Here is a 144,179-nt window from a genome sequence, read left to right as displayed (position 1 = left end):
CGTAGAACACCAAATAATGCATGCAGAGCAGAATTAGGCCGATACCCGCTAATTATCAAAATCCAGAAAAGAGCCATTAAATTCTACAACCTAAAAGGAAGCGATTCCCAAACCTTCCATAACAAAGCCATCACCTACAGAGAGATGAACCTGGAGATGAGTCCCCTAAGCAAGCTGGTCCTGGGGCTCTGTCCACAAATACAAACACACCCTACAGAGCCCCAGGACAGCAGCACAATTAGACCCAACCAAATCATGAGACAACAAAAAGATTATTACTTGACACATTGGAAAGAATTAACAAAAAAACAGAGCAAACTAGAATGTTATTTGGTCCTAAACCGAGAGTACACAGTGGCAGAATACCTGACCACTGTGACTGACCCAAACCTAAGGAAAACTTTGACTATTTAAAAAAATGTTTTTAATTTGACCTTTATTTAACCAGGCAAGTCAGTTAAGAACACATTCTTATTTTCAATGACGGCCTAGGAACAGTGGGTTAACTGCCTGTTCAGGGCAGAACGACAGATTTGTACCTTGTCAGCTCAGGGGTTTGAACTCGCAACCTTCCAGTTACTAGTCCAACGCTCTAACCGCTAGGCTACCCTGCCGACTATGTACAGACTCAGTGAGCATAGCCTTGCTATTGAGAAAGGCCGCCGTAAGCAGACATGGTTCTCAGAGAAGACAGGCTATGTGCTCACTGCCCACAAAATGAGGTGGAAACTGAGCGGCACTTCCTAACCTCCTTCCCAATGTATGACCATATTAGAGAGACATATTTCCCTCAGATTACACAGATCCACAAAGAATTAGAAAACAAATCCAATTTTGATAAACTCCCATATCTACTGCATGAAATACCAGTGTGCAGCAGCAAGATGTGTGACCTGTTGCCACGTGAAAAGGGGTGAAGAACAAACACCATTGTAAATCAGGGGTTGGAACTGGTTCATGGAACAGAACCAAAAACTGGAAAATAACAGAATTTTTCAAGGAACAGACAGGAAAGTGATCCATAATGTTCCGGAACAGAACCTCTATTTTAAAAGCATGGGAAATGGTTAATAACGATACTTCACAATCCAGGCATTTTTTCCAGTCTCACAAAAAGTGACTATGCTGTCACTCAGAAACGTACTCCAGTGTCTGCCTGCCCCTCCCCTCCTTCTGAGGAGGCTACTGTACTGACGTTACCATAGGCTACTGTACTGACGTTACCATAGGCTACTGACCTGACGTTACGATACGCTACTGTACTGACGTTACGATAGGCTACTGTACTGACGTTACCATAGGCTACTGTACTGACCTGACGTTACCATAGGCTACTGTACTGACCTGACGTTACGATAGGCTACTGACCTGACGTTACCATAGGTTACTGTACTGACGTTACGATAAGCTACTGTACTGACGTTACCATAGGCTACTGACCTGGCGTTACCATAGGCTACTGTACTGACGTTACCATAGGCTACTGAGCTGACGTTACGATAGGCTACTGTACTGACCTGACGTTACGATAGGCTACTGTACTGACCTGACGTTACGATAGGCTACTGTACTGACGTTACGATAGGCTACTGTGCTGACGTTACCATAGGCTACTGAGCTGACGTTACGATAGGCTACTGTACTGTCCTGACGTTTAGATAGGCTACTGTACTGACGTTACCATAGGCTACTGTACTGACGTTACGATAGGCTACTGTACTGACATTATCATAGGCTACTGACCTGACGTTACCATAGGCTACTGACCTGACGCGTTACCATAGGCTACTGACCTGACGTTACCATAGGCTACTGACCTGACGTTACCATAGGCTACTGACCTGACGTTACCATAGGCTACTGACCTGACGTTACGATAGGCTACTGTACTGACATTATCATAGGCTACTGACCTGACGTTACCATAGGCTACTGACCTGGCGTTACCATAGGCTACTGACCTGGCGTTACCATAGGCTACTGACCTGGCGTTACGATAGGCTACTGACCTGACGTTACCATAGGCTACTGTACTGGCGTTACGATAGGCTACTGTACTGACATTATCATAGGCTACTGACCTGACGTTACCATAGGCTACTGACCTGACGTTACGATAGGCTACTGACCTGACGTTACGATAGGTTACTGTACTGACGTTACGATAGGCTACTGTACTGACCTGACGTTACGATAGGCTACTGTACTGTCCTGACGTTACCATAGGCTACTGACCTGACGTTACGATAGGCTACTGACCTGACGTTACCATAGGCTACTGTACTGACGTTACGATAGGCTACTGTACTGACATTATCATAGGCTACTGACCTGGCGTTACCATAGGCTACTGACCTGACGTTACCATAGGCTACTGACCTGACGTTACGATAGGCTACTGTACTGACATTATCATAGGCTACTGACCTGACGTTACCATAGGCTACTGACCTGACGTTACCATAGGCTACTGACCTGACGTTACCATAGGCTACTGACCTGACGTTACCATAGGCTACTGACCTGACGTTACGATAGGCTACTGACCTGGCGTTACCATAGGCTACTGTACTGACGTTACGATAGGCTACTGTACTGACATTATCATAGGCTACTGACCTGGCGTTACCATAGGCTACTGACCTGGACGTTACCATAGGCTACTGACCTGACGTTACCATAGGCTACTGACCTGACGTTACGATAGGCTACTGACCTGACGTTACGATAGGTTACTGTACTGACGTTACGATAGGCTACTGTACTGACCTGACGTTACGATAGGCTACTGTACTGTCCTGACGTTTAGATAGGCTACTGTACTGACGTTACCATAGGCTACTGTACTGACGTTACGATAGGCTACTGTACTGACATTATCATAGGCTACTGACCTGACGTTACCATAGGCTACTGACCTGACGTTACCATAGGCTACTGACCTGACGTTACGATAGGCTACTGACCTGACGTTACGATAGGCTACTGTACTGGCGTTACGATAGGCTACTGTACTGACATTATCATAGGCTACTGACCTGACGTTACCATAGGCTACTGACCTGGCGTTACCATAGGCTACTGACCTGGCGTTACGATAGGCTACTGACCTGGCGTTACCATAGGCTACTGACCTGGCGTTACCATAGGCTACTGACCTGGCGTTACCATAGGCTACTGACCTGGCGTTACCATAGACTACTGACCTGGCGTTACCATAGACTACTGACCTGGCGTTACGATAGGCTACTGTACTGACGTTACGATAGGCTACTGTGCTGACGTTACCATAGGCTACTGACCTGACGTTACCATAGGCTACTGACCTGACGTTACCATAGGCTACTGACCTGACGTTACGATAGGCTACTGACCTGACGTTACGATAGGTTACTGTACTGACGTTACGATAGGCTACTGTACTGACCTGACGTTACGATAGGCTACTGTACTGTCCTGACGTTTAGATAGGCTACTGTACTGACGTTACCATAGGCTACTGTACTGACGTTACGATAGGCTACTGTACTGACATTATCATAGGCTACTGACCTGACGTTACCATAGGCTACTGACCTGACGTTACCATAGGCTACTGACCTGACGTTACCATAGGCTACTGACCTGACGTTACGATAGGCTACTGACCTGACGTTACGATAGGCTACTGTACTGACGTTACCATAGGCTACTGACCTGGCGTTACCATAGGCTACTGACCTGACGTTACGATAGGCTACTGACCTGACGTTACGATAGGCTACTGTGCTGACGTTACGATAGGCTACTGTGCTGACGTTACATGTGTTATTCAGAAGAGAGAGATTTAATTAGCAAGAGAAGAATGGATGAACTTGTTCAAAGCTAGTTAAGGATACTTACAGGCCTAGATATCACGATTCAAGTTAGATTTACTAACTGCAAAAAGGTAAGACGTGTTTTTAAACCTGGTATCGCTCTGCACACACAAGCTTGTTAGCTAGCTATAGCTTGTTAGCTAGCTAGCTCAAAGGATATTCAAGGTTCCTCCATAGAAGCCGCTCCTCCGTTGGTCCAATTCAGATAATGATGTCATAACAAGGTGCCCAGCACTTCAAGCCTCCTCCTAAGGACAGAGAATTTTGTTCGGTCATCATTAGTGGTAAACACTGGTCACTAACCACGTACTGTGTACTTCAAACGTACTGTGTACCAGACCGGACCCGGCTTCTCATCTGTCAACATGTTCAGCCTTAAAACCCAACCACACTAATCCTGTTTTCAGTCATCTGTCCATCTCTCCTTCTCTATGTCTGTCTGTCTCTCCCTCCATCTCTCTCTTGGTCTATTTCTGTCACTCTCTCCCTCGCTCCCTTTGTGGGTCTCTCTTTCTCTCGCTCTTGCTCTCTGCCTCTCTTTCTCCCTCAACCCCTCCCTGGCTGTCTCCTTCTCCCTCTACCCGGCTGTCTCCTTCTCCCGCCACCCCTCCCTGGCTGTCTCCTTCTCCCTCTACCCCCTGTCTCCTTCTCCCTCAACCCCTCCCTGGCTGTCTCCTTCTCCCTCTACCCCTCCCTGGCTGTATCCTTCTCCCTCTACCCCTGTCTCCTTCTCCCTCTACCCCTCCCTGGCTGTCTCCTCCTCCCTCTACCCCTCCCTGGCCGTCTCCTTCTCCCTCAACCCCTCCCTGGCTGTCTCCTTCTCCCTCTACCCCTCCCTGGCTGTCTCCTCCTCCCTCTACCTCCTGTCTCCTTCTCCCTCTACCCCTCCCTGGCTGTCTCCTCCTCCCTCTACCTCCTGTCTCCTTCTCCCTCTACCCCTCCCTGGCTGTCTCCTTCTCCCTCTACCCCTCCCTGGCTGTCTCCTTCTCCCTCTACCCCTCCCTGGCTGTCTCTTTCTCCCTCAACCCCTCCCTGGCTGTCTCCTTCTCCCTCTACTCCTCCCTGGCTGTCTCCTTCTCCCTCTACTCCTCCCTGGCTGTCTCCTTCTCCCTCAACCCCTCCCTGGCTGTCTCCTTCTCCCTCTACTCCTCCCTGGCTGTCTCCTTCTCCCTCTACCCCCTGTCTCCTTCTCCCTCTACCCCTCCCTGGCTGTCTCCTTCTCCCTGGCTCTGTCTTTCTCTCGCTCTCTTTCACTCCCTATGTTTCCACCTGCCTCTTGCTCTCTCTCTGTCTGCCTCTCCATCCGTCTTTCTCTCTCTCTGCCCATCTCCCCCTTTCACACACACACACACACACACACACACACACACACACACACACACACACACGCAGGGTGGTGGCATAGGGTCTGGAACTGCCTTTGTGTCTGAGAAAACAGACGATCAACCTCCTGTACCCTGACACTCTTGCAAATGCAGAGAGGATAGGGGCAGACACTCCTCATGAACTAGTCAATAAATCAAAATATGATCAAACTTTAGCGTACACACAGTGCAGCAAAATGTTTGTTACTAGCTGTCACAATTAAGTAAAATGTCAAACAAAGTACACAAATTATTAAACCGATAAACAACCTAAACAGCAAAACAGATGCAATCTATGAGTATCTACACCAGATTAATTTACACTAGAAATGATATGTACAGAGTAGATATAATAGAATGATATGTACAGAGTAGATATACTAGAATGATATGTACAGAGTATATATACTAGAATGATATGTACAGAGTAGAAATACGAGGAATGATATGTACAGAGTAGATATACTAGGAATGATATGTACAGAGTAGCTATACGAGGCATGATATGTACAGCAGTAGAATACTAGGAATGATATGTACAGAGTAGAAATACTAGGAATGATATGTACAGAGTATATATACTATAATGATATGTACAGCAGTAGATATACTAGAATGATATGTACAGCAGTAGATATACTAGAATGATATGTAGAGCAGTAGATATACTAGAATGATATGTACAGCAGTAGATATACTAGAATGATATGTACAGAGTAGATATACTAGAATGATATGTACAGAGTAGATATACCAGAATGATATGTACAGAGTAGATATACTAGGAATGATATGTACAGCAGTAGATATACTAGAATGATATGTAGAGCAGTAGATATACTAGAATGATATGTACAGAGTAGATATACTAGAATGATATGTACAGAGTAGATATACTAGAATGATATGTACAGAGTAGATATACTAGAATGATATGTACAGCAGTAGATATACTAGAATGATATGTACAGCAGTAGATATACTAGAATGATATGTACAGAGTATATATACTAGAATGATATGTACAGCAGTAGATATACTAGAATGATATGTACAGAGTAGATATACTAGAATGATATGTACAGAGTAGATATACCAGAATGATATGTACAGAGTAGATATACTAGGAATGATATGTACAGCAGTAGATATACTAGAATGATATGTAGAGCAGTAGATATACTAGAACGATATGTACAGAGTAGATATACTAGAATGATATGTACAGAGTAGATATACTAGAATGATATGTAGAGCAGTAGATATACTAGGAATTATATGTACAGCAGTAGATATACTAGAATGATATGTACAGCAGTAGATATACTAGAATGATATGTACAGAGTAGATATACTAGAATGATATGTAGAGCAGTAGATATACTAGAATGATATGTAGAGAAATATACTAGAATGATATGTACAGCAGTAGATATACTAGAATGATATGTACAGAGTAGATATACTAGAATGATATGTACAGAGTAGAAATACTAGGAATGATATGTACAGAGTAGAAATACTAGGAATGATATGTACAGAGTAGACATACTAGAATGATATGTAAAGAGTAGGTATACTAGAATGATAGATACAGAGTAGATATACTAGGAATGATATGTACAGAGTAGACATAATAGGGATGATATGTACAGAGTATATATACTATAATGATATGTACAGCAGTAGATATACTAGAATGATATGTACAGAGTAGATATACCAGAATGATATGTACAGAGTAGATATACCAGAATGATATGTACAGAGTAGATATACTAGGAATGATATGTACAGCAGTAGATATACTAGAATGATATGTAGAGCAGTAGATATACTAGAATGATATGTACAGCAGTAGATATACTAGAATGATATGTACAGAGTATATATACTAGAATGATATGTACAGAGTAGATATACCAGAATGATATGTACAGAGTAGATATACTAGAATGATATGTACAGAGTAGATATACTAGAATGATATGTAGAGCAGTAGATATACTAGAACGATATGTACAGAGTAGATATACTAGAATGATATGTACAGAGTAGATATACTAGAATGATATGTAGAGCAAAATATGATCAAACTTTAGCGTACACACAGTGCAGCAAAATGTTTGTTACTAGCTGTCACAATTAAGTAAAATGTCAAACAAAGTACACAAATTATTAAACCGATAAACAACCTAAACAGCAAAACAGATGCAATCTATGAGTATCTACACCAGATTAATTTACACTAGAAATGATATGTACAGAGTAGATATAATAGAATGATATGTACAGAGTAGATATACTAGAATGATATGTACAGAGTATATATACTAGAATGATATGTACAGAGTAGAAATACGAGGAATGATATGTACAGAGTAGATATACTAGGAATGATATGTACAGAGTAGCTATACGAGGCATGATATGTACAGCAGTAGAATACTAGGAATGATATGTACAGAGTAGAAATACTAGGAATGATATGTACAGAGTATATATACTATAATGATATGTACAGCAGTAGATATACTAGAATGATATGTACAGCAGTAGATATACTAGAATGATATGTAGAGCAGTAGATATACTAGAATGATATGTACAGCAGTAGATATACTAGAATGATATGTACAGAGTAGATATACTAGAATGATATGTACAGAGTAGATATACCAGAATGATATGTACAGAGTAGATATACTAGGAATGATATGTACAGCAGTAGATATACTAGAATGATATGTAGAGCAGTAGATATACTAGAATGATATGTACAGAGTAGATATACTAGAATGATATGTACAGAGTAGATATACTAGAATGATATGTACAGAGTAGATATACTAGAATGATATGTACAGCAGTAGATATACTAGAATGATATGTACAGCAGTAGATATACTAGAATGATATGTACAGAGTATATATACTAGAATGATATGTACAGCAGTAGATATACTAGAATGATATGTACAGAGTAGATATACTAGAATGATATGTACAGAGTAGATATACCAGAATGATATGTACAGAGTAGATATACTAGGAATGATATGTACAGCAGTAGATATACTAGAATGATATGTAGAGCAGTAGATATACTAGAATGATATGTACAGAGTAGATATACTAGAATGATATGTACAGAGTAGATATACTAGAATGATATGTAGAGCAGTAGATATACTAGAATGATATGTACAGCAGTAGATATACTAGAATGATATGTACAGAGTAGATATACTAGAATGATATGTAGAGCAGTAGATATACTAGAATGATATGTAGAGAAATATACTAGAATGATATGTACAGCAGTAGATATACTAGAATGATATGTACAGAGTAGATATACTAGAATGATATGTACAGAGTAGAAATACTAGGAATGATATGTACAGAGTAGAAATACTAGGAATGATATGTACAGAGTAGACATACTAGAATGATATGTAAAGAGTAGGTATACTAGAATGATAGATACAGAGTAGATATACTAGGAATGATATGTACAGAGTAGACATAATAGGGATGATATGTACAGAGTATATATACTATAATGATATGTACAGCAGTAGATATACTAGAATGATATGTACAGAGTAGATATACTAGGAATGATATGTACAGAAGTAGATATACTAGAATGATATGTACAGAGTAGATATACTAGGGATGATATGTACAGAGTAGATATACTAGAATGATATGTAGAGCAGTAGATATACTAGAATGATATGTACAGCAGTAGATATACTAGAATGATATGTACAGAGTAGATATACTAGAATGATATGTACAGAGTAGATATACCAGAATGATATGTACAGAGTAGATATACTAGGAATGATATGTACAGAGTAGATATACTAGAATGATATGTAGAGCAGTAGATATACTAGAATGATATGTAGAGAAATATACTAGAATGATATGTACAGCAGTAGATATACTAGAATGATATGTACAGAGTAGATATACCAGAATGATATGTACAGAGTAGATATACCAGAATGATATGTACAGAGTAGATATACCAGAATGATATGTACAGCAGTAGAGATACTAGAATGATATGTACAGCAGTAGATATACTAGAATGATATGTACAGCAGTAGATATACTAGAATGATATGTACAGAGTAGATACAGTGCCTTGCGAAAGTATTCGGCCCCTTGAACTTTGCGAACTTTTGCCACATTTCAGGCTTCAAACATAAAGATATAAAACTGTATTTTTTGTGAAGAATCAACAACAAGTGGGGCACAATCATGAAGTGGAACGACATTTATTGGATATTTCAAACTTTTTTAACAAATCAAAAACTGAAAAATTGGGCATGCAAAATTATTCAGCCCCTTTACTTTCAGTGCAGCAAACTCTCTCCAGAAGTTCAGTGAGGATCTCTGAATGATCCAATGTTGACCTAAATGACTAATGATGATAAATACAATCCACCTGTGTGTAATCAAGTCTCCGTATAAATGCACCTGCACTGTGATAGTCTCAGAGGTCCGTTAAAAGCGCAGAGAGCATCATGAAGAACAAGGAACACACCAGGCAGGTCCGAGATACTGTTGTGAAGAAGTTTAAAGCCGGATTTGGATACAAAAAGATTTCCCAAGCTTTAAACATCCCAAGGAGCACTGTGCAAGCGATAATATTGAAATGGAAGGAGTATCAGACCACTGCAAATCTACCAAGACCTGGCCGTCCCTCTAAACTTTCAGCTCATACAAGGAGAAGACTGATCAGAGATGCAGCCAAGGGGCCCATGATCACTCTGGATGAACTGCAGAGATCTACAGCTGAGGTGGGAGACTCTGTCCATAGGACAACAATCAGTCGTATATTGCACAAATCTGGCCTTTATGGAAGAGTGGCAAGAAGAAAGCCATTTCTTAAAGATATCCATAAAAAGTGTCGTTTAAAGTTTGCCACAAGCCACCTGGGAGACACACCAAACATGTGGAAGAAGGTGCTCTGGTCAGATGAAACCAAAATTGAACTTTTTGGCAACAATGCAAAACGTTATGTTTGGCGTAAAAGTAACACAGGCCATCACCCTGAACACACCATCCCCACTGTCAAACATGGTGGTGGCAGCATCATGGTTTGGGCCTGCTTTTCTTCAGCAGGGACAGGGAAGATGGTTAAAATTGATGGGAAGATGGATGGAGCCAAATACAGGACCATTCTGGAAGAAAACCTGATGGAGTCTGCAAAAGACCTGAGACTGGGACGGAGATTTGTCTTCCAACAAGACAATGATCCAAAACATAAAGCAAAATCTACAATGGAATGGTTCAAAAATAAACATATCCAGGTGTTAGAATGGCCAAGTCAAAGTCCAGACCTGAATCCAATCGAGAATCTGTGGAAAGAACTGAAAACTGCTGTTCACAAATGCTCTCCATCCAACCTCACTGAGCTCGAGCTGTTTTGCAAGGAGAAATGGGAAAAAATTTCAGTCTCTCGATGTGCAAAACTGATGAGACATACCCCAAGTGACTTACAGCTGTAATCGCAGCAAAAGGTGGCGCTACAAAGTATTAACTTAAGGGGGCTGAATAATTTTGCACGCCCAATTTTTCAGTTTTTGATTTGTTAAAAAGTTTGAAATATCCAATAAATGTCGTTCCACTTCATGATTGTGTCCCACTTGTTGTTGATTCTTCACAAAAAAATACAGTTTTATATCTTTATGTTTGAAGCCTGAAATGTGGCAAAAGGTCGCAAAGTTCAAGGGGGCCAAATACTTTCGCAAGGCACTGTATACTAGGAATGATATGTACAGAGTAGATATCGCAGAATGACATGTACAGAGTAGATATAGCAGAATGATATGTTCAGTACAGTAGATATAGCAGAATGATATGTACAGCAGTAGATATAGCAGAATGATATGTACAGCAGTAGATATAGCAGAATGATATGTACAGCAGTAGATGCAGAATGATATGTACAGCAGTAGTAGATATGTACAGCATAGATGCAGAATGATATGTACAGCAGTAGATATAGCAGAATGATATGTTCAGCAGTAGATGCAGAATGATATGTTCAGCAGTAGATGCAGAATGATATGTACAGCAGTAGATGCAGAATGATATGTTAGTAGATGCAGAATGATATGTTCAGCAGTAGATATAGCAGAATGATATGTTCAGCAGTAGATATAGCAGAATGATATGTACAGCAGTAGATTTAGCAGAACGACATACAGCAGTAGATTTAGCAGAACGATATGTACAGCAGTAGATATAGCAGAATGATATGTTCAGCAGTAGATATAGCAGAATGATATGTTCAGCAGTAGATATAGCAGAATGATAAACAGCAGTAGATATACTAGAATGATATGTACAGCAGTAGATAGTGAGATATGTCAAGAACCCAGTATATAATAAGTGTTGTGGATAATGTTAAAACCAGACGGCACCCTATTCCCTATATACGGCACTACTTTATACTACAGCCCTATTCCCTATATAGGGCACTACTTTATACTACAGCCCTATATAGGGCACTACTTTATACTACAGCCCTATTCCCTATATAGGGCACTACTTTATACTACAGCCCTATGCCCTATATAGGGAATTACATTATACTACAGCCCTATTCCCTATATAGGGCACTACTTTATACTACAGCCCTATTCCCTATATAGGGCACTACTTTATACTTCAGCCCTATGCCCTATATAGGGAATTACATTATACTACAGCCCTATTCCCTATATAGGGCACTACTTTATACTACAGCCCTATTCCCTATATAGGGCACGACTGTATACTACAGCCCTATATAGGGCACTACTTTATACTACAGCCCTATTCCTTATATAGGGCACTACTTTATACTACAGCCCTATATAGGGCACTACTTTATACTACAGCCCTATTCCCTATATAGGGCACTACTTTATACTACAGCCCTATTCCCTATATAGGGCACTACTTTATACTACAGCCCTATATAGGGCACTACTTTATACTACAGCCCTATTCCCTATATAGGGCACTACTTTATACTACAGCCCTATTCCCTATATAGGGCACTACTTTATACTTCAGCCCTATTCCCTATATAGGGCACTACTTTATACTACAGCCCTATTCCCTATATAGGGCACAACTTTATACTACAGCCCTATATAGGGCACTACTTTATACTACAGCCCTATTCCCTATATAGGGCACTACTTTATACTACAGACCTATATAGGGCACTACTTTATACTACAGCCCTATGCCCTATATAGGGCACTACTTTATACTACAGCCCTATTCCCTATATAGGGCACTACTTTATACTACAGCCCTATTCCCTATATAGGGCACTACTTTATACTTCAGCCCTATGCCCTATATAGGGAATTACATTATACTACAGCCCTATTCCCTATATAGGGCACTACTTTATGCTACAGCCCTATTCCCTATATAGGGCACAACTGTATACTACAGCCCTATATAGGGCACTACTTTATACTACAGCCCTATTCCCTATATAGGGCACTACTTTATACTACAGCCCTATTCCCTATATAGGGCACTACTTTATACTACAGCCCTATATAGGGCACTACTTTATACTACAGCCCTATTCCCTATATAGGGCATTACTTTATACTACAGCCCTATTCCCTATGTAGGGCACTACTTTATACTACAGCCCTTTCCCTATATAGGGCACTACTTTATACTACAGCCCTATATAGGGCACTACTTTATACTACAGCCCTATATAGGGCACTACAGCCCTATTCCCTATATAAAACACTACTTTATACTACAGCCCTATTCCCTATATAGGGCACTACTTTATACTACAGCCCTATATAGTACACTACTTTATACTACAGCCCTATTCCCTACATAACACACTACTTTATACTACAGCCCTATTCCCTACATAACACACTACTTTATACTACAGCCCTATTCCCTATGTAGTCCTGCTTTTGACCAGGGCCGTATGGTGACTCGGGAGCCATTTGGGAAGCAAACCGGTCTGTTAGCTCACAGGTGGCACTCCCTCAGACACTATCCCTCAATAACACCAGTAGGAAAACCAATCAGAAGGCAGCTCTCTCAGCCAATGGCTGCTCAGCGTCTGTGGTAACTGTAGCATTGGGCCTGGTTGTGATTGGCCAGGTGTTACAGGCAGGAAAGGCTGTGATTGGCTGCCTGGGAGCTGTTGCTTCAGAAGCTCCATGGCAACATAGCTTCAGAATGTGAATGGATGGAGGGATGGAAAGAGAGGCTGCTCTTTCACTCAGACCTCTGCATTATTCATACGGAGTCCCTGAGGACTTGGAGAGAGAGAGTCAGTGTGTTGACTGGCAGGCTGGGGTGAGGGAACAGCAATAATTGCATCTCACAGTGCAATTCAACCAGCCAAACAGCTCTTTCTCTCCATTTCTAATTCAAGGGGCTTTGTTGGCATGGGAAACATATGTTAACATTGCTTAAGCAAGTGAAGTAGATAAACAAAAAGTGAAATAAACAAAAATGAACGGTAAACATTACACTCACAGAAGTTCCAAAATAAGAGATTTCAAAATGTCATATTATGTATATATACAGTGTTGTAACAATGTACAAATAGTTAAAGTACAAAAATAAATAAGCATAAATATGAGTTGTATTTACAATGGTGTTTGTTCTTCACTGGTTGCCCTTTTCTTGTGGCAACAGGTCACAAATCGTGCTGCTGTGATGGAACACTGTGGTATTTCACCCAGTAGATATGGGAGTTTATCAACATGGTGTGGTTTCAAAATCTTTGTAGGTCTTTGTAATCTGAGGGAATAACACCACATTACCAAAAGTATGTGGACACCTGTTCATCAAACATCTCATTCCAAAATCATGGGCTTTAATATGGAGTTGGTCCCCCCCTTTTCTGCTATAACAGCCTCCACTCTTCTGGGAAGGCTTTCCACTAGATGTTGGAACATTGCTGCTATAACAGCCTCCACTCTTCTGGGAAGGCTTTCCACTAGATGTTGGAACATTGCTGCTATAACAGCCTCCACTCTTCTGGGAAGGCTTTCCACTAGATGATGGAACATTGCTGTAATAACAGCCTCCACTCTTCTGGGAAGGCTTTCCACTAGATGATGGAACATTGCTGCTATAACAGCCTCCACTCTTCTGGGAAGGCTTTCCACTAGATGATGGAACATTGCTGCTATAACAGCCTCCACTCTTCTGGGAAGGCTTTCCACTAGATGATGGAACATTGCTGCTATAACAGCCTCCACTCTTCTGGGAAGGCTTTCCACTAGATGATGGAACATTGCTGCTATAACAGCCTCCACTCTTCTGGGAAGGCTTTCCACTAGATGATGGAACATTGCTGCTATAACAGCCTCCACTCTTCTGGGAAGGCTTTCCACTAGATGATGGAACATTGCTGCTATAACAGCCTCCACTCTTCTGGGAAGGCTTTCCACTAGATGATGGAACATTGCTGCTATAACAGCCTCCACTCTTCTGGGAAGGCTTTCCACTAGATGTTGGAACATTGCTGCTATAACAGCCTCCACTCTTCTGGGAAGGCTTTCCACTAGATGATGGAACACTGCTGCTATAACAGCCTCCACTCTTCTGGGAAGGCTTTCCACTAGATGATGGAACATTGCTGTTATAACAGCCTCCACTCTTCTGGGAAGGCTTTCCACTAGATGATGGAACATTGCTGCTGGGACTTCCATTCAGCCATAAGAGCATTAGTGACTTTGGGCACTGATGTTGGGCGATTAGTCCTGGCTCACAGTCAGGGTTTCAATTAAATCCAAAGGTGTTCGATGGGGTTGAGATTAGGGCTCTGTGCAGACTAGTCAAGTTCTTCCACACCGATCGACAAACCATTTCTGTATGGACCTCGCTTTGTGCACGGGGGCGTTGTCATGCTGGCCTTCCCCAAACTGTTGCCACAAAGTTGGAAGTACAGAATCATCTAGAATATCATTGTATGCTGCAGCATTAAGATTTCCCTTCACTGGAACTAAGGGGCACGAACCAAGAAAAACAACCCCAGACCATTATACCAGACTTTACAGTTGGCATGACGCATTCGGGCAGGTAGCGTTCTCCTGGCATCCGCTAACCCAGATTCATCAGATGGTGACGCATGAGTCATCATTCCAAAGAACATGTTTCCAATGCTCCAGAGTCCAATGGAGGTGAGCTTTAAAACACTCTGCATTATGCATGGTAATCTTTGGCTGGTGTGCGGCTGCTCGGCCATTGAAACCCATTTCATGAAGCTCCCGACGAACAGTTCTTGTGCTGACGTTGCTTCCAGAGGCAGGTTGGAACTCGGTAGTGAGAGTTGCAACCGAGGACAATTTTTTTTTAAATATTTTTTTAACGTAATCAATTACTCTGCAGTCTCGTTCTGTGAGCTTGTGGTCTGACACTTCGTGGCTGAGGCGTTGTTGAACTAGTTGCTGCTGTTGGCCCTCCTTGGTTAGTGACAAACATCAGCTAAATGTACTGTTCATGTAATTTCAGAAATACAATATGTTTTCATTCATTGAATTATTTTATTTGCATAAAATAGACAAGAGACCAGTCTTATCAAAAATAGATAATAGTATTTATTCTCGGAGCGCGCTGCCATGTAACCACCAACAGTTTATATACAAACGTCCTTCCTCCTATCAACCAGGACCCAACAAGTTGAAAAGTTCATTCCAACCCACTAGCTCGCTCACTCCAGACACACACTTATCTATTAACTTCTGAATCTTCACCTTCATCCATCACTATTTAGAAGACAGTTCCAGATGATGGAAAACCCAGGAAAACACTCTCTGCCTTATCTAAACATCCCAGAGCTAAGTTGAGTCGGTTCAACCATAGGTTAACGACCCCTTTGCTTACTTAAAACCCCACAATTCCAGTCTTCTCCAACCTGGCTGGAATGGTATTTATTTTATTTAATTACCCCCTTCTCATGCTCCACAATCCCTTCCTTATTAATATTATTAATCAGATATAATAAAACAGTATAAGTTTCATTAGTTATAGTTCTATTTAAATTTTAGATGTTTAGTAATTTATTCATAATATTCCTAACAGGTAGACATTTGACTTCAGATTCTAGTAGGGTGAGGCCGGGTGCAGCAGACTTTCTGGGAGGGGGGAGGGGGAGAGAGAGGGAGGGAGAGAGAGAGACTCACCAATTCACTGATAATGTTGAAGAGAGTGGGACTCAAGCTGCATCCCTGTCTCACCCCACGACCCCGTGGAAAGAAATGTGTTTGACAATTTTAACCGCACTTTGTGTACATGGATTTTATGTCATGTTTCTCCTCCCAAACACCACATGGCATCAATCTGTATAGCAGACCCTCATTCCAAATTGAGTCAAAAGGTTTTTTTGAAGTGAAGCATGAGAAGACTGTCTTCATTTTGGTTTGTTTTTCAATTAGGGTGTGCAGGGTGAATACGTGGTCAGTCGTACAGCAGTTTGGTAAAAACCCAGTTTGACGTTTGCTCAGTACATTGTTTTCACTGAGGAAATATATATGAGTCTGCTGTTAATGATAATGCTCCCAGGTGATATTTATTAACAATGTTTTGACCCTTACGTCTTCATCAGGCATCCATATCCCAGGTGGGGGGAGGAAGGTCCTATATATATGGGCAGTACTCAGTGACATCACTTCCTGAAACAGGAGGTAAAAAAATAAAAATGGTTTAAACAGTTTCACAATATTCCCATTCAATGTATCAAAACAAACAAAAGAACCAACCAGGGAGTCAAGATAAGCCATTAGGGAGGATTATGAGGTCATAACAGATCACATCCAGGTCTCCCCTGTCCCCAGCTGGCTCCCCTCCCCAGCTGGCCTCTCCCCGGCTGGCCTCTCCACCAGCTGGCCTCTCCACCAGCACCCCTCTCCACCAGCACCCCTCTCCACCAGCACCCCTCTCCACCAGCACCCCTCTCCAACCGCAGGCCTGTACCCAGACAACTCAGCCTCTACTGGGGGAACAGAAAAAGATCTCCTGCTGGGAACAAAGACCACACGTCCGGACAGATGTTGTGTTTTTACCCGGCGATAGAGTGATGAGAGCTTGAGGAATGGAGAGGGGAGTCAGGGAGGGGTTAAAAACACCATCTCACACACCCACAGGGATTAGGCCCGTCAGGCTCGGTGAGACGGACCAGACTCCTCCCCTACACCCTGAGTGTGTGTTGTCTTACAGGCCAGCAAGCTGGCTGGCTTTTTTTTCACCTTGGAAATCGCTGGTGAGATGGTAACAGGCGCTCAGCAAAACACAGCACGCGCTCCTTTTTTATTACCATAGCAACCTGCCCCTGGATACAGGCGGATACAGCTGGTTGGACCACCACGTCATCCTCTAGAACCTAGCGGTTGTTATGGCAGCACACTGAAACCGCGTGGTGGGGGAGGTAACATGAGGGGAGGGTGGGGGAGGTCAGCTCCAAGGGCTGTTGTGTAGGGAGGCACATTAGACTGTTGTTGGTAAATAGACAGCAAACATGTAAACACCAGACGGCCCCTCCCCCACGTGCTTCTGTCCCTGAGAAACTGCTTTCTAATGCCGACGATAAAAATAAAATAAAAACACCAAAAACAAAAAGGAATAATGCTTTATATAACTTTATTTATATAAATCACTTTGAACAACAAAGAACTGATAAAAGTGAAAAATAATAGCTTGAATGATGTCTGAATTGAAGGCCTGGTTTCCCCCAGACACAAGCCTAGTCCAATAGGGTATATAAAGGCCTGGTTTCCCCAGACACAAGCCTAGTCCAATAGGGTATATAAAGGCCTGGTTTCCCCCAGACACAAGCCTAGTCCAGTAGGGTATATAAAGGCCTGGTTTCCCCCAGACACAAGCCTAGTCCAGTAGGGTATATAAAGGCCTGGTTTCCCCCAGACACAAGCCTAGTCCAATAGGGTATATAAAGGCCTGGTTTCCCCAGACACAAGCCTAGTCCAATAGGGTATATAAAGGCCTGGTTTCCCCAGACACAAGCCTAGTCCAATAGGGTATATAAAGGCCTGGTTTCCCCAGACACAAGCCTAGTCCAATAGGGTATATAAAGGCCTGGTTTCCCCAGACACAAGCCTAGTCCAATAGGGTATATAAAGGCCTGGTTTCCCCAGACACAAGCCTAGTCCAATAGGGTATATAAAGGCCTGGTTTCCCCCAGACACAAGCCTAGTCCAATAGGGTATATAAAGGCCTGGTTTCCCCCAGACACAAGCCTAGTCCAGTAGGGGAAACTACATTTTGGGGCAGTTTCTCAAACAGACTAAACTCAGTAGAGGACTAAACAGAAACAGAAAATGCTTGTCATTCCAGTTAAATCTGTGTCCTGGGAACTGCCATGTTGAATACAATTCCATCATAGACAAAGAGAATGGAAGCATATCTTTAAGACAACAGGACATGTTTCTATTTATGAATGTTTTGTTTAGAGTCACATGATCTATGAACACTGAACAGTATCCAAAACTATGAGTTCTAACACACAGAACAGTCTCAACGACATAAACCACAAACCGCTTGGAGGGAACAATGGCTTCATCACAAATGGCACCCTATTTCAATAATTAACCCAATAGGGCTCTGGTCTAAAGTAGTGCACTATATAGGGAATAGGGTTCCATAGGGCCCTGGTCTAAAGTAGTGCACTATATAGGGAATAGGGTCCCATAGGGCTCTGGTCTAAAGTAGTGCACTATATAGGGAATAGGGTCCCATAGGGCTCTGGTCTAAAGTAGTGCACTATATAGGGAATAGGGTCCCATAGGGCTCTGGTCTAAAGTAGTGCACTATATAAGGAATAGGGCGCCATTTATTGTGCTAGAGGTGTTAAAACCTTGTGGAACAAACAGGTTGTGGCTGTTTGTTCCCCATCAGAACTAACAAAGGGAGGGGTAGAGGTGAAGCGTCATGGGGGGTTGAGTTACTTAGTGATGTGTGTATGAGAGACCTCACCACCCACCCCCCCCATGACGTAGTGTGGTCCATCACTGTCAAGATGCATCATCACATCTGACTTTTACTCTGCTGGTCACCCTCCAGCACCAACAACCTCTGCCCCATAGACAGAGTCACCGCCTTAATCTAGAGAGGAGGATAGAGGGGAGGGACAGAGGAGATGAGAGAAGGGAGGAGGGGGAAGAGAGGAAGGAGGGAGGGGGGACAGAGGAGGAGAGACAGATGGGGATAGAGAACGGAGGGAGAGAGGGAGGGAAATAGAGGATGAGAAGTCGTTAAATTTACAAGGTGGAAAACCCAAACATGGTCTCTGCCTCTCAGACAGAATACATTAAGAAACAAGTGTCTGAGTAAAGGAAACCCAAACATGGTCTCTGCCTCTCAGACAGAATACATTAAGAAACAAGTGTCTGAGCAGGTCACAGTTCAGCTGGCGTCGAGTCTAACGAGTTTGTTCGCATTAAAACACCTTCGCTTGAAAAAGCGGCAATAGTAGTTTGTCCATTTTGAGTCGGCGTAGTCGGTATACACTTCTTCAAAATAGAATTAATCAAAGATCCTGTAACTCGAGAAAATCGGCCATTAATTGACATTTTTGCTGAAGAGATCTTAGGTGACACAATGTGACATCGAACTAAGACGACTGGTGAAGTATTTTTCTATGAAAGAGTTCAACGAGAGAACTTGTTTTCATGCAAAGACTTGATTGAAGAATCCCCACTGTTGACCAATCACTGACGAAGGGGCGTCGGTTTCAGACCTTCAGTTTGCCTCCAGAAAAAAGGTGTGTGCCGGAACAGCAGATAAAACCCCGGCCAGAGTCTGTAGCCCCGGCCAGAGTCCAAAACGTCATCATAATATATGCACAAACGCTGCCGAACTGTTTCAGCTGGGAAGCATGCGGACACCTTAAGTCAGACCGACCCCCCCACACACACAGAAATAAATAAACAGACATTGTATTGTTCTTGCTGGTACAGTATCGAGGAGTGTCTGACTGCCGTTCCTGAGCAACACCACCATCTAGTGTGTGTTTTTCTCCAAGACAAACACAGGTACTAAGCAGACAAAGAACAAGCCTGAGTACCAGTGTGCCACCAGTGTGCCATCATGCCAACTCCTCTATCAACCTCGTGTCTACGATTGGCTTGTCAATAACCTCGTCTCCAGCCTATAAGCCTGGGATCTATAGGACTGACGTACTGAGGAAAGTACTTGTCATTTCATTTTTTGGCGAATCACACGACTGCGAGGCACGGGGAAGGTTAGGAGGAAGTTGCTGTGGGAGATGATTGGTTAATCAGCTTAATCTACGAACCAGAAGGCCAATGTCCCGGGTCTCTCTCTATTGGCTAACAAAGACCCAGTTTGGCATGTCTCTCCACCAGACCAGATGTCCACCGGACAACATGTTCTCATCAATGGGCACAACTCTGAAGTTTCACTTCGATATACATGCATGGCATGAAATTACTTTAGTAAAGAGGCGTGGTTTGATGTGGGTGGGTGCTGAGAGGCGTGGTTTGATGTGGGTGGGTGCTGAGAGGCGTGGTTTGATGTGGGTGGGTGCTGAGAGGCGTGGTTTGATGTGGGTGGGTGCTGAGAGGCTTGGTTTGATGTGGGTGGGTGCTGAGAGGCTTGGTTTGATGTGGGTGGGTGCTGAGAGGCGTGGTTTGATGTGGGTGGGTGCTGAGAGGCGTGGTTTGATGTGGGTGGGTGCTGAGAGGCGTGGTTTGATGTGGGTGGCTGCTGAGAGGCGTGGTTTGATGTGGGTCGGTGCTGAGAGGCGTGGTTTGATGTGGGTGGGTGCTGAGAAGCGTGGTTTAATGTGGGTGGGTGTTTCGAGAGGCGTGGTTTGAGATGGGTGGGTGTTTTGAAGGAGGCGAGGTTTGATGTGGGTGGGTGTTTTGAGAGAGGCGAGGTTTGATGTGGGTGGGTGTTTTGAGAGAGGCGTGGTTTGATGTGGGTGTGTCTTAACCAATCCACTCCCACGAGATCATTGCAAGTAATACCTTCTTCAAACACACATGACAGAGCCCTGATCAACAGTAGTGAACTAATGGGAAGCATCACAGTTCAAAGAGGGTTACCTCATCCAGTTGTCGCTCTACAGCCTGTCTGTACTCCAGAGTGACCGGCTGCTGCTTGGGGCTCACTGCTGCCACCTGCTGACTGGAAGACCCCAGGACATAGCTGCACGGACCGCAGAATGATTTTACATCAATACAAATGACTTTTTAAAGCCAACAGAAAAGACAAACTATTGTCTCGTAAATCCATCTAAAAATATTTTAGCGGGGCTGTTACTACTGGCAACATGATTTGTCATCTTGAGTGTCAGAGATGCTGCGTGATGGTGTCTCAGTGTGAGAGAGACCACACTAAGAGATACATATTTCCACACAGATCTACAAAGAATATGAACAATAAAATAAAAAAACATTGATAAACTCCCATTTCTGTTAGGTGAAATACCAATCACAGCAGCAAGATTTGTGGCCCGTTGCCATGAAAACAGGACAACACGTGCTGCATAAACATTGTGAAAATCACCAATATTTAACAGTCAATGTTTAAATTCCCCACTATAAGTACTACAACTATATCAGTCACTGGTTTAAGTCCTGCTCAGACTGCCCCCCACATCGCTACATGGCTCACCTCTCTATGGCAGTCACATTGAGGCAGAACAGAGACCTGATGTGGTCCAGTTTCCTGGGTGTAGAGATGTAGACCATGCCAAGCAGAGAGCTGCAGCCACGACAGGTCAGGTGGACTTTCAGACTGTAACAGGGGGAAATATCACACGACAGGTCGGGGGGGAATATCACACGACAGGTCGGGGGGGATTATTATTATTATTATTATAACCCTATAGGACCGGGTTCCGCCATTCTAACCCTATAGGACCGGGTTCCACCATTCTAACTAGAGGTCGACCGATTATGATTTTTCAACGCCGATACCGATTATTGGAGGACCAAAAAGCCGGTACCGATTGGACGATTTTTAAAATGTATTTGTAATAATGACAATTACAACAATACTGAACAAACACTTAATATAATACATCAATAAAAATCAATTTAGCCTCAAGTAAATAATGAAACATGTTCAATTTGGTTTAAATAATGCAAAAACAAAGCGTTGGAGAAGAAAGTAAAAGTGCAATATGTGCCATGTAAGAAAGTTCCTTGCTCAGAACATGAGAACATATGAAAGCTGGCGGTTCCTTCAATATTCCCAGGTAGGAAGTTTTAGGTTGTAGTTATTATAGGACTATTTCCCTCTATACTACAATTTGTACTTCATTAACCTCTGACTATTGGATGTTATATATATATATATATATATACACACACACACACTTTAGTATTGTGTAACAATATAGCTTCCGTCCCTCTCCACGCTCCTACCTGGGCTTGAACCAGGAACACATCGACAACAGCCACCTTCGAAGCAGCATTACCCATGCAGAGCAAGGGGAACAACCACTCCAAGTCTCAGAGGGAGTGACGTTTGAAACGCTATCAGCGCGCACGGCGCTAACAGTTAGCTATTTCACATCGGTTACACCAGCCTCATCCCAGGAGTTGATAGGCTTGAAGTCATAAACAGTGCAATGCTTGACGCACAATGAAGAGCTGCTGGCAAAACGCACGACAGTGCTGTTTGAATGAATGTTTACAAGCCTGCTTCTGCCTACCACCGCCCAGTCAGATAGTTGTATGCTCAGTCAGATTATATGCAACGGAGGACACGCTAGATAAACTAGTAATATCATCAACCATGTGTAGTTAATAACTAGTGATTATGATTGATTGTTTTTTACAAGATAAGTTTTATGCTAGCTAGCAACTTACCTAGGCTTACTGCATTTGCGTAACAGGCAGTCTCCTTGTGGAGTGCAACGAGAGGCAGGTGGTTATAGCGTTGGACTAGTTAACTGTAAGGTTGCAAGATTGTCAGCTCGGGTATCCAATCTGTCGTTCGTTCTGCCCGTGAACGAGGCAGTTAACCCACCGTTCCTAGGCTGTCATTGAAATTAAGAATGTGTTCTTCACGGACTTGCCTAGCTTTTTTTTTTTTTACGGCCAAATCGGTGTCCAAAAATACAGATTTCCGATTGTTATGAAAACTTGAAATCGGCCATTCCGATTAATCGGTCGACCTCTAATTCTAACCCTATAGTCCATCACAATGTGACACAGTTAGTACTTTACGAAGGTAAACAGTGAGGAATTTGGCAGAGGTTATTAGCAGCTAGCTAGACAAACAGACATACGCTAACAGACATACGCTCACTTACCAGCCTAGATCCTTCTTACAGGTACCGGAGAAGTGAGTTTCTTCGCCAACCAAAACATTGTCACTGACACCTGCAATATAAAGAGGGAATTGTTCTCTTTGGGAAATTGGGAGAACAATATCTAATTAGGAAATCAATCTGTCTTGTCCTTAGACATAAGCCTGATCCAAGATGTGTTTGTGGTCTTGCCAATTCCATCATGTACCCTCGCTGTGGCACATGGAACCGGGTGGCACATGGAACGGGTATCACTGTAAAAACTTTTTATAAATGATTCAAACTGAAATCCCAAAATGGAGTCGAACTTTGCGTGCGAGATTAGTGTCAATTCACATACGCTGAGTAGGGCAGGGGTCACCAACTAGATTAACTAACCTACTGAGTAGGGCAGGGGTCACCAACTAGATTAACTAACCTACTGAGTAGGACAGGGATCACCAAGTAGATTAACTAACCCACTGCATTAGCTCACCAGTCAATTTATTACCTGTATTGATCATTCAGAGCTAATAAGGATAATTTCACAGTAGTTTCAGAGACCTGCAATAGAACTAAGACAGTAATATGTGTGTGAACTCTACATAGTAGTGTTCTGTGGGTGTTACTGAGCAGGCTGATACCTATGGATTTTACACATGAAATGGGTTAGGGCTGTACGGTTCATAAACACGGCCTTCGGAAAGGATTCAGACCTCTTGACTTTTTCCACATTTTGGTTAGGTTACAGCCTTGTACCAAAATGTGAATAAATAGGTTTTTCCTCAATCTACACACAATACCCAATAATGACAAAGCAAAAACAGGTTTAGAATTTTGTTAATTTATTAAAATATCACATGTACATAAGTTTTGACACCCTTTACCTAGTACTTTGTCAGTGACTACGTGAAGTCTTCCTGAGTATGATACTACAAGCTTGGCACACCTGTATTTGGAGAGTTTCTCCCATTCTTCTCTGCAGATCCTCACAAGCTCTGTCAGGTTGGATGGGGAGCGTCGCTGCACTGCTATTTTCAGGTCTCTCCAGAGATGTTCGATCGGGTTCAAGTCCGGGCTCTGGCTGGGCCACTCAAGGACCACAGGTGGCCTCCAATCAAGTTGTAGAAATCCCCCAAAAAGGGCCTCGACACAATCCTGTCTTGGAGCTCTACGGACAATTCCTTCAACCTCATGGCATGGTTTTTGCTCTGACATGCACTGTCAACTGTGGGATCTTAAATAGACAGGTGTGTGTCTTTCCAAATCAATTGAATTTACCACAGGTGGACTCCAAGTTATAGAAACATCAAGGATGATCAATGGAAACAGGATGCACCTGAGCTCAATTTAGAGTATAATACTTATGTAAATAAGGTATCTATTGTTTATTTGTTTGTCCTTATGGGGTAGTGTGTGTAGATTGCAGAGTATTTTTTAAATTTAATCTATTTTAAATTAAGGCTGTAAAGTAACAAAATTTGGAATAAAGTGAAGGGGTCTGAATACTTTCAAAAGGCACTAAGTACGCCCTTGATGCAATTACAGTCCAATACATCCACTGTGGGATTAACAGTTGTTTGTTGTCAAACGAATTATAGTCATTTTAAATGATGCAACATTGCAACCTTGTTTAGCAGTACTTAGTCCAAATATGGCATAATTCCACTAGTTAATTTGGTACTCCCTGTACATAGCTCCATTCTTGTGTATTCTATGTTAATATTTCTCTAACGTTGCATCCTTGGAAAGGGCTCATAAGCAAGCATTTGATGCGTAAATACACACCCATGGTATTCTGCACATGTGACTAATCAAAGTGGAGGAGGGACTTTTATTTTGAAGGAAACAGCAAATTCCACTGTTGTGGCTACTTTCATATGGGTAGGGACCGATGATGCCGGACAAGCCGGGCTAAATTTGACACGGTCAGTTAATCCTGAAAATTTCAACAACTTTGAAAGTTCCTACAAGTGCAGTCACAAAAACCATCAAGCGCTATGATGAAACTGTCTCTCATGAGGACCGCCACAGGAAAGAAAGACCCAGTTACTTCTGCTGCAGAGGATAAGTTCATTAGAGTCACCAGCCTCAGAAATTGCAACCCAAATAAAGTAACAGACATCTCAACATCGGACAATGTTCCTCCTGCGGCAGCAGCGAATGAGGATTCTTAATAAATACATTTGTACCAGGAAGTTAGACAGCCCTTCTGAACGCAGACCAGCTCGTCTTCGGGGTCCAAAAACGTATTATGTAGAACAAACAAACCGCTCTGATTCTAACGAATCATGTTAGTTCTATTCATGCTATTTCTAATCTGCAAAGTCATTTTTCTTTAAGGAGACCAGAACAAATTCACATAAGTGAGTTACAGATGTGTCATTGAAAGTCTAAGAAGCGGTAGATCTGTTCTGCACTATTTCTATGCTTCCAGGCGATTACCTTCCGTTTTTATTATCTTTTACTATTTGGTTTTGTACACCCGTTTCAAAACAGCTGAAAATACATTATTTTGGACGAAGGAAAATATATTTCACAGTAGTTAAGAAGGTACAAATGATTCTCTACACACTATCCCTGTTCGTTTTGTCACAGAAATTAAATTAGGCCAATTTTTATAAATTGTAGTAACCAGGAAATGTCGGACGGAGCGATGTCTGCATTTTGCATCTTTAATTAACTCTGCATTGTTGGGAAAGGACTCCCACTGTAAAGTTAAATACTTCACGGTGAAGTCTACATCTGTTGTATTCGGCGCAGATGACAAATACAATTTGAACCTCGTTTCGCCATCTGGGAAAGCCGGGCGCTGCAGCGGGGCACTTCTCAATGCCATAGTTCAGGGTCAAAACAGACACAATGAGTAATGCATTGTATTCTGACACAACCAAGGCTATCACACTAACCAGATCTACAATGTAGTCCGCTAGAAACTTACGTTTCAGGAGTATTTGATTTTTTTCGTCCTCACTCCCAGCCCAAGACAACGAGTCACCGACAGGCAACTTGCAACTCCCGCAGAAAAAGACAACCGGTGGGTCGCTATCATCGTCTTCTACGAACTTCCCTTGTTTAGAGATGTCCTTAATGATGGTTGAGTCAGCATAAACTCCATCGTTGACGGTGACTTCATATGTCACGTTTGAATCTTTGCAAAGTGCTCTTCTCCCCGACATGTTTCTTTTTTTCGAACTTGGGCGGGTTTGGCGACAGACAGTCGCAGACAATACAGGAAATACGTCATACGGCCCGCCTAAAAAAGAAAAGCGGAAGTTTCATGTCATAATTTTTTAATTAAAAAAATATATATTATTATTTATTTGTTTTAATTCTAATATATTTTTATTATGAACACAACAAACACAAAACCCCTCAGAAATATACAAACGAGTACATAAACCTAACAGACGGGGGTATTACATTACATTACATTACAGTATTGTCAAATACTTTTATGGTGCGTATTGCTTTTTTGTTTTTACATTTACTGAAGAATTGAAATATTATTTTGAAATCAATCTTAAATAATGTGAAAAGGGGTTTGTTCTCTGCCCACTTCATTTTATGGACAAAGAATCTTCCAGGAAAGATAAACAAATGAACAATGAAAGTTCAATCAGGGTCCATATCATTTGGTTCAAAATAAAACATAATATCAGTCTTTCAAATTAACATTAATAGTCGTTTCTTTTAAAATAAAATCTTCTAACTCCAAAATCTTCTGACATAAGAGCAGTCCCTAAATATATGGTGAAGAGTCTCTGGGTCACAACCACAAAATACACATTTGTTATCAACAGCTAATTAGAATCTGTGTATGATAAAGGTCTTTACAGGGTAGATTCTATTAATGAGTTTGTATGATAATTCTGTCACCTTATTAGATACAATATTTACCAGACAACAACAAAACATTGTTCCAGTTACCTTGTCCTAGGGCTGTATTCCAGTACATTTTAGCAGTGGGAATAGTAACATATTGACATAGTTTCCTTATATAATGTTATATTTAAAATGTCCATTTCTTCTAATTGTATTGCATTGTTGCACTTGAGTATTGTTATATTCTCCTAAGAGAAGAATAGCACCTAATATTTGGAGATAAACCTGATATTTTTTTATCTTTATTTAACTAGGCAAGTCAGTTAAGAACAAATTCATATTTTCAATGACAGCCTAGGAACAGTGGGTTAGTTGCCTGTTCAGGGGCTGAACAACAGATTTGTACCTTGTCAGCTCAGGGATTTGAACTTGCAACCTTCCGGTTACTAGTCCAACACTCTAACCACCAGGCCAGGCTACTCTAACCACCAGGCTACTCTAACCACCAGGCTACTCTAACCACCAGGCTACTCTAACCACCAGGCTACTCTAACCACCAGGCTACTCTAACCACCAGGCTACTCTAACCACCAGGCTACTCTAACCACCAGGCTACTCTGACCACCAGGCTACTCTGACCACCAGGCTACTCTGACCACTAGGCTACTCTGACCACTAGGCTACCCTGACCACTAGGCTACCCTAACCACTAGGCTACCCTGAGAAGGCATGATCGTTAGCCAATTGTGAACATTTTATCTCTTTGTCTTGTATCTGAATACCCCTAAAACTATCCTTATTTATATGAAGTGCCATAACTTGTGTGACCAATAAAAATAAGAAAGGAGAAATAATACAAATAAAACTATCCTTATTTTTTATTTCATTCTACTGATGACCTCCCCTTTAAATGCACCTCTTAAAACTGCTACCCCTGCAGAGTGGGGAGTCTTACTACTGATGACCTCCCCTTTAAATGCACCTCTTAAAACTGCTACCCCTGCAGAGTGGGGAGTCTTACTACTGATGACCTCCCCTTTAAATGCACCTCATAAAACTGCTACACCTGCAGAGTGGTTGTTGCCATATGATAACCAGATATTGTTACCCCATTGATTTTTCCAAAATGATAGATCGGAAGGACAAGCATGAGTCTCTTGTAGAAAGTAAAAGTCTGCATTACAGGAAAATAGCCTTACGTTTGAGTAAATTACGAATACCCCCGACATTGATTGAACAATGAGATAAAGGCATAAACTTAAACCAACAACCTTGTTATGTGAATATAAGCTTTTCCTAAGGACATGTAACTCAAAAGGATTTCCATCCCATTATTATCCTCTCCAACAAAAAATAAATAAAATATTATAAAGTTACCAAAGTATTGTTACTCCCACAAGGGGGAGACATTGTGTAGACTTTACAATAAGCAGTTATTCACCTATAGTTAGTGTTGAGTTTACCAGTTCTCAGGTCAGCCTTTTCTCATTCAAGTGTTTGTGTACATGTTATAATACCTGGACCTGGATCAGTTTCTTGGCCTGACCGTTCTGTCCGAGATAGACTCCGCCTCTCACTCAAATGTTCTGATTTGGCCGCATTTCTTTCCCATCGATGATCAGATAAATAAATGCAGTTTTCCCTGTCTTTCAGCCACCATCGGCCACAGTTTCTCTCTTGTCAAATCAAATCAAATTGTATTTGTCACATACACATGGTTAGCAGATGTTAATGCGAGTGTAGCGAAATGCTTGTGCTTCTAGTTCCGACAATGCAGTAATAACCAACAAGTAATCTAGCTAACAATTCCAAAACTACTGTCTTATACACAGTGTAAGGGGATAAAGAATATGTACATAAGGATATATGAATGAGTGATGGTACAGAGCAGCATAGGCAAGATACAGTAGATGGTATCGAGTACAGTATATACATATGAGATGAGTATGTAAACAAAGTGGCATAGTTAAAGTGGCTAGTGATACATGTATTACATAAGGATGCAGTCGATGATATAGAGTACAGTATATACGTATACATATGAGATGAATAATGTAGGGTATGTAAACATTATATTAGGTAGCATTGTTTAAAGTGGCTAGTGATATATTTTCCATCAATTCCCATTATTAAAGTGGCTGGAGTTGAGTCAGTGTGTTGGCAGCAGCCACTCAATGTTAGTGGTGGCTGTTTAACAGTCTGATGGCCTTGAGATAGAAGCTGTTTTTCAGTCTCTCGGTCCCAGCTTTGATGCAAATCAAATCAAAAATCAAATCAAATTTTATTTGTCACATACACATGGTTAGCAGATGTTAATGCGAGTGTAGCGAAATGCTTGTGCTGTACCTGTACTGTACCTGTACTGACCTCGCCTTCTGGATGATAGCGGGGTGAACAGGCAGTGGCTCGGGTGGTTGTTGTCCTTGATGATCTTTATGGCCTTCCTGTGACATCGGGTGGTGTAGGTGTCCTGGAGGGCAGGTAGTTTGTCCCCGGTGATGCGTTGTGCAGACCTCACTACCCTCTGGAGAGCCTTACGGTTGTGGGCGGAGCAGTTGCCGTACCAGGCGGTGATACAGCCCGACAGGATGCTCTCGATTGTGCATCTGTAGAAGTTTGAGAGTGCTTTTGGTGACAAGCCGAATTTCTTCAGCCTCCTGAGGTTGAAGAGGCGCTGCTGCGCCTTCTTCACGATGCTGTCTGTGTGGGTGGACCAATTCAGTTTGTGGACCAATTCAGTTTGTCTGCTGAGGTCAGATCCTCCGTAAACCTACATTTTCGCTTGATGAGGAATTCACAGTTCTTCGCTCACCTCCAGAGGAGATCCTGTGTAGATCTGTTCTTCGCTCGCTTCCAGAGAAGATCCCGTGTAGATCTGTTCTTCGCTCGCCTCCAGAGAAGATCCCGTGTAGATCTGTTCTTCGCTCGCCTCCAGAGAAGATCCCGTGTAGATCTGTTGGTGAACCGGATGATGGTTGTCCTCGGTCTCTTGTCTTGATCCCAAACGATGGACGATGTCTACATGTTCCTGAAGTTTGAACATTGTCCTTGTCAGCCAATTAGTTCATATTAATATTAAGTTAACAATTAGTTAATATTAGTGGGAATCTATTTACATGGAGAGAATTTATGTAAAGATACAACTTTGAGGTTTCAAGCAAGGAATATGACACTGTTATTAAAGCTATACCTAGTGGGATAAAAAATGTACTTCAGATTCATGCATATTTTGGAATATATCCTATTGTAAGCAATATCCAGGTGAAAGGCATTGCTCTACTAGATACGAAATTCAACAATCGTTTAATTAAGGGATATTTTCTACAGGAAGTCTATTCCCTCTGCGATATTTTGTTGGGCTTCATCGTTTGATGTAAACTGGCACTGTGCTTGGCTCACCCCACACACAATTATGGAGATCTCCTTTAAGATTATCCATAGATTCTATCCGTGTAATAGCTTGATTTCTATATATATATATATATATATATATACCTGATGTTACCAGTGAATTCAGTTTTTTGTGAACTAGAAATGGAATCTATTGAACACTTATTCTGTCATTGTTTATAAATTGAATTGTTCTGGACTGATGTAAAACTCTTGGCGTCAAATTGCAAACCACCATTGACATTTCTAAGTTTGACATATTATTTTACTACACTGATTCCACAATTGAACGTGAGTATGTCATAAATCTCTTTATTTTATTAGGAACATTTTTCATTTTTACACAAATCAAAATGTATGAAGAAAAAGCCCCTTATCTTAATTTTTAAAAATCTGATTTGGAAAACTATTTAGAGTCATTAAAATGCAAGTTCAAATCCCCGAGCTGACAAAGTACAAATCTGTCGTTCTGCCCCTGAATATATTTTATTAACATAAACATAACAGACAGAAATAAATTATAAGAAAATAAAACTAATCCACATTTATATCAATTCAAATACAGACATGAATACATTTTTTGTATTTTTATTTTACCTTTATTTAACTAGGCAAGTCAGTTAAGAACAAATTCTTATTTTCAATGACGGCCTAGGAACAGTGGGTTAACTGCCTGTTCAGGGGCAGTTAACCCACTTCCGGTTACTAGTCCAACGCTCTAACCTCTAGTTCTTGTCAGATTTCTATGAGTAGCGTAAAAGGGATGTAGAGTTGTTTTGCCTCTAGTTGCACATATGGTAAAAATGAGTTAAGACGATTTCAGTTTCCCTGCATTAAAGTCTCCGACCACTAGGAGTGCCACCTCTGGATGAGAGTTTTCCTGTTTGCTTATGGCGGAATACAGCTTATTGAGTGCGGTTTTAGTGCCAGTTTTAGATGGTCTACAGCTTATCATGAGATACTCTACCTCAGGCGTGCAAAACCTTGAGATCCTTACTTTTAGATATTGTGCACCAGCTGTTGTTTATATATATGCATAGGCCCCTTGTCTTACCAGAGGCTGCTGTTCTCTCCTACCGATAGAGTGTATAACCCACCAGCTGTATATGATATTTGTGATCGTACTGTAGTTAGTCTATTTTGTTATCCGATTGTACGTTGGCTAATAGGACTGATGGTAGAGGCAGATTACCCAGTCGCCGTCGGATCCTTACAAGGCACCCCGACCTACGTCCCCGATATCTCCGTCTCCTCTTCATGGTAATGACGGGGATTTGGGCCTTGTCGGATGTCTGAAGTAAATCCTTTGCGTCCGACTCATTAAAGAAAACATCTTTGTCCAGTACGAGGTGAGTAATCGCTGTCCTGATGTCCAGAATCTCTTTTCAGGTCATAAGAGACGGTGACAGAAATATTATGTACAAAATAAGTTACAAATAAAGCAAAATAAAACACACAAAAGCACAATTGGTTCGGAGAAAACAGCAGCCATCTCCTTTGACGTCGTTAAGGTGCAGTGCTAGCGTACATTAGGTATACTAAATATTAGGAACACCTTCGTAATATTGAGTTGCACACGAGTCATTCCCAAGGTGAATGGCTGGGCTACGAAATCACACACTATTGCAGACAATTTGATATTACCGGACGCAGTTGATATGGTGAAAACAATGTGTGGGGAGGCAGAGGTACAGAAACTCACATCAATACACGTTGTCAAATAACGCTAAAACTAAGAATTGATGCTATAGCTAGCAATCAAGAGGAAACTGACTGAATGACTCAAAAAAACTCCCCAGATTATGCTCTCCAAATGGACGTTAAACTGTGGGGACCGAGATGTAGCACCGCCTCTGGATGAGCGTTTTCCTGTTTGGAATACAGCTCATTGAGTGTGGTCTTAGTGTCAGCATCGGTCTGTGGTGGTATGTAGCCAGCTACGAAATATACAGATGAAAACTCTCTAGGTAGATAGTGTAGTCTACAGCTTATCATGAGGTACTCTACCTCAGGTGAGCAAAATCTCATGACTTCCTTACATATTGTGCACCAGCTGTTGTTTATATATATGCATAGGCCCCCGCCCCGTGTCTTACCAGAGGCTGCTGTTCTGTCCTGCCGATAAAGTGCATAACCCACCAGCTGTATGTTTTTAATGTTCAGCCATGATTCGGTGAAACATAGAATATTAGTTTTTAATGTCCCGTTGGTAGGATATACGTGCTTTCAGCTCATCCCATTTATTTTTTTTGTTCATTAGCTAGCAGGATGGAAGGCAAGGGCAGGTTAGCCACTCATCGCTTGATCCTCGCAAGGCACCCAGATCTTTTTCCACAAAATCTCAGTTTCCTTTTTCAGCAAATAACAGGGATCTGGGCCTGGTCGTAGTAGTATATCCCTCCCGTCCGACTCATTGAAAAATAACTCTTCTTCCAGTTTAAGGTGAGCAATCGCAGTTCTGACATCCAGAATCTCTTTTCGCTCATAAGAGACAGTAACAGCAACATTATGTACAAAACAAGTTATGAACAATGCAGAAAAAATAAATAAAAAATAGCACGATTGGTTGAGAGCCAATAAGAAGGCATCCCTGCCCTCCAGCACCAATCGTACTGCTCCCTCTGAGCATTAAAACTCATGGTACGCTGACTCAGCCAGGCACACCCATCTCATTAGTGGTGGTGAGATATGAGACATTATGTCAGACTCATTTGCAATTGACTGTCATTGCCCCACATTAACAGTATATGATGGTGAGTTGAGAAGAGAAGGTACACACACGGTACATTGGTTTTTTTTCTTTCTTTGGCCTCTATAACTATATCTATGTTTTTGCGAATTGGATTGATCCCCTCTACCACACGGAACCCCGCTAATCCTACCGACGGAAACGCACAAGGTGGCTAAAAACAGACCTCCATCCTATGCTAGCTTGCTACCGATGGCCTGGCTAGCTGTCTGAATCGCCCTGACCCCAACCAACCTCACTACTCACTGGACCCTTTTGATCACTCGACTAAGCATGCCTCTCCTAAATGTCAATATGCCTTGTCCATTGCTGTTCTGGTTAGTGTTTATTGGCCTATTTCACTGTAGAGCCTCTAGTCCTGCTCACTATACCTTATCCAACCTATTAGTTCCACAACCCACACATGCGATGACATCTCCTGGTTTCAATGTTTCTAGAGACAATATCTCTCTCATTATCACTCAATACCTAGGTTTACCTTCACTGTATTCACATCCTACCATACCTTTGTCTGTACATTATACCTTGAAGCTATTTCATCGCCCCCAGAAACCTCCTTTTACTCTCTTTTCCGGACGTTCTAGGCGACCAATTCTCATTGCTTTTAGCCGTACCCTTATCCTACTCCTCCTCTTTTCCTCTGGCGATGTAGAGGTGAATCCAGGCCCTGCAGTGCCTAGCTCCACTCCTATTCCCCAGGCGCTCTCTTTTGATGACTTCTGTAACCGTAGTAGCCTTGGTTTCATTCATGTTAACATTAGAAGCCTCCTCCCTAAGTTTGTTTTATTCACTGCTTTAGCACACTCTGTCAACCCGGATGTTCTAGCTGTGTCTGAATCCTGGCTTAGAAAGACCACCAAAAATTCTGAAATGATCATCCCTAACTACAACATTTTCAGACAAGATAGAACTGCCAAAGGGGGCGGTGTTGCAATCTACTGCAAAGATAGCCTGCAGAGTTCTGTCCTACTATCCAGGTCTGTACCCAAACAATTTGAACTTCTACTTTTAAAAAATCCACCTCTCTAAAAACAAGTCTCTCACCGTTGCTGCCTGCTATAGACCACCCTCTGCCCCCAGCAGTGCTCTGGACACCATATGTGAACTGATTGCCCCCCATCTATCTTCAGAGCTCGTGCTGCTAGGAGACCTAAACTGGAACATGCTTAACACCCCAGCCATCCTACAATCTAAGCTTGATGCCCTCAATCTCACACAAATTATCAATGAACCTACCAGGTACCACCCCAAAGCCGTTAACACGGGCACCCTCATAGATATCATCCTAACAAACTTGCCCTCTAAATACACCTCTGCTGTTTTCAACCAGGATCTCAGCGATCACTGCCTCGTTGCCTGCATCCGTAATGGGTCAGCGGTCAAACGACCTCCACTCATCACTGTCAAACGCTCCCTGAAACACTTCAGCGAGCAGGCCTTTCTAATCAACCTGGCCGTGGTATCCTGGAAGGATATTGATCTCATCCGTCAGTGATAAATCCACTATAATTGAGAATTTCAATAAGCATTTTTCTACAGCTGGTCATGCTTTCCACCTGGCTTCCTACCCCAGTCAACAGCACTGCACACCCCACAGCAACTCGCCCAAGCCTTCCCCATTTCTCCTTCTCCCAAATCCAGTCAGCTGATGTTCTGAAAGAGCTGCAAAATCTGGACTCCTACAAATCAGCCGGGCTAGACAATCTGGACACTTTCTTTCTAAAATGATCTGCCGAAATTGTTGCCACCTCTATTACTAGCCTGTTCAACCTCTCTTTCTGAGATTCCCAAAGATTGGAAAGCAGCTGCGGTCTTCCCCCTCTAAAAAGGGGGGGACAGTCTTGACCCAAACTGCTACAGACCTATTCTATCCTACCCTACACCTTATCTAGGTATATCTATCTATATATATACATATATATATATATATATATATATACCTTATATATATACACCTAGATAAGGTATATATAGATATACCTAGATAAGGTGTATATGTATATATATATATATATATATATATATATATATACACCTTATATAGGTATATTATCTATCTATCTATCTATCTATCTATCTATCTATCTATCTATCTATCTATATATATATATATACCTTATATATATACACTAGATAAGGTATATATAGATATACCTAGATAAGGTGTATATGTATATATATATATATATATATATATATATATATATATATATATATACACCTTATATAGGTATATTATCTAGGTGTATATATATATATATTTGTTCATATAGCCCTTCGTACTTCAGCTGATATCTCAAAGTGCTGTACAGAAACCCAGCCTAAAACCCCAAACAGCAAGCAATGCAGGTGTTGAAGCACAGTGGCTAGGAAAAACTCCCTAGAAAGGCCAGAACCTAGGAAGAAACCTAGAGAGGAACCAGGCTATGTGGGGTGGCCAGTCCTCTTCTGGCTGTGCCGGGTGGAGATTATAACAGAACATGGCCAAGATGTTCAAATGTTCATAAATGACCAGCATGGTCGTATAATAATAATCACAGTAGTTGTCGAGGGTGCAACTAGTCAGCACCTCAGGATTAAATGTCAATTGGCTTTTCATAGCCGATCATTAAGAGTACCACTGTCTCTAGAGAGGTATATGTATATCTAGGAAATATATACCTTATCTAGGTATATTTATATACATATCTTATCTAGGTATATATATATATATATATATATACATACACATCTTATCTAGATATATACACACACACACATCTTATCTAGATATATACATATATATATATATACACACACACACACACATCTTATCTAGATATATACATATATATACACACATACACACAGTGGGGAGAACAAGTATTTGATACACTGCCGATTTTGCAGGTTTTCCTACTTACATATAGAGGTCTGTAATTTTTATCATAGGTACACTTCAACTGTGAGACACGGAATCGAAAACAAAAATCCAGAAAATCACATTGTATGATTTTTAAGTAATTAATTTGCATTTTATTGCATGACATAAGTATTTGATCACCTACCAACCAGAAAGAATTCCAGCTCTCACAGACCTGTTAGTTTTTCTTTAAGAAGCCCTCCTGTTCTCCACTCATTACCTGTATTAACTGCACCTGTTTGAACTCGTTACCTGTATAAAATCTGTCCACACACTCAATCAAACAGACTCCAACCTCTCCACAATGGCCAAGACCAGAGAGCTGTGTAAGGACATCAAGGTTAAAAGTGTAGCCCTGACACAGGCTGGGATGGGCTACAGGACAATAGGCAAGCAGCTTGGTGAGAAGGCAACAACTGTTGGCGCAATTATTAGAAAATGGAAGAAGGTCAAGATGACGGTCAATCACCCTCGGTCTGGGGCTCCATGCAAGATCTCACCTTGTGGGGCATCAATGATCATGAGGAAGGTGAGGGATCAGCCCAGAACTACACGGCAGGACCTGGTCAATGACCTGAAGAGAGCTGGGACCACAGTCTCAAAGAAAACCATTAGTAACACACTACGCCGTCATGGATTAAAATCCTGCAGCGCACGCAAGGTCCCCTTGCTCAAGCCAGCGCATGTCCAGGCCCGTCTGAAGTTTGCCAATGACCATCTGGATGATCCAGAGGAGGAATGGGAGAAGGTCATGTACCTTATCTAGGTATATCTATATATACACTGCTCAAAAAAATAAAGGGAACACTTAAACAACACAATGTAACTCCAAGTCAATCACACTTCTGTGAAATCAAACTGTCCACTTAGGAAGCAACACTGATTGACAATAACAGGTGGAAACTGTTATGGTGACCACAGACCACTTCTCAGTTCCTATGCTTCCTGGCTGATGTTTTGGTCACTTTTGAATGCTGGCGGTGCTTTCACTCTAGTGGTAGCATGAGAAGGAGTCTACAACCCACACAAGTGGCTCAGGTAGTGCAGCTCATCTAGGATGGCACATCAATGCGAGCTGTGGCAAGAGGGTTTGCTGTGTCTGTCAGCGTAGTGTCCAGAGGATGCCAGGAGACAGGCCAGTACATCAGGAGACGTGGAGGAGGCCATAGGAGGGCAACAGCCCAGCAGCAGGACCGCTACCTCCGCCTTTGTGCAAGGAGGAGCACTGCCAGAGCCCTGCAAAATGACCTCCAGCAGGCCACAAATGTGCATGTGTCTGCTCAAACGGTCAGAAACAGACTCCATGAGGGTGGTATGAGGGCCCGACGTCCACAGGTGGGGGTTGTGCTTACAGCCAAAGACCGTGCAGGACGTTTGGCATTTGCCAGAGAACACCAAGATTGGCAAATTCGCCACTGGCGCCCTGTGCTCTTCACAGATGAAAGCAGGTTCACACTGAGCACATGTGATAGACGTGACAGAGTCTGGAGACGCCGTGGAGAACGTTCTGCTGCCTGCAACATCCTCCAGCATGACCGGTTTGGCGGTAGGTCAGTCATGGTGTGGGGTGGTATTTCTTTGGGGGCCGCACAGCCCTCCATGTGCTCGCCAGAGGTAGCCTGACTGCCATTAGGTACCGAGATGAGTTCCTCAGACCCCTTGTGAGACCATATGCTGGTGCGGTTGGCCCTGGGTTCCTCCTAATGCAAGACAATGCTAGACCTCATGTAGCTGGAGTGTGTCAGCAGTTCCTGCAAGAGGAAGGCATTGATGCTATGGACTGGCCCGCCCGGTCCCCAGACCTGAATCCAATTGAGCACATCTGGGACATCATGTCTCGCTCCATCCACCAACGCCACGTTGCACCACAGACTGTCCAGGAGTTGGCGGATGCTTTAGTCCAGGTCTGGGAGGAGATCCCTCAGGAGACCATCCACCACCTCATCAGGAGCATGCCCAGGCGTTGTAGGGAGGTCATACAGGCACGTGGAGGCCACACGCACTACTGAGCCTCATTTTGACTTGTTTTAAGGACATTACATCAAAGTTGGATCAGCCTGTAGTGTGGTTTTCCACTTTAATTTTGAGTGTGACTCCAAATTCAGACCTCCATGGGTTGATAAATTTGATTTCCATTGATCATTTTTGTGTGATTTTGTTGTCAGCAAATTCAACCATGTAAAGAAAAAAGTATTTAATAAGAATATTTCATTCGTTCAGATCTAGGATGTGTTATTTTTTTGAGCAGTGTATATATCTTATCTAGGTATATCTATATCTATATCTTATCTAGGTATATCTATATCTATATCTTATCTAGGTATATCTATATCTATATCTTATCTAGGTATATCTATATCTATATATATCTTATCTAGGTATATCTATATCTATATCTTATCTAGGTATATCTATATCTATATCTTATCTAGGTATATCTATATCTATATATATCTTATCTAGGTATATCTATATCTATATATATCTTATCTAGGTATATCTATATATATATATATCTTATCTAGGTATATCTATATCTATATATATCTTATCTAGGTATATCTATATCTATATATATCTTATCTAGGTATATCTATATCTATATATATCTTATCTAGGTATATATATATCTTATCTAGGTATATCTATATCTATATATATCTTATCTAGGTATATCTATATCTATATCTATATATATCTTATCTAGGTATATCTATATCTATATATATCTTATCTAGGTATATCTATATCTATATATATCTTATCTAGGTATATCTATATCTATATATATCTTATCTAGGTATATCTATATCTATATATATCTTATCTAGGTATATCTATATCTATATATATCTTATCTAGGTATATCTATATCTATATATATCTTATCTAGGTATATCTATATCTATATATATATATATCTTATCTAGGTATATATATCTTATCTAGGTATATCTATATCTATATATATCTTATCTAGGTATATCTATATCTATATCTTATCTAGGTATATCTATCTATATATATATCTTATCTAGGTATATCTATATCTATATATATATCTTATCTAGGTATATATATCTTATCTAGGTATATCTATATCTATATATATCTTATCTAGGTATATCTATATCTATATATATCTTATCTAGGTATATCTATATCTATATCTTATCTAGGTATATCTATCTATATATATATCTTATCTAGGTATATCTATATATATATATATCTTATCTAGGTATATCTATATCTATATATATCTTATCTAGGTATATCTATATATATATATCTTATCTAGGTATATCTATATCTATCTTATCTATGTATATCTATATCTATATATATCTTATCTAGGTATATATATCTATATATATCTTATCTATGTATATCTATATCTATATATATCTTATCTAGGTATATCTATATCTATATCTATCTTATCTAGGTATATCTATATCTATATATATCTTATCTAGGTATATCTATATATATATATATATATATCTTATCTAGGTATATCTATATCTATATATATCTTATCTAGGTATATCTATATCTATATATATCTTATCTAGGTATATATATATCTATATATATCTTATCTAGGTATATCTATATCTATATATATCTTATCTAGGTATATCTATATATATATATATATCTTATCTAGGTATATCTATATCTATATATATCTTATCTAGGTATATCTATATATATATATATCTTATCTAGGTATATCTATATCTTATCTAGGTATATCTATATCAATATATATATATATCTTATCTAGGTATATCTATATCTATCTATATCTTATCTAGGTATATCTATATCTATATATATCTTATCTAGGTATATCTATATATATATATATCTTATCTAGGTATATCTATATATATATATATATATATATATATATCTTATCTAGGTATATCTATATATATATATCTTATCTAGGTATATCTATATCTATATCTTATCTAGGTATATCTATATCTATATCTTATCTAGGTATATCTATATATATCTTATCTAGGTATATCTATATATATATATATATATATATATATCTTATCTAGGTATATCTATATCTATATATATATATATCTTATCTAGGTATATCTATATATATATATATCTTATCTAGGTATATCTATATCTATATATATCTTATCTAGGTATATCTATATATATATATATATCTTATCTAGGTATATCTATATCTATATCTATATATATCTTATCTAGGTATATCTATATCTATATATATATATATCTTATCTAGGTATATCTATATATATATATATCTTATCTAGGTATATCTATATATATATATCTTATCTAGGTATATCTATATCTATATATATCTTATCTAGGTATATCTATATCTATATATATCTTATCTAGGTATATCTATATATATATATATATATATATCTTATCTAGGTATATCTATATATATATATCTTATCTAGGTATATCTATATATATATATATCTTATCTAGGTATATCTATATATATCTTATCTAGGTATATCTATATCTATCTTATCTAGGTATATCTATATCTATATCTTATCTAGGTATATCTATATCTATATCTTATCTAGGTATATCTATATCTATATATATCTTATCTAGGTATATCTATATCTATATCTTATCTAGGTATATCTATATCTATATATATCTTATCTAGGTATATCTATATCTATATCTTATCTAGGTATATCTATATCTATATCTTATCTAGGTATATCTATATCTATATATATCTTATCTAGGTATATCTATATCTATATATATCTTATCTAGGTATATATATCTATATATATCTTATCTATGTATATCTATATCTATATATATCTTATCTAGGTATATCTATATCTATATCTATCTTATCTAGGTATATCTATATATATATATCTTATCTAGGTATATCTATATATATATATATATATATCTTATCTAGGTATATCTATATCTATATATATCTTATCTAGGTATATCTATATCTATATATATCTTATCTAGGTATATATATATCTATATATATCTTATCTAGGTATATCTATATCTATATATATCTTATCTAGGTATATCTATATATATATATATATCTTATCTAGGTATATCTATATCTATATATATCTTATCTAGGTATATCTATATATATATATATCTTATCTAGGTATATCTATATCTTATCTAGGTATATCTATATCAATATATATATATATCTTATCTAGGTATATCTATATCTATCTATATCTTATCTAGGTATATCTATATCTATATATATCTTATCTAGGTATATCTATATATATATATCTTATCTAGGTATATCTATATATATATATATATATATATCTTATCTAGGTATATCTATATATATATATCTTATCTAGGTATATCTATATCTATATCTTATCTAGGTATATCTATATCTATATATATCTTATCTAGGTATATCTATATCTATATATATCTTATCTAGGTATATATATATATATATATCTTATCTAGGTATATCTATATCTATATATATCTATATATCTTATCTAGGTATATATATATATATATATCTTATCTAGGTATATCTATATCTATATATATCTATATATCTTATCTAGGTATATATATATATATATATCTTATCTAGGTATATCTATATCTATCTATATATATCTTATCTAGGTATATATATATATATATATCTTATCTAGGTATATCTATATATATCTATATATCTTATCTAGGTATATATATATATATATATCTTATCTAGGTATATCTATATCTATATATATCTTATCTAGGTATATCTATATCTATATATATCTTATCTAGGTATATATATATATATATATATATATATCTTATCTAGGTATATATCTATATATATATATCTTATCTAGGTATATCTATCTATATATATATCTTATCTAGGTATATCTATATCTATATATATATATATATCTTATCTAGGTATATCTATATATATCTTATCTAGGTATATCTATATCTATCTTATCTAGGTATATCTATATCTATATCTTATCTAGGTATATCTATATCTATATCTTATCTAGGTATATCTATATCTATATATATCTTATCTAGGTATATCTATATCTATATCTTATCTAGGTATATCTATCTATATATATATCTTATCTAGGTATATCTATATCTATATATATATATATATCTTATCTAGGTATATCTATATATATCTTATCTAGGTATATATATATATCTTATCTAGGTATATCTATATCTATATCTATATATATATCTTATCTAGGTATATATATATATATATATCTTATCTAGGTATATCTATATATATATATCTATATATATATCTTATCTAGGTATATCTATATCTATATATATCTTATCTAGGTATATCTATATATATATATATATCTTATCTAGGTATATCTATATCTATATCTATATCTTATCTAGGTATATCTATATATATATCTTATCTAGGTATATCTATATCTATATATATCTTATCTAGGTATATCTATATCTATATATATCTTATCTAGGTATATCTATATCTATATATATATCTTATCTAGGTATATATATCTTATCTAGGTATATCTATATCTATATCTTATCTAGGTATATATATATATCTTATCTAGGTATATCTATCTATATATATATCTTATCTAGGTATATCTATATCTATATCTTATCTAGGTATATCTATATATATCTTATCTAGGTATATCTATATATATATATCTTATCTAGGTATATCTATATCTATATCTTATCTAGGTATATCTATATATATATATCTTATCTAGGTATATCTATATCTATATCTATATATATATCTTATCTAGGTATATATATATATATATCTTATCTAGGTATATATATATATCTTATCTAGGTATATCTATCTATATATATCTTATCTAGGTATATCTATATCTATCTATATATCTTATCTAGGTATATATATATATATATATCTTATCTAGGTATATCTATCTATATATATCTTATCTAGGTATATCTATCTATATATATCTTATCTAGGTATATCTATATCTATCTTATCTAGGTATATCTATATCTATATATATCTTATCTAGGTATATCTATATCTATCTATATATCTTATCTAGGTATATATATATATATATATATCTTATCTAGGTATATCTATCTATATATATCTTATCTAGGTATATCTATCTATATATATCTTATCTAGGTATATCTATATCTATATATCTTATCTAGGTATATCTATATCTATATATCTTATCTAGGTATATCTATATCTATATATCTTATCTAGGTATATCTATATCTATATATCTTATCTAGGTATATCTATCTATATCTATATATATCTTATCTAGGTATATCTATATCTATATATCTTATCTAGGTATATCTATCTATATCTAGGTATATCTTATCTAGGTATATCTATCTATATATATCTTATCTAGGTATATCTATCTATATCTATATATATCTTATCTAGGTATATCTATATCTATATATATATCTTATCTAGGTATATCTATATCTATATATCTTATCTAGGTATATATATATATATATCTATATATATCTTATCTAGGTATATCTATATCTATATATCTTATCTATATCTATATCTATATATCTTATCTAGGTATATCTATATATATATATATCTTATCTAGGTATATCTATCTATATCTATATATATCTTATCTAGGTATATCTATATATATATATATATCTTATCTAGGTATATCTATATCTATATATCTTATCTAGGTATATATATATATATATATCTATATATATCTTATCTAGGTATATATATATCTATATATCTTATATATCTATATCTATATATCTTATCTAGGTATATATATATATATATATCTATATATATCTTATCTAGGTATATATATATCTATATATCTTATCTAGGTATATCTTATCTATATATCTTATCTAGGTATATCTATATCTATATATCTTATCTAGGTATATCTATATCTATATATATCTTATCTATCTTATCTATATATATATATATATATCTTATCTAGGTATATCTATATCTATATATCTTATCTAGGTATATCTATATCTATATATCTTATCTATATATATATATATCTTATCTATCTATATCTATCTATATATATATATATCTTATCTAGGTATATCTATATCTATATATCTTATCTAGGTATATATATATATATCTTATCTAGGTATATATATCTATATATATCTTATCTAGGTATATATATATATATATCTTATCTAGGTATATATATATATCTTATCTAGGTATATATATATATCTTATCTAGGTATATCTCATTAGCATATTAGTTATAATTTAAGGCATTGTTGGAATTATGTATTTCTTTGTTTTTCTTACTTTGAGTATTATAATTATATAATTATCTCATGTGCTTTTCTCCACAAGCAGTGAATAATATATGTTGTTGGGTCTGTAACCATGGTTGCCTCGTGACAAGTCTCTTCCATTAAAAATAAAACAAAATCATAGACCCATGTAATTACAGTTTCTATTGCGAGGGTTGTTTTTGTTTGCGAAATGTGCTGTCTGTGCAGCGCTATATTGTCTTTAAAAGTGGATCCTCGTTGCATTGCCCTTCCTTTTATGACCACATAGACGCGGTTACCATTTTATTTTCATTAGCCTATCTGGCTCTCTGTGTGCTGACTTAAAGAATAGTTAAGGCCTCCGACGTCATGCTGAATGTATCTGAATTTCTTATATCACTTAAGAACAAACATTATGATTTTTCTGAACATAAATGTAATAATGTTTATAAGGTTCAAAATTCTAAATTCATCATGTCAGCATTTGTTATTATTGAAGAATGCCCGTTCCTATCGAGTTACACAAATCCACAAGGAGTCAGTAGAAACCATATTTATTTAAGCAAGTCAGCCATTTCAGCTTTGGTTTTTAAAAAGGCAGTAAATGAGGCTGAATGAAGTGTTTTGCTGCCAGACGAGGCTCCGCTGATATCAAGGTGTTGGGACGAAACAAGTGTCTCCAATGTGGGGACCCATTTCCTTCTAACTAACCGTTTCACTATGAGCGCTCATCCTCCACAGGAAGGACTTGTCTCGTTTCGTCACACTACTGTAGGTTTACATAGTGAACAGACTAATTACCTCTCAAAACCGGTGCGTTGGCCTTGTACCCTCACGGGGGGACAGTTCCTAATTGAGCAGCAGCTGCTAAAAGAAATTAGGCCCTACAAATAATAAAATGTTAATGTTGAGTGAAATACATAAAAAATAAAAATAAATGCAAGACTGAATGGGAGACAAAACAAGCAACAAATGAAGATAGAATTGTTCAATTAGCTTAGCTAGTTGGATTGTTTACCAGTTGCTAATATAAGTTCACTATATATACAAAAGTATGTGGACACCCCTTCAAATGAGTGGATGTGGCTGTTTCAGCCACACATGTAGCTGACAGGTGTATAAACACAGCCATGCTGTTCTCTGAAGACACTAGATACAACACTAGACACAACCATGTTTTGGAAACGGTAGGACTCCATTTTGCAACATTGTAGCCAACATCACCAGCGTTGCTATGGAAATCGTTTACCCGCCAGACATCCAAGGGAGAAAGCTGTCAAAGGGATGGTTTGATGATGGGACAGAACCATGGTTTGATGATGGGACAGAACAGAACCATGGTTTGAGGTTTGATGATGGGACAGAACCATGGTTTGATGATGGGACAGGGACAGAACCATGGTTTGATGATGGGACAGAACATGGTTTGATGAGAACCATGGTTTGATGATGGGACAGAACCATGGTTTGATGATGGGACAGAACCATGGTTTGATGATGGGACAGAACCATGGTTTGATGATGGGACAGAACCATGGTTTGATGATGGGACAGAACCATGGTTTGATGATGGGACAGAACCATGGTTTGATGATGGGACAGAACCATGGTTTGATGATGGGACAGAACCATGGTTTGATGATGGGGACATAACCATGGTTTGATGATGGGACAGAACCATGAATGCCATGGTTTGATACATCTTACCATTTGCAAACAAGAGCAAATGTAATATGGTAATACCACATGAGGGCAGAACCACATGGAAAAGGGTTATCTTACAAACCATTTCTGAGGGCACACATGGAAAAGGGTTATTTCAACCAAAAAAGGGAGGCATTAACCAAGTCTGTCAGATCAGCATTTTTGAAGAAGCTGACCAGAACAACACGTATCAAACAGTACACTTCTACAATAATGAAACTGTGTTGATACAAGGCAAGGATTCAAGCCGCCAGGCTTTAGAGAATATGTTTGCTACCCTAAAAGCAGAAGCTGAACTCATCTCAGAAGCTGAACTCATCTCAGAAAGGAGAAAGTAGAGGGTGATGACGGTGAAAAGCAGGCCCCAACAGTCTCTGTGACCCAGCAAGAAGCACTCAGTGTCCCTCTACCTACCTCACCTGCAGCAGACAGAGCCAAGGACATGTCGACAACACCAAGAACACCTGCTATGCAACGGTTCCACAACACCCTCTGTCTAGTCGAAGCAGAGGTCATAGAACTCAGAGAGAACAAGCTTCAAGAGGACACTGTCCAGAAACTAAAAGAAGAGATGAAACAGTTCAGGGAGGAGAGCAGAGCATCTATTGCTACATTAGAAAGCAGAATGGACAAACTGAGTCAGACAAATGATGACCTGAGAGACCATCTGAGCACAACGAGAGAGGAGCTAGAGCAGAGAGATACATTGATACCCTCAACCAGCAGCGAGTCATTATGTCCTCTGCATCTAGAGAACATGTCCACCAGTTTGGTACAACACAAGCAGAACCTGAGACCAGCATAACCATCATGACCTCCACCACACAGCCCGATGACACTGACACTCCAGCCCAGGTCAACCTACCAGCCTCCCAGTCTGCTCCAGCCCAGGTCAACCAACCAGCCTCCCAGTCTGCTCCAGCCCAGGTCAACCTACCAGCCTCCCAGTCTGCTCCAGCCCAGGTCAACCAACCAGCCTCCCAGTCTGCTCCAGCCCAGGTCAACCAACCAGCCTCCCAGTCTGCTCCAGACTCCAAGTCTGCTCCAGCCCAGATCAACCTGCCAGCCTTCCAGTCTGCTCCAGACTAGACAACCACCCACAAATACAATCCTTATTGATTCAAATGGGAAGTTCTTGGTCCAGGAAAGATGATTCTCTAGACACCAGGTGTATAAGTTCTGGTGTCCTACAACTGACAGTGCAATGCAGCTATTCAGTCAGACCAGGATTGACACCCCTGATAACATCATCAACCACACTGGCACAAACAACCTTCCTGCCAAAGGTGAAAATGTATCTGGGGCAGTGAGAAGTGTGGCAGAATGGGCACAGGCTTTGTTCCCAACAACCACTATTGAAAAGACTTCCCAGGACAGTATGGACAACATAAATCAACAGATCACCGTGGACTGTGCCTCACTGCTCAACGTCAGAACGGCTCACCACCCCACTCTGACATCTGAACACTTATATGATAATGTACATCTTGATCAGGACAGTGTCAGAACCTTTGCCAAGGACCTAAAAGATGCAACACTTGGCAGGGACCCAAAACCCATCACCCCAGCAACAGAGACCCCCCCGCCCCACCTTCTGAAACAACAGTACCTCCACCATCCTCAGGAGAGAAGAGCCAGACACGGCTTATTACAGCACAGCTCTACTAGACCAGGTCCATCACAGCACAGCTCTACTAGACCAGGCCCAACACAGCACAGATTTACCAGACCAGACCCGCCTCAGGACAGCACGACCAGACCCGGCCATCACAACACAGCTCTACTAGACCCAGCCCATCACAACACAGCCCTACTAGACCCAGCCCATCACAACACAGCCCTAATGGACCCAGCCCATCACAACACAGCATTGACGACTACTCCGGGGTCAGCCAGAACACTGTCCTTCTGAGGAGTGCAGCACATGATGCAGTCCACACCATGTATCATTCAGAGCATCAGCCTATATATGCTGAGGTAATCTCTGGCAAAAGACCCCTAGAACTATCAGTGATTGGACAGGTGCACCAACTACTGCATCTAATATGCAGACAATACTGGGCTAGACAGACCCTTTAAATCACACACAAACTTACAAAATAAACACATACATACTTCTCCTACAAGGGGTTGCAGATTCCACTGTAATTATTTTAAGTGTAATCTTAATAGGAATTGTTGTTTGTTTACAACTATTCTTTATTTTATTGCCACTGGTATTATAATAATATCATATATTTTTTTTATTTTATGTACATATTTTTGTATTTCTTGTTCTTAAAAATATATATATATATTAAAAATGAGATCATTAACTATCAGCTCTTGGTATATCCAGGGCCTATACTCTTCACATTTTGGTTATAAAACAACAAATCCAGAATGGATTAAAAACATCAGGGGACAGGACATCCTAACCTTACTGGAAACATGGTGTCGTGGAGACATAAATAGTCAGTGTCCCTCAGGCTATAGAGACAGTTTACTACCATCAATCAAACATACAACATGTTAAAACGGGGACTCAAGTGGAATCATTTCGCATAAAGCAGGACTGGATAAAACTTAAACGAAAAGGTACAATCTATTGTGACAATGATGTGTAGATACGTGCAGCTTGTGCTCCTCCTTCAGATTCAGCATATTATGATGATCAGGTTTTTTTGTGTTTTTCTTTTACAATCTCCAGACAGAAATCCTTCAATTTCAGGCAGAGGGTAAAGTGCTTCGTTGTGGAGATTTCAATGCAAGAACAGGTTCTGAGCCTGACTACACTGACGAGGGAGATAACCACCAGGTATTTGGACACCCCTCCTTGTACAGTAGCCCTATTATAAATAATAGAAACAGTCCTGACCAAATACTGAACAAGAATGGGAAGGAGTTAGTGCATCTCTGTCGAGCCTTAGGCCTGTACATGCTTCATGGTAGAATCAGAGGGGACTCTTTAGGTCGGTTTACTTACTAATCAGCTCTTGGGACAAGTGTAGTCGATTATGCCATCACGGACATCGACCCCCTCCTCCATTAGTGAATTCACTGTCAGACCACAGACACCATTGTCAGATCAACGAGTTTCTGAAGAAATTAACCGGCAATATTCATTCAAACAAAACAGCCCAATAAACTCTACAACATGAATCAATCGTACAGATGAGCTCCAAACAGTGCAGAGAAATTCATTGAAACATTGAACTCAAATTAAATGATGAACTCTATACAGTTTTTCAATAACTCACAATAGCAAAACAATAAAGATGGTGTCAATTTGGCTACTGAAAACATCAACTGCATATTCCAAAAAGCATCATCAAAAGCAAATCTGAGAAAACCAAAGAAATGCAACAAACAAAAAATGTAATATAGTTTTTGATAATGATAATAAAACAATTAGGAAACACCTAAGACAAAATGTCAAATATAAAACACAAGTAGCAAAACAACCCAGAGCTACGATAAGAATACTTTGAAACTCGGAAACAAACTTAAACGCAATTGTCACGTTCTGTCCTTTATTTCCGTTGTTTTGTCATTATTTAGGATGGTCAGGGCGTGAGTTGGGGTGGGCAGTCTATGTTTGTTTTTCTACGATTTTGGGATTTCTATGTTTCGGCCTAGTATGGTTCTCAATCGGAGGCAGGTGTCATTAGTTGTCTCTTTGATTAGTAGAAACAAACTTAAACGCAATAAGTTGAATTATACCAAAAAGACACTTGATGAAATTGAAAACCGCAATTGAACAAAATCAGATCTGGGACCGGTGGAACAATTTAAGCACGACAGAATTAGCCATACTAGATGAAGGAATTTCCAAACTTTAAAAATTCCAGAAAATTATGTCATGGCTTTAGAAGCTTCTGATAGGCTAATTGACATGTTTTGAGTCAATTGGAGGTGTACCTGTGGCTGTATTTCTAGGTCTACCTTCAAACTCAGTGTCTCTTTGCTTGACGTCATGGGAAAATCAAAAGAAATCAGCCAAGACCTCAGAAAAAATGTGTAGACCTCCACAAGTCTGGTTCATCCTTGGGAGCAATTTCCAAACTCCTGAAGGTACCACATTCTGTACAAACAATAGTACACAAGTATAAACACCATGGGACCACGCAGCCATCATACCGTTCAGTCTTACTGCTCAGGAAGGAGACGCATTCTGTATCCTAGAGCTGAAGTACTTTGGTGGAAAAGTGCAAATCAATCCCAGAACAGCAAAGGACCTTGCTGGAGGAAACAGGTACAAAAGTATCTATAGCCACAGTAAAATGAATCCTATATCGACATAACCTGAAACCGCTCAGCAAGGAAGAAGCCACTGCTCCAAAACCGCCATAAAAAAGCCAGACTATGGTTTGCAACTGCACATGGGGACAAAGATCGTACTTTTTGGAGAAATGTCCTCTGGTCTGATGAAACAAAAATAGAACTGTTTGGCCATAATGACCATCATTATGTTTGGAGGAAAAAAGGGGGATACTTGCAAGCCGAAGAACACCATCCCAACCTTGAAGAACAGGGGTGGCAGCATCATGTTGTGGGGGTGCTTTGCTGCAGGAGGGACTGGTGCACTTCACAAAATAGATGGCATCATGAGGAAGGAAAATGAAGTGGATATATTGAAGCAACATCTCAAGACATCAGTCAGGAAGTTAAAGCTTGGTCGCAAATGAGTCTTCCAAATGGACAATGACCCCAAGAGTACTTCCAAAGTTGTGGCAAAATGGCTTAAGGACAACAAAGTCAAGGTATTGGAGTGGCCATCACAAAGCCATGACCTCAATCCAGCAAGGAGGCCTACAAACCTGACTCAGTTACACCAGCTCTGTCAGGAGGAATGGGCCAAAATTCACCCAACTTATTGTGGGAAGCTTGTGGAAGGCTACCCGAAATGTTTGACCCAAGTTAAACAATTTAAAGGCAATGCTACCAAATACTAATTGAGTGTACGTAAACTTCTGACGCACTGGGAATGTGATGAAAGAAATAAAAGCTAAAATAAATAATTCTCTCCACTATTATTCTGACATTTCACATTCTTAAAATAAAGTGGTGATCCTAACTGACCTAAAACAGGGATTTTTTTTACTAGGATTAAATGTCAGGAATTGTGAAAAACTGAGTTTAAATGTCTTTGGCTAAGGTGTATGTAAACTTCCAACTTCAACTGTAAGCGTTCAAAATTCCTCTAGTCTCCCCTCATATAAAAGGTCTTATTAGGTTGGAGGCCAGGCAGGGTTTAACTAAACAACACTAAAACTAAAAGCCTATGTGGAAACACTAATAAAACTATAGCACAATATAGCTAAGTAAATACTCATTACTGGTAAACTATAGGACTATACCATAAAATATGTCTCTGAGAAAATGGGATGAAATGAAAATTAAATACTTAAAAATCATACAATGTGATTTTCTGGATTTTTGTTTTAGATTTAGTCTCTCGCAGTTGAAGTGTACCTATGATAAAAATTACAGACCTCTACATGGTTTGTAAGTAGGATAACCTGCAAAATCGGCAATGTATCAAATACTTGTTCTCCCCACTGTATATTGATCTCAGTAGCATTAATAAGAATTAATAATAAAGACAAACAGAAAAGCAAAGACTACAACCCTGTCGTAAAGTCAACCCCTAGTCCAGCCAATTAGTGAACAGAGTTAAGACTTCAACCCTGTCAGTAATCAACCACTACACTCTAAACAGTAAAGGTTCCTGGAGTATCCTTTAGGGGTTCTTCAAATTGAAACTGTGAAGGAACCCCTATAAATCCTTTGAAGAACCCTTGAAAAAGGTTATTTGAAGAACCCCTTATAATGGTTCCTCATTGAACGTTTTGGGGTTCATTTTTTAAGTCCCTGTCCACCCTCCATTGTAAAATATATCTTAATAATAACATTGACAATATTGATTTAAATAATGAATTGTTTATTTGGTGGCACATGTAGAGAAATGCTATTTCTTATACAGGTGACCAAACTATTGTTAATACAGGGCTACGACTCAAAGTAAAGCCTGTGGGGTCCCCTACAGGATAGCTCCCGCATTACACTAATTGCCAAAACCAGCGCACACACACATAATCTCCTTTATAGCTGAACATGGTGTGCCCGAAGAGGATTCTACGATGACGGACAGACAACTGAGCCAATGGCGGAAGACTACAGACTACACCCCAGCTGAACCAATCCAAAGATCCGATCTTCCAGAATCAACCTACTTTCTGTTCTATATATAAGTGGTGTATTGATTGTAACGGTCTCTTTGCCTGCAGTTCCGTACGAACCAGCGGAGGAGCCGTATTTACGCTGTTCTAGATATCTTCACTCTGAATAAACTGTCGCTTGTCATACAATTTACCACCTTGTCTGAATCGATCCTTGACCGACTCGCCCGTCTACATATCTAATTTCTAACAGAACTTGGTAGCAGAGGATGGTTTACTAACGATCCAGTCGAAGTGAGTTGATTTGGGTGTGAGAGGGCGAGTTGGTGAAAGGACGGTTCACGGAGGACGGGTGAAGACTTTCGGGGGAGGACAACAATTCTGCTCAACTCGGAAAACTGATCTCAAGGTGCACCATAAAAAAGGTAGGCAAAGCCTGTTAAATCAAACTTTGCATATTGTCGTATAGTCTGTCCAAATTTTGATCAGTTTTTTTTTCCGAGTAAGTATGAATTCTTGTGTAAATTTATAATTTGCTGACGAGTCGAAAGAACAGTGTATGTGAACATATGTAGTAACGAACCGGCGACGGCCGGTGTGATTTAAATCATTGATGAGATATCAGTAAGGGGATAGCTAATTACTATTCATTAAATCTGGCGCCGAGGGGACAAATTGTAATTTTGGGACCCGTGACCCGGTCAGCACAGTCTGCTAGCTTTCAATGATGAGTGATCACTTTTAAGGCCTGGATAGTTCCGATAGGGGTCGGGAATAGAGATCAGTAGGGGATAGCTAATTACTATTCATTAAATCTGGCGCCGAAGGGGATAAATTGTAATTTTATCCCGTGTCCCGGTACGGCCAGTCTGATAGAGATTCACCGATAGGGGTCGGACATGTGTGATAGTTCCGATAGGGGTCGGGAATAGAGATCAGTAGGGGATAGCTAATAACTATTCATTAAATCTGGCGCCGAAGGGGATAAATTGTAATTTTATCCCGTGTCCCGGTACGGCCAGTCTGATAGAGATTCACCGATAGGGGTCGGACATGTGTGATAGTTCCGATAGGGGTCGGGAATAGAGATCAGTAGGGGATAGCTAATTACTATTCATTAAATCTGGCGCCGAAGGGGATAAATTGTAATTTTATCCCGTGTCCCGGTACGGCCAGTCTGATAGAGATTCACCGATAGGGGTCGGACATGTGTAACGTGTTGTTTTGTCTTGTTTTGTCTTGTTTTGTCTTGTTTTGTCTATTTGTAACTGTTTGTTAAAATGCAATGTGGTTGTAATTGTTTCCATTAAGATTGTTGGTGGTGAGATAGAAGGAGAGAATTTCGATTAAAACTACGATTAAATTCCGATTGAATTAAATTAAATTACGTTTAAAGCAAATTCACAATGGCGACCCCCAATACTCCAAAGCTGAGGTTTAATGAGTTCCTAGAACAAAAAATAGAATATAGATCAGGGGGAAAGGAACGATGGAAGCCTATAAAGAAAGTTTGGGAGGGATTGAAGTTAAGATGGACACAAGCAGGTTATCTAGGAGGGGGGCCGCCAACAGGGGCCCAGCTGAAAACGAGGGAATGTGAGTTGAGAGGGACGTTGCAGGAGGCCAGAGACAAGGAAGTAGAAAAGAACAAAAATCACGTATATAAGAAAAAGGGACTAAACAGAGAGAAAGGGCAGAAGTGGAACTGAAGATAGGAACTTGGGCCATCGAAGAGGCGCTAAGAGCACAACTGAATAAAAAAAACGGAAAAGGGCCGGGCCCGCGTCAACACAGGCCCCTGTGTTCCTTGTAAAAGAAGGAGTACTCCAAGGGGATACGTTGATCAAAGGGGGCCACCTGGAGTGTGAAGAATTAAAGCCTGGCCCACAGGGTTACTCCACACCAGGGGGTGCACACCAGGGCCATCTGACATGCATGCCCCTCGATCTATGCGAGAACAGCTCCGCCCCAGTGGCCACACGAGGAATCCATTCATAGATGGAGCAGGGGGCAACGGGAGCAGCTTGAAGTCAGAGGGGAGGGGAACCCCACCTCCTGCACATCCAGTGTGTACAGAGAACATAGAGGGGAACCAAGGAGCGATATTAGTCTCTGAAGGCTAAGATAGCCAAGGTGTGTGCAGGTACAAAACTGACATGGGTGGAGGCCCTGCCACTGGCGTTGATGGCCATGAGGTCATCACCTGGGGCAGGGACTCATCTCTCACCCCACGAAATAATGACAGGAAGAGTAATGCCAGGTCCACCAAGAGAGGGAGGTCATATGCCCCCTCTTGATGTACACCAGATAGGTATGACTGACTATGTAAGAAAATTGACGGAACTGTCCGCAGCTCTTTCCAAACAGATACACAAAGTCCATGGGGGGGAGCTGACGGGAGATCCAGAGCAACCAAGGGTAAAGATCGGAGACTGGGTAAGGATCATGGTCCACAAGAGAAAGTGGCAGGATCCCAGGTGGACTGGACCGTACGAAGTGAAGGAGGTTACTTCACACTCGGTCCAGGTCAAAGGTAAATCAGGGGCGCCTTGGCACCACTTGACTCATTGTGCACCAGCTTCGATACCCAATAGAACACTGACAGAGGTCAGGGTCGACTTGAGCGACTTGAATTCGGCTCCAATACAACCCGATTAGCAGGTGACGATGTGGACCAGACTCCCATCAGCATCGGCTAATAGGCCTCCTAGAGACAGGGGTTATCCCTGGACTAGACTGGGCATATCTGGCCCCGGTTTATTTGTGTGTTTGTAAATGCATATGTCTACTGAATGATAAATTGAACGAATGTTTAGACAATGTTTTAGATGTGTTGACTATATTGAGTGAATGTTCAAACAATGTTTTAGATGTGATCTGGCGTAAATGAAGATTTGTGAGACTCAAATCGTGTGCATGAAATATTCTTGATATTCAGTCGGGGACTAATATCGGTATGAATGAGGTCGGGGACCAAGCGAGTGTGGTACATTAGGTATTTCAGTTGGAGCTGGTACCGGTGAGAATGTTGAAAAAGTCGCAGGCTTGCTGATGAGAGTTATATCATAGAATATTGAGGGGGTGTGCATGACTGTTGGAAAAAGTGTTCAACTCTATTAACGTGAAATTCTTTTTGTAGATTTGGGGAGACAATTTGGAGAAACACGAATAAGACATGAAACATCGAGACAAATTATTTGAGTTTGAGGGGATTATCATAATTATTAGGTTTTGTTTATGTAGTACATGTTTGGGTTAAGGGGATTTCCATGTTCCCAGAGACATGATATTTTAAAGAGGCACGCTCACATATGGAACTTTTATGAGTTTTTATTTTGAGTTTTAATTACACAAGTGATTTTTATTTTATTTTAAGGATAAAGGGTTCTTTAATATGTCTAATATGGTATGGAACACGAATGTAGGGGGATGGTGTAACCTGTGACCTGCTTTCATGGCTCTCTCGGGTGGTCTGATCAGCCACAAGGGGGTGCCATTTGAATAATGAATTTGTGGTCATGGGTAATACTGTCTAAAAAATAAATGAAAAGATTAAAAAAGTTTTTTGAAATTTAATTTTTTTAAGGTAACTTAATTATAGTGGAGTTTACTTAACCTATATAAAGACTTTAGAAATTGCCACCATAGACATGTTTTTCTAAAAATAAAAAATCCATGAGTTTAGATAAAGCCAGACAGTGAGACATTTAGTTAAAATGTGGAAACATGGGAAAAGGCAGACAGAAGAGCCCTCCCCCGCACTGCAGAGACCTTGAAGGTTGGAGAGCAGAGAGGAGAAGTTTTAGAAGGGAGTCAGGACGAGCAAAGATAACAGAATGTGTAGATAACAGTCACTGAGTGGAGACAAAAGGGAGAATTGGACATGTGGAAAATTAAAGGGGTGCTCATACATGATAATGTCAGAACAGAAGGATAATATACTAATCTTACCTAAGTCATTATTTAGAGTAGGTAAGGTTGTTACCTGGGCAGAGCCAGGTATCAAAAGGGGGATAGGTAAATTGTGGTCTAGGATAGGATGGGGCCTATTGGATAAGAAACTAATCATTTAAAAAAAATGTAGCTAAACAAATGGGCATAGAAGGTAAAGATATAATCAGATAAAACATATGAGAAACTGTTTGTTAACCAAGCCTGTATGTCCAGCATTTTATGCATTATAGGTGAACTACAGGTGAAGTCACTCAATCCAGTTCCAGAGGCTTGTTGGGGGGACCATACCAAGGTCTCCTGGTGACAGCTAGCTGAAAGAGCTACCCGGATTCATATCGCACGGCGGGAGGGTAAGACACATTTACACTATCGAACAATAAACAGTATTCGAGAGGAGAACTGGAATTAACAGAATTCCGGGGGCCATCTCTCGAATGAAGTAACCCTCCCTGTCCTGTCACCCCTGTTTTTGTTCATAGAAGTGAAGGTGTGTCTGGCTCTTGCTAAGTGATGTGTTCTCGGGGAAAGGGTGGGGCTTCACATGGAAGCTGTTTGTCTGAGCTGTCTTATCGTGGGTGACATCCCAAATAACACAGCTCTGGACGAATCAGTGCCCGAAGCCTCAGCTGGTTTGACCACCCTGGCTCACGGGTTGACAGAAAACTCTGGGGTGGATACTTCTCTGATTAATTGGGTTTGATAGTATGTTCAGAAAATGGGGAAAATATTATGATCACTGTATTATGGGCTACATTCACCTGTGTGACTGTTTTAGTTTTATGGGGCTGTTGTCTATGAGGGCTTATTTCCAGGACTCTGGAGAAATCGATGGAAATAGATGGTGATGTACCAGCGGATTCCAGGTTCTGACCCGTGGAGTGCTGAATGTATGTCTACAGAACAAGTGGACGAAAATTATAAATGAAATTATATTAAATTGGGAGGGTGTCCGTATGGGGATTACATGATAACCGACTTGGGACAGTTCTGGGATTGGAGAAGAGGGTATCCTTATAGCATAGGGGAAAACCTGGGAGCACTGTTGAACTTTGTAAAGGTGATGAAATCCTACTAACCATCAAAACTATTAAGCTCTCTGATGCAGACACTTACACCCTCGGACTACAAAGGACCGGGACAGACACGATGGGTGTGTTTTCTATTAAGGTGCTGCCAAAACCAGAGGTCCCAGACGAACCAGGGCCAGACACACTCCTCTACCACCCCTGGACCGAACCTGCCACCACTGTCTAAAAAATCCCATTCAGGTAATTAATGTTAGAGACTATTCAGCTATTGATCAATTAGACACTGAGACTGGTTTTGATAGTAGGGACAATTTGTGGCTGTCTTATATGAGGTATACAGCTAAGACCCTGAAAAGAAAGGACTGCATGAGTTACATGAAACATTGGTCATGCTAGACCTGTTCTGGCTACACACCCATTTGCTATAGGAGAAGGAGAGGGGTGGTTGTGTATTCTGAGAGGTTTTTACCAGGTTCAGCCCAATTCAACTCTCTGTTCCTCTTTGAGCCTTGTGTCTCCTACAGTACCTCCTCATCGGGCCCCTTGGGGTGTTGAGGCATATGGGGGCAATTACAGTTGCATCACGGGTACAGGTAATGGCATTGATTATGAGAGATTGCCTGAAGCTGATTGCAGTAGTAACATAGCCATTAATTCCACTTGGCCAGTTACAGGCCTAAACCAAACTAGTGGTCTGGCTGATGTGTGGTGGATCTGTGGACCCAAAAGAGTGCTGAGACCCATTCTTAGAGGAGACTGGCAAGGTACGTGTGCTCTGACCAGTTTGATAATTCCACTGACCATTGTTGATGTTACTGCTGAACAGCTGTTGGGTTCTGTATCCAGGGGACCTGAAAACATTCCATTCCATGGGAGACATAGACGTAGTGCTCCATGGACAGAGGATGTAGTTGACATACACACTAACCTGTTGGGAGTGCCAGTGGGGGTTCCTCATGAGTTTCAGGTCTTTGGTAGGAATGATGGATTATAGGTCCAGCCATAGTGGATGCAAGGCAGACTGCATGGATTCATTACATCTACTATGATCAACAGCGTTTTGTTAATTACCCCCGTGATGCACTCACTAGTATGTCTGAACAGTTTGAGGCCACATCTAGGGTTGCCAGACAGAATAGACTTGCTTTGGGTATGCTTCTTGCCAGTCAGGGGGGGCGTCTGCAAGATGTTCGGTGAACAATGTTGCACGTAACACCAGTCCAGATGGTAGTATATCTAAGGCCCTTAGTGGGCTTGATGCACTTGATGCATTATCTGCTGAGATGAGGACCATGGCGGGGGTGGAGGAGTCTGGCCTGTTCTCTTGGGTGGGAGCCTGTTTTGGTAAGTACACTAGTATGGTGGTTACTGGATTTCTGACCCTAATTCTTGTATTTTTGTTATTGATGTGTTGTGATGCTTCCATCATACCATGTTCCAAGAAGTCTGTTACAGATGCGGTGAAGGTTTCAGGCATGATGATGCCTTTGCTTGATGCTCCAGTTGGAGATGCTGATACTGAAGCATGCTTTCAGGGGAGGATGCATACTTTCAGGTAGTAGAATAAATCTTACACCACCACAGTTCCTTGTTATACATTTTTATGATAGGTTTTCTTTCCAGTATGTTTGTTCTCCCTGTTGTGAAGGTTTCGAGTCCCTGGGTGGCATGAAGCCCAACTGGTGCAGGATAGGAGTAGATGAGGACCAGATGGTTTATAATAATGCTTTGCTCTGCTTTACTCTGTTTTCCATGACCAAAGTTTTATCCTGTATCTTACATGTCAATAAACAAAGTGTTATCCTGTTTTTGCTAAGTGACACCCTTGTGGGTGTCAAAAGGGGGACTTAAATTTCACACCATTTTCTTTTGTTCTGTTTTTGAATGAGCTGTTGTTCTCTTTTGACATGAAGGTATTTTAAACTTTGACTGTTATATGATTCATTGCTGAATTTTTGTTCACACCCTTGGGGGTGTGAAAAAGAGGGATTATTGGATCCTGTGTTTTACATTATAGCCATTACCATATATATGATTGAATATTATCTGCTGTTGGCTTGTGTTGATGTATGTAAGTGGTATGCAACATAGCTGACTTGAAACATTGTTAAGAGTGTCAGGGCCAGGGGACTTTCTCATGCTGAAAAAACAGAAGGGAGGGCACATTCAGAGCGTGGGGTTGCGAGAACAAGCGGTCTTTTGTTAGATAACAGGAGCCAGGTGCGAGACAACGATATGGAGCATGAGAGCCTGGCTGCAACTTCTCTTATGACATTCCAGAATCGTATTGCCATTGATATGTTACTCTCTGAGAAGGGCGGAGTTTGCTCTATGTTTGGTGACCAGTGTTGTACTTTCATCCCTAATAACACAGCCTCGGATGGTAGCTTGACCATAGCTCTGGAAGGTCTGCGGACGCTTAATGGTAAAATGAAATCTCATTCAGGGATTGATACCTCGATGTGGGACTCCTGGATGAGTGCGTTTGGTAAATATAAAACCCTGGTGTCCTCCATTTTGGTATCCATTTCGGTGTTCGCTGCCATTTTAGTTCTCTGTGGATGCTGTTACATTCCATGCATCCATTCCCTTACCACTAGGGTTATCTCTAGAGCCATTGACCCTTCCTCCCCTTCCCAGATGTTTCCTCTGCTGGATAAAGACTTACTTGAATTCGAGGATGAGGAGGAGAGTGCCTATTAGGTTTACATATATCTGCTGTTGCCTGATGGGGATGTATGTATGTGTTATGCAAGTGGATCATTCCGCCTGACTTGCCTAGTTTAATTCACATCTCTTTGGAGATGTGAAGAGAGGGAATCACAACTTTTTCCTGCGGGAAAAAGTTGGCTTATGTAGACAAGCATTTTACTTTTATTTTGAGCTGTTGTTCTCCGCTCTGTTAAATGAGGGTTGTAAGTTCCTAGGTGGCTGGTAGCCAACTTAGTACATAGTGGGATTGAATGGAGAACATGATGGTAATACATATATATCTATTTCTGTTTAATACCGTGCCTTATTTCATAGTCCCCTTGGGAGAAGTTTCTCTTTGTGTCTGGATCTAGTTAAGTTGTGTCACGTCTCTGGTGAGACGTGAAGAGAGGGTTTTGTAGAGAAATGCTATTTCTTATACAGGTGACCAAACTATTGTTAATACAGGGCTACAACTCAAAGTAAAGCTTATGGGGTCCCCTACAGGATAGCTCCCGCATTACACTAATTGCCTAAACCAGCGCACACACACATAATCTCCTTTGTAGCTGAACATGGTGTGCCCGAAGAGGATTCTACGATGACGGACAGACAACTGAGCCAATGGCGGAAGACTACAGACTACACCCCAGTTGAACCAATCCAAAGATCCGATCTTCCAGAATCAACCTACTTTCTGTTCTATATATAAGTGGTGTATTGATTGTAACGGTCTCTTTGCCTGCAGTTCCGTACGAACCAGCGGAGGAGCCGTAATTACGCTGTTCTAGATATCTTCACTCTGAATAAACTGTCGCTTGTCATACAATTTACCACCTTGTCTGAATCGATCCTTGACCGACTCGCCCGTCTACATTAGCGAACAAGAGTTAAGACCACATCAACCCCTAGTCCAGACCATTAGCGAACAGAGTTAAGACTACAACCCTGTCAGAAATCAACTCCTAGTCCAACCCCTAGGCTTTAATGGAGCTTCCACTATATTGTTACCACCCCTAGTTCATTCAGAACTGCAGATACTAAGGGCTGGTTTCCAGGACACAGATTAAAACTGATCCTGGACTAAACAGCATGTTTTGATTAAGCGTTTTAGTCCAAATCAGGATTAGTTTGACCTAATCTGTGTCCGTGAAACAGGCCCCAAAGGACTAGGAGTTGTTTTGGGACCAAGTTGTATTTCTGACTGAGGAACTATAGGTCTGTAGAAACCAGACAGAGAAACAGAGAGAGAAAGCCCCTTTACCACACCTCAGCATCTGTCCCTTTCAACAGATACATAAGATCTGTCCTAATGGTCCCTGTCAGAGGACACAGAGCGTCACTTTTGAAACTTTGTGTGTGGTGTTTACTGTTCCATAGCAAGTGAAATAAACCATGTAAATATATGTTTCACATGCCAATAAAGCCCCTTTGAATTGGATCTCTGATCTGGAGGACTCACTAAACACAAATGCTAAGTTTGTAAATTATGTTTGAGCGTTGTGTTTCCCTGTTTACCCAAATTAGTATTATTTATATATTATTTAAATGGTGCCATCTGATTTGCTTAATGTAAGGAATTTGAAATGATTTATACTTTTGATACTTAAGTATATTTTATCCAATACATTTACTTTTGATACTTAAGTTTATATATTGTTTTTTTTAAATACTTGTATAATTTTACTGACTTTTACTTGAGTCATTTTTCTATTAAGGCATCTTTCCTTTTACTCAAGTAGTAAAATCGAGAACTTTTTCCACCACTGACAACATCTTACCAATTATTTCGAAAACACAGTAACGGTATGTTGAATAACAGCTTGTCAGGGAAACGTAACGGCTTGGATGATACAGGATGGTAGGAGCAACATTTGATGTATTTAACTAGACAAGTCAATGAAGAACAAATGATGATTTCCAGTGACTGCCTACCTGGGAACAGGACAGAGTTCGGGTCCTGGCCCATCTCTCTAACCACTACCTGCCGCCCCGACTAACTAACCTGGCGCGGTGGGAAATCAAACCGGAGCTATTTCCCCGTATTTATCCATCGTTTTAAATGGTACACCGTAGACAAATGATATTTGCTGCCGGGTTTTTCGTCTCGGTCCTCAATAATAATAACGACGTCTCCTGCCACCGCCCGCGGTACGTTCCAACGTGACGTGACGACACACCTTCTCTTACGTTAACCTTAAATCACATTTACATAAAGTTATGGATCATTAGAATAAAGGAAAAGTGAGTTAACTGACGGAGAAAAAGTGCATACAGCAACACTAAGATAAACAAATTCAGGGTAGAGATTCCATACAGGTAAATGAGTTCCCTTTCAACGTCATATTCTGGTTAAACAATTCGGATTTAATACTAATAAAATAATACAAAAATAAAATGAGATGTCTGAGGTAACCTATGTGGAGGAAATCAGAAAAAGGGAAAAGTCTGCCTGTCTCTAAATGTTCTGATGTATTGTGCCTTCTTATAACTGACAGGACGCTCCGCTGAGTGTTGTCCAATCACAGGGCAGAAGGGGCTGAACACAGGAAATTAAACCTTTCATAAGTGATGGGCCTGCGGTAAAGTACATGAGACTCTCAACAGATGTCCGCGGAAATGGTCTGAACATCCAGGACGAGTGGGAAGGGCGTTTCATGATATTTACTCTGAACCAAATGACAAACTAAAAAGGTGAGAAATGTACTTATTTTTCTTGTTGCATGTTCTTTATCCTATGAACTTGGTCCGTCAGTAAGCAAAGTGTTGGCATGGTTACACTTTGCTCACCTTTTTATAGTAGCAGTCTCGTCAGTGTCAGCTCAGACACCCATGCACACCCCACAAGACATGCCTCCAGAGACCTCTTTACAGAGAGGGGTGGGAGATAAAACTACACTTTATGGAACAATGCAGACTGTTTAGAGACAGACACTCGCACACGTACTCTACACACATGTAAATGTTCATATTGTTGTATAGTGACATTACACATTTTGTGTTGTAGATATGTAGTGGCGTAATGATGTAGTGAGTTTTTTTTGTGATGTACCTTAATGTGGTTGGAACCCAGGAAGAGTAGCTGCTGCCTTGGCAGGAACTAATGGGGATCCATAATAAACCCCAGGAAGAGTAGCTGCTGCCTTGGCAGGAACTAATGGGGATCCATAATAAACCCCAGGAAGAGTAGCTGCTTCCTTGGCAGGAACTAATGGGGATCCATAATAAACCCCAGGAAGAGTAGCTGCTTCCTTGGCAGGAACTAATGGGGATCCATAATAAACCCCAGGAAGAGTAGCTGCTTCCTTGGCAGGAACTAATGGGGATCCATAATAAACCCCAGGAAGAGTAGCTGCTTCCTTGACAGGAACTAATGGGGATCCATAATAAACCCCAGGAAGAGTAGCTGCTTCCTTGGCAGGAACTAATGGGGATCCATAATAAACCCCAGGAGGAGTAGCTGCTGCCTTGGCAGGGGGGATCCATAGTGATTATGTTAAGATAAATTTAATGCTAGCTAGCAACTTACCTAGGCTCCTTACTGCACTTGCGTAACAGATGGTCAGCCTGCCACCCAGTCTCCTCGTGGAGTGCAATGTAATTGTCCATAATCACCGTCCAAAAATGCTGATTACCGATTGTTATGAAAACTTGAAATCGTCCCTAATTAATCAGCCATGCCGACTAATCGGTCGACCTCTAATCCACTCCCCTGGAAGGGATCTCTGTCCACTCCCCTGGAAGGGATCTCTGTCCACTCCCCTGGAAGGGATCTCTGTCCACTCCCCTGGAAGGGATCTCCGTCCACTCCCCTGGAAGACAAGGTAGGAGAGTTCAGTGGATAGCTAGACAGATCAGATCATTGAGGGATCTGTCTGTTTGTCCTCTCCCCTCTCAAGGATCTGTGTGTCCACTGAACTCTCCTACCTTGTCTTCCAGGAATCTGTCTGTTGGTCCTCTCCCGTCTCAAGGATCTGTATGTCCACTGAACTCTTCTACCTTGTCTTACAGGGATCTGTCTTTGTGTCCAATCTCCCCTGGTAAGAATGAAGGGGTTATTGCTGATAGAGCCACTGGTAGCCTTCTATGCTTTCGCCAGTTTCCTGGTCTATCCTCTGGTACCGCAGTATGTCTACAGGAGGCTATGGCAGGATATAACCAACACCACCTACCCTGTCTCTGACAACACGTCACGCTGCGATCCCTCCAACACCAGCAGCCACAATGAGGTTAGTTACTGTAGAAACCTACCCTGTCTCTGACAACCCATCCTACCCTGTCTCTGACAACCCATCCTACCCTGTCTCTGACAACCCATCCTACCCTGTCTCTGACAACCCATCCTACCCTGTCTCTGACAACCCATCCTACCCTGTCTCTGACAACCCATCCTACCCTGTCTCTGACAACCCATCCTACCCTGTCTCTGACAACCCATCCTACCCTGTCTCTGACAACCCATCCTACCCTGGGTCTGACAACACATCCTACCCTGGGTCTGACAACACATCCTACCCTGGGTCTGACAAAACAACCTACTCTGACAACACAACCTACCCTGAGTCTGACAACACAACCTAGTCTGACAACACAACCTACCCTGACTCTGACAACACAACCTACTCTGACAACACAACCTACCCTGTATTTGACAACCCATCCTACCCTGTATTTGACAACCCCTCCTAACCTGTCTCTGACAACCCCTCCTAACCTGTCTCTGACAACACATCCTACCCTGTCTCTGACAACACAACCTACCCTGTTTCTGACAACCCATCCTACCCTGGCTCTGACAACCCATCACGCTGCGATCCCTCCAACACCAGCTGCCACCATAAGGTTAGTTACTGTAGAAACCTACCCTGTCTCCGACAACACAACCTACCCTGTCTCTGACAACACAACCTACCCTGTCTCCACCATGAGGTCAGTTACTGTATAAACCCTCACCAACACAACTACATATAGGGGTTATAGACCTAACCAACATATAGGGGTTATAGACCTAACCAACATATAGGGGTTATAGACCTAACCAACATATAGGGGTTATAGACCTAACCAACATATAGGGGTTATAGACCTAACCAACATATAGGGGTTATAGACCTAACCAATACAACTACATATAGGGGTTATAGACCTAACCAACATATAGGGGTTATAGACCTAACCAACATATAGGGGTTATAGACCTAACCAACATATAGGGGTTATAGACCTAACCAACATATAGGGGTTATAGACCTAACCAACATATAGGGGTTATAGACCTAACCAACATATAGGGGTTATAGACCTAACCAACATATAGGGGTTATAGACCTAACCAACATATAGGGGTTATAGACCTAACCAACATATAGGGGTTATAGACCTAACCAACATATAGGGGTTATAGACCTAACCAACATATAGGGGTTATAGACCTAACAACAGGGGTTATACAACTACATATAGGGGTTATAGACCTAACCAACATATAGGGGTTATAGACCTAACCAACATATAGGGGTTATAGACCTAACCAACATATAGGGGTTATAACTAACCAACATATAGGGGTTATAGACCTAACCAACATATAGGGGTTATAGACCTAACCAACATATAGGGTTATAGGGGTTATAGACCTAACCAACATAGGGGTATAGGGGTTATAGACCTAACCAACATATAGGGGTTATAGACCTAACCAACATATAGGGGTTATAGACCTAACCAACATATAGGGGTTATAGACCTAACCAACATATAGGGGTTATAGACCTAACCAACATATAGGGGTTATAGACCTAACCAACATATAGGGGTTATAGGGTTATAGACCTAACCAACATATAGGGGTTATAGACCTAACCAACATATAGGGGTTATAGACCTAACCAACATATAGGGGTTATAGACCTAACCAACATATAGGGGTTATAGACCTAACCAACATATAGGGGTTATAGACCTAACCAACATATAGGGTTATAGTTATAGACCTAACCAACATATAGGGGTTATAGACCTAACCAACATATAGGGGTTATAGATAACCTAACAACATATAGGGGTTATAGACCTAACCAACATATAGGGGTTATAGACCTAACCAACATATAGGGGCATATAGGGGTTATAGACCTAACCAACATATAGGGTTATAGACCTAACCAACATATAGGGGTTATAGGGGTTATAGACCTAACCAACATATAGGGGTTATAGACCTAACCAACATATAGGGGTTATAGACCTAACCAACATATAGGGGTTATAGACCTAACCAACATATAGGGGTTATAGACCTAACCAACATATAGGGGTTATAGACCTAACCAACATATAGGGGTTATAGACCTAACCATATAGGGGTTATAGAATACAACTACATATAGGGGTTATAGACCTAACCAACATATAGGGGTTATAGACCTAACCAACATATAGGGGTTATAGACCTAACCAACATATAGGGGTTATAGACCTAACCAACACAACTACATATAGGGTTATAGACCTAACCAACATATAGGGGTTATAGACCTAACCAACATATAGGGGTTATAGACATATAGGGGTTATAGACCTAACCAACATATAGGGGTTATAGACCTAACCAACATATAGGGGTTATAGACCTAACCAACATATAGGGGTTATAGACCAACATATAGGGTTATAGTTATAGACCTAACCAACATATAGGGGTTATAGACCTAACCAACATATAGGGGTTATAGACCTAACCAACAATATAGGGGTTATAGACCTAACCAACATATAGGGTTATAGACCTAACCAACATATAGGGGTTATAGACCTAACCAATATAGGGGTTATAGACCTAACCAACATATAGGGGTTATAGACCTAACCAACATATAGGGGTTATAGACCTAACCAACATAAGGGGTTATAGACCTAACCAACATATAGGGGTTATAGACCTAACCAACATATAGACCTAACCAACATATAGGGGTTATAGACCTAACCAACTAACCTAAACATATAGGGGTTATAGACCTAACCAACATATAGGGGTTATAGACCTAACCAACATATAGGGGTTATAGACCTAACCAACATATAGGGGTTATAGACCTAACCAACATATAGGGGTTATAGACCTAACCAACATATAGGGGTTATAGACCTAGACCAACAACATATAGGGGTTATAGACCTAACCAACATATAGGGGTTATAGACCTAACCTAAACATATAGGGGTTATAGACCTAACCAACATATAGGGGTTATAGACCTAACCAACATATAGGGGTTATAGACCTAACCAACATATAGGGGTTATAGACCTAACCAACAACATATAGGGGTTATAGACCTAACCAACATATAGGGTTATAGTAACCAACATATAGGGGTATATAGACCTAACCAACATATAGGGGTTATAGACCTAACCAACATATAGGGGTTATAGGGTTATAGACCTAACCAACATATAGGGGTTATAGACCTAACCAACATATAGGGGTTATAGACCTAACCAACATATAGGGGTTATAGACCTAACCAACATTAGGGGTTATAGACCTAACCAACATATAGGGGTTATAGACCTAACCAACATATAGGGGTTATAGACCTAACCAACATATAGGGGACCTATAGAGGGGTTATAGACCTAACCAACATATAGGGGTTATAGACCTAACAACAGACTAATATAGGGGTTATAGACCTAACCAACATATAGGGGTTATAGACCTAACCAACATATAGGGGTTATAGACCTAACCAACATATAGGGGTTATAGACCTAACCAACATATAGGGGTTATAGACCAACATATAGGGGTTATAGACCTAACCAACATATAGGGTTATAGACCTAACCAACAATAGGGGTTATATAGGGGTTATAGACCTAACCAACATATAGGGTTATAGACCTAACCAACATATAGGGGGTTATAGACCTAACCAACATATAGGGGTTATAGACCTAACCAACATATAGGGGTTATAGACCTAACCAACATATATAGGGGTTATAGACCTAACCAACATATAGGGGTTATAGACTAACCAACATATAGGGGTTATAACCTAAACATATAGGGGTTATAGACCTAACCAACATATAGGGGTTATAGACCTAACCAACAGGGGTTATATAGGGGTTATAGACCTAACCAACATATAGGGTTATAGACCTAACCAACATATAGGGGTTATAGACCTAACCAACATATAGGGGTTATAGACCTAACCAACATATAGGGGTTATAGACCTAACCAACATATAGGGGTTATAGACCTAACCAACATATAGGGGTTATAGACCTAACCAACATATAGGGGTTATAGACCTAACCAACATATAGGGGTTATAGACCTAACCAACATATAGGGGTTATAGACCTAACCAACATATAGGGGTTATAGACCTAACCAACATATAGGGGTTATAGACCTAACCAACATATAGGGGTTATAGACCTAACCAACATATAGGGGTTATAGACCTAACCAACATATAGGGGTTATAGACCTAACCAACATATAGGGGGGTTATAGACCTAACCAACATATAGGGTTATAGGGTTATAGACCTAACCAACATATAGGGGTTATAGACCTAACCAACATATAGGGGTTATAGACCTAACCAACATATAGGGGTTATAGACCAACTACATATAGGGGTTATAACTAACCAACATATAGGGTTATAGTAACCAACATATAGGGGTTATAGACCTAACCAACACAACTACGTATAGGGGTTATAGACCTAACCAACACAACTACGTATCGGGGTTATAGACCTAACCAACATATAGGGGTTATAGACCTAACCAACATATAGGGGTTATAGACCTAACCAACATATACAGTGGGGCAAAAAAGTATTTAGTCAGCCACCAATTGTGCAAGTTATCCCACTTAAAAAGATGAGGCCTGTAATTTTCATCATAGGTACACTTCAACTATGACAGACAAAATGAGAAAAAAAAATCCAGAAAATCACATTGTAGGATTTTTAATGAACAGCTCTCCATCACAATGGCGTGATGGAGAGCTGTGTGAGTGAGCGATGCTTCGGCGCAGGCAGCACTCACAAAGAAGGCTGGCCGCAAAAGGCATTGTTTTTTTGGGGGGGGATTTCATTACAGCCACAAATGGGATGCTGCCGTGAAATTCGAGGAATTATCAAGTGATTGTGAATGAGAGAATGATGAAGTGTGTACAGCCGGCGCAAAACAAACAAAGCAGAGCTCATGCCTTTTTCAGGTGACTTTAGTCAAATCATCATTAGTCTCATCATGCAACCGTACAATGTATTAAATCAAACTTATAACCCAACGTTTATAGAACAACTAAAGTCACATTAATAATCTAAATGAAGCAGGTAGGAGGACCTGTTTCTTTGTTAACCCCTCAACACAGAATAACCTCGTGCAACTCATCGTTTGGGGGAAAATATTCTTTCTATTTTATTCATCTATCTTCAATTGAATTCTTCATACTATAACATAATATAAAATAATGCAGGTTTGTTCTATTGTATTCTTCATAATATAAAATAATGCCATGGAATTCTAAGTAATTATTGTCTGCTAAATGAACTGGTGGAGCCCACAGCCATATGATGTAGCCAGATCAGGACCTAACATGAGGACAGGACCTAACATGAGGACAGGACCTAGCATGAGGACAGGACCTAGCATGAGGACAGGACCTAACATGAGGACAGGACCTAACATGAGGACAGGACCTAGCATGAGGACAGGACCTAGCATGAGGACAGGACCTAGCATGAGGACAGGACCTAGCATGAGGACAGGACCTAGCATGAGGACAGGACCTAGCATGAGGACAGGACCCATGAGGACAACATAACATGAGGACAGGACCTAACATGAGGACAGGACCTAACATGAGGACAGGACCTAACATGAGGACAGGACCTAACATGAGGACAACAGGACCTAGCATGATTTTCTTCAGACAGGACCTAAGCATGGATTTATTGTGATGGTGTAGACTATATTACCTGGATTTATTGTGATGGACAGGACCTAACATGATTGGACAGGACCTATATTATGGCATGAGGACAGGATTTATTGTGATGAGACTATATTACATGGATTTATTGTGATGGTGAGGGACTATATTACATGGATTTAGGACAGGTAGACCTAACATGAGGACAACTCAGAGTATGTTATTCTGTTCTTCTGAAATAGACTACATTTTCTTCAGATCATGTTTCTTTAGACCTGTCTAAAATAAATAATGGATTTATTGTGATGGTGTAGACTATATTACCTGGATTTATTGTGATGGTGTAGGTAGACTATATTACATGGATTTATTGTGATGGTGTAGGTAGACTATATTACATGGATTTATTGTGATGGTGTAGGTAGACTATATTACATGGATTTATTGTGATGGTGTAGGTAGACTATATTACATGGATTTATTGTGATGGTGTAGGTAGACTATATTACATGGATTTATTGTGATGGTGTAGGTAGACTATATTACATGGATTTATTGTGAGGGTGTAGGTAGACTATATTACATGGATTTATTGTGATGGTGTAGGTAGACTATATTACATGGATTTATTGTGATGGTGTAGGTAGAGTATATTACATGGATTTATTGTGATGGTATAGACTATATTACATGGATTGATTGTGATGGTGTAGGTAGACTATATTACATGGATGTATTGTGATGGTGTAGGTAGACTATATTACATGGATTTATTGTGATGGTGTAGGTAGACTATATTACATGGATTTATTGTGATGGTGTAGGTAGACTATATTACATGGATTTATTGTGATGGTGTAGGTAGACTATATTACATGGATTTATTGTGATGGTGTAGGTAGACTATATTACATGGATTTATTGTGATGGTGTAGGTAGACTATATTACATGGATTTATTGTGATGGTGTAGGTAGACTATATTACATGGATTTACCTGACTTTTTAAAATGTAGATGTTCCAAAGGACTGCATCAGTGGCCTGTGGGCTGTGTGGAAGCCAGGAGATGATACATGAGTTAATTAACGGTCAATTACCGTGAGACCGAATGTTATTTGCTTGACAATCAACGGCTGATGAAATTTCAATTTTTATTTTGTAACCAACTAGGACGTCACGTCTCACCAGTTACAGTAGCTGGTTGACAGGAGACTGATGAATTACTTGTTCAGGAGATGCCTGCTTGTTCTTGATTTTTGAAAGACAAGAACCACCTGTAGCCTACACCTGTTGTGGGTTTAGACAAGGGTTAACTTCCTCCAGCTTGAAACCTAGATTGACATAAATAACATTATATTTCCATGTAGAGCTGTCATACTGGCCTTGAACAGAGCAGAGCAGAGCCACATTTCTCCTTTTCACTTTGTGTACTTCCTCTTTTTCATCATGACCATATAACAGGCTGCAGTCAATATCTGTGGATGAAGATTGTGTGGAGCTGTCTGCCTGTGAAGAGAGTGTTCTGTGTGGAACTGTCTGCCTGTGAAGAGAGTGTTCTGTGTGGAACTGTCTGCCTGTGAAGAGAGTGTTCTGTGTGGAACTGTCTGCCTGTGAAGAGAGTGTTCTGTGTGGAACTGTCTGCCTGTGAAGAGAGTGTTCTGTGTGGAACTGTCTGCCTGTGAAGAGAGTGTTCTGTGTGGAACTGTCTGCCTGTGAAGAGAGTGTTCTGTGTGGAACTGTCTGCCTGTGAAGAGTGTTCTGTGTGGAGCTGTCTGCCTGTGAAGAGAGTGTTCTGTGTGGAACTGTCTGCCTTTAATATGTTACAGTTCCTTCTGTGTTTAACTGATTGTGTTTTCAGCAGAGGTAACGTTAATAACTCCACCCTCTTCTCCATGACACCTCCCTTGTCGTTGTTGGTTACGTGTTTGTTTACCTTGTTGTTTTCTGTTTTACACCAGGAGGTGCAGAAGGCGGCGTCTCTCTTCTCCCTCTACACCGAGCTCATCTCCATTATCCCCTCTCTGGCCGTCACCTTCATCCTCGTTGCCTACAGCGACCAGCGCGGACGCAAGATCACCATCATCCTGCCTCTGATTGGTTCTCTGTTCTACGCGCTGTCCTTCCTGGCAGTCTCCTTCTTCGAGCTTAACCTCTACCTCCTCATCGTCTCGTCGTTCGTCAGCGCCCTGTTCGGGGGCTCGGGGACGTTCCTGGGTGGCTGTTTCTCCTACATCGCTGACCTGTGTGAGGACGGACAGCAGAAGACCCTGCGTATGGCCGGGATAGACATGGTGATCGGCCTGCTGTCTGGAGTGGCCTCTCTCTCTACGGGATACTTCCTCCGAGCAGCAGGCTTCAACTGGCCCTTCTTCACCTCTGCTCTGTTCCTGTGTTTCAACCTGCTCTATGCCATCTTCATCTTAGAGGAGACTCTCCAACGACCCCTGGACGCCCCCCTGGACGGCTCCCTGCGTCGCACCGCCATGCATCAGCTGGCCTACGGGGCCTACCAACTGTTTGCAGGGGCCAGCAGGAGGCGTAACGTCCTTCTGATGCTTCTCCTGCTCCTCTTCGGCTCCTTCTCCTTCGTCAACATGGGCGGGCACTCCATGATCACACTCTACGAGCTCAACCAGCCACTGTGCTGGAGCGAGATCCTGATTGGCTACGGCTCTGCGCTGTCCATGACGATGTTCCTGACCAGCTTCGTGGGCGTGACTGTGTTCTCTCACTGCGGCGTGCCCAACATCGTCATCATTCTCATAGGGATACTGAGTGTCATGGCGGGTATGACCCTGGTGGCCTTCGCCAAGACCACGGTCATGATGTTCCTGGGTAAGGAATAAGGATGATATTCACATGGTAACATGGTCAGGAATAAGGAGGGTATTCACATGGTTAGGAATAAGGAGGGTATTCACATGGTAACATGGTCAGGAATAAGGAGGGTATTCACATGGTATCATGGTCAGGAATAAGGAGAGTATTCACATGGTCAGGAATAAGGAGAGTATTCACATGGTCAGGAATAAGGAGAGTATTCACATGGTAACATGGTCAGGAATAAGGAGAGTATTCACATGGTTAGGAATAAGGAGAGTATTCACATGGTAACATGGTCAGGAATAAGGAGAGTATTCACATGGTCAGGAATAAGGAGAGTATTCACATGGTTAGGAATAAGGAGAGTATTCACATGGTTAGGAATAAGGAGGGTATTCACATGGTATCATGGTCAGGAATAAGGAGGGTATTCACATGGTAACATGGTCAGGAATAAGGAGAGTATTCACATGGTTAGGAATAAGGAGAGTATTCACATGGTTAGGAGTAAGGAGAGTATTCACATGGTAACATGGTCAGGAATAAGGAGAGTATTCACATGGTTAGGAATAAGGAGGGTATTCACATGGTATCATGGTCAGGAATAAGGAGAGGTATGGTCATGGTCAGGAATAAGGAGAGTATTCACATGGTTAGGAATGGTAACATGGTCAGGAATAAGGAGGGTATTCACATGGTATTCACATGGTTAGGAATAAGGAGGGTATTCACATGGTATCATGGTCAGGAATAAGGAGAGTATTCACATGGTATCATGGTCAGGAATAAGGAGGGTATTCACATGGGATCATGGTCAGGAATAAGGAGAGTATTCACATGGTAACATGGTCAGGAATAAGGAGGGTATTCACATGGTATCATGGTCAGGAATAAGGAGGGTATTCACATGGTAACATTCTATCCTCTGAGAGGTGTCTGGGTTCCAGCTCTGCTTGACCCAATTCTGGTTGGTGCACCCAGTATGTTTTTGACAGTTCCTGGGTCTACTGGGGATGTCTTCTATGGTAGGGTTCGTTCCCCTGGGATTATAATTGATGTGACCTACTGGGGATGAGGTCTTCTATGGTAGGGTTCGTTCCCCTGGGACTATAATTGATGTGACCTACTGGGGATGAGGTCTTCTATGGTAGGGTTCGTTCCCCTGGGACTATAATTGATGTGACCTACTGGGGATGAGGTCTTCTATGGTAGGGTTTGTTCCCCTGGGATTATAATTGATGTGACCTACTGGGGATGAGGTCTTCTATGGTAGGGTTTGTTCCCCTGGGATTATAATTGATGTGACTGAATTGAGGGCTCCCTCAATCCCACCGGTCTACAGGGCTCCCTCAATCCCACCAGTCTACAGGGCTCCCTCAATCCCACCGGTCTGCAGGGCTCCCTCAATCCCACCAGTCTGCAGGGCTCCCTCAATCCCACCAGTCTACAGGGCTCCCTCAATCCCACCAGTCTACAGGGCTCCCTCAATCCCACCAGTCTACAGGGCTCCCTCAATCCCACCAGTCTACAGGGCTCCCTCAATCCCATCAGTCTACAGGGCTCCCTCAATCCCACCAGTCTACAGGGCTCCCTCAATCCCACCAGTCTACAGGGCTCCCTCAATCCCACCAGTCTACAGGGCTCCCTCAATCCCACCAGTCTACAGGGCTCCCTCAATCCCACCAGTCTACAGGGCTCCCTCAATCCCACCAGTCTACAGGGCTCCCTCAATCCCACCGGTCTGCAGGGCTCCCTCAATCCCACCGGTCTACAGGGCTCCCTCAATCCCACCGGTCTACAGGGCTCCCTCAATCCCACCAGTCTACAGGGCTCCCTCAATCCCACCAGTCTACAGGGCTCCCTCAATCCCACCAGTCTACAGGGCTCCCTCAATCCCACCGGTCTACAGGGCTCCCTCAATCCCACCGGTCTACAGGGCTCCCTCAATCCCACCGGTCTACAGGGCTCCCTCAATCCCACCAGTCTACAGGGCTCCCTCAATCCCACCAGTCTACAGGGCTCCCTCAATCCCATCAGTCTACAGGGCTCCCTCAATCCCATCAGTCTACAGGGCTCCCTCAATCCCACCCTGAGGTGGCCATATAGGTGCCAAGATAAAGGACTCCATTTTGTTTTTACTGGAGTTTGTGCGTCCCTGCTTGATAAACTCCACGTTAAAAGGGTACCTGGCTGCGATCTCAGCATATTATGGTAGAATTGACGCGGGGGGGTTCCTGAAAGGTGTACCTCTTCTCAGGCCGGTTTCTAGAACCTATTGCGCCCACGTGGGTCTTGGTGCTGGTTTTGGAGGCACTGTGTGCAGCCACCTTTTGAGCCTCTGGAGTCAGTGGATCTGAAGATCCTCCTCCTACAGAACCTCCCTGCTCATGGCTTTGGGCTCAGCTAAACTCGTTGGAGACCTCCACACGTTGCCTGGACACCCTTCTTGTAAGTCATGGCTAAGCAGTGTCTCTCCCATTGGATTGTGGAGGCCATCTCCCTGCCACACCGCAGCGTGGGGTTACATAGCGGTGAACCAGCCAGGGGTCTGACAGCGTCTTGGGCGTTGTTTAATGGGTTGACTATGGGAGATATTTTTGCTGTGGAGAGTTGGACATCACCACACACTGGTGTGAGGTTTTATTGGTTGGATGGTACAGCTGCTGGTATAACACACAGGGTGATGAGACAGGGGAGGGCTCCCAGTATAGTCTACAGGGTGATGAGACAGGGGAGGGCTCCCAGTATAGTCTACAGGGTGATGAGACAGGGGAGGGCTCCCAGTATATTCTACAGGGGAGGGCTCCCAGTATAGTCTACAGGGAGGGCTCCCAGTATATTCTACAGGGAGGGCTCCCAGTATATTCTACAGGGAGGGCTCCCAGTATATTCTACAGGGGAGGGCTCCCAGTATAGTCTACAGGGGAGGGCTCCCAGTATAGTCTACAGGGAGGGCTCCCAGTATAGTCTACAGGGAGGGCTCCCAGTATAGTCTACAGGGGAGGGCTCCCAGTATAGTCTACAGGGGAGGGCTCCCAGTATATTCTACAGGGAGGGCTCCCAGTATAGTCTACAGGGGAGGGCTCCCAGTATAGTCTACAGGGGAGGGCTCCCAGTATATTCTACAGGGGAGGGCTCCCAGTATATTCTACAGGGGAGGGCTCCCAGTATATTCTACAGGGGAGGGCTCCCAGTATATTCTACAGGGAGGGCTCCCAGTATAGTCTACAGGGGAGGGCTCCCAGTATATTCTACAGGGGAGGGCTCCCAGTATAGTCAGGGGAGGGCTCCCAGTATAGTCTACAGGGGAGGGCTCCCAGTATAGTCTACAGGGGAGGGCTCCCAGTATAGTCTACAGGGGAGGGCTCCCAGTATATTCTACAGGGGAGGGCTCCCAGTATATTCTACAGGGGAGGGCTCCCAGTATATTCTACAGGGAGGGCTCCCAGTATATTCTACAGGGGAGGGCTCCCAGTATATTCTACAGGGGAGGGCTCCCAGTATAGTCTACAGGGAGGGCTCCCAGTATAGTCTACAGGGGAGGGCTCCCAGTATAGACTACAGGGGAGGGCTCCCAGTATATTCTACAGGGGAGGGCTCCCAGTATATTCTACAGGGGAGGGCTCCCAGTATATTCTACAGGGGAGGGCTCCCAGTATATTCTACAGGGGAGGGCTCCCAGTATATTCTACAGGGGAGGGCTCCCAGTATAGTCTACAGGGGAGGGCTCCCAGTATAGTCTACAGGGGAGGGCTCCCAGTATATTCTACAGGGGAGGGCTCCCAGTATATTCTACAGGGGAGGGCTCCCAGTATAGTCTATAACACAATAGAAAAATAAGTCTATGTACAGTGTGTGCAAATGGCGTGAGGAGGTAAGGCAATAAATAGGCCATAGTAGCGAAGTAATTACAATTTAGCAGATTAACACTGGAGTGATAGATGAGCAGATGAGGATGAGCAGATGGTGTGTAAGTAGTGATACTGGTGTGCAAAAGAGCAGAAAAGTCAATCAAAACAATACAGGGATGAAGTAGGTAGATTGGGTGGTATTTACAGATGGGTCGTGTACAGCTGCTCAGATAGCTGATGCTCAGATAGCTGATGTTTAAAGTTAGTGAGGGAAGTACAAGTCTCCAGCTTCAGTGATTTTTGCAATTCGTTCCAGTCACTGGCAGCAGAGAACTGGAAGGAAAGGCGGCCAAATGAGGAATTGGTTTTGGGGATGACCAGTGAGATATACCTGCTGGAGCGCGTGCTACGGGTGGGTGCTGCTATGGTGACCAGTGAGCTGAGATAAGGCGGGGCTTTACCTAGCAAAGACTTATAGATGACCTGGAGCCAGTGGGTCTGTCGACGAATATGTAGTGAGGGCCAGCCAACGAGAGTTTACAGGTCGCAGTGGTGGGTGGTATATGGGGATTTGGTGACAAAACGGATGGCACTGTGATAGACTGCATCCAATTTGCTGAGTAGAGTATTGGGGCCTATTTTGTAAATGACATCGCCGAAGTCAAGAATTGGTAGGATAGTTTTACGAGGGTATGTTTGGCGGTGTGAGTGAAGGAGGCTTTGTTGCGAAATAGGAAGTCGATTCTAGATTTCATTTTGGAGATGTTTAATATGAGTCTGGAAGGAGAGTTTACAGTCTAACCAGACACCTAGGTATTTGTAGTTGTCCACATATTCTAAGTCAGAACCGTCCAGAGTAGTGATGCTGGAATGACGGGCAGATGTGGGCAGCGATCGGTTGAAGAGCATGCATTTAGTTTTACTAGCGTTTCAGAGCAGTTGGAGGCCACGGAAGGAGAGTTGTATGACATTGAAGCTCATTTGGAGGTTTATTAGCACAGTGTCCAAGGAAGGGCCTGAAGAATACAGAATGGTGTCGTCTGCGTAGAGGTGGATCAGGGAATCACCCGCAGCGAGAACAACATCGTTGATGTATACAGAGAAAAGTGTCGGCCCGAGAATTGAACCCTGTGGTACCCCCATAGAGACTGCCAGAGGTCCGGACATCAGGCCCTCCGATTTGAACTGAATGAAGTGCAGCCTGAATTTGACTGGACGATTTACTTGGCAACGTTCCGAGGCTGTTTTATTTGACTATGAAATCGGATGAAAACATTAAGAAGACGCATTCAGATGTACATTACGTCATAATACAACGAGCCACTAGATTTCAATTATCTTTGTAATACATGGATTACCACAAAGGTTTAGCCAACATTTCAGCCAATCAGGTCTCTATCTAGTTCCTTTCCAAAAGGGACAACACTGTTGTATAGGAAATATTACAAGAATGAGCAACAACAAAACAATTATACATAACAATGCTATAAAAAGTTAAAAACTAACAAGCAACAATTACAGAATGAAATCTACAAGGAAATCTGTCATGTTTGTTCTTCTCAGTCAGGCTTCCAATGCTTCTGGCCATCATGCCATTCCCCGTGCTGAGATCCATGATGTCGAAGATCGTGTCAAAGACCGAGCAGGGTGAGTTTTAGTTCACTTTCTTTGACTAAACTAATGCTTTAAAACCCGACCGCAATTCGTTAATAAAATCATTGAGAATGAAACGCACAGATATATTTAGACTTATTTCCATGCCTTTATGTTTATTATGGATCCCCATTAGTTCCTGCCAAGACAGCAGCTACTCTTCCTGGGGTTTATTATGGATCCCCATTAGTTCCTGCCAAGACAGCAGCTACTCTTCCTGGGGTTTATTATGGATCCCCATTAGTTCCTGCCAAGACAGCAGCTACTCTTCCTGGGGTTTATTATGGATCCCCATTAGTTCCTGCCAAGACAGCAGCTACTCTTCCTGGGGTTTATTATGGATCCCCGTTAGTTCCTGCCAAGGCAGCAGCTACTCTCTTACTGGGGTCCGGCAAAATTAAGTCAGTTATATAATTTCAAAAAGTTACTATACATTACAGATTTCACAACACAATGTGTGCCCTCAGGCTCCCACTCCACCACTACCACATATCTACCATACTAAATCCACGTTTATATGTTATGTTGTCATGTGTCCGCACCTGTGTTTGTGCATTCCTGAGCCATGGTTAGTTTAAACAGAGAACGTTCTAGACCACAGAGTAGGACCCTTGTCTGACCAGAGAGCCATGTCTGAAGTGCTCTTCTTTTAAGCCGTCCTCTCCTACACGGACACTTGACGAAACGATGTGGAATGTAAAGCAACTCTTCTGTCCTGGACCGAGATAACAGGAGTTGTACCCTGCTCTTTCTGTCTCAACCTTAGGCTGAAGTGTTGTCATGGAGACTCTTTCTGTCTCAACCTTAGGCTGAAGTGTTGTCATGGAGACTCTTTCTGTCTCAACCTTAGGCTGAAGTGTTGTCATTGAGACTCTTTCTGTCTCAACCTTAGGCTGAAGTGTTGTCATGGAGACTCTTTCTGTCTCAACCTTAGGCTGAAGTGTTGTCATGGAGACTCTTTCTGTCTCAACCTTAGGCTGAAGTGTCGACTTGTAGGAACATACTTTTTCAGCACTTCCGCGGGGGCAGTGATGCTTAACCTATGACTTTGAACCAATTTACCTGACAGTGTATTCTCTCTCTCTCTCGTGTGTGTGTGTGGTGTGTGTGTGTGTAGGAGCGTTGTTTGCGTGCTTGGCTTGCCTGGACAGTGTGAACAACAGTGTGGCGATAGCTGTGTTCAGTAGTCTCTACGCTGCCACGGTAACCTGGTACCCTGGATTCTGCTTCCTGTTGTCTGCTGGACTCTGTGTCATCCCCTTGGTCCTGCTAGTGTGAGTATGCTACTAATAATATACATCTACTAATATACTTCCTACTACGACAAATCTACTACTACTACTAATGTACTACTATTGCTACTAATATACGACGACAACTACTACTACTACTAATGTACTACTACTAATATACTACTACTACTACTACTAATATACTACTACTACTAATAATAATATACAACTACTACTACTAATGTACTACTACTAATATACTACTACTACTAATATACTACTACTACTACTACTACTACTAATATACTAATACTACTACTAATATACTACTATTGCTACTAATATACTACTATTGCTACTAATATACTACTATTGCTACTAATATACGACGACGAGTACTACTAATATACTACTACTACTACTACTACTAATATACTACTACTACTACAAATATACTACTACTAATAATATAGTACTATAATATACTACTACTACTAATAATAATAATCTACTACTAATACAAATAATATACTACTACTAATAATAATATATACTACTACTACTAATATACTACCACTACTGCTACTGCCACAGTGGGGGCCTGTGGAGCAGTTGCCCTGGGGGGGGGGTGCTTTGCTCAAGGGCGCAACGGTGGCAATGTCCTCTAGGATTTGATACCAGCACCCCTTTTTCCTCATCAGACCCAAGATTTTAAAGTGGCATCCCAGCAGTTGCTGGCTCACCTCTCTAACAACTAGGCTACCTTCTGCCCCATGATGTTACTCAGCCAACCACATGAATACACACTCAGTGACTCCTGTCAGCTTTCCTTTCCTTATCAAGGGCTGGCTGTTGTTGTGAATCTGGTTGCACAGGTAGTTCTTTGTAGGCGTTTCATTGGATCAGTGTTATGATACTGCTGGTCTGGTTACGGTTGTGGCGAGATGGAGTAGGCCTACAGCGCCATCTAGTGGTCGAGTCAGAGACAACAGTTGACAACTGTAGCATTATAGCTAAGCTGAACCCTTTTCATAACCTTAACCTCGCTCTCATGAGCTGCCACGCTGGCTCTCCCATCCTGCTGGCTCTCCCATCCTGCTGGCTCTCCCATCCTGCTGGCTCTCCCATCCTGCTGGCTCTCCCATCCTGCCGCCCTGGCTCTCCCATCCTGCCGCCCTGGCTCTCCCATCCTGCCACGCTGGCTCTCCCATCCTGCCACGCTGGCTCTCCCATCCTGCCACGCTGGCTCTCCCATCCTGCCACGCTGGCTCTCCCATCCTGCCACACTGGCTCTCCCATCCTGCCACACTGGCTCTCCCATCCTGCCACACTGGCTCTCCCATCCTGCTGGCTCTCCCATCCTGCTGGCTCTCCCATCCTGCCACACTGGCTCTCCCATCCTGCCACACTGGCTCTCCCATGCTGCTGGCTCTCCCATCCTGCCGCGTAAACAAACCAACAGGCTCTCTGGCTGTCTGGAACCACTACTGACTCACCTTGTGTGCATCTCTATAACTTTTAAGAGGCTTCCCCTCCTTGTCTCCTTTCTTTCATCTGCACTGAATTAAAAGCCCCGGAAAGGTGAAAACTACAAACTGTATTCCACAGGGAATCTGCCGTTCACCTGTCCTCTTCTATAATGTCAGACTATGTGCAGGTCAAAGGATGTAGTGAGAGACTGGAGGCAGGTTCTTTGGACTCTCTGTCTCTCTCTCAATCTCTGTCAATCTCTCCGTCTCGCTCTCTCTCCCTGTCTCTCTCCACATATCTCCCTGTCTCCCTCTCGCGCTCTCTCAATCTCTGTCAATCTCTCCGTCTCGCTCTCTCTCCATTTCTCTCCACATATCTCTCTCTCTCTCCCTGTCTCCCTCTCGCTCTCTGTCAATCTCACCGTCTCACTCTCTCCCTGTCTCTTTCCCTCTCTCTGGCTCCTTCTCTTGCTCTTTCTGTGACCTACAGGATTGTGGGGCTGCTGGGGGTGGATGAAAGTAAGGAGGCAGAGGTCCTCATCCCAGAAGAGGAAGGCCTGGCCGGAGACGATGACCCTCTCCTCACTTGAGGCTGGTGAGGCAAGACTAGAAACCTTGGCCTGGAGCTCTTTGATTTGTTCTCTTCCTCTTCTCTTTTCTCTCTCTCACTCTGTGGGGTCTGTTCTGGCACCGACTGTAGATCTATACTTAATCTGTGTTTTGGTGGCATGTGGTTGGACAAACAGAGCTGGACTCTTAAACCAATCAGCAGTCAAGGACTCTAAGAGATCGATTACCTCAGTTTGAATTGTTCTGATATAAAGTCAGATTTTAATTTCAGGGTAAATACTGGATGTTTCTAGAGGGCTTCAGTTACATAATATCAGAGCTCAGAACTGTTTCCTTCAATCTGGTCACATTTTATTCATACACACGTTATATTTCTGCCATCCATAATAATAACCTATGTCTATGATCAATGCAGTCATTCCAATGCATCTTTTTATGTACAGGGTGGCAGGTAGCGGTTGGGCCAGCAACCAAAAGGTCCTTGGTTCAAATCATCGAGCCGGCAAGGTGGAAAAATCTGTCGAATGTGCCCTTGAGGTTGCTCTGAATAAGAGAGTCTGCTAAGTGAACTTTTGTTTGTTGGGCGTCGGAATCACAGGTGGGTCGGAATCACAGGTGGGTCGGAATCACAGGTGGGTCGGAATCACAGGTGGGCCGGAATCACAGGTGCGTCGGAATCACAGGTGGGTCGGAATCACAGGTGGGTCGGAATCACAGGTGCGTCGGAATCACAGGTGCGTCGGAATCACAGGTGTTGCTTTTGGTTTGATTTCCCGTAGCCTCTTTTCTCAGCGTCAATTTCTCTGTAAAGTAAAGGCTGCGTTTTAAACACACCCAATTCTACTGATCTCTCACGGTGGAATAATTAGTCGCTGTTATGACGTTGTACATGATTCAATTATTCACGTTGTTGCAACAAAAAAAATGGGAAATAAGCAAATTGATTTTCCAAAATGTTTTAATAAGTAGCTAAATGACTAGAAGTCTCTGAAGTGAAATGAATATTGGCTAGATATCAAACAGAGCGACCGTAATAGCAGACAGCGGTAATCTACCTAATTCACAGGTAGGTTCTGACTGTATACCATGTTCTACTTACCTGTTTTTATTACTGATCTGTTTGTGTTGTCGTTACATGACAAGGCTCAAACTGTCAAACTTCTACAACTCATTTAGCTCTTTCTCAATGATATGACATAATAATAATATATAATAATATAATAATAATAATATAATATAATGACACCAACATGATAGACTTGTATAGACGCTCAAGGAAATGCACTTTCTGTCTGAACTATGTCACGACTTCTTAGTTTCCCCTCAAAACTGGTTGAAAAGATGTCATTTCAATGGCAACTGGTTGGAATTACTTTTTTTTAAGAAGTGTTGCTCTTTTTGGGCTGACCCTAGACCAGTTTGGGCTCTTGCTGTCGTTGTCATGATGTCAGAAACAGATCTAGGATCAGGATAAAAAACTTTGTTGGTTGATATTTTAACTACACTGTTACAGTAGGTTACCTCCACTTAATGATTGATTAACAAGAACGATCAATAACTCAGAACTGATCATGTAAAAACCAGCATAGGCAAATGGATGTGAAGGACAGTATTAGAAAATACTACTTTAGGGAAAAATGTTTTTAAAAGTTGTATTTTGAAACCATTGGATGTGTGCTGTTATCTTTACAATAATTTATGACTGCCACAAATGTTTGTAATTGTGTAAAATAAAATTCAAAAAACGTATTGGTATAAAATGTGTGACTGAATTTATGAAACTCTTTTTCATATGTTTTCTGACAACTAAACATTGAAGTGGCTGGATTGCATTATTTGCGGTCATTGGTTTCTAGAAATGCAAAACCTGAGTGTAATACCTACAGTGGTCACCAGGCGTCACTGTTGGATTTGGATGTAATGCCCACCGAATGATGTATAAAACCCCTAGAAAGCTGATGTTATACATTGGCCATTGAGAGGCTTTGAAGCCACCGGCCATTTTGGCATTCCCCTGTAGGAGCAGTCCTTCATATAAATGAATGAAATTCAACAGTATTTCAAGTGAATGTTTCAAGGACCAAATTACATGTATTTTTGTTGTAGTGGGGACCGTAACATTGGTAATCCCAAAAAATTATACTTCAAGGGAAAAAAATAAATAAAATATTTTTAGATTACGTATTATAATTTAAAAAGGATGCTGCACAGTCTTTTATCGATGGCACTTCCCTCATCCCTGACCACTGGCTGCATCCCCTCTGACTTCAAATTGGCCAAATCCCCTCTTCAAGAAACCAACACTTGACACATCTGACGTCTTTTCTTTCCAAAACCCTTGTGCTGTTTCTGATCAACTCTGTCAGAATGATCTTCTGGACCCTAACCAATCAGGCTTCAAGACTGGTCACTCAACCGAGACTGCTCTTCTCTGTGTCATAGAGGCTCTCTACACTGCCAAAGCTGACTGTCTCCTCTGTTCTCATCCTCCTAGATCTATCTGCAGCCTTTGACACAGTGAACCATCAGATCCTCCTCTCCCCCCTCTCAGGGCTGGGAGTCTCAGGCTCCGCCTCCTCTCCACCCTCTCAGGGCTGGGAGTCTCAGGCTCTATCAGATCCTCCTCTCCCCCCTCTCAGGGCAGGGCGTCTCAGGCTCCGCCTCCTCTCCACCCTCTCAGGGCTGGGAGTCTCAGGCTCTATCAGATCCTCCTCTCCCCCTCTCAGGGCTGGGAGTCTCAGTCTCTATCAGATCCTCCGCTCCACCCTCTCAGGGCTGGGTGTCTCAGGCTCCGCCTCCTCTCCACCCTCTCAGGGCTGGGTGTCTCATGCTCTATCAGATCCTCCTCTCCCCCTCTCAGGGCTGGGTGTCTCATGCTCTATCAGATCCTCCTCTCCCCCTCTCAGGGCTGGGAGTCTCAGGCTCTATCAGATCCTCCTCTCCCCCCCTCTCAGGGCTGGGAGTCTCAGGCTCTATCAGATCCTCCTCTCCCCCTCTCAGGGCTGGGAGTCTCAGTCTCTATCAGATCCTCCGCTCCACCCTCTCAGGGCTGGGTGTCTCCGGCTCCGCCTCCTCTCCACCCTCTCAGGGCTGGGTGTCTCATGCTCTATCAGATCCTCCTCTCCCCCTCTCAGGGCTGGGAGTCTCAGGCTCTATCAGATCCTCCTCTCCCCCTCTCAGGGCAGGGCGTCTCAGGCTCTATCAGATCCTCCTCTCCCCCTCTCAGGGCTGGGAGTCTCAGGCTCCGCCTCCTCTCCACCCTCTCAGGGCTGGGAGTCTCAGGCTCTATCAGATCCTCCTCTCCCCCTCTCAGGGCTGGGCGTCTCAGTCTCTATCAGATCCTCCTCTCCACCCTCTCAGGGCTAGGCGTCTCAGGCTCTATCAGATCCTCCTCTCCACCCTCTCAGGGCTGGGTGTCTCAGGCTCTATCAGATCCTCCTCTCCACCCTCGCAGGGCTGGGCGTCTCAGGCTCCGCCTCCTGTCCACCCTCTCAGGGCTGGGCGTCTCAGTCTCTATCAGATCCTCCTCTCCACCCTCTCAGGGCTGGGAGTCTCAGGCTCTATCAGATCCTCCTCTCCACCCTCTCAGGGCTGGGCGTCTCAGTCTCTATCAGATCCTCCTCTCCACCCTCTCAGGGCAGGGTGTCTCAGTCTCTATCAGATCCTCCTCTCCACCCCATCAGGGCTGGGCGTCTCGGGCTCCGCCCACTCTTGGATTGCATCCTACCTGGCAGGCCGCTCCTACCAGGTGATGTGGAGAGGATCTGTGTCTGCACCACGTACTCTCACTACTGGTGTCCCCCAGGGCTCGGTTCTAGTCCCTCTTTTCTTCTCTCTATAGACCAAGTCACTCTGCTCTGTCATATCCTCACATGGTCTCTCCTACCACTGCTATGAGGATGGACCTCTCCTCTACTCTCTATACACCAAGTCACTCAGCTCCGTCATATCCTGTCATGGTCTCTCCTTATCACTGCTATGAGGATGACACTCCACTACTTTTCTCCTTCCCCCCTTCTGACACCCAGGTGGCGCCACATCTCTGTGTGCCTGGCAGATATCTCAGCTTGGATGTCAGCCCACCACCTCAAGCTCAACCTGGACAAGATGAATCTGCTCCTCTTCCCAAGGAAGGCCTGCCTGCTCCAAGACCTCTCCATCACGGTTGACAAATCCACAGTGTCGCCTTACCAGAGAGCAAAGAACCTTGGTGTAACCATGGACAACACCCTGTCGTTCTCTGTAAACATCAAAGCAGTGACTCGCTCCTACAGGTTCATGCTCTACAACATCTGTAGAGAGACTCTACCTCACACAGGGAGGTCCTAATCCACTTTTCATCTCCCGTCTGGACTACTGCAACTCGCTGTTGGCTGGGTCCCACTCTTGTGCCATGAAACCCCTGCAACTTATCCAGAACGATGCTGCCCGCCTGGTGTTCAACCTTCCCAAGTTCTCCCATGTCACCCTGCTCCTCTAACACTCCACTGGCTTCCAGTTGAAGCTCACATCCACTACTAGACCATGGTGCTTACCTACGGAGCAGCAAGAGGAACTGCCCCTCCCTACCTTCAGGCTCTGATCAAACCCTACACCCCAACCCGAGCACTCTGTTCTGCCACCTCAAGTCTCTCTGCCCTCCCACCACTACTGGAGGGCAGCTCTCGCTCAGCCCAGTACAAGCTCTTCTCTGACCTGGTACCCCAATGGTGGAACCAGCTTCCCCTTGAAGCTAGGAGAGTAGAGTCCCTGCCCATCTTCCCCTTGAAGCTAGGAGAGTAGAGTCCCTGCCCATCTTCCCCTTGAAGCTAGGAGAGTAGAGTCCCTGCCCATCTTCCCCCTGAAGCTAGGACAGTAGAGTCCCTGCCCATCTTCCCCTGAAGCTAGGACAGTAGAGTCCCTGCCCATCTTCCCCTTGAAGCTAGGACAGTAGAGTCCCTGCCCATCTTCCCCTGAAGCTAGGACAGTAGAGTCCCTGCCCATCTTCCACCTGAAGCTAGGACAGTAGAGTCCCTGCCCATCTTCCACCTGAAGCTAGGACAGTAGAGTCCCTGCCCATCTTCCCCTTGAAGCTAGGAGAGCAGAGTCCCTGCCCATCTTCCCCTTGAAGCTAGGAGAGCAGAGTCCCTGCCCATCTTCCCCTTGAAGCTAGGAGAGTAGAGTCCCTGCCCATCTTCCCCTTGAAGCTAGGACAGTAGAGTCCCTGCCCATCTTCCCCCTGAAGCTAGGACAGTAGAGTCCCTGCCCATCTTCCCCTTGAAGCTAGGACAGTAGAGTCCCTGCCCATCTTCCCCCTGAAGCTAGGACAGTAGAGTCCCTGCCCATCTTCCCCTTGAAGCTAGGACAGTAGAGTCCCTGCCCATCTTCCCCTTGAAGCTAGGACAGTAGAGTCCCTGCCCATCTTCCCCTTGAAGCTAGGACAGTAGAGTCCCTGCCCATCTTCCCCTTGAAGCTAGGACAGTAGAGTCCCTGCCCATCTTCCCCTTGAAGCTAGGACAGTAGAGTCCCTGCCCATCTTCCCCTTGAAGCTAGGAGAGCAGAGTCCCTGCCCATCTTCCACTTGAAGCTAGGACAGTAGAGTCCCTGCCCATCTTCCCCCTGAAGCTAGGACAGTAGAGTCCCTGCCCATCTTCCCCTGAAGCTAGGAGAGTAGAGTCCCTGCCCATCTTCCCCTGAAGCTAGGACAGTAGAGTCCCTGCCCATCTTCCCCTTGAAGCTAGGAGAGTAGAGTCCCTGCCCATCTTCCCCTTGAAGCTAGGACAGTAGAGTCCCTGCCCATCTTCCCTTGAAGCTAGGACAGTAGAGTCCCTGCCCATCTTCCCCTTGAAGCTAGGAGAGCAGAGTCCCTGCCCATCTTCCACTTGAAGCTAGGACAGTAGAGTCCCTGCCCATCTTCCCCCTGAAGCTAGGACAGTAGAGTCCCTGCCCATCTTCCCCTGAAGCTAGGAGAGTAGAGTCCCTGCCCATCTTCCCCTGAAGCTAGGACAGTAGAGTCCCTGCCCATCTTCCCCCTGAAGCTAGGAGAGTAGAGTCCCTGCCCATCTTCCCCTTGAAGCTAGGACAGTAGAGTCCCTGCCCATCTTCCCCTTGAAGCTAGGACAGTAGAGTCCCTGCCCATCTTCCCCTTGAAGCTAGGACAGTAGAGTCCCTGCCCATCTTCCCCTTGAAGCTAGGACAGTAGAGTCCCTGCCCATCTTCCCCTTGAAGCTAGGACAGTAGAGTCCCTGCCCATCTTCCCCTTGAAGCTAGGAGAGCAGAGTCCCTGCCCATCTTCCCCCTGAAGCTAGGACAGTAGAGTCCCTGCCCATCTTCCCCTGAAGCTAGGACAGTAGAGTCCCTGCCCATCTTCCCCCTGAAGCTAGGACAGTAGAGTCCCTGCCCATCTTCCCTTGAAGCTAGGAGAGCAGAGTCCCTGCCCATCTTCCCCTTGAAGCTAGGAGAGCAGAGTCCCTGCCCATCTTCCCCTTGAAGCTAGGAGAGCAGAGTCCCTGCCCATCTTCCCCTTGAAGCTAGGACAGTAGAGTCCCTGCCCATCTTCCCCTTGAAGCTAGGACAGTAGAGTCCCTGCCCATCTTCCCCTTGAAGCTAGGAGAGCAGAGTCCCTGCCCATCTTCCCCTTGAAGCTAGGAGAGCAGAGTCCCTGCCCATCTTCCCTTGAAGCTAGGACAGTAGAGTCCCTGCCCATCTTCCCCTTGAAGCTAGGACAGTAGAGTCCCTGCCCATCTTCCCCTTGAAGCTAGGAGAGCAGAGTCCCTGCCCATCTTCCCCTGAAGCTAGGACAGTAGAGTCCCTGCCCATCTTCCCCTTGAAGCTAGGACAGTAGAGTCCCTGCCCATCTTCCCCTTGAAGCTAGGACAGTAGAGTCCCTGCCCATCTTCCACTTGAAGCTAGGAGAGTAGAGTCCCTGCCCATCTTCCCCTTGAAGCTAGGACAGTAGAGTCCCTGCCCATCTTCCCTTGAAGCTAGGACAGTAGAGTCCCTGCCCATCTTCCCTTGAAGCTAGGAGAGCAGAGTCCCTGCCCATCTTCCACTTGAAGCTAGGACAGTAGAGTCCCTGCCCATCTTCCCCCTGAAGCTAGGACAGTAGAGTCCCTGCCCATCTTCCCCTGAAGCTAGGAGAGTAGAGTCCCTGCCCATCTTCCCCTGAAGCTAGGACAGTAGAGTCCCTGCCCAACTTCCCCTGAAGCTAGGAGAGTAGAGTCCCTGCCCATCTTCCCCTTGAAGCTAGGACAGTAGAGTCCCTGCCCATCTTCCCCTTGAAGCTAGGACAGTAGAGTCCCTGCCCATCTTCCCCTTGAAGCTAGGACAGTAGAGTCCCTGCCCATCTTCCCCTTGAAGCTAGGACAGTAGAGTCCCTGCCCATCTTCCCCCTGAAGCTAGGACAGTAGAGTCCCTGCCCATCTTCCCCTTGAAGCTAGGAGAGCAGAGTCCCTGCCCATCTTCCCCTGAAGCTAGGACAGTAGAGTCCCTGCCCATCTTCCCCTTGAAGCTAGGACAGTAGAGTCCCTGCCCATCTTCCCCTGAAGCTAGGACAGTAGAGTCCCTGCCCATCTTCCCCTTGAAGCTAGGAGAGCAGAGTCCCTGCCCATCTTCCCCTTGAAGCTAGGAGAGCAGAGTCCCTGCCCATCTTCCCCTTGAAGCTAGGACAGTAGAGTCCCTGCCCATCTTCCCCTTGAAGCTAGGACAGTAGAGTCCCTGCCCATCTTCCCCTTGAAGCTAGGAGAGCAGAGTCCCTGCCCATCTTCCCCTTGAAGCTAGGAGAGCAGAGTCCCTGCCCATCTTCCCTTGAAGCTAGGACAGTAGAGTCCCTGCCCATCTTCCCTTGAAGCTAGGACAGTAGAGTCCCTGCCCATCTTCCCCTTGAAGCTAGGAGAGCAGAGTCCCTGCCCATCTTCCCCTGAAGCTAGGACAGTAGAGTCCCTGCCCATCTTCCCCTTGAAGCTAGGACAGTAGAGTCCCTGCCCATCTTCCCTTGAAGCTAGGACAGTAGAGTCCCTGCCCATCTTCCCCTTGAAGCTAGGAGAGCAGAGTCCCTGCCCATCTTCCCCTTGAAGCTAGGAGAGTAGAGTCCCTGCCCATCTTCCCCTTGAAGCTAGGACAGTAGAGTCCCTGCCCATCTTCCCCTTGAAGCTAGGAGAGTAGAGTCCCTGCCCATCTTCCCTTGAAGCTAGGAGAGTAGAGTCCCTGCCCATCTTCCCCTTGAAGCTAGGAGAGTAGAGTCCCTGCCCATCTTCCCCTTGAAGCTAGGACAGTAGAGTCCCTGCCCATCTTCCCCTTGAAGCTAGGACAGTAGAGTCCCTGCCCATCTTCCCCTTGAAGCTAGGACAGTAGAGTCCCTGCCCATCTTCCCCTTGAAGCTAGGACAGTAGAGTCCCTGCCCATCTTCCCCTTGAAGCTAGGAGAGTAGAGTCCCTGCCCATCTTCCCCTTGAAGCTAGGAGAGTAGAGTCCCTGCCCATCTTCCCCTTGAAGCTAGGACAGTAGAGTCCCTGCCCATCTTCCCCTTGAAGCTAGGACAGTAGAGTCCCTGCCCATCTTCCACCTGAAGCTAGGACAGTAGAGTCCCTGCCCATCTTCCCCTGAAGCTAGGAGAGTAGAGTCCCTGCCCATCTTCCCCTTGAAGCTAGGACAGTAGAGTCCCTGCCCATCTTCCCCTGAAGCTAGGACAGTAGAGTCCCTGCCCATCTTCCCCTTGAAGCTAGGACAGTAGAGTCCCTGCCCATCTTCCCCTTGAAGCTAGGACAGTAGAGTCCCTGCCCATCTTCCCCTGAAGCTAGGACAGTAGAGTCCCTGCCCATCTTCCCCTTGAAGCTAGGACAGTAGAGTCCCTGCCCATCTTCCCCTTGAAGCTAGGACAGTAGAGTCCCTGCCCATCTTCCCCTGAAGCTAGGACAGTAGAGTCCCTGCCCATCTTCCCCTTGAAGCTAGGACAGCAGAGTCCCTGCCCATCTTCCCCTGAAGCTAGGACAGTAGAGTCCCTGCCCATCTTCCCTTGAAGCTAGGAGAGTAGAGTCCCTGCCCATCTTCCCCTTGAAGCTAGGACAGTAGAGTCCCTGCCCATCTTCCCCTTGAAGCTAGGAGAGTAGAGTCCCTGCCCATCTTCCCCTTGAAGCTAGGACAGTAGAGTCCCTGCCCATCTTCCCCTTGAAGCTAGGACAGTAGAGTCCCTGCCCATCTTCCCCTGAAGCTAGGACAGTAGAGTCCCTGCCCATCTTCCCCTTGAAGCTAGGACAGCAGAGTCCCTGCCCATCTTCCCCTTGAAGCTAGGACAGTAGAGTCCCTGCCCATCTTCCCCTGAAGCTAGGACAGTAGAGTCCCTGCCCATCTTCCCCTTGAAGCTAGGACAGTAGAGTCCCTGCCCATCTTCCCCTTGAAGCTAGGACAGTAGAGTCCCTGCCCATCTTCCCCTTGAAGCTAGGACAGTAGAGTCCCTGCCCATCTTCCCCTTGAAGCTAGGACAGTAGAGTCCCTGCCCATCTTCCCCTTGAAGCTAGGACAGTAGAGTCCCTGCCCATCTTCCCCTTGAAGCTAGGACAGTAGAGTCCCTGCCCATCTTCCCCTTGAAGCTAGGACAGTAGAGTCCCTGCCCATCTTCCCCTTGAAGCTAGGACAGTAGAGTCCCTGCCCATCTTCCCCTTGAAGCTAGGACAGTAGAGTCCCTGCCCATCTTCCCCTTGAAGCTAGGACAGTAGAGTCCCTGCCCATCTTCCCCTTGAAGCTAGGACAGTAGAGTCCCTGCCCATCTTCCCCTTGAAGCTAGGACAGTAGAGTCCCTGCCCATCTTCCCCTTGAAGCTAGGACAGTAGAGTCCCTGCCCATCTTCCCCTTGAAGCTAGGAGAGTAGAGTCCCTGCCCATCTTCCCCTGAAGCTAGGACAGTAGAGTCCCTGCCCATCTTCCCCCTGAAGCTAGGACAGTAGAGTCCCTGCCCATCTTCCCCCTGAAGCTAGGACAGTAGAGTCCCTGCCCATCTTCCCCTTGAAGCTAGGACAGTAGAGTCCCTGCCCATCTTCCCCTTGAAGCTAGGACAGTAGAGTCCCTGCCCATCTTCCCCTGAAGCTAGGACAGTAGAGTCCCTGCCCATCTTCCCCTGAAGCTAGGACAGTAGAGTCCCTGCCCATCTTCCCCTTGAAGCTAGGACAGTAGAGTCCCTGCCCATCTTCCCCTGAAGCTAGGAGAGTAGAGTCCCTGCCCATCTTCCCCTTGAAGCTAGGACAGTAGAGTCCCTGCCCATCTTCCCCTTGAAGCTAGGACAGTAGAGTCCCTGCCCATCTTCCCCTTGAAGCTAGGACAGTAGAGTCCCTGCCCATCTTCCCCTTGAAGCTAGGACAGTAGAGTCCCTGCCCATCTTCCCCTTGAAGCTAGGACAGTAGAGTCCCTGCCCATCTTCCCCTTGAAGCTAGGACAGTAGAGTCCCTGCCCATCTTCCCCTTGAAGCTAGGACAGTAGAGTCCCTGCCCATCTTCCCCTTGAAGCTAGGACAGTAGAGTCCCTGCCCATCTTCCCCCTGAAGCTAGGACAGTAGAGTCCCTGCCCATCTTCCCCTGAAGCTAGGACAGTAGAGTCCCTGCCCATCTTCCCCTGAAGCTAGGACAGTAGAGTCCCTGCCCATCTTCCCCCTGAAGCTAGGACAGTAGAGTCCCTGCCCATCTTCCCCTGAAGCTAGGACAGTAGAGTCCCTGCCCATCTTCCCCTGAAGCTAGGACAGTAGAGTCCCTGCCCATCTTCCCCCTGAAGCTAGGACAGCAGAGTCCCTGCCCATCTTTCCCTTGAAGCTAGGACAGCAGAGTCCTGCCCATCTTCCCCTTGAAGCTAGGACAGTAGAGTCCCTGCCCATCTTCCCCTGAAGCTAGGACAGTAGAGTCCCTGCCCATCTTCCCCTTGAAGCTAGGACAGTAGAGTCCCTGCCCATCTTCCCCTTGAAGCTAGGACAGTAGAGTCCCTGCCCATCTTCCCTTGAAGCTAGGACAGTAGAGTCCCTGCCCATCTTCCCCTGAAGCTAGGACAGTAGAGTCCCTGCCCATCTTCCCCTGAAGCTAGGACAGTAGAGTCCCTGCCCATCTTCCCCTTGAAGCTAGGACAGTAGAGTCCCTGCCCATCTTCTCCCTGATGCTAGGACAGCAGAGTCCCTGCCCATCTTCTCCCTGAAGCTAGGACTGCAGAGTCCCTGTCCATCTTCCCCTGAAGCTAGGACAGTAGAGTCCCTGCCCATCTTCCCCTGAAGCTAGGACAGTAGAGTCCCTGCCCATCTTCCCCTGAAGCTAGGACAGTAGAGTCCCTGCCCATCTTCTCCCTGAAGCTAGGACAGCAGTCCCTTCCCATCTTCCCCCTGAAGCTAGGACAGTAGAGTCCCTGCCCATCTTCCCCTTGAAGCTAGGACAGTAGAGTCCCTTCCCATCTTCCCCTGAAGCTAGGACAGTAGAGTCCCTTCCCATCTTCCCCTGAAGCTAGGACAGTAGAGTCCCTGCCCATCTTCCCCCTGAAGCTAGGACAGTAGAGTCCCTTCCCATCTTCCCCTGAAGCTAGGACAGTAGAGTCCCTTCCCATCTTCCCCCTGAAGCTAGGACAGTAGAGTCCCTTCCCATCTTCCCCTTGAAGCTAGGACAGTAGAGTCCCTGCCCATCTTCCCCTGAAGCTAGGACAGTAGAGTCCCTGCCCATCTTCCCCTTGAAGCTAGGACAGTAGAGTCCCTGCCCATCTTCCCCTGAAGCTAGGACAGTAGAGTCCCTGCCCATCTTCCCCTTGAAGCTAGGACAGTAGAGTCCCTGCCCATCTTCCCCCTGAAGCTAGGACAGTAGAGTCCCTGCCCATCTTCCCCTTGAAGCTAGGACAGTAGAGTCCCTGCCCATCTTCCCCCTGAAGCTAGGACAGTAGAGTCCCTGCCCATCTTCCCCTTGAAGCTAGGACAGTAGAGTCCCTGCCCATCTTCCCCTGAAGCTAGGACAGTAGAGTCCCTGCCCATCTTCCCCTTGAAGCTAGGACAGTAGAGTCCCTGCCCATCTTCCCCCTGAAGCTAGGACAGTAGAGTCCCTGCCCATCTTCCCCTTGAAGCTAGGACAGTAGAGTCCCTGCCCATCTTCCCCTGAAGCTAGGACAGTAGAGTCCCTGCCCATCTTCCCCCTGAAGCTAGGACAGTAGAGTCCCTGCCCATCTTCCCCTTGAAGCTAGGACAGTAGAGTCCCTGCCCATCTTCCCCTTGAAGCTAGGACAGTAGAGTCCCTGCCCATCTTCCCCTGAAGCTAGGACAGTAGAGTCCCTGCCCATCTTCCCTTGAAGCTAGGACAGTAGAGTCCCTGCCCATCTTCCCCCTGAAGCTAGGACAGCAGAATAATAATAATAATAATAATAATCCTCCTCACCTTGACCCCCCCCCCATGTACACCTTGCAGGTGCAGTCGCACCTCTAAAAACATTTGTCATAAGACACTAGCTCCCTGGTATACAGAAAATACCCGAGCTCTGAAGCAAGCTTCCAGAAAACTGGAACGGAAATGGCCCCACACCAAACTGGAAGTCTTCCGACTAGCTTGGAAAGACAGTACCGTGCAGTATCGAAGAGCCCTTACTGCTGCTCCACCAAACTGGAAGTCTTCCGACTAGCTTGGAAAGACAGTACCGTGCAGTATCGAAGAGCCCTTACTGCTGCTACACCAAACTGGAAGTCTTCCGACTAGCTTGGAAAGACAGTACCGTGCAGTATCGAAGAGCCCTTACTGCTGCTCGATCATCCTTTTTTCCAACTTAATTGAGAATAAAAACAATGCAAAATGTACACTGCTCAAAAAAATAAAGGGAACACTTAAACAACACAATGTAACTCCAAGTCAATCACACTTCTGTGAAATCAAACTGTCCACTTAGGAAGCAACACTGATTGGCAATACATTCCACATGCTGTTGTGCGAATGGAATAGACAACAGGTGGAAATTATAGGCAATTAGCAAGACACCCCCAATAAAGGAGTGGTTCTGAAGGTGGTGACCACAGACCACTTCTCAGTTCCTATGCTTCCTAGCTGATGTTTTGGTTACTTTTGAATGCTGGCGGTGCTTTCACTCTAGTGGTAGCATGAGACGGAGTCTACAACCCACACAAGTGGCTCAGGTAGTGCAGCTCATCCAGGATGGCACATCAATGCGAGCTGTGGCAAGAAGGTTTGCTGTGTCTGTCAGCGTAGTGTCCAGAGCATGGAGGCGCTACCAGGAGAAAGGCCAGTACATCAGGAGACGTGGAGGAGGCCGTAGGAGGGCAACAACCCAGCAGCAGGGCCGCTACCTCCGCCTTTGTGCAAGGAGGAGCAGGCAGAGCACTGCCAGAGCCCTGCAAAATGACCTCCAGCAGGCCACAAATGTGCATGTGTCTGCTCAAACGGTCAGAAACAGACTCCATGAGGGTGGTATGAGGGCCCGACGTCCACAGGTGGGGGTTGTGCTTACAGCCAAAGACCGTGCAGGACGTTTGGCATTTGCCAGAGAACACCAAGATTGGCAAATTTGCCACTGGCGCCCTGTGCTCTTCACAGATGAAAGCAGGTTCACACTGAGCACGTGACAGACGTGACAGTCTGGAGACGCTGTGGAGAACGTTCTGCTGCCTGCAACATCCTCCAGCATGACCGGTTTGGCGGTGGGTCAGTCATGGTGTGGGGTGGCATTTCTTTGGGGGGCCGCACAGCCCTCCATGTGCTCGCCAGAGGTAGCCTGACTGCCATTAGGTACCGAGATGAGATCCTCAGACCCCTTGTGAGACCATATGCTGGTGCGGTTGGTCCTGGGTTCCTCCTAATGTAAGACAATGCTAGACCTCATGTAGCTGGAGTGTGTCAGCAGTTCCTGCAAGAGGAAGGCATTGATGCTATGGACTGGCCCGCCCATTCCCCAGACCTGAATCCAATTGAGCACATCTGGGACATCATGTCTCGCTCCAAATAGAGAAATCATGTGACTAAACTGAATGAAAAGAATAAGATACTATGAAACAATGACAAATGACAGAAAAAAGCTTTGGAGCACCATAAATGAAATGAGATGGCTCTTTGAATCAGATGGCTCATTGAATCAGATGGCTCATTGAATCAGATGGCTCTTTGAATCAGATGGCTCATTGAATCAGATGGCTCATTGAATCAGATGGCTCTTTGAATCAGATGGCTCATTGAATCAGATGGCTCATTTGAATCAGATGGCTCATTTGAATCAGATGGCTCATTCATCACAAAACCCACTGATATTGGCAACTACTTTTAAAAAAATTCAAGATGAGCAAATTGAGGCATGACATGCCAGCAACAAACGCTGACACTACACATCCAAGTATAACTGATTAAAATGATAAAAGATGAGCATTGTAATTTTGAATTCTGTGAAGTGAGTGTGGAAGAGGTGAAAAAATTACGTCTATCAACAATGGCAAGCCACTGAGGTCTGACAACCTGGATGGAAAATTACTGAGGATAATAGCGGACGATATTGCCACTCCTATTTGCCACATCTTCTATTTAAGCCTACTAGAAAGTGTGTGCCCTCAGGCCTGGAGGGAAGCTGAAGTCATTCCCCAACCTAAGAATAGGAAAGCCCCCCTTTACTGGCTCAAAAGGCTGACCCTTTGTAAACTTTTGGAAGAAATTGTGTTTGACCGGATACAATGCTGTTTTACTGTAAACAAATTGACAACAGCCTATAGCTTATAGGAAAGGACATTCAACAAGCACAGCAGTTACACAATTTACAAATTATTAATGGAGATCCATAATAAACCCCAGGAAGAGTAGCTGCTGCCTTGGCAGGAACTAATGGGGATCCATAATAAACCCCAGGAAGAGTAGCTGCTGCCTTGACAGGAACTAATGGGGATCCATAATAAACCCCAGGAAGAGTAGCTGCTGCCTTGGCAGTGGATAGGGTTTACCTGACGAACCAAGCTAAATTATTTTACATTAGCAATCAGGATTAAGTGCCTTGCTCAATATTGTTCACCTAGTCGGCTCTGATATACAAACCAGCAACCTTTTGGTTACTGGTCAAATGCTCTTAACCGCTAGTGTACCTGCCACCCCATTTACATTCTTGAAATCATTGGTTAGGTACTCAGATCCAGACTCATTCTGTAGCTTTTGGCCGGAACAAGGTGTTTGGGTAGCCAGGCAAAAATAAGGTTTGAGTATTGGATAAACGTTATTCCTCTGTCTCCACCCACTGTGTCATATCCTGGGCCACAATCTCTCTATTATAAACTTATTTGGATTTTATTCAACATTGTTTTTTTTTATAATTCTAGAGTTTATAAATACAGCGTAACATTCACAGAAAGCAAAACAAACGAAGTCTCCATTGTGTCCCTCCTGGAGACAATCAGCCAGTCAGAAAGCATTCCATTGGTCCAGGTTCTAGAGTCTTTTGTTGCCATTCCTTTCCTGCGTGTCCTGCATTAACCCCACCCTCCCTGCCAGTTCCTGACCCAACCACGGCATTCATTCTCACTCCGGCTTTTGTCTTACTAGGACGTTAAGACACAATTCCCAAGCTCCGAATCCGCCTCTTCCTCCTCTGGCTGTTGTTCTTTGATGCTGGCCTCTCTCCCCTTCTCTCTCCCATCTCCCCCTCCTCCTTGTCTCCCCTTCCCTCCTTTGTCCCCCTCCCTACTAACCCATACCCCCTACTCTCTACACTGTAAAGCCAAGTGTTTATGATCTGAACAGATAGCTAAACACTTTTTAAACTCTTCAAGGCATTTAGAAGTTCAACAAAAACATGTCACAGGGTTTAAATCATAACAGCAGTGTTTAAATCATAACAGCGGTGTTTAAATCATAACAACAGGGTTTAAACCATAACAACAGTGTTTAAACCGTAACAAGTGTTTAAACCACAACAACAGTGTTTAAACCGTAACAAGGGTTTAAATCGTAACAACAATGTTCACATAGTCCAACAATGTTCACATGCACCCCCCTATCCACATCGAAGGGACAGCAGCGGAGAAGGTGGAAAGTTCCCTCGGCGTACACATCACAGACAAACTGAAATGGTCCACCCACACAGACAGTGTGGTGAAGAAGGCTTAACAGCGCCTCTTCAACTTCAGGAGGCAGAAGAAATTTGGCTTGTCACCAAAAACCCTGACAAACTTTTACAGATGCACAATCGAGAGCATCCTGTCAGGTTGTATCACCTCCTGGTACGGCAACTGCACCTCCCGCAACCACAAGGCTCTCCAGAGGGTAGTGAGGTCTGCACAACGCATCACCGGGGGCAAACTACCTGCCCTCCAGGACACCTACACCACCCGATGTCACAAGAAGGCCAAAAAGATAATCAAGGACAACAACCACCCGAGCCACTGCCTGTTCACCCCGCTACCATCCAGAAGGCGAGGTCAGTACAGGTGCATCAAATCTGGGACCGAGAGACTGAAAAAACAGCTTCTATCTCAAGATCATCAGACTGTTAAACAGAAATCACTAACTCAGAGAGGCTGCTGCCAACACACTGACTCAACTCTACGCTGAGACCCAATCACTGGCCACTTTAATAAATGGATCACTAGTCACTTTAAACAATGCCACTTTAATAAATGGATCACTAGTCACTTTAAACAATGCCACTTTAATTGTGTTTACATATCTTACATTACTCACATCACATGTATATACTGTATTTAATACCATCTACTGCACCTTGCCTGTGCTGCTCGGCCATCCCTCATCCAGATACTTATATGTACATATTCTCATTCACCCCTTTAGATTTGTCTGTAGTAGGTAGTTGTTGGGGAATTGTTAGATTACTTGTTAGATATTACTGCACGGTCTGAACTAGAAGCACAAGCATTTCGCTACACTCACATTAACATCTGCTAACCATGTCTATGTGACCAAAAACATTTGATTTGATTTGAACAGGGTTCAGCTCATAACAACAGATTGTAAACACCAGAACATGTTTAACCCTTTTTTGAATATAGATGTTCTCCTGGTTGGAAACTGACATATAGATGTTCTCCTGGTTGGAAACTGACATATAGATGTTCTCCTGGTTGGAAACTGACATATAGATGTTCTCCTGGTTGGAAACTGACATATAGATGTTCTCCTGGTTGGAAACTGACATATAGATGTTCTCCTGGTTGGAAACTGACATATAGATGTTCTCCTGGTTGGAAGCTGACATATAGATGTTCTCCTGGTTGGAAACTGACATATAGGTGTTCTCCTGGTTGGAAACTGACATATAGGTGTTCTCCTGGTTGGAAACTGTCACCCTCTCTCACCCCTGATGTCACCCCTGATGTCACCCCCGCTCCCTACCCCTCTATCCTGGTCGTGGGGGTATCCAGGCTGGAGTGCTGGAGGGGTACGTGATCACAGTTAGGGGGGCCTATGGGTGGGGGTTTGTAGTGTAGACCTCCAGGAGGGTCTGTGTGTTGGGGCCCATGGAGGTCTGGATTAACCCCTCTGGTCCCTTCCCCATTGGCCCCGTTGGCTCGCGGGTGTCCGGTCAGTGTGGATTTACTGGCGTACAGAGAGTCCTCTTCCTGAGAGAGAGTCTAGAAGATAGAAGACACACTAAACAATCTGTATGGAAAAACAAAAAAAAACTGTGCTGGTGAGCACAAATTGTTAAAAGGTGTGGAGAGTTGGTATAAGGTGGAGAGAGTTGGTATAAGGTGGAGAGAGTTGGTATAAGGTGGAGAGAGTTGGTATAAGGTGGAGAGAGTTGGTATAAGGTGGAGAGAGTTGGTATAAGGTGGGGAGAGTTGGTATAAGGTGGGGAGAGTTGGTATAAGGTGGGGAGAGTTGGTATAAGGTGTGGAGAGAGTTGGTATAAGGTGGAGAGAGTTGGTATAAGGTGGAGAGAGTTGGTATAAGGTGGGGAGAGTTGGTAGAAGGTGGAGAGAGTTGGTAGAAGGTGGAGAGAGTTGGTAGAAGGTGGAGAGAGTTGGTAGAAGGTGGAGAGAGTTGGTAGAAGGTGGAGAGAGTTGGTAGAAGGTGGAGAGAGTTGGTAGAAGGTGGAGAGAGAGTTGGTAGAAGGTGGAGAGAGAGTTGGTATAAGGTGTGGAGAGATAGTTGGTATAAGGTGTGGAGAGATAGTTGGTATAAGGTGGAGAGAGTTGGTATAAGGTGGAGAGAGTTGGTATAAGGTGGGGAGAGTTGGTATAAGGTGGAGAGAGTTGGTATAAGGTGGGGAGAGTTGGTAGAATGTGGAGAGAGTTGGTAGAAGGTGGAGAGAGTTGGTAGAAGGTGGAGAGAGTTGGTAGAAGGTGGAGAGAGAGTTGGTAGAAGGTGGAGAGAGAGTTGGTATAAGGTGTGGAGAGATAGTTGGTATAAGGTGTGGAGAGATAGTTGGTATAAGGTGGAGAGAGAGTTGGTATAAGGTGTGGAGAGAGTTGGTATAAGGTGTGTGGAGTTGGTAGATGGTGTGTGGAGTTGGTATAAGGTGTGTGGAGTTGGTATAAGGTGGAGAGAGTTGGTATAAGGTGGAGAGAGTTGGTATAAGGTGGAGAGAGTTGGTATAAGGTGGAGAGAGTTGGTATAAGGTGGAGAGAGTTGGTGTAAGGTGGAGAGAGTTGGTATAAGGTGGAGAGAGTTGGTGTAAGGTGGAGAGAGTTGGTGTAAGGTCATCTTTCAACAAAGGGTAGTCTATGGACTGGAAGGAAAACAAAGCCGGTGATGGACACCACTCAGTACACGGAGCATGAAGCCGGTGATGGACACCACTCAGTACACGGAGCATGAAGCCGGTGATGGACACCACTCAGTACACGGAGCATGAAGCCGGTGATGGACACCACTCAGTACACGGAGCATGAAGCCGGTGATGGACACCACTCAGTACACGGAGCATGAAGCCGGTGATGGACACCACTCAGTACACGGAGCATGAAGCCGGTGATGGACACCACTCAGTACACGGAGCATGAAGCCGGTGATGGACACCACTCAGTACACGGAGCATGAAGCCGGTGATGGACACCACTCAGTACACGGAGCATGAAGCCGGTGATGGACACCACTCAGTACACGGAGCACGAAGCCGGTGATGGACACCACTCAGTACACGGAGCACGAAGCCGGTGATGGACACCACTCAGTACACGGAGCACGAAGCCGGTGATGGACACCACTCAGTACACGGAGCACGAAGCCGGTGATGGACACCACTCAGAACACGGAGCATGAAGCCGGTGATGGACACCACTCAGAACACGGAGCATGAAGCCGGTGATGGACACCACTCAGTACACGGAGCATGAAGCCGGTGATGGACACCACTCAGTACACGGAGCATGAAGCCGGTGATGGACACCACTCAGTACACGGAGCATGAAGCCGGTGATGGACACCACTCAGTACACGGAGCATGAAGCCGGTGATGGACACCACTCAGTACACGGAGCATGAAGCCGGTGATGGACACCACTCAGTACACGGAGCACGAAGCCGGTGATGGACACCACTCAGTACACGGAGCACGTAGAATAATGGGATGCGCAGTTGGATTCACTTTTCTCATCAAGTCACCCACTGTTAATGTTTCTCCTTCGTTTGTTTCCTGGGTGGTGTCCATTATTCCTTATGCTTCCAAGGCAGCCTGTATGTGAGAGAGTTTACGGAACTATATACAAATACAGGTACTGTACTTCTACAGCCACACCAAGTCAATCAGACCAGGCTGTGTTGAGAGAGGTACCAGACAAAGTCAATCAGATCAGGCTGTGTTGAGAGAGGTACCAGACAAAGTCAATCAGACCAGGCTGTGTTGAGAGAGGTATCAGACAAGGAGAGAGGCATAAAACAGGGTAGTAAACAGGATAGGTTGGGGAGGATACAGGAAGGGTGGGTGTGTGTGTGTGTGTGTGTGTACTGACACTTACCCAGTCAGTTAGTATGAGCTCTGTTATGTCCTCCGGTTTCAGATCCCAGGTTGTCTTGGCATGCAATCTCCTGTGTGTACAACCATATATCAGTCTCCTGTGTTTACAACCATAGATCAGTCTCCTGTGTGTACAACCATAGCTCAGTCTCCTGTGTTTACAACCATATATCAGTCTCCTATGTTTACAACCATAGATCAGTCTCCTGTGTTTACAACCATAGATCAGGCTCCTGTGTTTACAACCATATATCAGGCTCCTGTGTTTACAACCATAGATCAGTCTCCTGTGTGTACAACCATAGCTCAGTCTCCTGTGTTTACAACCATATATCAGTCTCCTATGTTTACAACCATAGATCAGTCTCCTGTGTTTACAACCATAGATCAGGCTCCTGTGTTTACAACCATATATCAGGCTCCTGTGTTTACAACCATAGATCAGGCTCCTGTGTTTACAACCATATATCAGGCTCCTGTGTTTACAACCATATATCAGGCTCCTGTGTTTACAACCATATATCAGGCTCCTGTGTTTACAACCATATATCAGGCTCCTGTGTTTACCATACATCAGGCTCCTGTGTTTACAACCATAGATCAGTCTCCTGTGTTTACAACCATAGATCAGTCTTCTGAGTTTACAACCATAGATCAGGCTCCTGTGTTTACAACCATAGATCAGGCTCCTGTGTTTACAACCATAGATCAGGCTCCTGTGTTTACAACCATAGATCAGGCTCCTGTGTTTACAACCATAGATCAGGCTCCTGTGTTTACAACCATAGATCAGGCTCCTGTGTTTACAACCATAGATCAGGCTCCTGTGTGTACAACCATATATCAGGCTCCTGTGTTTACAACCGTAGATCAGTCTCCTGTGTTTACAACCGTAGATCAGTCTCCTGTGTTTACAACCGTAGATCAGGCTCCTGTGTTTACAACCGTAGATCAGTCTCCTGTGTTTACAACCATATATCAGTCTCCTGTGTTTACAACCATATATCAGTCTCCTGTGTTTACAACCATAGATCAGTCTCCTGTGTTTACAACCATATATCAGCCTCCTGTGTTTACAACCATAGATCAGTCTCCTGTGTTTACCATACATCAGTCTCCTGTGTTTACCATACATCAGGCTCCTGTGTTTACAACCATAGATCAGTCTCCTGTGTTTACAACCATATATCAGGCTCCAGTGTTTTCAACCATATATCAGGCTCCTGTGTTTACAACCATATATCAGGCTCCTGTGTTTACAACCATATATCAGTCTCCTGTGTTTACAACCATATATCAGGCTCCTGTGTTTACCATACATCAGGCTCCTGTGTTTACAACCATAGATCAGGCTCCTGTGTTTACCATACATCAGGCTCCTGTGTTTACAACCATAGATCAGTCTCCTGTGTTTACAACCATAGATCAGTCTTCTGTGTTTACAACCATAGATCAGGCTCCTGTGTTTACAACCATAGATCAGGCTCCTGTGTTTACAACCATAGATCAGGCTCCTGTGTTTACAACCATAGATCAGGCTCCTGTGTTTACAACCATAGATCAGGCTCCTGTGTTTACAACCATAGATCAGGCTCCTGTGTTTACAACCATAGATCAGGCTCCTGTGTTTACAACCATAGATCAGGCTCCTGTGTGTACAACCATAGATCAGGCTCCTGTGTTTACAACCGTAGATCAGGCTCCTGTGTTTACAACCGTAGATCAGTCTCCAGTGTTTTCAACCATATATCAGGCTCCTGTGTTTACAACCATATATCAGGCTCCTGTGTTTACAACCATATATCAGTCTCCTGTGTTTACAACCATATATCAGGCTCCTGTGTTTACCATACATCAGGCTCCTGTGTTTACCATACATCAGGCTCCTGTGTTTACCATACATCAGGCTCCTGTGTTTACAACCATAGATCAGTCTCCTGTGTTTACAACCATAGATCAGTCTTCTGTGTTTACAACCATAGATCAGGCTCCTGTGTTTACAACCATAGATCAGGCTCCTGTGTTTACAACCATAGATCAGGCTCCTGTGTTTACAACCATAGATCAGGCTCCTGTGTTTACAACCATAGATCAGGCTCCTGTGTTTACAACCATAGATCAGGCTCCTGTGTTTACAACCATAGATCAGGCTCCTGTGTTTACAACCATAGATCAGGCTCCTGTGTTTACAACCATAGATCAGGCTCCTGTGTGTACAAACATAGATCAGGCTCCTGTGTTTACAACCATAGATCAGGCTCCTGTGTTTACAACCATAGATCAGTCTCCTGTGTTTACAACCATATATCAGTCTCCTGTGTTTACAACCATATATCAGTCTCCTGTGTTTACAACCATATATCAGTCTCCTGTGTTTACAACCATAGATCAGTCTCCTGTGTTTACCATACATCAGTCTCCTGTGTTTACCATATATCATTCATGTCTGGATAACCACAAAACCACAAAAATGTACTTACAATAAATCTGAAATACAAATGTTGTATAGAGAGTATATGTTGGACTGATGTCTGCCAAATACTGAACAGGATAATGTTATGAACAGTGTTCTTACACTCAGCAGCACGGTATGAGGGATGTATGACTGACCTGGCAATGACACATGTTATGACGCACAGCAACAGCATCCCAGCAGCACCTGCCCCAGCTCCCACCAACAGAGACAGCATCTGGTAACCTACGGTCAGAAGGATGAGACATGAAGAGACCGGGAGACCAGCTCTGTCTCACTTGTTTCTGTCTGTTCCTCTTCAGCTCTTTTCCCTTGTCCCTATCTCTCTCTCATTACCTGTCCAGGTGTGTTACCTGTTGACGTGGAACTGTCTAAGCTATCCTTCCTCAGAGGTTTCTGTTCCACTTCAGCTCCATCTGTCTTTCTCACCTGTCCAGGTGTGTTTTAACTGTTCCTCTTATGTGTGGATGTGCTACAGAGTTGCAGCCTGGCAGAGTCCTGACAGTTGGAGCTGTCCCTATTTATCTCTCACCTGACCCTTTACCTACCCAGGTGTGTCTTACCTGTGGAGGTGGCACAGAGTTGCAGCCTGGCAGAGTCCTGACAGTTGGAGCTGTCCCTATTTATCTCTCAACTGACCCTTTACCTACCCAGGTGTGTCTTACTGGTGAAGGTGTGTCTTATATTTGGAAGTGTGTCTTACTTGTGAAGGTATGTCTTACTTGTGAAGGTGTGTCTTACCTGTGAAGGTGTGTCTTACTTGTGGAGGTTTGTCTTGTGGAGGTTTGTCTTACTTGTGGAGGTGTGTCTTACTTGTGGAGGTGTGTCTTACCTATGGAGGTGTGTCTTACTTGTGGAGGTGTGTCTTACTTGTGGAGGTGTGTCTTACCTATGGAGGTGTGTCTCTCTTGTGGAGGTGTGTCTTACCTGTGGAGGTGTGTCTTACCTGTGGAGGTGTGTCTTACCTGTGGAGGTGTGTCTTACCTGTGGAGGTGACACAAAGCTGCAGACTGGCAGAGCCCTGAGAGTTGGAGCTGAGGCAAAGTGCAGTGGGCGTGTCTTCTTGTGATTGACGGATGGTCAGAATGCTCCTGAGGCCAATTCTGCCCAGAGGCTCCTCCCTGATGGCCGTGGCTGTGGAATGATTGACATGTCGGCCAGACAGACGCCACTGCACCAAGGGGGCGGGGTTAGCGTGGCTGTCACAGGTACAGCTGACCTGAGATCCGGAGTGGAGGCAGCGAGAGGAGGATGAGATCTGAGGAGCAACTAGAAAGAAGAGACAGAAGAACAAGGAGAGGAATTAACATTTTCTATTCAAGTTTGACCTTCATCCTTATTTTATAGTTTATGAAACTTTGATAACTCATACTGTTTAATTCATTGCTAACGAGCAAATGTTTGATTGAGGAGAAAAAACAATAACATCTAGGGTTACACCTAGGGTTACAACAATTTGATAACTTTCCCAAAATCTACCAACCAGGGTAGCGCTAGCGGAACACCTGGTCAACAGCCAGTGAAATTGCAGAGCGCCAAATTAAAAAACAGAAATACTCATTCTAATAATTCCTAAAACATACAAGTGTTACACATCGGTTTAAAGATTAAATTCTTGTTAATCCAACCACAGTGTCAGATTTCAAAAAGACTTTACGGGGAAAGCCTACCATGCGATTATCTGAGGACAGAGCCCAGCTCACAAAACATTACAAACAGTAACCAGCCAAGTAGAGGAGTTACAAAAGTCAGAAATAGAGATAAAATTAATCACTTACCTTTGATGATCTTCATATGGTTGCACTCACACGACCCCAGTTACCCAATAAATGTTCGTTTTGTTTGATAAAGTCCCTCTTTATATCAAAAACCTCAGTTTTGTTAGCTCTTTTTGTTTAGTAATCCACTGTCTCAAACAACATCCGGTGAAATTGTAGAGCGTGAAACTCAACAAAACAGAAATTCTCATAATAAACATACATAAAACATACAAGTGTTAAACATCGGTTTAAAGATCAACTTCGTGTTAATCCAACCACAGTGTCAGATTTCAAAAAGGCTTTACGGGGAAAGCATACCATGCGATTATCTGAGAACAGCGCCCAGCCCGCAAATCATTACAAACAGCCAAGTAGAGGAGTTACACAAGTCAGAAATAGAGATAAAATGAATCACTTACCTTTGATGATCTTCATATGGTTGCACTCACAAGACTCCCAGTTTCACAATAGTTTTGTTCAATAAAGTCCCTCTTTATGTTTATAATCAATCCTCAGGTTGTTTTTGTCATAAATAATCAATCATATTTCAACCGGACAAAACTTCATCAATAGAAAAGGAAAAACAAAAAAGGTGCACTCCCGGTCACGCGCTGGACTCATGTCTGGAAATTTCCACTGTCCTCTCATTAAAGGTGGTGTTTCTCCCTCATTTTTCAGAGTAAAAGCCTGCAACAATGCCTAAAGACTGGCCACATGTTGTGGAAGCCATGGGGATCGTGAACTGGGTCATAAGTCTTTGTATGGTGGGTAGGCTTTCAATGGAAAAACAGCCATTTCAAAATAATAGCATTTCCTGGATGGATTTTCCTCAGGTTTTTGCCTGCTATATCAGTTCTGTTATACTCACAGACATTATTTTAACCGTTTTGGAAACTTCGTAGTGTTTTCTATAAAATAATACAAATAATATGCATATCCTAGCTTCTGGGCCTAAGTAACAGGCAGTTTACATAGGGCACCTCATTCATCCAAACAACTCAATTCTACCCTCGGTCCCAGAAAGGTGAAAAAAAACCAACTGAATATTTTGGGAGAGTTACGGAATTTTGCAACCTCACTTACACTCCATAGATGCGTTTGTAGTCGCTGACTGATCCTCTCCATGATGATTTTGGGCTTTACAGTAGTATTCTCTTCCGTCAATAACATTCATTGTGGCCTGGATTAGTTTTTGTCCAGAGGCCACATAGTCCTCCTTCCCCTCTCTCACTGAGTACCAGCGGTAACTGGTCACTGGTGGGTTGGCATCACTGCTGCAGGTCAGAGTCACTGAACTGTCCTCTAACACAGAATCAGGGGGACTCACAGATACTGACGTGTTCCTGGGAGGATCTGGAGGGAAAGGACAGAATTAACAGCAGCTCTGAAAGCACAACAATTGATACTACAACTACTTTAACTATTATACCTACTATAACTACCACCACGACTATAACTACTATAACTATGATACCTACTATAACTACTATAACTACTACCACTACTATAACTACTATAACTATTATACCTACTATAACTACTACCACTACTATAACTACTATAACTATTATAACTACAATAACTACTATATCTACTATAACTACTATAACTACTACCACTACTATAACTACTATAACTATTATACCTACTATAACTACTACCACTACTATACCTACTATAACTATTATACCTACTATAACTATTAAACCTACTATAACTACTACCACTACTATAACTACTACCACTACTATAACTACTATACCCACTATAACTACTATACCTACTATAACTACTACCACTACTATAACTACTACCACTACTATAACTACTATACCTACTATAACTACTACCACTACCATCCTGTGTTCTGCCTTACAAACATGACTACGGAATGGATCCCATGCAGCGACCCAAAAAACGACTCAGAAAAAGAGGGAAACGAAGCGGTCTTCTGGTCAGACTCCGGAGACGGGCACATCGTGCACCACTCCCTAGCATTCTTCTTGCCAATGTCCAGTCTCTTGACAACAAGGTTGATGAAATCCGAACAAGGGTAGCATTCCAGAGGGACATCAGAGACTGTAACGTTCTCTGCTTCACGGAAACATGGCTAACTGGAGAGACGCAATCCGAAGCGGTGCAGCCAGCGGGTTTCTCCACGCATCGCGCCGACAGAAACAAACATCTTTCTGGTAAGAAGAGGGGGCGGGGCGTATGCCTTATGGCCAACGTGACATGGTGTGATGAAAGAAACATACAGGAACTCAAATCCTTCTGTTCACCTGATTTAGAATTCCTCACAATCAAATGTAGACCGCATTATCTACCAAGAGAATTCTCTTCGATTATAATCACAGCCGTATATATCCCCCCAAGCAGACACATCGATGGCTCTGAACTAACTTTATTTAACTCTCTGCAAACTGGAAACGATTTATCCGGAGGCTGCATTCATTGTAGCTGGGGATTTTAAACCTCTTTGGGATGATGCGAATTTTCGCAGCTTTTTGTTAAAAATCGCGCAACATTTCAGCGCCCTGCTACTCATTCCAGGAATATAGTATATGCATATGATTAGTATGTGTGGATAGAAAACACTCAGACGTTTCTAAAACTGTTTAAATCACGGCTGTGACTATAACAGAACGTCTGTTTCATCGAAAAGCGCAGGAAAATCTGATCACTGGAGATGGAAAAAAATATCCATGCGCCACTCCCATGAATTGTTAAAGGTGAACCGTAATATATGGGGCCGAGCTTGCAGTACCTACAGCTTCCACAGGATGTATAGAGTCTCCTCATTTGAATCTGAATTGATTCTTGGTAGATCCGACCAAAGGGAACCGATTCTCTCCGACCACCGACCCGAGGCATTGTCTGTATTTTTCCGGACATTTTTCCACACGGCAGGCTATCAATTTACATCGCCCACTGATGATTTTTATAGCTTATTGACGTGTAGTAATACCTAAAGTTGCATTAGAAAGGTATTTGAAGTGTTTTGTGAAAGTTTATCGTCGACTTTTTAACTTTTAAAAAATGACGTTACGTTATGAAACGCTATTTTTTTCCGTTTATCACACAGTCTTCATAGATCGATATCTAGGCTATATATGGACCGATTTAATCCAAAAAAGACCCAGTATTGATTATGGGACATCAAGGAGTGCCAAGAAAGAAGATGGTCAAAGGTAATGAATGTTTTATATTTTATTGTGCGGTTTGTGTAGCGCCGACTACGCTAATTAAATCCTCTACGGGTCTTTTGGGGTGTTACATGCTATCAGATAATAGCTTCTCATGCCGCTGAAAAGCATTTTACAAATCTGACTCGGTGGCTAGATTCACAACAGTGTAGCTTTAATTCAATACCTTGCTTGTGTGTTTTCATGAAAGTTTGAATTTTAACGAAAAACATCAGTGACGCTCTAAAATATCCGCTGATTTGATCCCCACAAGGGAACATCCTCCCTAACAAGTTCAAGGCTAATCTGAAAACAAGACTCCTAAATTTTATCAGCATATCGATTGCGCAACCAGGGGTGGAAAGACCCTGGATCATTGTTACTCTAACTTCCGCGACGCATATAAGGCCCTGCTCCGCCCCCTTTCGGAAAAGCTGACCACGACTCCATTTTGTTGATCCCTGCCTACAGACAGAAACTAAAACAAGAAGCTCCAACGCTGAGGTCTGTCCAACGCTGGTCCGACCAAGCTGACTCCACACTCCAAGACTGCTTCCATCACGTGGACTGGGAGATGTTTCGTATTGCGTCAGACAACAACATTGCGAATACGCTGATTCGGTGTGCGAGTTCATTAGAACGTGCGTTGAAGATGTCGTTCCCATAGCAACGATTAAAACATTCCCTAACCAGAAACCGTGGATTGATGGCAGCATTCGTGTGGAACTGAAGGCGCAAACCACTGCTTTTAATCAGGGCAAGGTGTCTGGTAACATGACTGAATACAAACAGTGCAGCTATTCCCTCCGCAAGGCTATCAAACAAGCTAAGCGCCAGTACAGAGACAAAGTAGAATCTCAATTCAACGGCTCAGACACAAGAGGCATGTGGCAGGGCCTACAGTCAATCACGGACTACAGGAAGAAATCCAGCCCAGTCACGGACCAGGATGTCTTGCTCCCAGGCAGACTAAATAACTTTTTTGCCCGCTTTGAGGACAATACAGTGCCACTGACACGGCCTGCAACGAAAACATGCGGTCTCTCCTTCACTGCAGCCGAAGTGAGTAAGACATTTAAACGTGTTAACCCTCGCAAGGCTGCAGGCCCAGACGGCATCCCCAGCCGCGCCCTCAGAGCATGCGCAGACCAGCTGGCCGGTGTGTTTACAGACATATTCAACCAATCCCTATACCAGTCTGCTGTTCCCACATGCTTCAAGAGGGCCACCATTGTTCCTGTTCCCAAGAAAGCTAAGGTAACTGAGCTAAACGACTACCGCCCGTAGCACTCACATCCGTCATCATGAAGTGCTTTGAGAGACTAGTCAAGGACCATATCACCTCCACCCTACCTGACACCCTTGACCCACTCCAATTTGCTTACCGCCCAAATAGGTCCACAGACGATGCAATCTCAACCACACTGCACACTGCCCTAACCCATCTGGACAAGAGGAATACCTATGTGAGAATGCTGTTCATCGACTACAGCTCGGCATTCAACACCATAGTACCCTCCAAGCTCGTCATCAAGCTCGAGACCCTGGGTCTCGACCCCGCCCTGTGCAACTGGGTACTGGACTTCCTGACGGGCCGCCCCCAGGTGAGGGTAGGCAACAACAACAACAATCTCCTCCCCGCTGATCCTCAACACTGGGGCCCCACAAGGGTGCGTTCTGAGCCCTCTCCTGTACTCCCTGTTCACCCACGACTGCGTGGCCACGCACGCCTCCAACTCAATCATCAAGTTTGCGGACGACACAACAGTGGTAGGCTTGATTACCAACAACGACGAGACGGCCTACAGGGAGGAGGTGAGGGCCCTCGGAGTGTGGTGTCAGGAAAATAACCTCACACTCAACGTCAACAAAACTAAGGAGATGATTGTGGACTTCAGGAAACAGCAGAGGGAACACCCCCATCCACATCGATGGAACAGTAGTGGAGAGGGTAGCAAGTTTTAAGTTCCTCGGCATACACATCACAGACAAACTGAATTGGTCCACTCACACAGACAGCATCGTGAGGAAGGCGCAGCAGCGCCTCTTCAACCTCAGGAGGCTGAAGAAATTCGGCTTGTCACCAAAAGCACTCACAAACTTCTACAGATGCACAATCGAGAGCATCCTGGCGGGCTGTATCACCGCCTGGTATGGCAACTGCACCGCCCTCAACCGTAAGGCTCTCCAGTGGGTAGTGAGGTCTGCACAACGCATCACCGGGGGCAAACTACCTGCCCTCCAGGACACCTACACCACCCGATGCTACAGGAAGGCCATAAAGATCATCAAGGACATCAACCACCCGAGCCACTGCCTGTTCACCCCGCTGTCATCCAGAAGGCGAGGTCAGTACAGGTGCATCAAAGCTGGGACCAAGAGACTGAAAAACAGCTTCTATCTCAAGGCCATCAGACTGTTAAACAGCCACCACTAACATTGAGTGGCTACTGCCAACACACTGTCAATGACACTGACTCTACTCCAGCCACTTTAATCATGGGAATTGATGGGAAATGATGTAAATATATCACTAGCCACTTTAAACAATGCTAACTTATATAATGTTACTTACCCTACATTTTTCATCTCATATGCATACGTTGATACTGTACTCTATATCATCGACTGCATCCTTATGTAATACATGTATCACTAGCCACTTTAACTATGCCACTTGGTTTACATACTTATCTCATATGTATATACTGTACTCGATATCATCTACTGTATCTTGCCTATGCTGCTCTGTACCATCACTCATTCATATATCCTTATGTACATATTCTTTATCCCCTTACACTGTGTATAAGACAGTAGGTTTTTTTTGGAATTGTTAGTTAGATTACTTGTTCGTTATTACTGCATTGTCGGAACTAGAAGCACAAGCATTTCGCTACACTCGCATTAACATCTGCTAACCATGTGTATGTGACAAATAAAATTTGATTTGATTTGATCTACTATAACTACGATAACTATTCTAACTACTATAACTACAATAACTACTATAACTACTATACCTACTATAACTACTACCACTACTATAACTACTATAACTACTATACATACTATAACTACTATAACTACTATACCTACTATAACTACTACCACTACTATAACTATTATATCTATTATAACTACTACCACTACTATAACTATTATAACTAGTATAACTACTATAACTATTAAACCTACTATAACTAGTATAACTACTATAACTAGTATAACTACTATTAAACCTACTATAACTAGTATAACTACTATAACTATTAAACCTACTATAACTACTATAACTATTAAACCTACTATAACTATTATAACTACTATAACTATTATACCTACTATAACTATTATAACTACTATAACTACTATGACTACTATAACTATTATAACTACTATAACTATTAAACCTACTATAACTATTAAACCTACTATAACTACTATAACTACTATGACTACTATAACTATTAAACCTACTATAACTAGTATAACTACTATAACTATTAAACCTACTATAACTAGTATAACTACTATAACTATTAAACCTACTATAACTACTATAACTATTAAACCTACTATAACTATTATAACTACTATGACTACTATAACTATTATAACTACTATAACTATTATAACTACTATGACTACTATAACTATTATAACTACTATAACTATTAAACCTACTATAACTATTAAACCTACTATAACTACTATAACTATTACAACTACTATTACTACTATAACTATTAAACCTACTATAACTACTATTACTACTATAACTATTTAACCTACTATAACTACTATTACTACTATAACTATTATAACTACTATAACTATTAAACCTACTATAACTACTATAACTACTAGTATAACTATAACTATTAAACCTACTATAACTACTATAACTACTATAACTATTATAAACTATTAAACCTACTATAACTATTATAACTACTATAACTATTAAACCTACTATAACTACTATTACTACTATAACTATTACTACTATAACTATTATAACTACTACTATTAAACCTACTATAACTACTATTACTACTATAACTATTATAAACTATAACTACTATAACTATTAAACCTACTATAACTACTATTAAACTACTATAACTACTATTACTATAACTATTAAACTACTAACTATAACTACTATAACTATTAAACCTACTATAACTACTATTAAACCTACTATAACTACTATAACTACTATAACTATTAAACTACTATAACTACTATAACTACTATAACTATTAAACCTACTATAACTACTATAACTATTAAACCTACTATAACTATTAAACTACTAACTTAAACTACTATAACTACTATAACTAACTATTAAACCTACTATAACTATTATAACTACTATAACTATTAAACCTACTATAACTATTATAACTACTATAACTACTATAACTATTATAACTACTAACTATTAACTACTATAACTATTAAACCTACTATATTAAACCTACTACTATATACTACTATAACTATTAAACTACTATAACTACTATAACTATTAAACTACTATAACTACTATTAAACCTACTATAACTATAACTACTATAACTATTATACCTACTATAACTATTATAACTACTATAACTATAACTATAACTACTATAACTATTAAACCTACTATAACTATTAAACCTACTATAACTACTATAACTACTATAACTATTAAACCTACTATAACTACTATTACTACTATAACCTACTATAACTACTATTACTACTATAACTATTATAACTACTATAACTATTAAACCTACTATAACTACTATAACTATTAAACCTACTATAACTACTATTACTACTATAACTAGTATAACTACTATAACTATTAAACCTACTATAACTACTATTACTACTATAACTATTATACCTACTATAACTATTAAACCTACTATAATTATTATAACTACTATAACTATTAAACCTACTATAACTACTATTACTACTATAACTATTATAACTACTATAACTATTATAACTACTATAACTATTAAACCTACTATAACTACTATTACTACTATAACTATTATAACTACTATAACTACTATAACTATTAAACCTACTATAACTACTATAACTATTAAACCTACTATAACTACTATAACTACTATAACTATTATAACTACTATAACTATTATAACTACTATAACTATTAAACCTACTATAACTACTATTACTACTATAACTATAACTACTATAACTATTAAACCTACTATTACTACTATAACTATTATAACTACTATAACTATTAAACCTACTATAACTACTATAACTATTATAACTACTATGACTACTATAACTACTATAACTATTAAACCTACTATAACTATTATAACTACTATAACTATTAAACCTACTATAACTATTATAACTACTATAACTATTAAACCTACTATAACTACTATAACTATTAAACCTACTATAACTATTAAACCTACTATAACTATTAACCTACTATAACTATTAAACCTACTATAACTATTATACCTACTATAACTATTAAAACGACTATAACTATTAAACCTACTATAACTATTAAACCTACTATAACTATTATACCTACTATAACTATTATAACTACTATAACTATTAAACCTACTATAACTATTATAACTACTATAACTATTATAACTATTATAACTACTATAACTATTAAACCTACTATAACTACTATAACTATTAAACCTACTATAACTATTATAACTACTATAACTATTAAACCTACTATAACTACTATTACTACTATAACTATTAACTACTATAACTATTATAACTACTATAACTACTATAACTATTAAACCTACTATAACTACTATAACTATTAAACCTACTATAACTACTATAACTACTATAACTACTATAACTATTATAACTACTATAACTATTATAACTACTATAACTATTAAACCTACTATAACTACTATTACTACTATAACTATTATAACTACTATAACTATTAAACCTACTATTACTACTATAACTATTATAACTACTATAACTATTAAACCTACTATAACTACTATAACTATTATAACTACTATGACTACTATAACTATTATAACTACTATAACTATTATACCTACTATAACTATTATAACTACTATAACTATTATAACTATTATAACTATTATAACTACTATAACTATTATAACTGCTATAACTATTATAACTACTATAACTATTATACCTACTATAACTATTATACCTACTATAACTATTATAACTACTATAACTATTATAACTGCTATAACTATTATAACTACTATAACTATTATACCTACTATAACTATTATACCTACTATAACTATTATACCTACTATAACTATTATACCTACTATAACTATTATACCTACTATAACTATTATAACTACTATAACTATTATAACTACTATAACTATTAAACCTACTATAACTACTACCACTACAATAACTACTACACCATAACTACTACAACTACTGTAGCTATTACTACTACTATACCTACTATAACTACTATAACTATTACTACTACTATACCTACTATAACTACTACAACTATTATACCTACTTTGACTACTATAACTACTACTATACCTACTATAACAACTATTGACTACTACAACTACTGTAGCTATTACTACTACTATACCTACTATAACTACTATAAATATTACTACTACTATACCTACTATAACTACTACAACTATTATACCTACTTTGACTACTATAACTACTACTATACCTACTATAACAACTATTGACTACTATAATTACTATAACTATTCACTACTATAACTATAACTACTAAAACTACAATAACTACTACTACTAAAACTACTATAACTACTATAACTACAATAACTACTATAACTACTACACTATAACACCTACTATAACTATTATACCTACTATAACTATTATAACTACTATAACTATTGACTACTATAACTACTATAACTACTATAACTATTAAACCTACTATAACTACTATAACTATTATAACTACTATAACTATTAAACCTACTATAACTACTATTACTACTATAACTATTATAACTACTATAACTATTATAACTACTATAACTACTATAACTATTAAACCTACTATAATTATTATAACTACTATAACTATTAAACCTACTATAACTACTATTACTACTATAACTATTATACCTATATAACTATTAAACCTACTATAACTAGTATTACTACTATAACTATTAAACCTACTATAACTATTATAACTACTATAACTATTAAACCTACTATAAATATTATAACTACTATAACTATTAAACCTACTATAACTATTATAACTACTATAACTATTAAACCTACTATAACTATTATAACTACTATAACTATTAAACCGACTATAACTAGTAAACCTACTATAACTATACCTACTATAACTATTATAACTACTATAACTATTAAACCTACTATAACTATTATACCTACTATAACTATTATAACTACTATAACTACTATAACTATTAAACCTACTATAACTATTAAACCTACTATAACTACTATTACTACTATAACTATTATAACTACTATAACTATTAAACCTACTATTACTACTATAACTACTATAACTATTAAACCTACTAGAACTATTATAACTACTATAACTATTAAACCTACTATAACTATTATACCTACTATAACTATTAAACCTACTATAACTATTATAACTACTATAACTATTAAACCGACTATAACTATTAAACCTACTATAACTATTATACCTACTATAACTATTATACCTACTATAACTATTATACCTACTATAACTATTAAACCGACTATAACTATTATAACTACTATAACTATTAAACCTACTATAACTATTATAACTATTATAACTACTATAACTATTTTAACTACTATAACTATTATAACTACTATAACTATTAAACCTACTATAACTAGTATAACTACTATAACTATTAAACCTACTATAACTACTATAACTACTATAACTATTAAACCTACTATAACTACTATAACTATTATAACTACTATAACTATTATACCTACTATAACTATTATAACTATTATAACTACTATAACTACTATAACTATTATACCTACTATAACTATTATACCTACTATAACTACTATAACTATTATAACTACTATAACTATTATAACTGCTATAACTATTATAACTACTATAACTATTATAAGTATAACTATTATACCTACCTACTATAACTATTATAACTACTATAACTATTATACCTACTATAACTATTATAACTACTATAACTACTATAACTATTATAACTACTACCACTACAATAACTACTATAACTACTACACTATAACTACTACAACTACTGTAGCTATTACTACTACTATACCTACTATAACTACTATAACTACTACTACTACTATAACTACTATAACTACTACTACTACTATACCTACTATAACTACTACAACTATTATACCTACTTTGACTACTATAACTACTACTATACCTACTATAACAACTATTGACTACTATAATTACTATAACTATTCACTACTATAACTATAACTACTAAAACTACAATAACTACTACTACTAAAACTACTATACCTACTATAACTACTATAACTACAATAACTACTATAACTACTACACTATAACACCTACTATAACTATTATACCTACTATAACTATTATACCTACTATAACTATTATAACTACTATAACTATTGACTACTATAACTACTACACTATAACTACTACAACTACTATAACTATTACTACTACAACTACTATAACTATTACTACTACTATACCTACTATAACTATAACTATTTTACCTACTTTGACTACTATAACTACTGTAACTATTATACCTACTATAACTATTATAACTACTATAACTACTACACTATAACTACTACAACTACTATAACTATTACTACTACAACTACTATAACTATTACTACTACTATACCTACTATAACTATAACTATTTTACCTACTTTGACTACTATAACTACTACACTATAACTACTACAACTACTATAACTATTACTACTACTATACCTACTATAACTATAACTATTTTACCTACTTTGACTACTATAACTACTATTACTACTACACTATAACTACTATTACTACTACACTATAACTACTATAACTACTATTACTACTACTATAACTATTATACCTACTATAACTATTATACCTACTTTGACTACTATAACTACTATTACTACTATAACTATTATACCTACTTTGACTACTATAACTATTATACCTACTTTGACTACTATAACTACTATTACTACTACTATAACTACTATAACTATTACCTACTATAACTATTATAACAATTATACCTACTTTGACTACTATAACTACTTTGACTACAGATATTAATACTATGTCTACTGTGACTAACACCATTACAACAGACCTTTGTGGAATTACTAGTCTGTGTTTATCAGATTATGTTTATAAACAGTGGTTCCCAGACATTGTTGTGCCATGACCCAACAAGGGCCATTTAAATGTGGATCCATCGGATAATGGAAGCAATGTGGTTGACCAGATCTAGAATTTAAGTGGGTGACCCTCCAAAATACTCATTGCTTGGTAAACATTACCACTGACTTGCATCAACAAAATGGCCCCGTCCCATTTGGGGGCACATTACATGATGTTTATGATATTAAAACGTACACTGAATGTCGAGCTGGAGCATTGTTGAATTGTCCGATCCGCGTTGATTTTTAGCTATGCAGAAGTACTGTGTATTACCATTGACATTAGCTACTGTGTACATCTGTTCAACTCCTATTACACTGCGTGTTTCGCTCTCGTCGACTGAGTACCAGTTATAGCTGGACACTGGTGGGTTGGCATCACTGATGCAGGTCAGAGTCACTGAACTGCCCTTCAACACTGGACCAGAGGAATTCACTGATACTGACGTGTTTCTGGGAGGATCTGGAGAGATAGATTGGTATCTGCATTAATACAGAACAACAAGAAGAACAACAACAAGAAGAAGAACAACAACAACAACAAAAATAACAACAAGAACAACAACAATAACAAGAAGAAGAACAACAACAATAACAAGAAGAAGAACAACAACAAGAACAGCATTGTTGAATAACTGCCAAAAATGTTTGGCGATGGTTGAATTGGTCTTGTAGCTACAGTATACATACACTGTACAACCACTTCTATCAGCGTCGAGTTCTGTCCTCCATGGTCGTTTCTGCCCTCACAGTAAAACTGGTGAACTTCTGCAGACACACTGGTCTCTAGCCTCGTCCCAACCCCAAGCCGTGTCGCCTGGTCTCCCTTCACACTGTACCAGGTGAAGCTGCTTACTGGTGGGTTGCCATTGCTGCTGCAGGTCAGATTCACCATCGCACCATCAAACACGGGTCCAGATGGGGTGACTGACACAGACATGGTTTTAGGACCATCTGGAGGGAAATAGACAATACACATGTTATATTGTATGTGTGACTCAAGGCTTCATTAGCCTCCTGAGCTAAAGCCTTTTTAACACCAGTATTATATAGGCTTATGTATCTTTACAGACTCGAGACTATGTTAGTCTACTGAGCTAAACCCTTGTGAGTGAACAGCTAAAATAGTTTTTATTTACTAACTCTATTTTTTATCAATGTACCAATCGGGCTTCAGGAAGAAGCATAGCACAATTACAGCAGCCATGAAGGTTTTAAATGATATCACTGAAGCCCTTGACAAAAAACAGCACTGTGTCTCACTTTTTACTGATCTCTCTAAGGCTTTTGATACAGTTGATCATGCTATACTAAGGTAGAGATGGTTGAGTGTAGGTCTTTCGGAGCATGCAGTTGCATGGTTTGCTAACCACCTGTCTGATAGAACTCAGTGCACTCTGTTGGATGGGCTCATGTCTGTTAAATTGTCTGTCTGTAATGGTGTGCCCCAAGGCTCTGTACTTGGTCCTCTCTTATTCACTATTTATATAAATGATTTAGACAAAAATGTCCAAAATGCACAACTACATTTTTATGCTGATGATACTGTTATTTACTGTTACTGTACAGCAGTTTTCAGTTCTTTCCACAGATTCTCGATTGGATTCAGGTCTGGACTTTGACTTGGCCATTCTAACACCTGGATATGTTTATTTTTGAACCATTCCATTGTAGATTTTGCTTTATGTTTTGGATCATTGTCTTGTTGGAAGACAAATCTCCGTCCCAGTCTCAGGTCTTTTGCAGACTCCATCAGGTTTTCTTCCAGAATGGTCCTGTATTTGGCTCCATCCATCTTCCCATCAATTTTAACCATCTTCCCTGTCCCTGCTGAAGAAAAGCAGGCCCAAACCATGATGCTGCCACCACCATGTTTGACAGTGGGGATAGGGTGTTCAGGGTGATGAGCTGTGTTGCTTTTACGCCAAACATAACGTTTTGCATTGTTGCCAAAAAGTTCAATTTTGGTTTCATCTGACCAGAGCACCTTCTTCCACATGTTTGGTGTGTCTCCCAGGTGGCTTGTGGCAAACTTTAAACAACACTTTTTATGGATATCTTTAAGAAATGGCTTTCTTCTTGCCACTCTTCCATAAAGGCCAGATTTGTGCAATATACGACTGATTGTTGTCCTATGGACAGAGTCTCCCACCTCAGCTGTAGATCTCTGCAGTTCATCCAGAGTGATCATGGGCCCCTTGGCTGCATCTCTGATCAGTCTTCTCCTTGTATGAGCTGAACGTTTAGAGGGACGGCCAGGTCTTGGTAGATTTGCAGTGTTCTGATACTCCTTCCATTTCAATATTATCGCTTGCACAGTGCTCCTTGGGATGTTTAAAGCTTGGGAAATCTTTTTGTATCCAAATCCGGCTTTAAACTTCTTCACAACAGTATCTCGGACCTGCCTGGTGTGTTCCTTGTTCTTCATGATGCTCTCTGCGCTTTTAACGGACCTCTGAGACTATCACAGTGCAGGTGCATTTATACGGAGACTTGATTACACACAGGTGGATTGTATTTATCATCATTAGTCATTTAGGTCAACATTGGATCATTCAGAGATCCTCACTGAACTTCTGGAGAGAGGTTGCTGCACTGAAAGTAAAGGGGCTGAATAATTTTGCACGCCCAATTCTTAAGTTTTTGATTTGTTAAAAAGGTTTGAAATATCCAATAAATGTCGTTCCACTTCATGATTGTGTCCCACTTGTTGTTGATTCTTCACAAAAAAATACAGTTTTATATCTTTATGTTTGAAGCCTGAAATGTGGCAAAAGGTCGCAAAGTTCAAGGGGGCCGAATACTTTCGCAAGGCACTGTAAGTGACATTAACAGACACTTTTAGCCAAAGCAACTTACAGTCATGCGTGAAAACCTTTAACATATGGGTGGTCCCCCCCGGGAACTGAACCTATAACCCTGAACGGAGGGAGTGCTATGCTCTACCAACTGAGATACAGAAGGCCACAGACAAGCTTACTGTACACTGGTTCCTTGAACACACTCCACTACACTTACACCACACAGTTACTTTAGTGATCGTTGAATTATGTGCTCCACACATATTCTTGGCTTCACAGTAGAAGTGGGTATTGTCCGCCCAGATTTTGGTCCTCAGGACCGGCCCATAGCCTGTAGATCTGGTGTCACCCGCTCTCACTGAGTACCAGTGGTAGCTGATCCCTGGTGGGTTGGCATCACTGCTGCAGGTCAGAGTCACTGAGCTGCCCTCTAACACTTCGCTAGAGGGAATCACAGATACTGACGTATTCCTGGGAGGATCTGGAAGGAAAGGAAACATAAAAATGATAATCTTGTCATGTCAACAAATTAATAGAACTAATTAATGTCAACAAAACAGCAACAAACACAAAAAAACAGTTTGAGCTGACAGATTATATATATATATTTTTAATTAAGAATACACTCCAATAAAAAAGGTCAGAGGTCAGAGGTGATATTTTTTATTTTATTTATCCGTTATTTTACCAGGTAAGTTGACTGAGAACACGTTCTCATTTACAGCAACGACCTGGGGAATAGTTACAGGGGAGAGGAGGGGGATGAATGAGGGGAGAGGAGGGGGATGAATGAGGGGAGAGGAGGGGGATGAATGAGGGGAGAGGAGGGGGATGAATGAGGGGAGAGGAGGGGGATGAATGAGGGGAGAGGAGGGGGATGAATGAGGGGAGAGGAGGGGGATGAATGAGGGGAGAGGAGGGGGATGAATGAGGGGAGAGGAGGGGGATGAATGAGGGGAGAGGAGGGGGATGAATGAGCCAATTGTAAACACTGACAACTTTTCAGAAAGTTGTCCACCATTTTTGTTGTTGTTACAGCCTGAATTTAAAATGAATTAAATTGAGACGCTGTGTCACTGGCCTACCCACAATACACCAGAATGTCACAAGGGAAATATACTCTTTTGGATATTTTATTTTATTTTTATAAGTATTACAAATGGAAAGCTGAAATGTCTTGAGTCAATAATGATGCAAACCCTTTATGGCAATTCCTACATAAGTTCAGTAGGGAAAATGTGCTTAGCACTCCGTGTGCAAATTATAGTGTTCAACGTGATCTTTAAATGACTTCCCCATCTCTGCACCCCCCAACACATACAGATAATTGTAAGGTCCCTCAGTAGAGCATTGAATTTCAAACAGAGATTCAACCACAAAGACCAGGGAGGTTTTCCAATGACTCGCAGAGAAGGGCACCTATTGGTAAATGGGTCAAAATTAGAAGAAAAAAACAGACATTGAATATCCCTTTGAGGAAACTGCTCAGGGATTTCACGATGAGATCAGTGGTGACTTTAGAACAGTTAAAGAGTTTAATGGTTGTGATAGAAAACAGAGGATGGATCAACAACATTATAGTTACTCCACAATACTAACCTAAATGACAGAGTGTAAAGAAGGAAGCCTGTACAGAATGGAAATCCCTGAGTGGTTTCCTTCCTCTCCTGCGACCGAGTTAGGAAGGACGCCTGTATTTTTGTAGTGACTGGGTTTATTGATACACCATCCAAAGTGTAATTAATAACTTCACCATGCCCTAAGGTAAGGTGAGGTAGTCATAAAAAAATAATCTTAAACACTATTATTGCAAATGAAGGGAGTCCATGTAAATTGTTATGTGAATTGCTAAGCAAATATTTACTCTTGAAATTATTTAGGCTTGCCATAACAAAAGGGTTGAATACTTAATAACTACATTTTAAACTTTCAATGATTTATTAATCCATAAAAATGTATAAAATCATCATTCCACTCTGACATTATTGAGCTACTATGTGTAGGCATGTGCCAAATCATCTACATTTAATCCACATTCAGACTATAACACAACCAAAATGTGTAAAGAAATAATAATCAAGGTGTGTGAATACTTTCTGAATGCACTAGGGGGGGTGCTCAACCTTCACTTCATCACTTAAAATTATGCAACACTTCCAGTAACATCTGCCACAACTACAACATATTTTAGACCATGCCCCCAAATATGCTAATAAGCCCCAACACTTCCAGTAACAGCTGGCACAAATACAACATATTTTAGACCATGCCCCCAAATATGCTAATAAGCCCCAACACTTCCAGTAACAGCTGGCACAATTACAACATATTTTAGACCATGCCCCCAAATATGCTAATAAGCCCCAACACTTCCAGTAACAGCTGGCACAATTACAACATATTTTAGACCATGCCCCCAAATATGCTAATAAGCCCCAACACTTCCAGTAACAGCTGGCACAATTACAACATATTTTAGACCATGCCCCCAAATATGCTAATAAGCCCCAACACTTCCAGTAACAGCTGGCACAATTACAACATATTTTAGACCATGCCCCCAAATATGCTAATAATCCCCAACACTTCCAGTAACAGCTGGCACAACTACAACATATTTTAGACCATGCCCCCAAATATGCTAATAAGCCCCAACACTTCCAGTAACAGCTGGCACAATTACAACATATTTTAGACCATGCCCCCAAATATGCTAATAAGCCCCAACACTTCCAGTAACAGCTGGCACAATTACAACATATTTTAGACCATGCCCCCAAATATGCTAATAAGCCCCAACACTTCCAGTAACAGCTGGCACAATTACAACATATTTTAGACCATGCCCCCAAATATGCTAATAAGCCCCAACACTTCCAGTAACAGCTGGCACAATTACAACATATTTTAGACCATGCCCCCAAATATGCTAATAAGCCCCAACACTTCCAGTAACAGCTGGCACAACTACAACATATTTTAGACCATGCCCCCAAATATGCTAATAAGCCCCAACACTTCCAGTAACAGCTGGCACAATTACAACATATTTTAGACCATGCCCCCAAATATGCTAATAAGCCCCAACACTTCCAGTAACAGCTGGCACAATTACAACATATTTTAGACCATGCCCCCAAATATGCTAATAAGCCCCAACACTTCCAGTAACAGCTGGCACAATTACAACATATTTTAGACCATGCCCCCAAATATGCTAATAAGCCCCAACACTTCCAGTAACAGCTGGCACAATTACAACATATTTTAGACCATGCCCCCAAATATGCTAATAATCCCCAACACTTCCAGTAACAGCTGGCACAACTACAACATATTTTAGACCATGCCCCCAAATATGCTAATAAGCCCCAACACTTCCAGTAACAGCTGGCACAATTACAACATATTTTAGACCATGCCCCCAAATATGCTAATAAGCCCCAACACTTCCAGTAACAGCTGGCACAATTACAACATATTTTAGACCATGCCCCCAAATATGCTAATAAGCCCCAACACTTCCAGTAACAGCTGGCACAATTACAACATATTTTAGACCATGCCCCCAAATATGCTAATAAGCCCCAACACTTCCAGTAACAGCTGGCACAATTACAACATATTTTAGACCATGCCCCAAATATGCTAATAAGCCCCAACACTTCCAGTAACAGCTGGCACAACTACAACATATTTTAGACCATGCCCCCAAATATGCTAATAAGCCCCAACACTTCCAGTAACAGCTGGCACAATTACAACATATTTTAGACCATGCCCCCAAATATGCTAATAAGCCCCAACACTTCCAGTAACAGCTGGCACAATTACAACATATTTTAGACCATGCCCCCAAATATGCTAATAAGCCCCAACACTTCCAGTAACAGCTGGCACAATTACAACATATTTTAGACCATGCCCCCAAATATGCTAATAAGCCCCAACACTTCCAGTAACAGCTGGCACAATTACAACATATTTTAGACCATGCCCCCAAATATGCTAATAAGCCCCAACACTTCCAGTAACAGCTGGCACAACTACAACATATTTTAGACCATGCCCCCAAATATGCTAATAAGCCCCAACACTTCCAGTAACAGCTGGCACAATTACAACATATTTTAGACCATGCCCCCAAATATGCTAATAAGCCCCAACACTTCCAGTAACAGCTGGCACAACTACAACATATTTTAGACCATGCCCCCAAATATGCTAATAAGCCCCAACACTTCCAGTAACAGCTGGCACAATTACAACATATTTTAGACCATGCCCCCAAATATGCTAATAAGCCCCAACACTTCAGTAACATCTGGCACAACTACAACATATTTTAGACCATGCCCCCAAATATGCTAATAAGCCCCAACACTTCCAGTAACAGCTGGCACAACTACAACATATTTTAGACCATGCCCCCAAATATGCTAATAAGCCCCAACACTTCCAGTAACAGCTGGCACAATTACAACATATTTTAGACCATGCCCCCAAATATGCTAATAAGCCCCAACACTTCCAGTAACAGCTGGCACAATTACAACATATTTTAGACCATGCCCCCAAATATGCTAATAAGCCCCAACACTTCCAGTAACAGCTGGCACAATTACAACATATTTTAGACCATGCCCCCAAATATGCTAATAAGCCCCAACACTTCCAGTAACAGCTGGCACAATTACAACATATTTTAGACCATGCCCCCAAATATGCTAATAAGCCCCAACACTTCCAGTAACAGCTGGCACAACTACAACATATTTTAGACCATGCCCCCAAATATGCTAATAAGCCCCAACACTTCCAGTAACAGCTGGCACAATTACAACATATTTTAGACCATGCCCCCAAATATGCTAATAAGCCCCAACACTTCCAGTAACATCTGCCACAACTACAACATATTTTAGACCATGCCCCCAAATATGCTAATAAGCCCCAACACTTCCAGTAACAGCTGGCACAATTACAACATATTTTAGACCATGCCCCCAAATATGCTAATAAGCCCCAACACTTCAAGTAACATCTGCCACAACTACAACATATTTTAGACCATGGCCCCAAATATGCTAATAAGCCCCAACACTTCCAGTAACAGCTGGCACAATTACAACATATTTTAGACCATGCCCCCAAATATGCTAATAAGCCCCAACACTTCAAGTAACATCTGCCACAACTACAACATATTTTAGACCATGCCCCCAAATATGCTAATAAGCCCCAACACTTCCAGTAACAGCTGGCACAATTACAACATATTTTAGACCATGCCCCCAAATATGCTAATAAGCCCCAACACTTCCAGTAACCGCTGGCACAAATACAACATATTTTAGACCATGCCCTCCAAATATGCTAATAAGCCCCAACACTTCCAGTAACAGCTGGCACAATTACAACATATTTTAGACCATGCCCCCCAAATATGCTAATAAGCCCCAACACTTCCAGTAACAGCTGGCACAAATACAACATATTTTAGACCATGCCCCAAAATATGCTAATAATCCCTCCGTCAGCACATTGCCCCACCCACATTTCAAGGTTCAGAAATGATTGTTCCTTACATTGAATATATTGGGTAGAAAATGTTCCATTATACTACATCTTTACCCATAAAGGCACTGACCATTAGCATGTGAGTTACCTAACAACCATAGATGCATCTAAAGTATCATATGTGTACGGAGCACTCAGAACGTAGTCAGACCCCTTCCATTCTTTTCAACATTTTGCTACGTTATTACGCCTTATTTTAAAATGTATTAAAACATTTCCTTTTTTCTCATCAATCTACACACATTACCCTATAAAAAAAAAACAGGTTTTTATACATTTTTGAAATATCACATTTACATTAGTATTCAGACCCTCTACACATGCTGCAACCACCATGCTTCACCGTAGGGATGGTGCAAGGTTTCCTCCGGACATGATGCTGCCACCACCATGCTTCACCGTAGGGATGGTTCAAGGTTTCCTCCGGACATGATGCTGCCACCACCATGCTTCACCGTAGGGATGGTGCAAGGTGTCCTCCAGACGTGATGCTGCCACCACCATGCTTCAACATAGGGATGGTTCAAGGTTTCCTCCAGACGTGATGCTGCCACCACCATGCTTCACCACCATGCTTCACCGTAGGGATGGTGCAAGGTTCCTCATGATGCTGCCACCACCATGGAGGGATGATCCGGACATGATGCCACCACCATGCTTCAGGGATGGTGCATAGGGATGGCTTCAACATAGGGATGGTTCAAGGTTTCCTCCAGACGTGATGCTGCCACCACCATGCTTCACCGTAGGGATGGTGCAAGGTTTCATCCAGATGTGATGCTGCACCACCATGCTTCACCGTAGGGATGGTGCAAGGTTTCCTCCGGACATGATGCTGCCACCACCATGATGCTGCCACCACCATGCTTCACGTAGGGATGGTGCAAGGTTTCCTCCGGACATGATGCTGCCACCACCATGCTTCACCGTAGGGAGGTGTCCACCGTAGGGATGGTGAGGTGTCCTCAGACGTGATGCTGCCACCACCATGCTTCAACATAGGGATGGTTCAAGGTTTCCTCCAGACGTGATGCTGCCACCACCATGCTTCACCGTAGGGATGGTGCAAGGTTTCATCCAGATGTGATGCTGCCACCACCATGCTTCAACGTAGGGATGGTGCAAGGTTTCCTCCAGACGTGATGCTGCCACCACCATGCTTCACCGTAGGGATGGTGCAAGGTTTCCTCCAGACGTGATGCTGCCACCACCATGCTTCACCATAGGGATGGTTCAAGGTTTCCTCCAGACGTGATGCTGCCACCACCATGCTTCACCGTAGGGATGGTGCAAGGTTTCCTCCAGATGTGATGCTTGGCGTTCAGGCCAAAGAGTTCAATCTTGGTTTCATCAGACCAGAGAATCTTGTTTATTGTGGTCTGGTGCCTTTTGGCAAACTCCAAGTGCCTTGTCATGTGCCTTTTACTGAGGAGTGGCTTCCGTCTGGCCACTCTTATCATAAAGGCCTGATTGGTGTAGTGCTGCAGAGATGGTTGTCCTTCTGGAAGATTCTCCCATCTTCACAGAGGAACTCTGGAGATCTGTAAGAGTGACCATCGGGTTCTTGGTCATCTCCCTGACCAAGGCCCTTCTCCCCCGATTGCTCAGTTTGGCCGGGCGGCCAGCTCTAGGAAGAGTCGGTTCCAAACTTCTTCCATTTAAGAATGATGGAAGCTACTGTGTTCTTGGGGACCTTCAATGCTGCCAGAATTGTTTGTTACCCTCTCTCAGACCTGTCCTGCAACACAATCGTGTCTCGGAGCTCTACGGACAATTCCTTCAACCTCATGGCTTGGTTTTTTGCTCTGAGATGCACTGTCAACTGTGGGACCTTATATAGACAGGTGTGTCCCTTTCCAAATCATGTCCAATCAATTGAATTTACCGCAGGTGGACTCCAATCAAGTTGTTGAAACATCTCAAGGATGATATATAGAAACAGGATGCACTTGAGCTGAATTTCGAGCCTCATAGCAAAGGGTCTGAATACTTAAGTAAATAAGGTATTTCTGTTTTTAATTTTAAACCGCCTGTTTTTGCTTAGTCATTATGGGTTATTAGATGGGGGGGAAACATTATAATTTCATCAATTTTAGAATAAGGCTGTAACGTATGGTTCTACATGGAACCAGAGGGTTCTTCATGAGAGGATTATAAACAAAAAAAGGGTTGTACGTGGAACTCAAAAAGGTTCCCCCATAGGGACAAATGACAGAATGGCTATTGTTTTTAATCTTTCAACGATCTTTCTCAATCGTCACCCGCAGAGCCGGTGGTGGAGCGGGAAATTCAGTTCACTGGCAACGAAGAGGTTGTGAGTTCAAAGTCCCAGTGAGATTGACTCCCAAGTAATCAGAATACAGTAAGTAATCAGAATACAGCAGCATACTGTCCTTAACAGTAATACTTCCTTAAAAATGCAGCAATGTTTTGTATATTTACCATATTTCCACTGCAATCAGTAACTGGGATTGTTTTTCTTACAGTGTAATGAAGAACCCTCTGGATCTATCAGTGGAACCATCTGGTTCTATCAGTGTAATGAAGAACCCTCTGGTTCTATCAGTGTAATGAAGAACCCTCTGGTTCTATCAGTGGAACCCTCTGGTTCTATCAGTGTAATGAAGAACCCTCTGGATCTATCAGCGCAATGAAGAACCCTCTGGTTCTATCAGTGGAACCCCCCGGTTTCTATCAGTGGAACCTTCTGGTTCTATCAGTGTAACCCTCTGGTTCTATCAGTGGAACCCTCTGGTTCTATCAGTGGAACCCTCTGGTTCTATCAGTGGAACCCTCTGGATCTATCAGTGTAATGAAGAACCCTCTGGATCTATCAGTGTAATGAAGAACCCTCTGGATCTATCAGTGCAATGAAGAACCCTCTGTATCTATCAGTGTAATGAAGAACCCTCTGGATCTATCAGTGTAATGAAGAACCCTCTGGATCTATCAGTGTAATGAAGAACCCCCTGGATCTATCAGTGGGACCCTCTGGTTCTATCAGTGTAATGAAGAACCCCCTGGATCTATCAGTGGAACCCTCTGGTTCTATCAGTGTAATGAAGAACCCTCTGGTTCTATCAGTGTAATGAAGAACCCTCTGGATCTATCAGTGTAATGAAGAACCCCTGGATCTATCAGTGGAACCCTCTGGTTCTATCAGTGTGAAGAACCCCTGGAAGTGGAAATCAGTGGAACCCCTGGATCTATCAGTGGGACCCTCTGGTTCTATCAGTGTAATGAAGAACCCCCTGGATCTATCAGTGGAACCCTCTGGTTCTATCAGTGTAATGAAGAACCCCCTGGTTCTATCAGTGTAATGAAGAACCCTCTGGATATATCAGTGTAATGAAGAACCCTCTGTATCTATCAGTGCAATGAAGAACCCTCTGGATCTATCAGGGGAACCCTCTTGTTCTATCAGTGGAACCCTGGTTTTATCAGTGTAATGAAGAACCGCCTGTTTCTATCAGTGGGACCCTCTGGTTCTATCAGTGTAATGAAGAACCCCCTGGATCTATCAGTGGAACCCTCTGGTTCTATCAGTGTAATGAAGAACCCTCTGGTTCTATCAGTGTAATGAAGAACCCTCTGGATCTATCAGTGTAATGAAGAACCCTCTGGATCTATCAGTGGAATGAAGAACCCTCTGGTTCTATCATTGGAATGAAGAACCATCTGGTTCTATCAGTGTAATGAAGAACCCTCTGGATCTATCAGTGTAATGAAGAACCCTATGGTTCTATCAGTGGAACCCTCTGGTTCTATCAGTGTAATGAAGAACCCTCTGGTTCTATCAGTGTAATGAAGAACCCTCTGGATCTATCAGTGTAATGAAGAACCCTATGGTTCTATCAGTGGAACCCTCTGGTTCTATCAGTGTAATGAAGAACCCTCTGGTTCTATCAGCGTAATGAAGAACCGTCTGGATCTATCAGTGGAACCCTCTGGTTCTATCAGTGTAATGAAGAACCTTCTGGTTTTATCAGTGTAATGAAGAACCCTCGAACCCTCAGACCCCTCATAAATCTAGTCTTTAGCCACACCCCACCAGGGAAGTAGTTCTGACCCACTGTTTGGAATGCACTGATCTGAATACTCACTAGTGCAGACCGTTCCTTCCACCCCACCTTGACACAGGGTACCTGAAACACACAGCAGTTCACTATCAGGACCGGACAGCAGGGTTTGGGGTCAATTCCATTTCTATTTGACCCCAACCCTGCTGGATAGATGGCTTGGACAACAAACTACTAAGTTAGTGGTCTCTGTTTCCAGGGCTGGGTTCAACAGGACTGAGTTAGTGGTCTCTGTTCCCAGGGCTGGGTTCAACAGGACTGAGTTAGTGGTCTCTGTTCCCAGGGCTGGGTTCAACAGGACTGAGTTAGTGGTCTCTGTTCCCAGGGCTGGGTTCAACAACCCAATACAATACTGACACTGAAGGAATAACTATCACATCATAACCTACGTTTATTGACAAATTGATCATTTTTTAATTCCTCTAAAAATTGAAAAATTCTTCCTTCTCAAACTTGACCTGAACATATATTAGAAAGAAATGTAGCAAATTAAATAAAAACCTGTCAGCAGCCAGCCCAGAAAGATGAGTCTCTCTGCGCCTTTCATCTCTGCACAGGGTGAGACACACACACACACACACACACACACACACACAACGATATAATCAGCAGACACTCTCACTACATGACCATCAAAAAGGCACAATTAGTCATCAATGTAAAACAAATAAATAATAATCATCACATCAAAAAAAGTTTAAACTAAATAATATCATAAGTTCCTATAACATTCATACATGTTCAACCATTCATTGTTGTTTTTGTCACACTGATTTATTGTAAATACACAATAAATCAACCTACCATGTAAAGTTTCACCTAGAAATGTTTAAAAAAACACACTAAAAAACGGATTTAAAAACTCAACGATTGTCCTAATGATAATTCCTCTGCTGGAAATGGTGGTCCTTCTCATTCTTCACCCAGACACAGAGTGGTCCCGTCGTCAAGCACGAATACAGACAAAACTTACATCATTAGTATCCGTCAATAGCGTTCAAATAAATGGCTGGAAAGGAATAGACCGAGGGCTACATCTGGTGGCTGTTCAATACAATTATATCAGCTACTAAAAACGGGGGACCCGTGTTATGTGCACGTCAATGAAACGTAAATTCACTCTTTGTTTTATGCGCTTTTCTCTCTACCCGTATTCTGACCTTGCATTTAAGCATGATAATAAGCATACAAATCACCAAGGGCACGAATCTGATTTAGGACATTAAAAATGCCTTTCTTACAAAAATCATTTTCTACTCACTTCTCAGTAGTTGGGGGCATTTTAACGGGCTTTGCAGACATGGTTCCCTTTGCTCGCGCTGAATACATTTACCTTCACCGCTGAAAACACTCCCACTTGCTGGCCAACAGATTGTCTCATGGAGTTTTCATTCAATAGGGTTTTCAGTACATTTATCTTAATTATCCCTTTCAAGCTGCAATATGTAAGATTTTGGGCAACCAACCAAAATCACATAGAAATATGAATATCAGGGAATATCAGTCCACTAATACAGAACTAGTAAAGGCCCAGTGCAATACTGTTGAGGAAGAAAAAAATAAATATATATTTATATTTATAGTTGAAGTCGGAAGTTTTATCACAATTCCTGACATTTAACCCAATTAAAAAGTACTTGTCTTAGATCAGTTAGGATCACCACTCTATTTTAAGAATGTGAAATGTCAGAATAATAGTAGAGAATGATTTATTTCAGCTTTTATTTCTTTCATCACATTCCCAGTTGGCCAGAAGTTTACATACACTCAATTAGTATTTGGTAGCATTGCCTTTAAATAGTTTAACTTAGGTCAAACTGTTTCAGGTAGCCTGCCACAAGCTTCCCACAATAAGTTGGGTGAATTTTGGCCCATTCCTCCTGACAGAGTTGGTGTAACTGAGTCAGGTTTGTAGGCCTCCTTGCTCGTACATGCTTTTTCAGTTTTGCCCACACAATTTCTATAGGATTGAGGTCAGGGCTTTGTGAAGGACACTCCAATACCTTGACTTTGTTGTCCTTAAGCCATTTGGCCACAACTTTGGAAGCATGCTTGGGGTCATTGTCCATTTGGAAGACCCATTTGCGACCAAGCTTTAACTTGTCTTTAACTTTAACTGATGTCTTGAGATGTTGCTTCAATATATACACAGAATTTTCCTAACTTCATAATGCTATCTATTTTGTGGAGTGCACCAATCCCTCCTGCAGCAAAGCACTCCCACAACATGATGCTGCCACCCCCATGCTTCAAGGTTGGGATGGTGTTCTTTGGCTTGCAAGCCTCCCCCTTTTTCCTCCAAACATAACGATGGTCATTATGGTCAAACAGTTCTATTTTTGTTTCATCAGACCAGAGGACATTTCTCCAAAAAGTACCATCTTTGTCCCCATGTGCATTTGCAAACCGTAGTCTGGCTTATTTATGGCGGTTTTGGAGCAGTGTCTTCTTCCTTGCTGAGCGGCCATTCAGGTTATGTCGATATAGGACTCGTTGTACTGTGGCTATAGATACTTGTCTACCTGTTTCCTCCAGCATCTTCACAAGGTCCTTTGCTGTTGTTCTGGGATTGACTTGCACTTCTCGCACCAAAGTACGTTCATCTCTAGGAGACAGAATGAAAGTTTTTGTTGTGCTTTTGTTATTTTACCTGAATAAAGTGTGCGCCTGTTCACTTCACTCTAAGCATCTCCTTCCATCTCCAACCCACATCAAACATCTCCAATCCAAAATTAAATCTAGAATCGGCTTCCTATTTCACAGCAAAGTATTGTTCCCTCATGCTGCCAAACATACCCTCGTAAAACTGACTATCCTACCGATCCTTGACTTCGGCGATGTCATTTACAAAATAGCCTCCAACACTCTACTTAGCTAATTGGATGTGGTCTATCACAGTGCCATCCGTTTTGTCACCAAAGCCCCATATACTACCCACCACTGCAACCTCTCGTTGGCTGGCCCTCGCTTCATATTCGTCACCAAACCCACTAGCTCCAGGTCATCTATAAGTCTTTACTAGTTAAAGCCCCACCTTATCTCAGCTCACTGGTCATCATAGCAACATCCATCCGTGCTCCAGCAGGTATATTTCACTGGTCACCATAGCAGCACCCACCCGTAGCACGTGCTCCAGCAGGTATATTTCACTGGTCACCATAGCAGCACCCACCCGTAGCACGCGCTCCAGCAGGTATATTACACTGGTCACCATAGCAGCACCCACCCGTAGCACGCGCTCCAGCAGGTATATTACACTGGTCACCATAGCAGCACCCACCCGTAGCACGCACTCCAGCAGGTATATTTCACTGGTCATCATAGCAGCACCCACCCGTAGCACTGGTCATCATAGCAACACCCACCTGTAGCACGTGCTCCAGCAAGTATATCTCACTGGTCACCCCCAAAGCCAATTCCTCATTTGGCCGCCTTTCCTTCCAGTTCTCTGCTGCCAATGACCGGAACGAATTGCAAAAATCACTGAAGCTGGAGACTTATATCTCCCTCACCCACTTTAAGCATCAGCTGTTAGAGCAGCTTACTGATCATTGCACCTGTACACAGCCCATCTGTAAATAGCCCATCCAACTGCTTCATCCCCATATTGTTATTTTGTTTTTTTTCTCCTTTTGCACCGCAGTATTTCTACTTGCACATTCATCTTCTGCACATCTATCATTCCAGTGTTTAATTGCTAAATTGTAATTATTTCACCAGCATGGCCTATTTATTGCCTTACCTCCCTAATCTTACTATATTTGCACACACTGTCTATAGATTTTTTCTCTTGTGTTATTGACTGTACCTTTGTTTATCCGATGTGTAACTCTGTGTTGTTTTTGTCGCACTGCTTTGCTTTATCTTGGCCAGGTTGCATTTGTAAATGAGAACTTGTTCTCAACTGGCCTACCTGGTTAAATAAAGTGAAATAAAAACAATTTTAAACTCTGCCTTTCCTGTTACGGTCCTCATGAGAGCTTGGAGAAGGTTGGATCTCGGTAGTGACTGAGGATTATTTTTACAGGCTTCAACACTCCCGTTCTGTGAGCTTGTGTGGCCTACCACTTCGCGGCTGAGCCGTTGTTTCTCCTCGATGTTTCCACTTACAGTTGACAGGGGCAGCTCTAGCAGGGTACAAATTTGACGAACTAACTTGTTGGAAAGGTGCCATCCTACGACGGTGCGACGTTGAAAGTCACTGAGCTCTTCATTAAGTTCATTCTCCTGCTATTGTTTGTGTATGGAGAGTGAATGGCTCTGTGCTCGATTTTATACACTTGTCAGCAACCGGTGTGGTTGAAATTGCCGAATCCACTAATTTGAAGGGGTGTCCACATACTTTTGTATACATCGTGTGTATTTGTATATCTTCATATTTTTGTTAGTTCTGCTGCAGCACCCTCAGCAGAGCTACTTCCTGAGACTATGTGGAGAGCCTTTACGCAGGAATTAAAGAAAAAGTTATTTACTATTAAAATATTTCGATTTGTTTGAGTCCTTACCAGGGTCTTGACCTGACTGCAGTTCGGCGTCGTAACCGACTTCAGTGGGCAACATGCTCACCTTCAATGGCCACTGGCACGCTGGAGAAGTGTGCCCTTCATGGATGAATCTCACTTTTAACTGTACCGGGCAGATGGCAGACAGTGTGTATGGTTTTGTGTGGGCGAGCGGTTTGCTGATGTCAACGTGTGAACAGAGGGCCCCATGGTGGCAGTGTTTTTCCTGCATACTCACCAGACATTTCAACCATTGAGAGTGTTTGGGATGCTCTGGATCGACGCATACCACAGTGTGTTCCAGTTACCACCAATATCCAGCAACTTCACACAGAATAGGATTGGGACAGCATTCCACAGGCTGCGGTGAAAAGCCTGATCAACTCTATGCTAAGGAGATGTGTCGTGCAGCATGAGGCAAATGGTCAAATCAGATACTGACAGACTTTCTAAACCGTCCCCCTACATTTTTAAAGTTACAGCAGCTCAAACAATGTTTTTCACCTGGTTTGGCTAGCTAGATCAGCTTGCTACCTAAAGAGCTGCTAGCTAAATAAAGACCTGCTAGCTACCTATAGACCAGCTAGCTACCTATAGACCTGCTAGCTACCAATAGACCTGCTAGCTACCTGAAGACCTGATAGCTAACTATAGACCAGCTAGTTACCTAAAGACCTTCTAGCTACCTATAGACCAGCTAGCTACCTATAGACCTACTAGCTACCTAAAGACCCGCTAGCTAAATATAGACCTGCTAGCTACCTATAGACCAGTTAGCTACCTATAGACCTGCTAGCTACCTATAGACCAGCTAGCTACCTATAGACCTGCTAGCTACCAATAGACCTGCTAGCTACCTATAGACCCGTTAGCTACCTATAGACCTGTTAGCTACCTAACGACCTGATAGCTACCCATAGACCAGCTAGCTACCTATAGAGATGGAATGGAGGTGTTTGACAGGTGGCTGGAGTCGTTGACAATTTTTAGGTTCCTCCTCTGACACCTGGTATAGAGATTCTGGATGGTAGGAAGCTTGGCCCCAGTAATGTTCTGGGCCATATGCACCACCCTTTGCAGTGCCTTGTGGTTGAGCCCGAGCAGTTGCCATTCCAGGCAGTGATGCAACCAGCTCTCGATGGTGGTGCTGTAGAACCTTTTGAGGATCTGAGGACCCATGCCGAATCTTTTCAGTCTCCTGAGGGGGAATAGGTTGTGTTGGGCCCTTTTGTCGTCTGTCTTAGTGTGTTTGGACCATGATAGTTTGTTAGTGATGTGGACACCAAGGAACTTGAAGCTTTCAACCTGCTCCACTACAGTCCCGTCGATGAGAATGGGGGCGTGCTCGGTCCTCCGTTTCCTGTAGTCCACAATCATCTCATTTGTCTTGATCACGTTGAGGGAGAGGTTGTTGTCCTGGCACCACACGGCCAGGTCTCTAATCTCCTCCCTATAGGTTGTCTCATCATTGTCTGTGATCAAGGCTACCACTGTTGTGTCATCGGCAAACTTGATGATAGAGTTGGAGTCGTGCCTGGCCATGCAGTCATGAGTGAACAGGAAGTACAGGAGGGGACTGAGCTTGCACCCCTGAGGGGCCCCCAGGTTGAAGATCAGCGTGTCAGATGTGTTGTTACCTATCCTTACCACCTGGGGGCAGCCCTTCAGGAAGTCCAGGATCCAGTTGCAGAGGGAGGTGTATGGTCCCAGTGTCCTTAGCTTAGAAATGAGCTTTGAGTGCACTGTAGTGTTGAACGCTGAGCTGTAGTCAATGAATAGCATTCTCACATAGGTGTTCCTTTTGTCCAGGTGGGAAAGGGAAGTGTTGAGTGCAATAGAGATGTCATCATCTGTGGATCTGTTGGGGCGGTATGCTAATCGGAGTGGGTCTAGGATTTCTAGGATAATGGTGTTGGTCTGAGCCATGACCAGCCTTTCAAAGCACTTCATGGTTACAGACTGGAGTGCTACGGGGCAGTAGTCATTTAGGCATATCACCATAGTGTTATTAGGCACAGGGACTATGGTGGTCTGCTTGAAACATGTTGATATTACAGACTCAGACAGTTTGAAAATGTCAGTGAAGACACTTGCCAGTTGGTTAGTGCATGCTTGGAGTACACATCCTGGTAATCCGTCTGGGCCTGCGGCCTTGTATATGTTGACCTGTTTAAAGGTCTTACTCACGTCGGCTACGGAGAGTGCGATCACACAGTTGTCCAGAACAGCTGATGCTCTCATGCATGCTTCAGTGTTACTTGTCTCGAAGAGAGCATGGATGGAATGTAGCTCGTCTGCTAGGCTCGTGTCACTGGGCAGCTCGCGGCTGTGCTTCCCTTTGTAGTCTGTAATAGTTTGCAGGCCCTGCCACATCCGACGAGCGTCGGAGCCGGTGTAGTGCGATTCAATCTTAGTCCTGTTGTGACGCCTTGCTTGTTTGATGGTTCGTCGGAGGGCATAGAGGGATTTCTTATGCTTCCGGGTTAGAGTCCCGCTCATTGAAATCGGCAGCTCTGCCCTTTAGCTCAGTGCGGATGTTGCATATAATCCATGGGATACCTGTGGTGCATGGGAGATAATTGGATTGAAAATTATTTAAGCTTAAATAAACAAACTTAATCAAATCATAGTTTATTTGTCACGTGCGCTGAATACAACAGGTGTAGTAGAACTTACAGTGAAATGCTTACTTACAGCTCTAACCAATAGGGCAAAAAAGTTATTAGGTGAACAATAGGTAAGTAAAGAAATTAAAACAGTAAAAAGACAGGCTATATACAGTAGAGAGGCTATATACAGTAGAGAGGCTATATACAGTATAGAGGCTATATACAGTAGAGGGGCTATATACAGTAGAGAGGCTATATACAGCAGAGGGGCTATATACAGTAGAGAGGCTACATACAGTAGAGTGGCTATATACAGTAGAGAGGTTATATACAGTAGAGAGGCTATATACAGTAGAGAGGCTATATACAGTAGAGAGGCTATATACAGTAGAGAGGATATATACAGTAGAGAGGCTATATACAGTAGAGAGGCTATATAGCCTCTCTACTGTATATATCCTCTCTACTGTATATAGTAGAGAGGTTATATACAGTAGAGAGGCTATATACAGTAGAGAGGTTATATACAGTAGGGAGGCTATATACAGTAGAGAGGCTATATACAGTAGAGAGGCTATATACAGTAGGGAGGCTATATACAGTAGCAAGGCTATATACAGGAGAGAGGCTACATACAGGAGAGAGGCTATATACAGTAGAGAGGCTATATACAGTAGCGAGGCTATATACAGTAGAGGGGCTATATACAGTAGGGAGGCTATATACAGTAGAGAGGCTATATACAGTAGAGAGGCTATATACAGTAGGGAGGCTATATACAGTAGAGAGGTTATATACAGTAGAGAGGCTATATACAGTAGAGAGGCTATATACAGTAGAGGCTATAACAGTAGAGGCTACATACAGTAAAGAGGCTATATACAGTAGAGAGGCTATATACAGTAGAGAGGCTATATACAGTAGGGAGGCTATATACAGTAGAGAGGCTATAACAGTAGAGAGGCTATATACAGTAGAGAGGCTATATACAGTAGAGATGCTATATACAGGAGAGAGGCTATATACAGTAGACAGGCTATATACAGTAGAGAGGCTATATACAGTAGAGAGACTATATACAGTAGAGAGGCTATATACAGTAGAGGCTATATACAGTAGAGGTTATATACAGTAGAGAGGCTATATACAGTAGAGAGGCTATATACAGTAGAGGGAGGTTATATACAGTAGAGAGGTTATATACAGTAGAGAGGCTATATACAGTAGCAAGGCTATATACAGTAGAGAGGCTATATACAGTAGTGAGGCTATATACAGTAGAGAGGCTATATACAGTAGAGAGGCTATATACAGTAGGGAGGCTATATACAGTAGAGGCTATATACAGTAGAGGCTATAACAGTAGAGGCTATATACAGTAGAGAGGCTTAATACAGTAGACAGGCTGTATACAGTAGAGAGGCTATATACAGTAGGGAGGCTATAACAGAGAGGCTATAACAGTAGAGAGGCTATATACAGTAGAGGCTATATACAGTAGAGAGGCTATATACAGTAGAGGGGCTATATACAGTAGAGGCTATATACAGTAGAGAGGCTATATACAGTAGAGAGGCTATAACAGTAGAGGCTATAACAGTAGAGAGGCTATATACAGTAGAGGCCACATACAGTAGAGAGGCTATATACAGTAGTGAGGCTATATACAGTAGAGAGGCTATATACAGTAGACAGGCTGTATACAGTAGAGAGGGCTATATACAGTAGAGAGGCTATATACAGTAGAGAGGCTATATACAGTAGGCTATATACAGAGGCTATATACAGTAGAGAGAGGCTATATACAGTAGAGGGGCTATATACAGTAGAGAGGCTATATACAGTAGAGGCTATATACAGTAGAGGGGGGCTATATACAGTAGAGAGGCTAGGCTGTATACAGTAGAGATGCTATATACAGTAGAGGGGCTATATACAGTAGAGAGGCTATATACAGTAGAGGGGCTATATACAGTAGAGAGGCTATATACAGTAGAGAGGCTATATACAGTAGAGGCTATATACAGTAGAGAGGCTATATACAGTAGAGATGCTATATACAGTAGAGAGGCTATATACAGTAGACAGGCTGTATACAGTAGAGAGGCTATATACAGTAGAGAGACTATATACAGTAGAGAGGCTATATACAGTAGAGGCTATATACAGTAGAGAGACTATATACAGTAGAGAGGCTATAACAGTAGAGAGGCTATATACAGTAGAGAGGCTATATACAGTAGAGGGGCTATATACAGTAGAGGGGCTATATACAGTAGAGAGGCTACATACAGTAGAGAGGCTATATACAGACCCCGGTTAGTCAGGCTGATTGAGGTAGTATGTACATAGGTAGGTCTGGTTAAAGTGCCTCTGCATATATGATGAACAGAGAGTAGCAGTAGCGTAAAGAGGGGTTGGGGGTGGTGGGACACAATGCAGATAGCCCGGTTAGCCAATGTGCGGGAGCACTGGTTTGTAGGGCCAATTGAGGTAGTATGTACATGAATGTATAGTTAAAGTGACTATGCATATATGATAAACTGAGTAGCAGCAGCGTAAAAGAGGGGTTGGCGGGTGGTGGGACACAATGCAGATAGTCTGGGTAGCCATTTGATTACCTGTTCAGGAGTCTTATGGCTTGGGGGTAATACAAGCAAGAGCAGTGTCTGGGTTTTCCTTTTTAAATGTTAATAAAAAATAACATGTGGTGGATAAAATGTGTTTATGGATTTTTTTAGTTTCTAAATGATGTTCTTGTCTTTACATGTTCTAGTGCTGATCTGGCAAACACACACACACACACACGCACACACACACGTGTGTTATTCCAGTTCATCCGGTTTTCCATAAGGGTGTTGTCACAGGACTCTTCTTGGGAGATCGGGCACGCTCATTGGATCCAGCTGTAAGTACTCAGTCACTCCGTCTCTCATGCTGTCCTCCGACATGCCACAGTATTGAATTTAAACATGTGTTACTATGAACTATTACTTTGAGTGGTTAACTATTTTGTTCAATGTCTTCTCTCTTGTAAATGTGATTTTTTTAAAAAATGACTACATGGTAACCGTCGCATGTCACACTGCCGGCTGGTGTTGCGCTTCCTGAAACAGCGCTGCTATGACATTTGGAGATCTAGGCTACAGTCCCGAAATCAATCTGCACTTGTCTTGTTTCAAAGTTTCCTATCTGTAGTTGAACTTTTTCCTACATTTATAAAATCATTAATAAATTATTTATTTCTGTAGCCAGTGAGCGAATGAAAATAGTCAGGCGCGCCTTGTAGTTGTTTCTACAGAACTCCCCAGAATACATTCTGTATCCGGACAGCTGGAGTTTATTAATACACCCCCTTACCCTTTCAGCACGCTGCATTGCGCGCTCATCGTGGACCAAGAAATCGCACCTATAATAGGTTTCTGGACGCATTGAGAGGAGTAGTAGTGTCAACGAATCACTGCACGGAGTTGAGAAGGTCTGTCAGTGGGCCAGTATGGGATTTCTCTTTCTCCATATAATACACAGTAGAACAATGCTGTCTGTCTGTCCTATTGTGCCTGTTGTCATAAATGTTGGCATCGCATATCTCTGCATGTTTACATTGATGATACCACTCCTTACCCTCAGGTGACCAACAGGGGTGAATAATGTACACTCACCAGGTCTGACAGAGGCAATCTCACAAGGGCCAATCAGCAGTTCCCTACATCCATTTTTTTGGGACTTATAAATGAATGATATGTACCCATTTGATTGTTGAAGATTATAAACTGGGTGGTTCGAGCACTGTATGCTGATTGGCTGACAGCCGTGGTATATATCAGACCGTATGTCACGGTTATGACAAAACATGTCTTTTTCCTGCTGTAATTATGTTGGTAACCAGTTTATAACAGCAATAAGGCACGGCTGCTGTAATTATGTTGGTAACCAGTTTATAACAGCAATAAGGCACGGCTGCTGTAATTATGTTGGTAACCAGTTTATAACAGCAATAAGGCACGGCTGGTGTAATTATGTTGGTAACCAGTTTATAACAGCAATAAGGCACGGCTGCTGTAATTATGTTGGTAACCAGTTTATAACAGCAATAAGGCACCTCAGGGGGTTTGTGGTATATGGTCAATATACCACGGATAAGAACAGCTCTAAGCTGTGGTATATTGGCCCTATACCACACCACCTCATGCATTATTGCTTAAATATAACTTGGAAATGGCATATGAGCTTAGCTCAACCGTTCTACCCCATCAGAACCTAAAATAACACCTTGTTTAACGAGAATGCTTTGTAAACAAACACTGTATAGCCTCAAAAAATTGGTCAAAACTAGAAAACATTACAAACAAACCATTTAATATAATGGATGGTCAGTCCTTGTATCCATCATTTATTCAGCCCCCAGCTTTGTACCGAAACATTACAAACAAACCATTTAATATAATGGATGGTCAGTCCTTGTATCCAACATTTATTCAGCCCCCAGCTTTGTACCGAAACATTACAAACAAACCATTTAATATAATGGATGGTCAGTCCTTGTATCCAACATTTATTCAGCCCCCAGCTTTGTATCCGAAACATTACAAACAAACCATTTAATATAATGGATGGTCAGTCCTTGTATCCATCATTTATTCAGCCCCCAGCTTTGTACTGAAACATCACAAACAAACCATTTAATATAATGGATGGTCAGTCCTTGTATCCATCATTTATTCAGCCCCCAGCTTTGTACCGAAACATTACAAACAAACCATTTAATATAATGGATGGTCAGTCCTTGTATCCATCATTTATTCAGCCCCCAGCTTTGTACGGAAACATTACAAACAAACCATTTAATAAAATGGATGGTCAGTCCTTGTATCCATCATTTATTCAGCCCCCAGCTTTGTACCGAAACATCGGTGGTGAGATCATTTAGTTATTGTTTCAACTGCTGATTACCACTTTAAATAACTTCATCATGGCTATTTCAATCAAAGGAAACCGTTGTATTTGGCTAGAGTTAAGTACTCCATGTATGTTGTTTGGTTTCGTTGAGGAGAAAGTGTCCGTAGAAATAGTTTATTCAAAAAGTTCTCTTCGGTTGCAAACTCCGGCCCAGGAGGTGGCGGTATAACATCATTTTATGGTGATATTCAAACTCTATTCCAGGAGGTGGCGGTATAACATCATTTTATGGTGATATACAAACTCTATTCCAGGAGGTGGAGGTATAACATCAATTTATGGTGATATACAAACTCTATTCCAGGAGGTGGAGGTATAACATCATTTTATGGTGATATACAAACTCTATTCCAGGAGGTGGAGGTATAACATCAATTTATGGTGATATACAAACTCCGGCCCAGGAGGTGGCGGTATAACATCAATTTATGGTGATATTCAAACTCCGGCCCAGGAGGTGGCGGTATAACATCATTTTTTGGTGATATACAAACTCCGGCCCAGGAGGTGGAGGTATAGACAATACTTCCGGCGCTAGACAATACTTCCGGCGCCGACAGAGATGGCCTCCTCGCTTCGCGTTCCTAGGGAACTATGCAGTTTTTTGTTTTTTTACGTGTTATTTCTTACACTAGTACCCCAGGTCATCTTAGGTTTCATTACATACAGTCGAGAAGAACTACTGAATATAAGATCAGCGTCAACTCACCATCAGTACGACCAAGAATATGTTTTTCGCGACGCGGATGGCAGCATTCGTGTGAAACTGAAAGCGCGAACCACTGCTTTTAATCAGGGCAAGGTGACCGGAAACATGACCGAATACAAACAGTGCAGCTATTCCCTCCGCAAGGCTATCAAACAAGCTAAGCGCCAGTACAGAGACAAAGTAGAATCTCAATTCAACGGCTCAGACACAAGAGGCATGTGGCAGGGTCTACAGTCAA

The 144,179-nt window shown here is 42.1% G+C and overlaps 4 protein-coding genes and 1 long non-coding RNA gene across 6 annotated transcripts in view; 3 read left to right on the top strand and 2 right to left on the bottom strand.

The window, feature by feature from the left end:
- Positions 1 to 19,194: 19,194 nt before the first annotated feature.
- Positions 19,195 to 26,754, bottom strand: LOC121841432 (protein Mis18-alpha-like). The gene is made up of 5 exons (XM_042309785.1): positions 26,461 to 26,754; positions 23,544 to 23,613; positions 21,896 to 22,018; positions 21,325 to 21,427; positions 19,195 to 19,360 (listed from the first exon to the last, which is right to left on the bottom strand). The coding sequence occupies exons 1-5, from the start codon at positions 26,696 to 26,698 to the stop codon at positions 19,283 to 19,285; spliced, it is 612 nt and encodes a 203-aa protein (XP_042165719.1). The 5' UTR covers positions 26,699 to 26,754; the 3' UTR covers positions 19,195 to 19,282.
- A 26,054-nt stretch (positions 26,755 to 52,808) lies between these two features.
- On the top strand, positions 52,809 to 55,755 carry LOC121841354. Its single transcript, XR_006080331.1, has 2 exons — positions 52,809 to 53,078; positions 55,007 to 55,755. It is a non-coding gene; the product is annotated as an uncharacterized LOC121841354 (long non-coding RNA).
- A 7,152-nt stretch (positions 55,756 to 62,907) lies between these two features.
- Positions 62,908 to 83,650, top strand: LOC112237818 (solute carrier family 46 member 3). Its single transcript, XM_042309719.1, has 7 exons — positions 62,908 to 63,020; positions 64,338 to 64,555; positions 72,259 to 73,135; positions 78,538 to 78,621; positions 79,745 to 79,901; positions 81,819 to 81,923; positions 82,342 to 83,650. The coding sequence occupies exons 2-6, from the start codon at positions 64,373 to 64,375 to the stop codon at positions 81,916 to 81,918; spliced, it is 1,401 nt and encodes a 466-aa protein (XP_042165653.1). The 5' UTR covers positions 62,908 to 63,020; positions 64,338 to 64,372; the 3' UTR covers positions 81,919 to 81,923; positions 82,342 to 83,650.
- A 14,855-nt stretch (positions 83,651 to 98,505) lies between these two features.
- On the bottom strand, positions 98,506 to 132,420 carry LOC112237821 (B-cell receptor CD22). Of its 2 annotated transcripts, none has more exons than XM_042308969.1 (11): positions 131,967 to 132,420; positions 131,664 to 131,711; positions 131,187 to 131,228; positions 121,721 to 121,984; positions 119,393 to 119,656; positions 118,977 to 119,165; positions 107,085 to 107,354; positions 105,226 to 105,510; positions 104,379 to 104,466; positions 101,770 to 101,839; positions 98,506 to 99,441 (listed from the first exon to the last, which is right to left on the bottom strand). In XM_042308969.1, the coding sequence occupies exons 2-11, from the start codon at positions 131,707 to 131,709 to the stop codon at positions 99,199 to 99,201; spliced, it is 1,761 nt and encodes a 586-aa protein (XP_042164903.1). In that variant the 5' UTR covers positions 131,710 to 131,711; positions 131,967 to 132,420; the 3' UTR covers positions 98,506 to 99,198. The 2 variants fall into 2 exon arrangements, with proteins under 2 accessions (XP_042164903.1, XP_042164902.1); XM_042308968.1 differs by having other exon boundaries at positions 118,899 to 119,165; positions 131,967 to 132,417.
- Positions 132,421 to 141,099: 8,679 nt separating this feature from the next.
- The window catches only part of zgc:64002 (uncharacterized protein LOC393330 homolog), a 13,233-nt gene continuing 10,153 nt past the window's right edge, over positions 141,100 to 144,179 (top strand). Inside the window, exon 1 of the mRNA XM_024406419.2 lies at positions 141,100 to 141,181. The gene's annotated coding sequence lies outside the window, so the exon portion shown is untranslated. The remainder of the gene's footprint in view (positions 141,182 to 144,179) is intronic.

This window comes from Oncorhynchus tshawytscha, linkage group LG30 (genome assembly GCF_018296145.1).
Source record: "Oncorhynchus tshawytscha isolate Ot180627B linkage group LG30, Otsh_v2.0, whole genome shotgun sequence".
Classification (NCBI taxonomy): domain Eukaryota; kingdom Metazoa; phylum Chordata; class Actinopteri; order Salmoniformes; family Salmonidae; genus Oncorhynchus; species Oncorhynchus tshawytscha.
This window is presented reverse-complemented; position numbering and strand designations above follow the sequence as displayed.

Bases quoted from the DNA above. Each gene is read 5' to 3' on its own strand.
- LOC121841432 (XM_042309785.1), bottom strand. From the start codon at position 26,698: ATGTCGGGGAGAAGAGCACTTTGCAAAGATTCAAACGTGACATATGAA. The intron at 23,614-26,460 runs GTAAGTTTCTAG...TTTATATTGCAG, and splicing joins AAATCAAATACTCCTGAAAC to GTGTCAGTGACAATGTTTTG. The intron at 22,019-23,543 runs GTAAGTGAGCGT...CCCCTGTTACAG, and splicing joins TGTAAGAAGGATCTAGGCTG to TCTGAAAGTCCACCTGACCT.
- LOC112237818 (XM_042309719.1), top strand. From the start codon at position 64,373: ATGAAGGGGTTATTGCTGATAGAGCCACTGGTAGCCTTCTATGCTTTC. The intron at 78,622-79,744 runs GTGAGTTTTAGT...GTGTGTGTGTAG, and splicing joins CGTGTCAAAGACCGAGCAGG to GAGCGTTGTTTGCGTGCTTG. The intron at 79,902-81,818 runs GTGAGTATGCTA...TGTGACCTACAG, and splicing joins ATCCCCTTGGTCCTGCTAGT to GATTGTGGGGCTGCTGGGGG.
- LOC112237821 (XM_042308968.1), bottom strand. From the start codon at position 131,709: ATGAAAGGCGCAGAGAGACTCATCTTTCTGGGCTGGCTGCTGACAG. The intron at 107,355-118,898 runs GTACGTTTTAAT...CTTTCCCTCCAG, and splicing joins GCTCCAGCTCGACATTCAGT to ATCCTCCCAGGAACACGTCA. The intron at 101,840-104,378 runs GTCAGTCATACA...TTGTACACACAG, and splicing joins ATAACATGTGTCATTGCCAG to GAGATTGCATGCCAAGACAA.